Source organism: Brachyistius frenatus, unplaced genomic scaffold (assembly GCF_029030835.1).
Source record: "Brachyistius frenatus isolate BFR_SWC_R1_liver_20210118 unplaced genomic scaffold, ASM2903083v1 Contig_330, whole genome shotgun sequence".
Lineage (NCBI taxonomy): Eukaryota > Metazoa > Chordata > Actinopteri > Embiotocidae > Brachyistius > Brachyistius frenatus.
Window position 1 is genome coordinate 166,811 of NW_027210929.1, and position 144,179 is coordinate 310,989.

Here is a 144,179-nt window from a genome sequence, read left to right on the forward strand (position 1 = left end):
CAGCTAAATCCAATCCGGAATAAATACACGCTGCCGAGATGAAAGTGCGAGCAAACAAAAAGCGAAGTCGGAGTAACACACACACACACACACACACACACACACACACACACACACACACACACACACACACACACACACACACACACACACACACACACACATTTGTAGGGGTTTGTAAAGACGCACAACAAGGCATTATGATGGCAAATAGCAGGCTGAGTTTTGGATAATTTAAAGATGAATGTGTTTGAAATGAAGAGGATATACAGAGCGTTTGACTGAACGGCCGTAAAATAGATGGAGTGTTGGGTTTAAATAAGAGTTGAAGTGAAACAGATGTGTTAAAGTGTGGTTCCCATCTGCCCACCCCCCATCAACTTTAGGAAAGGTTTTATATCGTATGTATTTTGATATTTTTTTAGTTTTAGGATATCATGTAAACCTTTTTTTTTTCAGAATCTTTATCAAATAAAAATGTTTAACTTGAGATGTGTCCGGCTGCTTTGAAAAGCGTTTGTGTGTGTTTGCACATCACATTTGTTCAGGCGTCGTATTGGACCCGTCACATGTTTGTCTTGACACCGTGACACTCCATCAATGTGTCAAACTGAGCTCCATCGCTAACTCTTGTTAACTATTTACCTTGCAAATTGCAAACATTGCAATCATCCGCTGCTGTTTTTTTTTTAGTTTCCCATAGCAACAGCTGAAAGGAAATTGGGGCTGCGTCTTTGGCCGATGAAAATGTCATTGATTGATATCTTTTTGGTCAATATAGTAAACATTTCAACAAACTTATTTAAACATCCAGCATTTACAAAGCAACATTATATTTCTGGCCATTTTGTGTGCGTAATATAAAAAAGTAATATATTTTATTATTTATATATTAAATATATTTTAATATATATATAAATATTTATTTATTTATATAAATTATAATATATAATATAATATAAATTATATACATTTATTTTATTATTATTATTATTATTATAATATTATAATATTTTATATTTACTCTAAATAATGAACTGAAACTCTTTATAAAGCTGCAGGTTGAGGATAATTCTCCGTGAGCGACCCCTTTCACACCGCAGCACACGTTTAGGTATCGATTGTTATTCAGTAAATATATCAATTAAAGGTACTTTAAAGCTGCTTCGGGGGAAATAAAAGGAGAAGGTTGGTCTGTAAAGATTGCGCAATTACTGACGTCATATTTAAGAGATTTAACATTTTTTCTGCCTCCTTTAATGCACATATACACCTTTTGTTTGGCTGACGGCCGACACACACATACACACACACACACACACACACACACACACACACACGGTAACTCAACTGATAAGATAGTGTCCTTCCTTTTTCTCCATTGTCTCGCTTTCACTCTGTCTTTTCTTGGACTCTCCTTCAACAACAAGGTCACGCTGTTGTGTTTTTTTTCCGCTGAGAGGCTGCTTCATGACAAAGTTCAAAGCTGGATCAGGGCAGTAGGCGGGAGCAGAAGACCCCTGAGCACTCCAGCTTCTCCAAACCACCACGCTCCATTTACCGCACACGCACGCACACACACACACACACACACACACACACACACACACACACACACACACACACACACACACACACACACACACACTTACTTCAGGCTTTGAACTTGCCGCTCTAAAATGGACGCCGCGTATTTATTTGCTTCAGTGTGTTTTTTTTTTTTTCAGTTGCTGTTGTTCCTGCATGTCCGACGACTGCGGTTACAATACGTGTGCACGTCCACACGTGTGTCTTATTCTCCGTCGCCGTATCCGCGAGTGGGCGTGTCCTTCTTTGTGCGTGTCGGAGTGTTTACGCGAGACTTAACGCATCACCGCAACTGTGGGCTTAAATAGGGGCTTTCTTTTTTTTTTTTTTTTTTTTTTTTACTGCAGCGAGCCTGATGACAATTCCATTGAAAACAGGTGACTGCTCTGTAAGCCAGCACGCTCTAACTTACCCTTAATGTATTTTCAGGCTTTGTGATGAAATCTTGTATTCAAAACCCCCCAAAAAAACAAAAAAGTCCAGGTTTCCATCCTCTGGTTCTGATTGAATCCTTTCAAGAGAGTCAGATAAAAATAATAAAACATGAGGCTCTGAGAGTAGAAAGATGATTATTCTTTGGCCCTACAGCTGAGACTTTATTCAATTTGAGAGCCCCGAAAAAGTGGAAATAAGTCTTGTTCTCGAGCCTGAAAACATGAAAACGTTGGTTTGTGGGGGATCAGGGCGACTCGAGACAGTTTCCTCCGAACGTATTATAATTTATTTATACTGCGACATGCAATATCGAACGAAATGTGTCTTTATTTAACGCGTGCTCAAGTCCCTTTCTACTCTGCCGTCACCGTTTCATTGTACAAAGTTTCCCCCCTCAATGCCGTGTCGTTACCATAGCAACGCTATAAGTCATCATCAACGCGACACACACACACTCACTGAATTTTTTCCCCCGCTATCGTAGCACGGCTGGTTAAAAGTTGCGGGCTTGTGCAGGATGTCTAAAATCTACGGGCGTTTACAAAATATATCTTCTAATATGCCACCTCCTAATGTACACATTTTCAACATAATAAAAAAAAATTAAAAAAAAAAAAAAGTCCAGCATTTCTAATAATCATACAGTGACTCAAACCAGGAACATTCATTTTAAAGTAATCGTTGAAATATAAAAAAAAAAAAAATGCCCCAACATTCTCTAAATGAGTTAAATGGAGTTATAATTGCTGGTGAATGGAGCTCTGAGTTTGCTGGTGAATACTAATACGTGTTCTCATGAGCAATATAACACATACTGGCACATTGTGTGAGCACGAGCCTCAAACTGCTGTCGACATTCACGACCTGACATCCAAATACCATTAAAACATGACTTATATGTCAAGTTACAATGGCATTTAGTTTAATTTAATTTCTAATATTGCATTAATATAATTGCGCCGGTGTTATGGGGTGTACGGTTTAGTATGAAGGAGCCCATTGAGTTGGATTATGGAGGACGTATCGTCTGGAACTTCCAAGAAATAAAACAGCATTTATGAACAGAAGGCATTTTTGGATTGGCGGGAACCTTTTTTTTTGTAGTTTTGAGAACTGAAGGAGGAAGTAGCACCTTTGCTCGTGTTCGATTAGGATCACCGGGTGTCCAACTTTGTCGGACCGCGCAGCGTTTTAATCTCTTGTCCCGCATCCCCACATATATATATTTTTACTTAACGTGAGAGTTTGGAAAGTTGCAATGAAATAAAGTATATTTCTTTTTTGTCCTTCACATGCAAAAGGTCTAAATGTCTGTTGTATTTTTTTTACGTCGGTGGCGTGTCTGGTTTGATTGACATACGGTGGGGTGGGCGGGGCATAGTGTCCTCAGGTTCTCGGTTAAAAAAATATGGTCACTTCTGGTTCCATAAAAAAAAAGCAAGATGGCGACGGCCGAAAATACCGAACTCTATGCTACCAAAACGGCAGTTCACAAACCCGAAATGTGACGTCATGTTTATTTGCCTCTAGACTGGTCCCACACAAACCTCGACTTGGACTTGTTTAGCTCCTACTTCACGGTAGGTATTTTCACAGTTCGAGTGTTTGCAATATTTTGAATATTTTCACCGCTTCACTGTCAGACAGACGTTTCCTGCGTGGCGGAACTGTGCCGTCACATCACTCTCTTCAAAGCCACCAGACTCCCTTGACAAAAGGAGTCATTTTACAGCACAGGAAACGGGAGTTGTTGGTTCACCTCTGCATCGATTGGTTAGTTTGTTTGTGTTATTGTGTGACTCCGGTGACGACATCCTCCCCGACCGGCTTCACCTAGTCTCTCGTTTATCTCCGCTTGGAACACTTTTTTTGATCTTCTACTCAGTTTGAGTTTCAATATTCCCCCTCTCTACCCCCCCCCCCCCCCCCAAAAAAAGAATAATCAGGCAGGAAAACATTCGAATGAGGAAATTTTCATTCATACACCCCCCCCCCTCCCACCGCCCTCCCTCTCCCCCGCCTCATTCTTTACGCTCCACCCGTCATCCCAAACACACACATCACACCCATTGCAGCAAGACGGTTCGTCTTGCCCCTCGCCGGAGCGTCTAGAAATAGCTCACCCTGTGGGCGAGTTCTTCCAGCTCAGTGACTGATGATAACCAGCGACTTTAACTTCTTTCTTCTTACTCTTGCTTTCAACTTCAAAACTGTAATTAACTCAGGCAATACGTCGTACATCTATAATTTGACCTGCGGGGCACATTATCGCACGTGAACCCTTTTTCCTCCATTACAAAGACTCGAGCCCGTTTTTTTTTTTTTTTTTTTTTTAAATCTAGAAGTATTTACTTCAATCAGTTTACTTCGGTTTAAAATGACCAACAGCAAAGAAGTTCAATGGAGGAGGGCTGTAGATGATCTTTGGTCCATAACTGGAGAAATAAAGTGGTAATGTAAGTTTTTAGGACCAACCAACATGTCAGTTCAGTTTGTTGTATGTTGGCAAATATAAACTTGAAGTCCAATTTGACGAGAGAACTTTTAATTGTACTCCGACGCCCGCGCAAAACCCACTCCAGACTCCTCTGGTCTGCCCTGCAGATCTCTTTTGATCTCTGCACAAACTTTCACTCCTCACTGAGAAACCAAATATCCTTTAGCTCTTTCCTCCACCGTGGCTCTCTTCAGAGGAGTCCCTCTGTACCCTCAACCTCAACCAGTCTTTTTTTTTTTTCTTTCTTTCTGTATTGAGATAAATTTAGCCTCATCTGGGATTTACTTACTGCAGTAACTTTTAAAACAAGACTGAAAGTCTGCGGCCGTACCTTCCGGGTGATTTGAGCTAAAAGCTAAGATGCTCAAATGGACAATGAAAACACTGACCAATGTTTGTAACAGCTGTTGGTGTCAAAGAGATACGCAAAAGTTACCTTTTGGAGAGCGGTGTTTGAGGCCTGATGAAGCAAAAGTTACGTTTCTTACGTATATGTAACCCAAATCAGGATCTTTTCCTCATTCCAAACAAGTGTTTTTTGGTGGCTAAAACACAAACGTGTTTGTAGCTTGCAGGTCTGAAAAATGAGGCCGATGAAGAAGTGTCTCAAGCTGCAATACCACAGAGTGTCACTGGAGCTCGGCTCCAAAAAGCCTCCGGCTCCATAGACTCCCATTCAACTTCTCTCATCAAATACAAAGTCAATAAAATGTCTCCAGCAGTTATCTCGGTGTTGTTAGCTAAAGTCACTCCTTCTTATTAGTTTTCTGGAGGTCCATCTGAAAATAATCCCTCATTCATTAGAAAATAAGCTTAAAAAAAATACCTATTTTGGGGGGCGTGTCTTGTTTGATTGACAGGCCTGCGGTGCAGTCAGGTTACAGCTATCGGTAGGCGGGACGTAGTATCGTCATGGTTTCCAATCAGATCAGTCAGATCCCCCGCTTGCTCCTCCTCCCCAGCTCGTCCAAATATGGTCGCTTCCTGCTCCAAACCGCTCCAAACTAGCAAAGATGGCGACGGACAAAAATCCAAACTGGGAGCTTCGTAACGTTCGCAAACCAACGGGTGACCTCACTGCTGGTTGCTGATTGGGCGAAACATAAAGGTACCATGAGCGTCCGTATGAGTCACGAACAGCTTTTGGGAACAACATTATTCGGGGAACTAGCACCCGTTGGTCCTTGTACCCGTCCTCCCCCCGCAGTCCTGCCGTCTCCCCTCCACTGTACGGATGTGACTCCTGGCTCTTGTTAGCAGGTCTGGAGCCACTTTGTTTCGCTCGGTTTGGGACACGGCAGTGCTTTTCATTCTCCGGGGCGGTGTAGGAAGGGGGGGTCGCCACAGCAGATCGTCTTGCAGCGGCTGAGAGCAGTCCGGGCTCACAAAGGCCACCTTTGTTTGAAGAGACCCTTATCTGTCCACCAGCATCAACTTACTCCTACAGCTCATATAAACCCCCACTTTACACTTCAACCGCGCACATAAACACGGGAGAGAGATGGCGCACACACACACTCAGACAGTCAAACTCAAGCACCCCACACACACACACACACACACACACACACACACACACACACACACACACACACACACACACACACACACACACGTCAGTGTCAGAAATCCCCGTGTGTTATTTTCAGGTGTGTACATATGTCTCCGTAGGCGTGTCATTATGAGCGTATAGAGACGGTAGAGATGTTTCAATATGCTGCCGCAGCGCCACAGCAGAAACACCCATTAAATGTGGGGGAACATATGGTCACAGTGCAAACAATAAATCCTCTCCGAGGTTCATCTGCCTGCACACATTTACATACACCCACACACACACACCCTCACCTCCTGAGACGCATACATATCGAGCAATTAACATCTATACTGACTGTGGTGCAGCCGCATGATTTGTCCTCTATATTTTTACTCCTCGTCTTTGTTCGTTTGATTGTTTAAATCAGATTTGCCGGAGAAAAGTTGTCTAATATTTCAGTGAGATAAAGTTCAAATTTGTGCCGTTTGCATGTGAATAAATATCACTTTGTTTGCCTTTGCTGCTTGTTGATATGGCACAACAAGCGAGTCAGACTCTTCAATATTTTTATATTCGCAAGAAATAGTCTGCTGTAATGTTCTCTGGGGGAAGACAAAATCCTGGAGCCCCGGTGGTGAGCTATAAACATTCAACACGCATAAGCTCATTATTTTTGATTTTGGTTTTTCGACAAATATATATATAAAAAAAACATTCCTGCTTGAAATGGTTATAAAAATAGCCTGCACCGTCTAGTTTAAGGAGATACTTTCTGCTTGCTGTCAGTTTTTTTCTCCTACTTTTCATTCAAGGGAAACATTTTCAGAGCTGAAATCAGGTGGAAATTTGGCAACCGGTCGGTTATCTGGTTCCTGCGGAGCCTGGAGCAGGTCAGGAACCTGATATCTTACCTGCAACCGTGGCCTCCGTGTTCATGGGGCAACGAGCGGCGCGAGCAGTGCAGGAGCTGTTGAAATCCACTGTGTGGATGTTTCTGCGCCCCGGGTGGGGGTGGGGGGTGGGGGATGCCAACAGGTGGGAGGTTCATTCAAATGAGGCAGCACAAAAGAGATTTGGTGGAAACGCGTGTTCGATGTTTATCAATCTGCTGCATCTTTGATTTTAATTCTCAAAGACCAAATATGCACAGTTGCAACACGAGAAATAATGAAACCGTTTTGCATTCAAGGATTGAATATGAGGGATTCTTACAGCACTCGTTGTCCACAGTCGCTGCACGCTGTGCAAAAAAGGCTTCTCCTTAGGTTCATTAAATCCTTGCAGCCATCTGAAGAAGTGCTGCAACTGAGCCCGGTGCCACGAGCAGTCCTGCCTCCCACGCAGTGGTTGAGAAGGTCCCATCGAAAAGCTCGGGGAAGCAGCTGTCTGCTGCACTGTAGTGGAGGGAGGAGGAGGTGTGTGTGTGTGGGGGGGGAACCAGACAAACAGCATGTGAAAATCCAACCAGTTAGTCTTTATTCTTAAAAGTCTTTTGTTCTCTGAAAAATACCATTTGAAAGTAATAGTGATTCACCTGTCAGATCACGAGAGAACAGCGAGTCAAACCTTCACGTCGGCGTGAAAATGAAGATGTGTTTAAGTTTAGGCACCACAAGCTACGTAGTTGTGTTTAGTTTGGGTTCAAATAAATAATCTCACATAAGTAACCTTATTTATGTCCTGTAAGTTAAATATGTTAGGTTACTGAGAAATCCAAGGCGACTTTTGCTCTCTCGCGGACTCGTTTCCTGGGCGACGTGTTTGTCCCATCCAAAGCCCCTTGATCTCCGTCACAGACTTTATCGCCCTCTGTGTGTCGTCACATGACCTACTTACTGGCGAATGTTCGCCTCGCGTTACTCGCCCGCGCACGGACGCTCAAGTTGAATATTTTCATCTTGCCCGGACGCGAATTCGTCTAATATAAGATATCGACATCCACCGTTGTAACGTGATTGAAAAAAAAAAAGCAATATTTACTTCATCTGTAGCTGGTCAGAATGTTTTGGCTCGATATCATGTGAGCTACTTTTTACACTTTTTGTACATTATGTAAAAATCCAAGTAGACTGCTGACTTCGTGTATACACATAATAAAATGTTTTTTAAAAAACACTTTCTTGGAGACAAATCTGCTTTCGGAAACGAGGTTTCCGTCATTCCCTCCCATGATTATCAAAACTTGTTTCTCGTACACATAAATATTGCTGGAGAAAAGAGTAACTTGATTACGTCTCGATTTTGTGAAAACGTTACACCTTTTAGCGTTAGAAAATCTGAAAACCCCTCGACGGCGTGGAAGTCGGACTATTCAGCACCAGACAAAGTAGACACGCACATAAAGTGCATCAGGGTGGAGTATTTATTAGCTTGCAGCAAATTCTCGATATATTGGAGCACGTCGGCAGAAGAACCCGACTCCACGCTGCTCGCTTTAACCTCCGGTCACAGGAAACTGTGTGACGGGGTGACGGAGCGAGGAGACTAGAGAGGGAGCTCTTTCGCTGGAGTTGCTCTTAGCTCAAAGTTAATTACGGGGATCATTCTCCTCCTTATTGTCCCTGTGAGCGCCCGAGGAAGCCAGGTAAGAGCGGGGACAGTATATCAGGTGCCAAACACGGCGACCAAAGGGGATCAGGAAGTGTCTCGTTGGAAAAAAAAAAAAAAAAAAAAAAAGAAGAAGTGCCAGGAACTCAGTCTGGTGGACTCTTTCCTGCGGAGGTGTTTTTAACAAAGTGGGAAATTATTTGGCATTTTCTTAAGGACTAAATATTTTTATCTCGCTTCAAATCCCACTTCTGGACAAGTTTGTGCCGAGCGTGGCTGAAGTAGCTGCCTATAATTGAGAGCCGGGCCCTTGAGAGTTGATGGAGGCAGATGGTACCGTATGGGATTCCCCGTTGTAAGCACAAATTAATAAATGTGACTGTAGAGAGGAAATAGCCGTCATACGCTCTGGAGTATTTAAGCAAATTGTCCCGTTTGTGCGTGCGTTATGTGTGGGTTGTGCGTTGTCGGAGCAATTGAGTAAATTGGCATTTAATTGGTTTTGCGGAGAGCACACATTTTGACAGGGATAAACAGATTTTCTTTGTCTGCCGGCGTGGAAGATGACAGAGCACAGATAGTCAAATGGGAGCTCCATTTGTTTCGGCAGCACAGTGACTCACACTGAGGCGAAACAATTAAGATACCGAAGGCTAATTCCTGCTTCAAAAAAAAAAAAGAAAAAAAAAAAAAAAAAAGAAGAGGGAACTGGTTTGGTCTGCAGCAGGAGAGAAAAAAACACTTGCGGATTTTTTTTTTTTTTTTTCTTGGCAGTTTGTTGGTGAGACTTTTGGAGAGCGCCGGGCCTGAGGCTTAAGACGTGGACACGATGAATGAAGGGCGTTTCGTTTGTTGTTATCCAAAACAGATAACGATTTCTCCTCTAAAAAAAAAACCCGATATACAAATCCACAACAAAGAAAACAAAAGAATGGGACCAAATTCACTCAATCAAGTAAGCAAACAGGCACCTTTTTCTTTTTCTTTTTTTTTTCTTTTTTCTGACAAAACAATTCTGTCCAACTTTAAGGGAAGTGAGGCAGAAAGCTAAGAAATCAATACACCGCTGAATTGCAATTTATCTGTCTCCGCTAAAAATCAATTCTGTAAAATCCCCAAGAATCTCCATTGTTTTTCCAGAAATCAAATGTTGTTTTCTCGTTTTTTTCAGACCTCCAGTAAATATGTCCCAATCAACAGTTGCGAATAGATAAATAACAGCAAAATTCATGCAAATTAAAGCTGCAATGATCAATATTTTATATTAAAAGTGTTATCGGTTGATTTTGTGTCAGGAGAAAAGGTAGTTAGCGTCCAGCTCGATGTTTTTTTTCAGCAGCCGTTGTCATTGAAAACGTTCGGATTCACTATCAGACCGGCACCAAACAAACAAATAAAGTTAGCGACTAGGATTTTATGAGCTAAAGAGGCGCGGGCCTTTGTTTATTTGTCAATCAGGAGCTGGTAGAAACCAAAAGTGATGTAACATAACAACAACAAAAAAATGCTGATGTTGCTTTGTAAATTGATGCGTCGTCACCAAAAACATTTATTTGGTGGTAACTTGTTTGTTTTTTGTTTGTTTTTTGTTTTTTTTACCGCCCCCACGTGGTAGATATTGGTTAATGCAACCCGGATTTTGTGTACGATTATATCAAGCGTCAAAAATTGATTTAAATGTATTACAAAAAAGTCACACATTTAGCGCCCCGGCTGGACAACATTGTTTAGCGGGTACAGAACCAAGATGGTGGAGACCAAAATAGAGGTAAAAGGAGAATGAATGTTGGACTTCATCAGGTGCACGCAAATACAGCTCCAAAACAAATGCTAATATTGCTCTGAGTATAGACTAATCAATGTGCAAAACATTTATTTATAAGGTGATAATATTTTTTTTCTGCTGCCCCCTGGTGGTCAAACATTTCAAGGCATGCATCATTAAGTTGATAGTATATTTGTACTATTAACTAAAGTGGGTGAAATCCATTCAAACGTATAATAGTAAAAGCAGCTAAACCATATGAAATTATTAAAAAGAAATTATATATTTGCAATATTGAAACAGCTGAAATCAGTCGTTACCATTAGCGATAGCACAGTTTGCGACCGGCTGGTGAACACAGTGGAACATTTAAGCAAACAAAGAGCCAGATAATATAAATTCATAAAGGGGGACATTAACACAAATGCTAATGTCGCTCGAATGCCCGAGTTTAAACACGTATAGAAGCATTTTTCTCTCCCCCCCCCCCCCCCCCCCGTCGTTGCTAATTCGCTGAAGGTGTCGCGGCTGTTATGAAGCTATAAGCATCTGCTCCGTTCTCCAGAGCAGAGGTGAGGACGGCTCGTCAACTTGGAAGCCAAACAGCTGAGAATCACATTCAAATAAAATGATAATTAATGAGGTCTGCTTGTCATCACTGTCATGTCAGAGAGCAGAGAAATCTGGACTCCCTCCGTCTCATCTCCCTCCGTGTCTCTCTCTCTCTCTCTCTCGCTGGCCGGGCTTCTGAGAGACGACGGAGACAGACGGGGTCTTTGACTCGAGCGGCGATGCTATCACCGCTAGCTGCAACAGGCCCGGCTTTGTCCTTCCTCCTCCTCCTCCTCCTCCTCCTCCTCTCTCTCTCTCTCCTCTCTGCTTTTCTGGCTGCGGCTCGCTAGCCAGGTTTCTCGTTGCTCGTGGAATTTTCTGAAACATGGAATAATGAGAGGTGTAAATCAAGACAGTTATTCAGAAATCCTCCGGGGGGAGGTGGGGAAAGTCACAGACTATATGGAGGAGATTTTACAAAGGGGTCTTATTTTCTTGTTCAAGAGAGCCGAGCAAGATTGCAGCTGTCCCTTCTAGTTAGTTGGGGAAAAGTTATGGAGAAGTCAAAAGGGAAATTTCATTCGGGGTCACAGTGGGGAAACCTCACGTGAACTTTTGCCCTCTTTTTTTTTTTTTTGTAACTTCTAGGAAACTGCACAATGTCTTTTTCACTTACTTGGAGCCGCTGGGATTCAAATATCAGCTTCTCGCCGGGCTAAACAAAACAGCACTGACAGAGTAAAACACTCGGGAGTCCAAGTAAAGTGCTCCGAACATGCATCGAAAATATCTCGCGCAGAGATGGGAGATGGGCTACACAAGAAAACAAGAGAATACAATTTTTTTTTAAAGTCTCCCTCCGTCACAAAGAAAGTATTGAGTATCAATTTGTTATTGTTTCCATAAAAAGAAGCTTATTCCTGCTGGCTTGGGTGGAGCTCAGCTATGTAAATAAATGTTGGAGTAGCTCTCGGGACACTTTCCATTTTATCAAAGGAGCTCTTAAGATGACAAAAAAAAAAGGTCTGAGACACCTGCTGAAGGCCGTACTGACGTGGTGGACAAGCTGCCGTCTTATAAAATGCTGTTCTTGTCTGTAAAAGACTTTTAAACAGATTTTTGCGCAGTTTTTTTTTTTGTTGATGAAATACTGTTTCCAAAGTGCAGCTGAAACAAAGGGTCGTGTACGTAGGAGTTCCCCAAGGCTCGATGCTCGGACCTCTGCCCTTCTCTCGACGCCAGTACCAGCTACCCCGTATGATATGGGCGCATGGTATTAACCTCCGTTGCTATAGTGATGACCCCCCCAACTGTACCTGTTCATCCAACCTGATTAAATTGTACAAATACCAAAGATAGATGCTTTCCTGTTAAAAAAAAAAAAAAGCAATTCATCCTTTCCCGCCGTCGCCTCAGCGCTTCCTCGCGTGTCCCGTAAAGCGTCTCGAGACTGTTCCAGCTGTTGTTGGCTCTGTACGAGTTAAATAGCATCCTCGTGACGAGCGAATTGACTTTGACGCGTAGAGGCTTCCGGCGCGTCCCTTTAACGGCGACGCCGCCAGAGCAGCTCGACATAAATCAGCCGGTTGGATTATTCTGCTCCGTGTGCTGTTGTCCCTCACATCCTGCATACATTACTTACGCTCTGGCCTATAAGTAGCTATTGTAATTTGAGTTATGAAACGTTAAGATCCCCTCCCCGCCCCACATCTCCCGTGTGTCCCCCTCCCGCCTCCTCTTTGATGCACATTATCTATATGTATGAGTGTACACAACCGGGTCACCCGGCACCTCCCACTGATACTATTCATATCCCCCATTTAAACTGGGTTATACCGGGCTAATGTCTGGGAAAACTGTCACCGTGAGATATGATCTTATTCATTAGAACCTCCCACGCATCTATTAAAAGATAAAAATAGAAATAAAAAACACACAACAGGAAAGCTTTGTTCTGGGATTTCTCTGTTTTCTAGCAGCTTGTTATGCTCATGTGGTATAAAAAAAAATGTGTCCGGGGAAATGTTCTCATTCTGCTCGCAAGTATTAACATAATGCAGATGTTCATTCTGGACCGGCCTCGCAGATTCGAGGAATGATCGATAGCCCGTCCTAAAAAAAAAAAACGTTGGAAGCCAATATCAGTAGCTGTGCAATCCTTTTCATTCACTTCTGAAAACACACTTTTTTTTCAGACACAACCTGTTTAATCTGCTTCAGTCTCATTTCACCAGCTCCGTTTATTCATTCTGTAGCTGCAGGATTTTGGTTCATGTGATAGTGCTGCACTTCTGACAGTACCACGTTAGTCGCAGGCTGGTTTTTGAAAACGAGGACGTTGAGACGCCTCCGTTCAGTCAGAACGTCTTTTCTTATCTTTTCTGTCCACATGTTTTCAGTTCATGGGGTCCCTTAGCTCTGCAGAAAACTTTCTCCAGGAACTCGGCAGGTCTTTGTTCAGATCGGAGAAATTAAGAGTCTGGAATGATATCTGATCCAAAAATAATAAACACGCTGTAGCCAGCAATGATTTGGACACTTATGAATTAGCTTTTGTTTGTGCCATAACAAACAGTGGAATCACACGAGTCTGATCCTTTAATCGATCATAGGCGAAGCGTTGCATCTTGGGATTGCTGAGCAGAAAGCGGTGGACGTGCTTTCTTTTTGGCGGTTTTATTGCTTGTGTGTTTCGTCTTCTTATTTTCACGTGTTTAAGAATCATCTGCTCTGCCAGCGACATGACCGCACTTTTATCCGCCTGCAAGAAAGACGCTTCGTTGAGGGCCTGAATTAGCCTCGGAGACGTGGTCCGAGTTGAACCCAGCAAGATGTGAGCGACGTCAGACTGTATGGGAGGGGGTGGGGGGGGGGATGCTGCTGCTGCTGCTGCTGCTGCTGCTGCTGCTGCTGCTGCTCGCGCCGGGATAATTGGCAGGTATCTGATCCAATTCCACGAGAGGAGAGTCAAAGTCGAGTCATTAGGAGTGAGGAGGTCGTGTAATCACGCTGGGCCCGTCTGAGAGTCCAGACAGACGGCGCACACACGAGAGACGTACGCCTGCACACATCCATTTATTTGTCCATCGCAGTACGTGGTCTCAGTTGGAAAGGTGTGTGCGTGCGTGCGTGTGTGTGCATGTGCGTGTGTGTGTGTGTGTGGCATAGATTAGAGTGTGCCAGGGCTGGTCAGGAGAAGAGAGAGGATCAATAGTGGAGCTCAGTCAGCCATGGCCGCTGCCTGTCAGACACCCGACGGATAGACTGGGTGCATCAGTAGGTGGTGAAGGTTTCTGTGCGGACACACACACACACACACACATTTTTCAGGATCCATCGTGACCAGAACCGGCCTTAAGTTTCCATCCGTCTCCGTCTGACTGTCAGTCACGTTGTTGGTTTGAAACCTTGTTTAAACAACAGGTCGTCTCGTTTCTACATTCGTCACCTTAATTGTCGTGTTGGTTCTCATTCCACTGTGCAGTTTCCTTTTTTTTTTTTGCTTCCTTCTTCTTGTTTCACTGCCATCTGAGCTAATTTGTCTTTTTTTTATTATTATTATTTTATTTTTTTAATCAGTCTGTTCTTAATCCGCATTTTGTAGTCATTCCACTTTCTTTTTTCTTTTTTTTTCCTCCAACTGTGCAAATAAACTAAAGCGAGGCTCAACTCAAACTGACAGTTCACGGTTGGAAGAACCAGATGAAATAAATGAGATATTTCTTTACTGCAACAGAAGAGAAATCAGATGCAGAATTAACAGGGATGTTAATTATGCAGTTTATTAGTGAAGCAGTTTGTTAGAGTTTATTATTAGTTTTTATTATAGGAGTGGATGTTGGCCAACCTCATGTTTCTACATACAGTAACTGCCACCAGTATCAACAGAAGCTGCTCAGTTTATGCTGAGTCACTGGTTGAAATGTTTACACTTGGGGGAGGAGAGGGAGTCTCCTTATTGACATGCATGTTGAAATGTTGAAAAATGAAACCAGCTTTTCACCCTGTGTGAACAGATAAACTTTTACAAGAAACGTGAAGTACGATGTTGCCGTGGATACGGCGAGCTAGGCGGAAGCACGTTTATTTGTACATCTCACATTTCTAACAACGAGGCAATTCGAGAGTGCTATTTTCGCGAAAACACGAAAAGCATCAAATCATCAATCAAAAGAAACATAACCATGAAAAGAATATTAAAAACATCGATTGGAACATTGAAAATAAACGAAACAAAAACAAGGTGAAATAGGATGAAAGTTACAGCGGGACATGAAATCAGATCACGTCAGATGCAATTTTGTTTGATTTCTAGTCAACATTTTCGTTTTGCTGTTGTTGTTACTTGATTAAACCTATAAAACGCGTACGAGCTTCAGGATATATTTGTTCAAACTGGCCGCACTCTGCAGTGTCTTTTTTTATTAGATCGTAGAGCTACTTTTACACGTACTCATAGTTTAATTGTATTGTCGTTTTCGGGAGATTTTGGGAACGTGACAAAGAAACACGATCAAACATGTCGGAAACAAATGACCTCGTCTAATTTGTTCGGACGGCAAAGGAAGGGTTAACGTTGGACAGCAAACACGCTTCACAGTTTACAGAGAAACGTTCTGCTTTTTTTGGTTGGGCAAAAAAAAAAGAGCAATTACTTTAAATTTGATCCCTTATTAAGCTGCAACCTTCTGTTTAGAGATCCTCATGTGTTTCCTGTTTGTCGCCCCATCACACCTCCTTTCAGGGAGTCTGACGAGATGATAAATTGGTCGGTATAAATTCCACGTTTTCCTGGCAGGTGCCTTCAGGGAATAAATCTCTCGCTGTGCTCCGCTAACCGACGCCGGGACCCCGTGTTCCTGTGATGTTTGCCTGGGAGCTTTTATTGTTAATCCAGGCACATTTTACGTCAGGGACTCCGTCAGCGCTTTAACCAAAAGAGAAACTAATTTGAGGGAAACAACGTTTTTCTTTTTCTTTTCTTCTTTTGTGTGATCGGTGGTGGACGCGCGCCCCCCGGACGGCTGACGAACGCAATTAAGATTTGCTCATTAAAGAGGGAGTTTGTTTTTTTGTGGGTTTTTTTTTTCTTTTTCGGGCGACCCGTCATCTGTCTCCTCTTGGCCTCGTCTGTCTGGCGTCGTCGCCGTCCCTCCTCCGACCTCCGCCCCGTCGTTGGCCGGGACGAAAAAAAAAACATCGGCCGGTGTAAACTCCGCCATAACTCTCCATCCCCCCCCGCCTCCGACTGATTTCCTCAGAGGTGCGGCTCCGTCATATCACCTCACGTCGTAAATGAACTCCTGGGTCCCGTGCAGCTCGAGGGGTTGGTTGTGTACTCAATAAAAGAGTGTAATGCGCGCGCACGCCGGCTTTTACGCCGGATTATTTCCACAGTGATTTTTTTTTTTATTCTTTGCGTCGGCCGCACGGCACTGAGGAGGACATTTTAAAGCGAGCTACACATCTAAGAAGACCGTGTCACTTCATGGTTGCACCTTTTTCAAACCCCTCACTGGACGAGATGAAGCCTGCGGCAGTCGATACCCAACTGTATGTAAAGTTATTCATACGTCATGAATCCTCCTTCGTCCTCCTCCTTCATCATCCTCCTCCTCCTCCTCCTCCTCCTGCTCCTCATCCTCCTCGCCTGCTTTTGTCTTTTCTTTTTCTTGTAGCAGCCCGATCGCTTCGCACGCTTGTTGGGTTTCTGTCTCGACTGGATTATTGACCGTAAAAAGGAAAAAAAACAACAACTGCGGGAGCCACAAAAGCCCCGTCGTCGCTCGGCGGAAATTAGTTGTACGCAGTTTGATTAGCGGCACATTAGTTTTGTTCCGCCGAGGGATCAACCGAGGATTATCCACTCGTTTAATTCTATAGAAAGATGCGTCCAAAAGCTTGTTTGTGACGAGCGAGTAAACGACAACAAAAAATACGAGGGAAAAATTACACGATATCGGTCCCCCCCCCCCTCCGAATCACTTACGGCGTTTCTTCGCTCACGACCTGCGAGAGGAAACTAAAACGAATCGAACGATGTCGTCTGAAGTGAAGGATGAGAACTTATGTAGCTTTGTGGCTCTTTTACTTCGCCAGGTTTACACCCGGGCGCGGATTAATACTCTGTGCTCCTATTTGTTCGAGGGAGGATCTTAACAGTCAACGAGAGGAAACCGTCATGTTTATTTAAACTCCGCGAGAGTATTTATCCTGCTTCTCAAAAAGACGACTGGTTTTCAGGAGACAGCAGCTGATACCCCTTTTTTTGAAAAAAAAAATGAAGCCAATGCAGAAGTGTCTTGAAGTGTAATACCACCGAGGGCCACTAGGGGGGGCAGGCTCCGATATGTCACTACGGCGTGGTTAGCTAACTTCCCTCCTTCTGATCAGTGTTTCCTTCTGGAAAGAATCCCATCTTTGATTAGATATTAGCCCTCAAACACAGCTGTGTGTGGTTTCACTTTTTGCGATAAGTGGGCGGGGCATAGTGTCCTCTGGCTCCTCCCCAGGTTGTCCAAAAATGGTCACTTCTGGCCCCCTAAAAAAAAAAAAAAAAAAAAAAAAAAAATAGTCACGGCCAAAATGCTAAACTGGAGGCTTTAAAACATCTACGAACGGTTGGTTGCCACTCGATTGTGACGGATTAGCGAATATATGCTCAACGTTTTAGCAGCTCGTAGTTGAGCTGAGCGGCTGGCGGATGAACTTCACTGTGACACTTTTTTATTGAGACCGAACCTTAAAGCTGAATAGCGTGCTCACGTTGTCATTCTTCAACACGGGTGTGCGCGTGTTTGCATAATTCAATTCAACTTTATTTATACGGCGCCAAATCACAACGTAGGTTATTTCATGGCACTTAACACGTTAAAGTCCTCACAGCAAGACTTTACAATATTATACAGAGAATACCCAACAATGAGCATAAGAACATAATATCGTCCTTGAAGATGTTTCTACTGACATTAATATTTTCTTTTCTGTTTGTGTTTTTTCCCGCTCTGCATGCGTAGAAATGATCTCAGTATCTCTGTGACTCTAATCTTACATTTTTATATTCAGTTTTTAGGGTGACTTTGTAACGTCTGTCGACATGACAAATTGCCTGCTGCTATCTTTGGCACATTTACACCAATGTTTATTAATGTCCCAGTTAAATAAAGCAGCAAATATATTAAAAAAAAAGACACACAAACAGGGACGGGAGGGAGGACGGGAGGGAGGACGGTAACAAGGCGTCTCTTCTGATTTCGGTCTCAAATCTACCTCATCTTACTCGTCCGCCGCGTGTCCTCTCATTATTCCGCCGTAATATCCAGTCGTCTGTCACCCTGCTTTGCGATTAGCGCCGCGTCCCGGCACCTCATCATCAGCCAATCATACGGATCAGTGCCGATGATCCGGCTGGAACGTGAGGAAAGAAAAAAGCGAGCTATTGTGGGGTTTTTTTGGTACTCGCCACAATGGACCGAACCTGTCGCCGAAGCTTTCTGAGCTAATTCATCCATTTAAATGTATGTATGCAAAACCTCTTCCTCTCTGCCATCAAAACAATGCAAATTAAATTGAGTTGCTTTGTTAATTTGTCTCTGTTTCTTTGTCCCCAAAGCCCCTCGGACAGATGTGGATCTGAAACCTTTGCACGGTCGTCACGCACCGCTGAACATTCACCACAGAGAGCTGATAAGATTGACAAAAAGGAGTCAGTGATCTCGGTGTCGGAGGCAGAAAAATCAGGTGGGCGGCGACGAGGCGAGGCCCAACCTGGATGTAACACTGTTCAGGTGGTGGGAAGAATTCGGAGTCTCAGATCTGACAGTACGACGCTAAAAACTTGTTATTTAGACTGACGAGATCCTTTCTTTAATCAAACAGTTAATTTATGTATTTTTACTGCGCAGCTTAGTTTCCGACTGGCAACACGACCGTAGACTGTACATAAAACTGGACGTAGCTAACTGCTGAAGTGAAGCCTTAAGCTGCAATACCACCGACGACCTCTTGGGGTTGACTCCAAAAGAACCTCCGGCTCCGTAGACTCCCATTCAACTTCTCTCCTTGAAATACAAAGTCAGTAACTGTTTTCCACGAGTCATTATAGTGTCGTTAGCTAAAGTTGCTCCTTCTTATTTGTTTTCTGGAGGTCCATCTGAAAATAATTCCTCATTCATTAGATATTAGGCCACAAAAAGTGGAATGTTTGGGGGGGGGGGCGTGTCTGTTTGATTGACAGGTCTGGGGTGCTATCAGGTTTCTGCTATAGGTGGGCGGGGCATAGCGTCCTCTAGTTCCCGATCAGACCAGTCAGATCCACCGCTCGCTCCTCCCCCCGAGCTCGTCCAAATATGGTCACTTCCTGCTCCAAACTAGCAAGATGGCGCCGGCCGAAATACCGAACTTGAGGCTTCAGCACGGCCGTTCACGAACCAACAGGTGACGTCACTGTTGATGCCTCGTTCATAAATTCTTTGCTAATAATTCAGGACAATATAGATGATAATGATTAGTTACTAGAGAATCAAGAGGAAGAGACAACATTATCGAATCGTTAAGTATTAATTAGCTCTTAATAATCTTTTAATGGATCACTTTCTGCTGCAGCAGCTGCTCATTTATTACTGATCACTTCAACGTTAGTTACTCATTGTGCACCAAGATACCATGACATCATGACACATGATACTTATCGATGTTTTTACCGAATTTTGACCTCAGGGAGGTGATTTAATTTGCTTTAACATATTTCATATCATATTTCTGCAGGAGGATTTTTACTTGGTGAATATAAACCTAATTGATCATCGGACACAACGGAAGAATACAAACACGGCATGTTTATTAAACAGTTCCATTGTCGTTTCAAATGAATCCATTTCAAAATGTTCACGTCTTCTGCAGTCTGAATTTCATTCAGTTTATTTGTGCTTTCATTTGAGCTTTTTTAGACATCAGAGTGAAAAGAAAATTATCATTTGAGTGAAGAGAAACATCACAGTAAGTTTCATTTCCCTCCCGTGCGGCACGACGAGCGGCCGACACGCAGAGGAATAAAGATTTCCGAGTAATGGCAAACTGTCACCGTCGGCCGGTAGCTTTCAGAGGCAGGTGACGAGAAAAGAATTGGAAGAAGGGAAAAGGAGTCGGGGGAGGTGGGGATTTTCTCTCTTGTCACAATTGCATTAGGGGTAGTTGAAGAAGAAGATGTAGGTGACGGGATATGATTATGGATGGAAAGGGGAGCATGAGGTACTTTTTTTTTTGAGAGAGATGAGTTTTCAGCCACGGGTGGAAGGATTGGGGGAGGAGGGAGGGTTTGCGGGGGGAGCAACTGGAGTAAGAAGTTCAATCCACTTTTGGAAATGATGGGGAGAGGAGGAAGCTAAGTAGTCGGGCCGCAGCTCGAATTGCATTTCTCCTTTCTCCATGCTGTGAGCTGATCCCCTCCGAGGTGATGCAGATTAATTTTGGGACGGTGATTCAGTCACTTTACGCTGCAATCCATTTTATTTTTTCTCTCCCCCCCTTCACAAGACTGAGTGGCCACATTCAATTTCAAAAACACCAGTCGTCACCGAGCAGTGGCTTACAGAGAGCCTTTAAATAATGCCATCGCGCACACACACACACACACACACGCACACACACACACACACACACACACACACACACACACACACACACACACACACACACACACACACACACAACGGCACCATTAAAACCCTGAAACGCAGCTTTTTTTTTTTAGTCCATTAAATTCCAGTTGTTTTAGCCCCATTAACTGAAATTCATTCAAAATTACAGCCGACCATTTCCCTACCTTTTCAGGCTGCCACTTCTTTTCCATTCATGGGTAGAACAATTTGAAAAGATCGTCCTGACAGCTGCCTGAAATTACGAAGCCATCACCATCAATGTACATTTTCTGTCAAAGTAAAAGAATGTTGAACCTGAATTGAGGAATCTTACACCAAATTGTATATCATTTTAAATCAAGAATTTGCACCACTGAAGTCCAATATCAATTAAGATTGTGGCCCTTTTAAAAAATAAAATAAAAAATGATTCGTAAGTGAACTTATTTCCTCGTCTGTTAAGAGTTAAAATAATTATGTTAGTCCAGAACCAACACTGAATATATCTGCTGCACCTTTATCCCCCCAAAACGCAGTATTTCCTATTGTTGAGTGCATAAAAAAACATGTGCTTTGAACCTCCATCTTCGTGTTGCCCCGACTCCGCCTACATTGTTAGCCTCGGTGACTTCTAGACACCTTCCACGTTGCAGTTGCCCAGCAACTGCGTTCTTACAACTTACCCACTTGAAGGCCGAGCATACGGTGCACACAACTTCCCGTGTTGTAACCACGAGCTCACGAGTTCCATCTGAGGGCAGCACCAACTTCTCAGAGCTCTCAAAAACAACGCAGACTTTCCCAGTTCAGGGGAATTCTGCCACTTAAAGCTCAAAACTTTTTCACGAGTGAATTTTTTCACTTCTCATCTAACTCAAATGAAATATGTTCTGCCAAAAAATGTCCGAATACTAATTTGAGGCTTTATTAACATGGTTTATTGTCCGCCCACATTAAATATAAACAAAGTTGTGGTTTTTTTTCAAATAGTTTCAGAGTAATTGAGAGCCAGAAAAGCTGCAGCCAGGTGCTGTAGTTTAATTCAACAGTTGACTGTTTTCTGTCCGGGGAAATAATAAAGCTGCCGTGTGTGCCGGGGGGGAGGTTGGGGCCCTTGGATAAATTTTGTATGAGGTGCCCTCAGCAGGTTAATCCAGCCATCACTGCTGTGAGCAATTTAAAGGGAGTACAAACGAATTGAAGAAAGGAACCGCTGTGAAACTAAACAAATGTGAAGATATTAAAAAACATCTACGCGTATCTTCTGCATGCGTGATGACTGCGCGGCATAATGGGACGTGAAGGCCTCCCTCCTGGAAAGAAAACACAAAAACACCATTAGTAGTGAGAGAGTGTGTGTATTGTGTTAGCTTGTGTGAGTTTCGGGGACGTGTCTGGGACCTATGGGACGGCAGCTGAACTTCAAACCGGCTCGGTTGGTTCCTCCGGGGGTCCATTATGGAGGGAGACAGACACGGTTCTAATGATGATGCTGTGACTCCGCCAACAAAGGTAGCTGAGCAGTTCAAGGGGAGGATGGTCCCATGACAACGGGATGAGTGACAGCTCCCGGGTCGCCGTGGACAGCGGGAGGGAGGGACTCCTGCACTGACGAACCGCGTCATTTGTCGGCGGTGAGCGTGATTGACAGGCGGCAGGGACACTGCCTTCCCAGCATCAATTGGTAGAAGCAGATTAGACGGGTTCACGTGAGGCCCATTTCACCAAAATTGTATTCGATCCAGAGGTGTCCAGTTGATTAACAGTCCACCCACTTCAAACACTTTGTATGAATATCGGCCGGAAAACACATGAAAGTGCTGTGAAGAGGTGAATGCCAGTCAGAACAGGTGAAGCCAGTCAGAAGAGGCACGGTGACAGGATTAAGTGATTCCTAAGCCGCCTCTCTTGTTCCCTTTCCCACAGTCGCTAACAACTTCCATTCATGCACACAAAGGAGGAAGGTGGAGCTGGACGCCCGTAGTGTAGCCGAGCGTAACTGCGGGTGAAGGATTGGAAACACATTTTTAACGAGTGCGTGTAAACGTGCGGTCCGACCGCTCTCCGATGAGCCGGAGGCGTCGGCCTTGTTTACGTACCTCAACGCCGAGTCAACAATGTCGATACCCAATAAATCATGAGTAACACCAGCAGGGTTTGTTTTGGTTCCAGACCGAAACTGAAACTCTGCTTGGTAACCAGATTATAGTGATTCATATTAGACACTGTCAGACCAAACAGGACTTTCTTACAGGAAAGGAAACACACACTTACTCACCTCCATGAGAACTACACGCTAATACAGGAATTCCAAAATGACATAAGCTGGCCGATGGTTGGAAACGTCTCTTCAGCACAATAACAGCTGTGTTGTTTATGTTGACTTATATTTCTGGTATTTATTGAGAAACTTGTGTGGCACGAATGGGAGTGTTACGTGGGTGCGGTCGGATGACTGATTAACTGGTTTTGTTGTTGGTATTCTGCTGGTTTGTTTTAGCTCCTGTCCCAGAAGATCATTTATTTAAGATTTAAGTTTAGTAGCTCATAAAACTTGGTCACACCATTTGAACTGGACGGTTTTCGGTGTTTATCTAAACGTATATTTGGGTGGTATTCTCAGGCCACATGTTTTTTTTGAATCGCACTTTTCAAAGGCTTTAAAAGAAGTCTGAATAAAAACGGATTGATTTGTGCGTCGTGTGTGCGGCACGAGGTCCTGAAACGGGTTTCTTTCTCGCGTGAAATCCTCCCCGATATGACAAATATCTCCTGTGTGGCGCTCGCCCACGACTGGAATCCATATTCCCGGGATGAGTCACGCAGCAGGAGTCAAGAGTTTCTGCGTGGATTATCTCCTCATTGTGAGACGTCGATGAGCTGTTTTGTTTGCTGCCTCCGACGTACCAGAGACTCGGATGAAATTCCTGAGTAATATCCTCGCTCGGCCGAACTCATCTCTGCAGTCGAGTCGGGTGTCTGTCTGCCCACGGACGCCGCGAGCGCTGAGCATCGGACGCCGCCCGCGTCTTCGGATCATGGGGATTTTCTGCAAGGGGTCGACGTCGCGACGTCGTATTTTGAATTTGTTGTGTCAGCATGCAAAATGAGTCCATTTTTTTTGTCACGCCCCAAAAAACAAGACCATCGCGGAGACGGCTGCATCCCACTCAAACAAGGCCAACTAAAGTTTCAGCGGTTGCCTTCCCACAGGGAAACCCTCCTGGGCATCCAGACTGCAGCCCTCTGGTTCCGAACAATGTTAAATTACAGACATGTGGAGAGAGGTTAAAGGCCCCCCCCCCCTTACCCTCTCCAAAAAAGCCTGACTACTCCCAAATGATAAACTCCACAGCCTCCTCAAAACGAAAAACCCATTAAGCACCCGCAACGCCTCGTTGCCTCTCAACGGCGCTCCGCCGGTCCAAGGCATGAAAGCCAGGGAGATAAAAACGGAACGGTTTAAATAGGAAAAAAAAACATCCGAAAAAGTCCCACCGCATCCCCCTTCCTCTTCCTCAATCAAAGCGCGTGAGCGAGATTGCGAGGAGATGATGGACCACCGTGAGAGAGCCCGGCGATTTGAGGCTCACAATTTTGTTGTCTGTTTTTGTTTCCTCCTCCTTCCTCCGGTTTCTCAGGCAGTTCTCATATTTTCCTGATAAACACAGCGGTGAAGATATTTTCATTTTCAGCTGCAGCCTCGTAAACAGACGGCCCGGGAAGACAATGTGGTTAGAAATGATGAATTTATAGCCAGTGGCTTTAATATCTTTAACACTCGCCCGCCGATGTGGCAGACGATCGAGGTTTTGTAGCTGGTGATGATGAAAATGGAAAAAGAAAAAAAAAGAAAAAAGACAAAGAGTACTTTTTAGCTCGGAGGTTGTTTTTTTTAGGAATTATTTTTTTACGGCAGGTTTTAGCCACAAAGCTTCAGTCAGGACGAACAAGGCAGGTTTCTAGAGACATGACCTCGCAGATTTGATACTGGACTCCAGAATAAGAGGAAAACCTAAAGGCTATTCAATAAACCCCCAAAAACCTTAAAATGGGGACACACATAATGACCGCCTACAATTATGAATATTGATTCTGATTGGACTGAATTTGTTCCAGCCTGCATCAGCATATATTTATCATTTAGAGCAGAGGTCTTCAAATTTCACGATTATTCAGACCTAGGGGTCGTAAAATTTTTGGTTGATTAGACTATTTTTTCAATTTTTTCCCCCACAAATTTAAATGTCTTTAAAAGAAGGTACCCGTGTATTATTTGAATAGCTTAGTACTGAATGCACAATAACAAGGTATGCTTATGCATTGCACTAGGCCCAGTTTAATATAAAACACAATTTTATACAATATATATAATAGGGGGTCCCTGCTCCATCTCTCTGTCAGTTTGGGGGTCCTTGGCCTGAAAAACATCGAAGAGCCCTGATTTAGAGTATAAAATGTAGTCTTCGGATGTGAAACACTTTCTCTTGCTGTGAAGCACTTTAAGCTGCATTTCATGTATGAAAGGTGCTCTAAAAAAAAATGAAGTTTATTATTATTATTAGTCAGATCTCGGCATTGTTAGTTCAATTTTTTTGATTTAATTTAAAAGATATCAGCCAAACTTCTGCATCTGGTTTCTGGTCCGTGACATTATGTTACATATCATGCGCTGGGTGACAGTTCATTGGTCCATACGGGTCATGTGACCACTGACCAACACATATAAGGAACAGCCCAAAGGCAGCTGATTTGTACCCTGATGAAGGCCTTGTTGCAGTGGAGGGTTGTTTGTGTTTGACTGAATTGTCCAGTCAGATGTCGGAAATGATAGAACGATCTCCTTACAGCCACTTGAGCAGCGTCCAGACGGAAGGCCGAGTTTAAAACCCAAAACACACACTTACTTACTTATAATTCCTGATCGCTCAATAGCGCCAACCTCAGTAGTTCAACCTTTATCAGAGAGAAAATACAGACTCAGCGACCCGGTTGTTGATGGTAAAATAAAGCCAAGAGCCTGACCACCCTAATCAGGGTTTGGCCAAGTGTCCTGGCTCGATGGACGCTTGGCCGTCGCAGCTATAATCTTGCCTGTTGCCCGATACCCCGGCTCGCAGACTCTTTGGCTGAACAGCGAGCGATGACGGAGAGCTGATGGGCTGTACGAGCTTGATTTGGTGGCGAGAGGAAAAGGACGCCTGGCTTTCCGCGTCTCTGCCTGGCTCTGCGTTGGCAGGTTCTCCTCCCGACTCGCTGGCAGCGCGGCTGGTTAAACAGGCTAGCTGCCTGGATATATTGGCTGACAAAACAACACCGACTCACCGGCTTAGCGACAATTTTGCTCCATCCCCCCCCCCCCTCAACCTCCCCTCCACCCCCCCCCCCCCGTGCTGGTTGTGTTTCAGAGAGCAACCATCATCCCACTGATAGGAAACAGGATCCCTTAATCACTGTGTCCCTATTACATCAACAAGAGAGCGGGACACCCCCACACAGTCGGCACGCCTTCGCTCTCCGGGTCCACATTGTGTTTTTAAGGACACATTAATCTCTTGTGTAGTAACAATACTGCGCCAAAACTACGGAGACACTTCCTGAGTTCTCGGACTAGTTTTTTACAGTTTGGGCTCGGGGTAACTTTAACAATCTATTGTGTGTTTTTTTTTGTTGTTGTTTTAAAGGTCCCATATACGTTTTTCTGCTGCTTTATTTATAGTCTTGACATCCTCATGAAGATATTTCTGTCAAAAACCATTTCAGTACCGTTTCACACCTGTGTAAAGCCTCTCTGTGCATCTCTGCTGAGAACAAGTTGTTTTTAGTGGGTGGTTCCCAAGGCTCATTAAATATTAGTGAGCATCTCCTCTGATTGGCTGACTATTTTCTGAGTGACAGCCGCGCGATCAGACTCATTTGAGCCAGATTCAGACCCCGATTCGGAAACAGCAGACGACAACCAACCACATCACCGACATAGTTACAAATGACTGTCGTCCAAAATGTGAGAAAAAGTCATGCTATAGCATTTTGTCCGAAATGTGAAAAAAAAACTATCCAACTAAATGCACGACTACGCCATGATGCCAACAGCTTGGGGTTCAGTGTCTTCAACAAGGACACCTAGAAATACACATGGGAGGTGTTTGGGATTGAACCACCAACCTTCTGATTACTGAGCAAACCACTCTACAAACTGATCTACAACCACTAGACATTCAGCTGGTTCCTAAATGTGAAAAAAAAAGTCATATTATAGTATGTCGTCCAAAATGTGAAAAAAAAAAGTCATACTATATATAGCATGTCGTCCAAAACGTGAAAAAATGACGTGACTTTTTTTGTTATTTTTGTCGACATGCTAGATAGAGTAAGATTATTTTTTCGACAATTTGGACTACAAACTATCGTGTGATATTTTTATGAGATTTTGGACGACATATACATAGAACCAATATATGTATAGCTATATATTGATGTTTGCATCCTTCAACCTCTTGACAATGAAGAAACTTACAGGAGCTTTATCAGCTCCCTCATGTCCTGAGGATACGGCGAGATGTTGCTGGTTCTTCATGCAGCTACGTTGGATTTAGACTTGACTGAAGTGGGACACAAGCAGCTATGAGGTTGTCTGTAGGAGGTCTGTCATTAACTTTAACAGAAACCTGACTGCATTACTGGCCTGTCAATCAAACAGACACGCCCCGACCCAGTTTTTGAGGGCCTATTATTCTTACCCTTCATTTCAGAAGGCCCTTCAGAAAACTAATAAGAAGGAGTGACTTCATTGATCGACGTCATAATGACTTGTGAAAAATGTTTCGACTTCGCATTAGATGAGAGAAGTTGAATGGGAGTCTACGGAGCCGGAGGCTTTTTGGAGCCGACCTCCAGCGGCACTCGGTGGTATTGCAGCTTTAGACACTTCTGCATCGGCCTCATAATTCAGACCTGGAAGCTGCGAACACTTTTTTTTTTTTATACAGTCTGTGGTTCAGACCTAGAACCTTAACACAGCATCCCTCTGCTCTGTTTCACGTATGTCTGGTTGAGTATTGCAGCAAAACCCTCTGAACTCACTTCACTAAAGCGATTTGTGAGCACTGAATCCTGTTTCTCAAACGACTGTCTCTTGCACATCGCCGATTTGCGACTCTACGGTCCCTTTCCCCGCTGATGCAAACACAAGAGGAGATCATGTCACGTCGCAGGCTGCAAGACCTCGGTGAAACGAGACCCCGAGACCCGTCACTTTGTCAGGACCCATCAGGCTCGACTCAGATAGAAGAACGAAATCCTGCGACTGCAGTCCTGAACTGCTGCAGGATCTCTATAATCCTTCCTACGGCGGAGCTCCATGAACCAGGACCAGACTCTATCCGTTATCAAAAAGCAACCGTCACCATTTTTAGGATGCAGCAGAGTGTTTCATATTCAATAAAGAGGCTGCTGCTATGATTAAAACGTGGGATAAAGGGACTTTCCTCCCAAGTCTCGCTTATGTTGCTCGTTTTGGCCTCGCGGTTGTGGAGCGGTTACTCACAGAGTTTGGGGATTGTTATTTCCTGTAGAATTTTTTTTTTTTAAATAAAATAGCCTCATACGATGATATGTTTAGATAAAAAGTAGTTAAGATAGTAGTTTGTAAAGATCGTCGTCTGGTCTGCACAGTCGTCGACCTCGGACCCATCCAACACCCCCGGGGTCGAGCTGCAACACCGACTGCGAGTCCGACCTCAACGCCCACCAGCGGGAGCAGAATCCCTGCGGGCATCCAAACGCCTCGTGTAAAAAAAATAAAATAAAAATTTAAAAAGTAGAATAAAACTTTCTTTATTGTGTCCCGATGTGCGTTTTGATTTGGTCTGTGTCCGGTGGGTGTGGTCTCTCCTCCCTCTTCCACTCCTCCGGCCGACTGGCACAGCTGCACTCCACAAAAATGTCCGGGAAATGGCCGTGTGTGCAATCGAACTGTGAATAGCTCTAAAATAAGGAAAGTGTAACTGTGAGGTTGTGCGAAACCCGCACGAAGCAGCGAGACAGCAGAAACACGAGGCAGCGCGTCCATAGGAAAAACATTTTATTGAAAAACATTTTCAGTTTGTAACAGACTGGTGGAATGTGTGTCATTTATCCTCACTTTGAACTTTGTTTTTGAATGTTAAAACCATTTTTTTTTTTTCACAGCCTGGCCATCTCATACTGCGAGGAAGGGGGCGGGGCAGGGAGGAGGGGGAGGAGGGCGAGGGCCGCCCGGTTACCGTGACACGACGAAAGAAAACCAGGAGGGTGGGGGCTGGGGGGGGGGGGCGAACAAACGATGCAAATATAATACTGTGTTACTTACAAACTGGACTGAAATTAAATCATTAACAGAACAACACCAACAAGAAAAAAAAAAAAAAAAAAGAAAAGAAAAAGAAACTAATTCAATAAATATTTATGGTACACACTTATGGCACAAATATGCAGCAGTCGGTTTGGCAACTTTTCTCTCGTTTTGTTTTTTTTTCCTTTAAAACCAAATTACCATGGAAACAGTGCAAAAGGGGAGGGAGTGGGGAGGACACGGGCTTTCCATCGAGCGCTAGCTAAAATACATAGCAAAAAATTCAAATTTTATACAAAACATCTTACTTTTTAAGAGTTTATAAAAAAATGATTTTTTTTTTTTTTTTTTTTTTTTTTTTTAATTGGGTTTCTGGTCAATATTTACATAAGCTATTTACCAAAAAAGTAGTATGCTCTGTTTTTACTGAAGTGTAATCCATTTTTTCTGCAACTTTTTTTTTTTTTTCCATTTACTTTCCTAAAAAGGTGAATAAGGCTATTGTAACAACCCAGGATCCATATACAATACAAACATTAATGTATTTACAGTTTTTCTTACCTACAGAAGTACGGTGCAAAAATTACTGAGTCAAGAGTGACCGAGGGCTGACCATACGAGCAAGGCATTTTACAGTAGCCTGAGGTGCTTCTCCTAGCCCGCGCGCTACGACTCTCACAGCGATTCGCTACGACATTTTTCGGAGCGGGGTCGGAGCCGAACCTGGTCGACGTTTTGGGAGAGCGTCGGTCGAGTGGCGGCTAAGAAAAGGACGCCAGATTCAAAGAAACTAATAAGATTGTCATATTCTGCCGCAGACAAGACAGCAACTAAACAGCTCTGTTGGATGTGTGTGTGTGTGTGTGTGTGCGTGCGCGTGTGTGTGTGTGTGTGTGTGTGTGTGTGTGTGTGTGTGTGTGTGTGTGTGTGCGTGTGTGTGTGCGTCTCTGTCCCGGTGTGTTACATAAGCTTTTTGAATGGGTTTTTGTTTTTTCTTCTCTTTCACAGTTTTACCTTTGTACTACGGCACAGAAAAAAAAAATTAAAAAAAAAAAGGTTCAAATAATACTACAAAATAATGCGGGAAACGGAAAAAAAAAAAAAAAAAAAGCTAACGGCAGGCTTGTGTGACGTACTTCGCTAGCTTTGTGTGTCGTTGGTGTTTCTTGTATTTATTTATTTTCGTCGTTACATCTTTCGGTGGCTTAAGAACACTTTTTTTTTCCCATAGGTGTGTGTTGTTTTTTTTTCTTTCTCAGAATTGATTAAAAAAATAAATAAGAATTGCATATTTTTGCAGATTTTGTAGCCTCTCAGAGGCACAAACCTCAGATCGGACAAGGCTTGGCTTTTTCGGTGACATTTTTTGTTGTTGTTGCGATGGTGAAACGAATGAGGACGCGGACGGTGGGGAGGGGGGGGGGGGTGGCGGCTGAAAGATGCTCGGGGGAGGGGCCTAAAGTCACAGTTTAGGATATTAAGCCGTTAAGATATTAATGAAGTCGCACGCGCGCACGCACGCACACACACACACACACACACACACACACACACACACACACACACACAGCGAGGGATGTGAACGGGGTGTGTGACGAGGAGAATCGGGCGCGCTGGGTGTTCATGGGGAATATCCTTTGGGAGATGCTACACTGAGTGAAGTGTGAGAGACACAGCTACTCTGCCCGTGCGTACACCAACGTGAGCTCTTTTTGGGTCAGATAACTCTCCTCCTCCTCTCCGGGACCGAGCCCCGCTTCCGCCGGGACTCGGCAGGGTCGAGAGATATCAAATAATCAAAAACCTAGATTGCATAATGTGCACTTATACCATAATATATTAAACATTACTTCTTCTTTTTCTTCTCCTTCTCCATCCCGCCTGACAACACCTGTGCTCTGTGTGTTTTATCATAAATAAATTCTGCTTTGTATTTTTTTTGAATTTTTTTTTTTTTTTTCCATCTTTTAACGTCCTTTTTTTTTAAATTTATTTTTAAATGTACATCTATGTAGTGAAAAAACAAAACAAAGAAGTAAATCAAAAAGCTGACAATATGGAAATGCTAATGAGACTGAAAAAAAAACCCCAATGTAAGTCGATGTCCCTGTGCTTTTTCTTTTCTTTCTTTTTTTGTTGTTGTTGTTGTTGTTGTTAGGAGAGCACCGGTCGCGCAGATTTCTTTTTGGCCCTTTGGGGCTCCCGTAGTCGTCTCTGGACCCTCTCGGGGGTAAACGTTACAGTACCTAGAGCTGTTGCAGCCAGCTACGCTAAACCTCAGCTAGACCTCGGGCCTCTCCGTCGCCTGATGCGTAAGAAAAACAAAACAAAACAACAAACACGGCAGTAAGGCGAGTTGGAGTTCTTATTGCCCCGAATGAGAAGCCCACGAAGCCCTCGCTACGAAACCCGACGGGACTCGGCTGCTCTCCGGTTCCCCGGCCGTCACCGCGTCTCTCCGAGGACGAGTGGAGGCGGCGAGAAGAGCGAGAAAAAAAAAAGGGGGTAAAAAGTGCTGCGCTCATGTCATATGAAAAGTCCTCCACTCTTCCCAGAAGCCACCTGGGCAGCAGAACCTGACAGGTCTATTGTTGTTTTTTCTTTCGTTCGCGCTCCTCGTCAGTCCCGAGCCGCTGCGGAAAGAAAAAGAAAACGTGGACAGAAAACGGCAGATTTTTTTTGTTGTTGTTTTTTTTAGTCTTTCGAAAACCGGCGATGAGGAGAAACGGCGAGATACCGAACAGTTCACGTGAGGCGGCGTGTGTCTGTGCGCGTCGGGCGGGGGGGCGGGCGGGTGGGGGGGAGGGGGAGTGATGGTGAGTGTGTGTGGGCGGCGGCAGCGGGGGGAGGGGGGGGTGAATGGATGAGTCGCGAGGGGCGGGGGGTTGCGAGACAGGAGAGACGGGAGGATCCGTCTCCTCCGTCCTCGACCGGCCGGTAAATCCGCAGAGTGTCTCTGGCCAGCGAGCGCGGAGGGAGTTAATGGTCACTTTTTCCTTTCGACGCCACTCGTTGTTGTTTTTTTTTTTTTTTGGAGTCTCTTGTTTTTCTTTTTTTCCCCCCAAAGCAGAAGTCTCTCTCTCAAGGTGAGGCCGACACTTCCGTGTTCCGTAATTCCTCTCGGCCCCCCAAGGGGGGACCCTTTACGTCCGTACATCATCCGTCTGTCCGTCCCACAGAAATAAAATAAGAATCAAAAAAAACAACAACACTGTGCATCTGTCCAACTTCCCGATCCCATTTGAAACGTTCCCTCAGAGCCGGCCGCGGTGCACGAAATAAAAACAGGGAGGTGAAGAAGAGATCGTCCTCTCGACTTCCCGAAAGCTCCAAGAGAGCGGCGGCGGCGGCGGCGGCGGCGGCCTCCTCACCGGCGCTCTGCAGCGACCGAACCAGAGCGACAAGGCGTCAGCAAAAACTTCGAGAATAAAGGAAAACAAAACGGTGACAAAACATCAGAGGAGGAGGAGGAGGAGTCGACGGTGAGAGAGAAAGAGTGTTCGGGTGTGCCGGCGGCGCCCGCCGGAGCCAAAGACCCGCTCTGCCCGCGGATGGATCCACTTCCTGCCGTTAAAAAGTCCCGCTCACACTTTGTAGTAGATGTTGGCCGGACTCTGCGGCGGCATCTCCTGCACGATGTACACCGGGTGTCCGTAGTCGCCGCTCACCTTCTCGTAGTGCGGGCAGAAGACGCTGTCAGCAGTCCTGAGCGGGATGATGATGTCGCTGGGCTCCGAGCCGTTATTGTTCCCGCCGCCGCCCCGCTTGGGCGTGGCCAGCGTGCTCAGGGACAGCGTGGCGGCGTGCTGCGGCGAGTGCTTGCGGTGCCGCCGCCGGTACTTGAGCAGCAGCAGCACCAGCATGATGATGATGATGATGAAGATGACGCTGCCGGAGGCGATGCCCACGAAGATGGCCGCCTCGGAGCCGATGAAGCTGGACGACTTGCCGCCGTTGCCGTTGTTCTCGTTGCTCTCTCGGGACACGGCGTCTGCGGGGAGAGGAGGGGGGAGGGGGGGAGGGGGGAGGGGGGACCGAGAGGGAGGGAGGCGGGTGAGACAAACAACTCGGAAAATTATTTTTTTTCACGTAAAAACGACAGCAAACGGGGACACTGTGAGACGGCCTCAAAAGGTTTCCATGGCGATGGACCATCTGCACATATGAAAACTGTTCATTGTGCCTTCGAACACCTGATCAGCGATGTGTTCGCGGCGCGTCGATCGGCCGCCGGCAAATAATCTCCACAAAGCGCCTTGAAAAAAAGATCTTGAGAAGTTTTTTTTTCTCCCGTGTTTCATTTTCTTTCATTACGAGTCGTCGGCGAAGAGAGAAAGAGCGAACCGCAGGCTTTTGTGTAAAAGGTCACATCCGATGGGTGGACATTCAGATTCATCCGGTGAAGACGGCGCCCTTGAAAGTCGAGCGACAGTCGATACGACGGCAGTCAAGACGGCACTTAAAGGAATTGCATTTTCCTTTTTTTTTTTTTTTTTAAAGACATAAAAAAAGTAACTTCAACGGCTCCGAAAGACATTTTTTGGAGGGACGACCTAAAGCCGAGGCCACGCCCCCCCGACTGACGGACGAAGGACTGACTGCGGGACTTTTATGTAGGTCAGCTTGTTGGGTTTTTTTTTTTGGTTGTCGGAGGCCCTTCTTCTTCTTCTTCTTCTTCTTCTTCTTTTTTTTTTTTTTTTTCCCCTCGAAGCGGAAATTTGCCGGTCTTGATTTTCTAACTGCAATCTAATAGCGGGAGATAAGAGACCGTCTGGGTTGTGATTGAGGCGGAGAAGAAAACAAGCGTGCGTCTGTGTGCTCGGGAAGCGAGTCGTTTAAAAAAAAAAAAAAAAAAAAAAGATGGCAGACAGAGATCGGATGGTTTTTTTTTTTCCCCCTCCTGGAAATGTCACTTAAAGCGGCGGGTTGAGGCTGGAGCGCGGCCAACATGGAGATACCTTATAAGTCCTTGAGGCGGGCCGGAGATGCCTATCAGTTTTATAGGCAACATTCAATTACTGCCTGATGAATCGCTGACCTTTCTTTCCTACTCACACACACACACACACACACACACACACACACACACACACACACACACACACACACACACACACACACACTCTTAAGTAGCGCTATCTGCTCTTAGCCGGCCGCAATCGTGCGCCCCGAATGCCAAATTGTTCTGATAAATCCTCCCGCTTCGTTACCGCTTTCCTTCGGGATCGGAGCCGCGAAGAAGGCGATCTTACCTGGTTTCTCCAGCACGTCGTTGGGGTTGTAGGCCTCCTTTCCGTCCGAGTGCTTGGGAGAGTACGGCACTCTGGTGGGGCTGTCTTTGGGTGAAACGGGGTCAGAGGGATCTGGGGGAGGAAAAAAAAAGAAAACAAACAACAAAAAAACGCAAAGGAGTTAACGGTTGGGAAATGTTGTGTGAGTCGTGTTTAACAGCTGGTTTTCTACGAGGTAGGAGGGAGTGACCGTATTAGGACGATTTGGGGGGAGGAGCCATCTTATTTCCTGATGAATGAGGGATTATTTTCAGATGGACCTCCAGAAAACTAATAAGAAGGAGTGACTTTAGCTAACAACACCGAGATAACCGCTGCAGACATTTTATTGACTTTGTATTTGATGAGAGAAGTTGAATGGGAGTCTACGGAGCCGGAGGACTTTTTGGAGCCGACCTCTAGTGGCACTCGGTGGTACTGCAGCTTAAGGCAACTTCTGCATCAAAATTGCTGTTTTTAAAGACAACTCGTTGTTTCTGTAACTTGTGGAGCTTCAGCTGAAACCTGCACCGAACTCCGTCAGTCTTCGTACAAAACAAACTGCACTTCTTCTTCTGGTTCCACATAAAAGAAGTTTTCACTCATAAATCTCCCGGTGACCCAGATACGACTGAAATCGAGCGCGAGGAGCAGCCGACGGTCGGCTTTTTCCGTGTTCGTGTTGCGCTTTTTAAAAGGCCCGACGCTCTCCTAATCTTCAGGATGAACTCTGCTCTTTGTGGAAACGTTTTCTTTGAATAAATCCGCTGATTTGTACGCAGCTCTAGTTGCATTTAAAAAAAAAAAAAAAAAAAAAAAAAATACAGGATTACATCCGGGCCCGTTAAGCACCTCTTCGATTAATTCCACCCCCCCGACCCGATCGGAGATTCACGACGAGATGGGTCGACCTCCGGGAATATTTCCCGCTCTTCCCGGTGACTGATTTATGAATAATCATTGCTGTGATTAATTTAGAAAAAAACTTTTTTTAAAAAGGAGGGGGGGGGCCTCCGGTCATGGTGTCACACACGCAGGAGTCCTGAGAATTACTTGTTTGTGTGCATCTAAACTCCCATTTGCATGTGTGTGTGCAAAAGCTCTCCAGTCCAGAGATTGTATGACAGCAGATGCTACCGGTGCATGTGTGCATGCAAGCATGCATGATTCTGTGTGTGTGTGTGTGTGTGTGTGTGTGTGTGTGTGTGTGTGTGTGTGTGTGTGTGTGTGTGTGTGTGTGTGTGTGTGTGTGTGTGTGTGTGTTTGAGCGCATTAGGCTTCCACTAGATTACATTTCCTGCCCCCTCGCAGCCCCAGGTGTCATGGAGACGATGGAGCTGCATGCTGCACAAGAACCTCCCCCGCGACCTTATTAGTGCATTTTTTTATTTTTTTTATTTATTTAATTAATTTTTTTTCCCAGAGTCGCACACAATTTTTTTTTTTTTTCCTTTTTCCGGTAATTCAACGACGGGATACTCACTCTGTCCCACTTTCATGATTATCTTCATGGACTTGGTCTTGCACACGCCCCCCTCCTGGTTGTCGATGCCCTCCATGGTGCCGTTGGATGTAGCTGTGGCAGCGGAAGAGAGGGAGAGGGGGAGAGAGAGCGAGAGAGGTTAGGACGAGCGTGTCGGCGCCAGCATCTCGCAGCAGAAGGATGTGAAACTGTGCCGCCATTTCTGCCTTGAAGCCGATCTGGGAAACGGCCAGCCGGCTCCCAAAGACAACAGAGGAAGGATATGACTCATACCCTCCTTTAATAAAATCACAATTTGCCCGTTCATCACCTCTGCCGCTTCAGATTTCACATCCCCAAAGTCAATTAGCTTGAGTAATTGTGACTGTAATATCTCTAACTGTGCTGACGGGCCTCGTGAAAGGAGGCAGTTAACGGGGGGGGGGGGGGGGGGGGGGGGGGGGGGCGAGGAGACGACACTCCGGAGAGCGTTAGCCGGTTATTAAAGAAACACACTTTTCTGATTTTTCTTCAAACGCTCTGATCTGGGAAAAAAAAAACTAAAAACCTGAAGAAGGAAGATCTACTGACGGCATGAAGATAAAACACAGAGAAAAAAAAAAAAACTGAAATAAAAACAGGCTCCTTACGATGAAGAGCTGAAAGAACGTTTCAACGCGGGAGGAAACACGAGAGCACCGCCGAACGCTGTGAAAGGGGCGGAGCCGGACGTCTCACGTGTTGACACGAGCAAGACAAAAAAAAACCTGCAAGTTGACTCTTAGAAACAAGCGGCGACAAACAGCGACGTCATCGTTGGTTTGTGAACGTTACGAAGCCTCCAGTTCGGATTCTGTCCGTCGCCATCTTTGCGAGTTCGGAGCAGGTTCGGAGCAGGAAGCGACCATATTTGGACGAGCTGGAGGGGGAGAGGAGGGAGGGGGGGCAGCGGTGGATCTGACCGATCTGATTGGAAACCTGACGATGCTACGTCCCGCCCACCGATAGCTGAAACATGACTGCACCACAGGCCTGTCAATCAAACAGACCCCCCCCCATAAACAGGTCTTTTTTAAGATCATTTTCTAATTATTTTCAGATGGACCTCCAGAAAACTAATAAGAAGGAGCGACTTTAGCTTAACAACACCGAGATAACTGCTGGAGACATTTTATTGACTTTGTATTTGACGAGAGAAGTTGAATGGGAGTCTATGGAGCCGGAGGACTTTTTGGAGCCGACCTCTGGTGGCACTCGGTGGTACTGCAGCTGAAGACACTTCTGCATCGGACACATTTTTCAGACCCGGAAGCTACGAACGCTTTCATATCCAGTCTGTGAAGGGAGACTGGTTTATTTTTTATGTCACATTTGCGCTGCCCCTGGAGGCGGGCGTGCAGAAGTGCGAGCGAGCGTGAATCACGAGGAGGACATGTAGCATGCAGAGAGGGAGATGAAGAGGAGGACACGGGGTGGGGGGGAGGGGGCGCGGGGGGGGGGTAGCGCTTGTGGTCTATCAGGTCAGTAACACAGAGGCTAACGAGCTGCCGGGGCTTAGCGGCTTGGCTTCCCGCCAGCGCTCAGTGGCCAGCATTCACTACGAACAGCCCCCCCCCCTTTTGCCTCTGCTTCCTCCTCTCTCTCTGCTTCCTCCTCTTCTTCTTCCTCTTCTTCTTCCACCTCCTCCTCCTCATACCTTCCTCCCTGACAGCCACCTCGACGTGTCTCCTCCATCGGCGGTGGAGGGAATTGAAAGGCCAGGGTGGCTTCGAACGAGAGAACGAGATCCCTGATTGAAATAGCTCGAACATTTTTTTTTTTTTTTTTTGCTCTTCCGCATGGTCGTACTCTTCCTCCTCCTCCTCCTCCTCTCTTCCTCCCAACCACCAATCATTTTGATCTGAATCCCCTTGCTTCAATAAGACGGTGATGGGAGCGGACACAAAGAGCATGTTAACAAGGACTCCCTCCTCCTCTTTCTCTTCCTCCTCCTCCTCCTCCAGCTGACCTATGGCTTTTCCAGTGGAGACCGAAAAGCACATTAGAGACAAAGCTCCTTAAAGGCTTGCAGCCCCCCCCCTTCCCTCCTCCCCCTTCCCCTCCTCAGAGTGTGTGTGTTGATTTCATAAACCTGTTAGCACAACACACATTAATATTTTTTTTTTTCCACGATGCCGCAGGACGCCGTTCCCTTCGCGTTCGTGGAGGTGCTCCGAGCCACCTGTTTGAGCTGCTTCCTTCCCTTCGCCCTGAACAACCATTGAACACATCGGCAGCCGAAATACAAAAAAAAAAAAAAAAAATAAAAAAAACCCACATCTCTTTTTTTAAACAGAAATGCTTCAATCTGGACTCAGTTTTTCCAAACAGAAACTCTCCTTCCCCTTTAAATGTGCAGTCACACAGGCGATGTGGGCCTGACTTGGATTTAAACAGAATGGGATTGTTGAATCGGCTCAGGCTGAATGAGCCCTCCCCCCCCCCTCTCTCCGGGCCGGGCCGGACCGCCTCGCAGACTTGGTTCAAACAAGAACCCTCACAAGTGGATTTATTCACCGACTACAGACGAGAAACTTCAGCTCGTCTCTGACCTTCAGCAAGAAAACAAAAAAAAAAAGCTGCGGCTCGTTTTCCTGCAGTCAAACACACACACACACACACACACACACACACACACACACACACACACACACACACACACACACACAGTGTGTGTGTGTGTGTGTGTGTGTGTGTGTGTGTGTGTGTGTGTGTGTGTGTGTGTGTGGGCGGGGTCAGGAAAAATCACTCACCGGCTGTGACAAAGTATCGCTTGAGACCAAAGTGACAGCCTGAGTGGGTCTGTGAAGAAATGTGCCAGCACACACACACACACACACACACACACACACACACACACACACACACACATATATACACACACACACACACACACACACACACCTTCTTAACGTAATTCAGACCTCCCTGCTCGTGATAACAGGAAGTAGCTGCACGGTTTCACTGAGCAGCAGGTGGAGGTTTAGCCGACGTAACGGCTGAACGTCATGCAGGAGAACTGTTTGCGGTTCCGGTCGGACGAAGTCTCGTGGAGCCCCGTGAAGTCCCGCAAAGTCTCGCGAGGCCTCGTGAACTCTCGTGAGGCCTCGCTCCGAAGGCTGCCTCGCTTAACGCTGCCAAATTCCCCGGGTGTAATTAATACACAATGCGGTGCCCAAAGACAATGCTGGGAGCAGAGCGAAGGCACGGCAACGAGGGGAGGGACAGACAGGAAGTGTACAACGCACAGAGACAGAAGAAGAAGAGGAGGAGGAGGAGGAGACAAAGGTAGCTATGATCTAACGACCGTCCGTCGGGTCGCTGCGGAGCGAGGAGGCTCCATCACGGCGGCGGGGTCACGGGCCGGTGAACGCCCGTCACGGCCACGCAGCCTAATCGCCCGCGACAGGAGGCGCCATCGACCCCTTCAGGGACCCCGCTGACCCACAGAGCAGGAAGAACCGGCGCTACCGCTCCACGCCGTCACAAAAACTAACCCGCTGTTTGAACGCAGTGTTTAACATGCAGTGATGTCGTCGTCGGTTCGCGAACGTTACGAAGCCTCCAGTTCGGATTCTGTCCGTCACCATCTTGGCTAGTTCGGAGACGGTTTGGAGCAGGAAGTGACCATATTCGGACGAGCTGGGGGGGGAGCCAGCGGTGGATCTGACCCAGCTGATTGGAAACCTGACGATACTAACGTCCCGCCCACCGATAGCTGTAACCTGACTGCACCACAGGCCTGTCAATCAAACAGACACGCCCCCAAAAACAGGGGACATTTTATCGTCTTTGTATTTGATGAGAGAAGTTGAATGGGAGTCTACGGTGCCGGAGGCTTTTTGGAGCCGACCTCTGGTGGCACTCGGTGGTATTGCAGCTGAAGGCAACTTCTGCATCGGAGTCATTTTTTAGACCCGGAAGCTACGAACGCTTTTATATTCAGTCTGTGTTTCATAACGTGATAATAATAATAATGATCCGGTGAATAAAGAAGTGGATCGGAGGAGCACCGAGGTTAGGGTTTCTACTTCCTGTCGAGACTGAAGCTGACTGCGATTAAAGCCCTGACGAAACGTCGTCTGCTCCGACTGTGAATGCGTCCCTCGTCCTTCTCCTGCCCTCCTCAGCTCATCTCCTCTCTCTCTCTCTCTCTCTCTCGTCTCCCGCTCTGCCCCCATTATTCCCTCCAGCTCCCTCGTTAGCTCTCTTTCGCTGTCGTCACTCCTCCTCTGCCCCCCCCCCCCTCCCTCCTCATTCATCTCTCTCCTCCCTCTCATGTAATCATCGAGCTCGCTGCAGGCCATGCTGCCGCCGACGATCACGTCGCGACTCATCTGCTCCCAACTGGAGGCAGCATTGTGGGAGCGCGCTGACCGATCTGCATGCACACACCCCCCCTCCCGCCCCCTCCCGCCAATCTCCCCCCACCCCCCACCACCACCACCACCACCACCACCCCTCCATGCAGGCACGCAAGCAAAAACAGGGCTTCATGCCGCCCCAGCCTTCACGTCGCAAGTTATCTGAACGTAAAGGGGCGTCGAACATCTCGCCTGAGGTCCAAACTCGACTAATCCGACGCGTCAGCGGCGTCTGTGAGAAGAAACGGAGGATTAAACGGCGGTTAATTAATTAATTACGTGTCGAGCGCTCGCTCCAAAAAAGACAAAATGAAATCCTCGCCATTAACTTTTCAGGACACACACACACACACACAGATGAGAGGATGGAGATGCTTCCAGGTGGAGTCACACACACACACACACACACACACCTCTGCACACGTCTCTGCGTGGGTGTGTGTGTGTGTGTGTGTGTGTGTGTTTGTTTGTGTTCTCCTGTTTACCCGTGCAGAGTACACAACAGAGAGAGCGAGAGAGAGAGAGAGGGCTGGTGGAGCTGCAGAACCGGGACCGAGCCAAGGAGAGGCAATTAACCAGGAAGAGGTGACACAGTCCGACGGAGGAGCAGCTCGCCGGCTGGCTGCTTCCTGTCTTCAGGCTACAGACATTAGCATTATTTGTGGGTTTTTTTGTGTGTTGTTTTTTTTTTTGTAGGGGGAGGAGTGAGGGGGGGATTTGCAAGAAGTGAAAAATCGGATTTCCCAAACATCCGAACCCGGTCCCTGCAGGTTCTGATCCACCCGCCACACGAACCGATGGGAGCTCAGAGCTTCAAGAGCCGGGCCGAGTAAACAGCAGCAATCGGGTCATCAATAATTGAGAGCAGCAGGAGGAGACGGGGGCCGGTGGGAGGGAGGGAGGGGAGGCGGGGGGGGGGGGGGTGCTCCTGCACCGCTTCATGTCTTTGTAGTCGTCTGCACACACACACACACACACACACACACACACACACACACACACACACACACACACACACACACACACACACGTCGAACACAGCTGACGCTCAGAGGGTGTCAGATATTCTGCCAACAAGCTGGAAAATATAAAATCAGAACCGTCCTGAAACACACGTGTCACCTGTCGGACTCAAAACCACCTGCAGCTCCGACCCGGCGCCGACGTCTCGGCCTCGAGACTTTTTTTTTCTTTTTTTTTCCCAATCTCTCGCCACCTGCAACGTTTGTTCTGCAAACAACCCCCCCCCCCCCACCGCAACCCCCCACCCTCTACCCCACCCGATGGAGCGTTTCTGTCTCTCCTTCCTCCGCAGTCAGAACCGCGGCCCTCCCCGCCGCTGACAGCTCACAGATGGCGGCGCCAGAGACTCGCAGATGGTCCTATCTGCGCCGCACGCAAACCACCCCCCCCTCCAAGCCCCCTGCACCCCCACCGTCAGCGCCACACAGATGGTTCACTCCGTACCTCCCCGCGTTTCAAACCGGGGCGCCGTCGCTCAAAAGAAATATCACCCCCATCAGAGCTTCCTCCCCAGGACGGCGTTGTTACGACATCACGGACGATCAGCTGACTGGAGCGACCACACCTGGACTGGACAGCCAAATCACAGAGCGTAGGAGACCTTCAGGGGGCGGGGCGTCAAGTCCAAAGGCGAACGTTTCTCTCCCAAACCGAGGTCATTAAACATCAGAACGACTCATCTTTTTTTTTTTTTTCCTCTCCGTCTCACTCCGGTTTGAAGATTCTCACGTCGGATCTCGCTGCCGGCTCCGTTTATACGAGAGGAAAATCCCCAGAGGGAGAATCTTTAAAAAACACAACTTCAAATGCAGCCAAAATGTTTACTTGGTGCTTAAATCTGCAAGAACTCCAGGAAAATAAAAAGTTCTCCGACTTTTCTCCTCAGCCGGATATCCCTCCGAATGTCGACCGTCGACGTCTCGGAAAAGGTGCAACCAGCAGATCGGAGGTAGAAAATGGTGCAAGATAAAGATTATTTTCATTATCGATTCATCCGTCGACCGTTTCATTTTCAAAAAAGGACAGAAAATACTCAAAATCAAATGTCAACTAGTGTTTCCCAAAAGCCGAAGGTGCAGCCTGAAATCTCTTGTTTTGTCCAAAAAAAACCTAAATATTGTCATTGAACAAGCAGGAATCAGAGAATTTAAACATCTTGTCATTAAAAGAATGACGCAAAAAAGTTCATCGATTGATCGTGGAAACTCAAAACCAAGCAGCAACCCGCAGTTCAGATTCTGTCCGTCACCATCTTTGCTAGTTCGGAGCGGTTTGGAGCAGGAAGTGACCATATTTGGACGAGCCGGGGGAGGAGCCAGCGGTGGATCTGACCGATCTGATTGGAAACCTGACAATACTACGTCCCGCCCACCGATAGCTGTAACCTGACTGCCCCACAGGCCCGTCAATCAAACAAGACACGCCCCCAGAAAACAGGTAATTTTTAATCTTAATTTCTAATGAATGAGGGATTATTTTCAGATGGACTTCCAGAAAACTAATAAGAAGGAGCGACTTTAGCTAACAACACCGAGATAACTGCTGGAGACATTTTATTGACTTCGTATTTGATGAGAAAAGTTGAATGGGAGTCTACGGAGCCGGAGGCTTTTTGGAGCCGACCTCTAGTGGCACTCGGTGGTATCGCGGCTTCATTTTTCAGACCCGGAAGCTACGAGCACTTTTATATACAATTTATTGTCAAAAACACGTAAGAGGTTTACTTACAGATGATGTAGTAGTCCTTCCCCCTGAAGAACTCGAGGCCCCACAGGTTCGGGCTGAACTCCTGGAACTTGAGCGTGAACTTGACATCCTGGTCGGGTTTGACGCAGTTGAGCAGCGGCGTGTCGGCCTTCGTGATGGTGCAGCTCTCCAGCTGCTCCCGGGGCACCATGTACACCTTGTAATACTCCACGCTGTCGGCCGAGCCGCCGTCCACGCGGGGGCACACAATGTCCAACTTGTCCCCGATCTGCGGGTACAGAACCACGCCTTGGCCCGGCACGAATCTGGAAGGACAAGGGAGAGGGACATTAGTCAGCCGCAGAAAAACTGATGAGCGTCATTCATTATAAATCGAGGGTTGGAGTGTTTGCCATAAAGCCTCTCCGTACTTTCAAGAAAAAAAAAAAAAAAAGAGAGAAGTCGGCTTAATTATTGATGTGGTAATTACTGATTGTGGCCATTAATTTTAGATGACGGAGGATAATGGCGGGATGTGCGTGAACCCCCCCCCCCACACACACACACATACACACACACACATCGGAAGATAAAATTCACTTTCTCCAGCGACGGAAAAAGAGGATAATTAACGGGATGGACGAGGAGAAGAAAACAATGGAACGACGGCCTGGAGGAGCTTCGTGCAGCTTAAATTTCACTGCCGACAGTAAAAAAAAAAAAAAATTAAAAGCACAATCTGAGACGTTCAGCGTAGACGGAAATAAAGGGGAAAGGAAACGCTGCATGTTCATGTAATCTACTCATAATCTGAGACATTTCGTTGCTTTGAAATCTCCTCCCTGTACGTCTACATGCTGTTAATAAAAAGGCCTCGACCTCCTCCGTCGTGAACTTTGACCCTTCGAGCCTGAACGAGGAGCTCGTCTCCTTTCTGAAGCCGTTAAGGAAACAGCTCCTCGTCTCTCTCTCTCTCTCTCTCTCTCACACGGCGTACGGCTTTTACAGATTTTCATTTTTTTTTTTTTTTTTCTTTTTTCCTGCGACTACAAAGAGCGCAGCGGCGGGGTGGTGGTGGTGGGGGGGGGAGGGGGGGGGGGGAGCCGTGACGCGGGGGACCGGTGGCGATGCAGAGCCGATTCATAATTAACAAAGGGAGCTAAATGAAACGGCTGAATCACTTTTCATTTCTACATAAACACACACGGCGGCTGCTCGCTGTCACAGAACGACTTCTTCTTCTTCCTCTTGTTTTACCTCCGTCACACACACACGTACGCACGCGCACGCACACGCACGCACGCGCACACACGCACGCACGCGCACACGCACATTATTTCTCCTGAAACAGCATCGTCTCTGCTGCTGGCAAAGGATCACGTGCGCAAGCACACACACACACACACTGCAGCAGCTAACTAGGCCGACCGAGCATTTTTCCTTGCCCCCCCCCACAACCACCACCACCACCACACTCATCCACCTCCCTTCCCTGGGGGGGCACACTCAGCGAGGGGACAGTGTGTCCGGTGATGGACACACAGGGAGAGAGAGAGAGAGAGAGAGAGGAAGGGGATGTATGTCTGTGCATCACAGCACCATCTGGCCTCATCTTCTCATCTGTGTGTGCGTGTGCGTGCGCGTGTGTGTGTGTGTGTGTGTGTGCGTGTGCGTGTCTGGAGGAAGAGGAGGAAGAGGAGGGAGAAGTGGAGCAGAGAGAGAGAGAGGCGAGGGCCTCAGAAAGCCTGCAGGCTTCCCTTCTACATATATTGTGTGCATTAACCATGTGTGTGTGTGTGTGTGTGTGTGTGTGTGTGTGTGTGTGTGTGTGTGCGTGTGTGTGTGGCTGGAAGCACTCATTCTTGCGTGCAAGTGGGCATGTGTGTTCATACGTGTGCGTGTGTGTAGAAGAGTTTCAGTATTCGGCGTCCACAACAACAACAACAACAACAACAACAACCGCAACAACAACAGCACAGAGGGATGAAGAGCAGACCACAGCTCCTCGTCTTCATCAGGCTCAGCTCGTCTACGCACTCACGAGGTCGAAGGTCAGCGTTTGCAGCTCTTTAAGTTTAAACGACGCGCAGCGTTTTGATGATTTAAAGAAATGAGAGCTGCAGCGATGACCCATCGATTTTAAGAAATGACTCATCATTTTAACTATTTGAAGAAAAACTCAAAATATCCATATTTTATGCTTTTTTTTTTTTTTTTTTTTTGGCAAACATCTTTTCTTGGACGTTTATGGTGGTTTTCTAATATTTCAGATCAAGTGACAAAATAATGTCACAGATTAATTGATAGCGACAGTAATTGTTCGTTGCATGAGATGAAAACACATTTATTTCAAAACAAATGCACACACACAGCTGCGTGTTTTCAGAGGGTTTTCACTTCAGTTAAAGCACTAATACACATTTCAAATACTTCACTACAACTCAAAAGTCCTGCATGAAAACTTTACTGAAGTAAAAGTAAAACAAATTCTCAGCAAAATGTACTTACAGTATGAAAAGTCAATGTTTTACTGTTAAATATGATGTTTGTTTGTTTGTTTTAAATCAATATGTTTGTTGCATTTGAACTGCTGTAGTCGTTTAAGGTTGTTCTGATTTTTTTTCTATAAAATGAATATAATTTCTATAAAGTTATAATCATTCCGAATCACAAGCTCAGAGAAACTAAATATTTTCCAGCAATCCGAGAGGCTTTTCAAATAGTTTTGATCGAATTTTTTCAGCGCATTAAAAAAATACTTGAGTTTATTAGTTTATCAGAAAACAATTCAAATTAAAAAAAAATCAATACATTTTGGAGGTAGATGTTTGTTTGTTTTTTTTTAAACAGGTTTGAAAAACTGAAATCTGGTGCACAAAAGTTGCATAAAATGAAAATATTCAAAGTACAAACACCTCTAATGTGTACTCAAGTGCAGTATTTGTACTCAGTTACACACCAGGTGAGCATATTTATAATAATGATAATAAACAAGAGATCAAACACACACACACACACACACACACACACACACACACACACACACACACACACACACACACACACCTCGCTGACTCAAACTCCAGCTGATTCGCCGTCTGATCAGAGCTCTCAATAAACGCTGAGTCAGAGGAACGACGACAACAACAGCGTGAAGACGAGCTGCCGATGAAGAGATGAAATATGACACAGAGGGACTGAGAGGAGGAAGATGAGGAAGAGGAGGATATGATGAAGAGCAGGAGATGAAGAGTACCAGACTCTGTGGTGGGTGAGGTCACAGGAGGAGAAAATCTGCCATCTCATGATTGTAAATGCATTTGAACCCGCCCAGCATGCTTTGAGGCCCTTCACCCCTTCTGACACCCCCCGCCCCCCTCCCGCCCCCAAACTTTTCCTCAGACCTCTTCTTTAGTGAGGACCCCCCCCCCCTCCTCCTCCTCCTCCTCCTCCTCATCCCCCCCCCCCCCCGTCGTAAATATTCCTGCAGCGTTTCAACACACTTCTTTCTTAAAAGCATTAAAGGCGGTTAAAGTGGGACGTAAATAACCGTCGGCTGACGTGAAGATAAACAGTGAAGAAGAAATATGTTTACTCATTTTTACTGAGTGGATTTATTAAAAACAGACGCTTTGTAGACTTCTGCTCGAAAGAAACACACTAAGATTGACGTGTTTTTTTGGTCGTTATTTGGCTCTATATCATTTAATTTGCTCGAAGTTTAAAAAATATGTTCGTTTTTAAGGTCAAAATGTTATGGTTTTTTTTTTTTTCCTGCGTGTTTAGTTACAGAAAAATAAAAACAGAAAGTCGTTTTGTTCCATCGGCAGGAAAAACAACAACACCGAACACGACTTTTCAGAGAATACGACATCAGAAAATAGAAGAAAAACAAGATGTTTACATTTTCAGATTTGACAAACTAAAACATGTTGTGTTTACTGTCATAAAAAAAAAAACACAGCTAATATATATATTTTTGATTAAAAATGACTTTCATGAACCAAATTCATTTTCTATTAACTGATTAATGAATTAAAAAAAAGTCACGTCAGCACTTTCAAGGTGTTTCAAAGAGCTCGACAACAATCATAAAATATTAAACTGAACTCCCATCTGTTTTAAAAAAAAAAAAAAAAGAGTGAACTGCTAGTTGAAGTGAATTCTGATCGAATGCACGAAGTCAAAGCAGAGAAAACAGAAAGAATAAATCATTTTCTAGTTCCGGGTTCTCGCGTGATGATTTTTCTCCTTTAATCTGCTTTATGACGTTAAAATGGAGCTTTTTAGACTGAAAGGCTTCATTGAGGTTTTTGTGAGGTTGTAAAGGCTCATTTTATTTTATATTTTACACACTAAACTATTCATGGGATTACGTAAAAGTTGTGAAAATAAAGTACTAATCTTTAGTTTTTCAGTGTTTTCCTGTCGTGCAGCTCGGTGTTTGTGTTTAAGAGGCCGCGGCTCGGAGGAAGAAACCCGGCAGGACGTTTTAATCACGGAGGTTCGGCGAGAAGGTAAAGAGCCACAGGTGTCTCCGCTTTTTACCATTCAGACGTGGCTTTTATTTTTGAAAGGGCCGGCTTTACCGGGATAAAGAAACAGCAGAAAGCAGTTTAAAAAAACAACAAAGTTTACGTGACGATGAAATGAGATGGTTTTTTTTTTTTTTTTGCCAGCTGTTAACTCTTCAAGCTGAAAGCAGTGAAAGTTGATTTGAGACTCCACCGGGCCACAGATGTTCCTCTCCTCAACGCCTGTCTTTAGGTTTGATGTCTTCTTTTAAACGAGGGCGAGGAGGAGGAGGAGGAGGAGGAGGAGGGGAGAGGAAGTGTTTGGGGCAAAAGGAGGAGATAAATAAAATGATGATCTACTTCCTGTAACAACATTTCAGATCTCAGATGAAGCCCATCGTCCTGTTGCTGTCTTTTTTTTTTTTTTTTCAGATTTTATATTTAAAACCTTTTTGGATCTTCCTCTCCTCCTTCTCCGTCTTCTTCCTCGTCTCATTAAAAAAAAAAAAAACTAAAAGAAGAACAAACTCCATCGTGGATGAAGCTCAAACGAAAACATCTTTCCGTCTCTAGAAAAGGTTAAAAAAAAAAAAAAAAAATCCCTTGTCAGTCACTCGTGATGGGCCTGCATGTCTACCCCCCACCCCCCCCTCCTTCCACATTCACAAAAGGACCCAGAGAGGTGCCCCCGTCGCTGCCCGGTCACAAAGGGGGTCTTTCGGGGGGCTCCTGTGTAATCTCTTAATGAACTGCGGTGGAGGAGCCGGCCTCGCTTTTGTTTCTCCCTCCCAACTACAAAATGGATTACCAGGCCGAGGAGGTAGGTGTGTGTGTGTGTGTGTGTGTGTGTGTGTGTGTGTGTGTGTGTGTGTGTGTGTGTGTGTGTGTGTGTGTGTGTGTGTGTGTGGAGGGGGGGGGGGTTAGGAATACGAAGAGGTGGAAAAGGAGGAGGTGGGGTCCCTCTCTTGTTTTTTTTTGTTTTTTTAAAAGGGGCTCATAGATACCGGCAGTAAAGTTGTAAAGCGCAAACAACAATGAGGTTTAATCGACACACACTTATCACACACACACACACACACACACACACAAAGGCCTTCACATTTCTAGCTGAATACTCACAAACTCAAAAGACGGAGCAGTGAACGTATTCGACGCTTTCCTTTGGAGGACTGCGAACGAGCTCGCAGGCGGATCACAAACACGTCGAGAGAAAGTAGTCCCACCGACTCACCGCCTCCTCTAAACCGAGAGAACTCCATAAATGTCGCCCCTCCGTCTCACCTCCGTCGCCTCCGACCTGAACTGTGATGTCACCGGATTGACAGCTCACGTTTTCGGGCCTCTATGCTGTCCTTTTTCCCTCTCTGCTCTCCCCTCAAGACGCTACGCCCACCTCCGTGGTTACTTCCCGTTCTTCCTCCCTATCTTCTGGTGGGAATCGTTGAATTGTTGGATTTCTCTGTGTAAAGTTCTGCTGCGAGGATTTTAATGTGTTTAAGTGCCACGAAACAAACCCGTGTTGTGATTTGGCCTTGATATAAATAAATACAATTGAATTGAACTGCGCACTTGGGCAGGGTACGTAGCGCGCATGCGCGCGCGCGCACACACACGCGCATACGCGCGCGCGCGTTAATTCCGTCGGAACGCACGGGCCTGTATTATTCTGTGGCAGCGCGAGGCCCCTGCGCGCTCTGAGGGGTCAGGACGGCACCGTTTGGGTGTTTTATTTAGAAAATGAGACGTGAAATGACACCGTGAGGTTTAAAAGATGTCGTTTGCCGGTACCGGGACTCAGCAAACGTCTCGTTCTCTTTTGTTTCCATCCTCGCAGCCTGTTAAACGACATCAAACGGCACCACGTCCAACCTCTCCGTTGTTCCAAACATGCGACCTTCACCCACATTTTAGGTGTTCAACATACATTTTTTTTTTTTTTTTGGATTGCGGATCTGGTGCGTCACGCGCCGGGACGCGGACGTCCGCGGCAGCCGAGCGGCTCCGAGGCCGCGCCGCAGACAAACACCGAGAACCGGGACCATTCCCGTAGACACCTGTTAGACCGTCACACACACACGCTATCCCCCCCCCCACACACACACACACAGCGCGCGCGGTTCACCGAGGCACGCGGAGGCTTTTCTGGCTTCACTGTGGAGCCTGGAGCTGAATTATTGAGAGGAGTTGTGGGGAGTTTTGGCCGTGACGAAACGGCCACAAAGACGGGCGCCCCCCCCCCCCCCCCCCCGTCGGGCCGAGATGAGGAGAAAGACACCTTTTTATTTGCACACACACACACACACACAAAAAAAAGGGAGTTTAACCGCCTTTCTTGGCCCCGAAGGAACATTTAGGAGAGTCCTGCTGCTCTCCGATTGAAAGCAAAAAGAGAGTGGAGGTCTCTCTTGACGATCACACACAGGAGATTACAGCTGATAACAATCTGTTAACAACACACACACACACACACACACACACACACACACACACACAACTGGAAGAAACGTTTCCGAACACACCTCTGATTTTACATCCAAGGAGGAACGAACGGCCCCAAAACCGACTGGAGAGCAGCGCGGCAGTCTATTCAAAGTTTCCACTTCGCTGAGCTCATTTCCGGGACAAATAAGTCCACAAAAAAATAAATATGCGGCTCATTGATCGGTGAATGATTTCATTTCCCCCCCCCCCCCCCCCACACACACACACACACACACACAGACACGCACCGCGGCGGAGAGGCCCGGCGAAGCGTCCCGGCAGCGCCGAGGAGCCTCGTCGTGCCGAAGGATTCATTCCTCTTCCGTTTTTTTTTCTTCCTTCCCTTCATTAATATCATTATCATCAACGCAGGAGATATAAAAAAAAAAAAAATAGCATCCAGTAAATGAAACACAACTTGAGAGGGGGGAAGAGATCGAGCCTTTTTAATGAGCTCAGAGCTCTGCTACACTCAAAATATGAATTTCAATAACGGGGGGGGGGGGGGGCACAAGTTGTTGTTGACCCCCCCCTCTCCTCCTCCTCCTCCTCCGAAGAAGAAGCGTAAAAATACACCTTCACATTCATCTCAGCTGCAGTAAACAAACAACAGCGAGCCTCACGACCCTCAGAAAGACACAAATAAGAAGACGCCAAAACAGCACATGAAGGACAAACTGGGAGCTGGTTTCCTTGCGAAGCGGGTTCGTGTGCAGCTGAGAGCCGAGCGGGGCCCTCAGCGACCTACTGCGCGTCAAATATCAGTCAATCTAGCAGTTCGATCACATCAATCCAGTCTCCTGCACCCCCCCGACCCCCCTCTCCGACACGTGTCTGCTACTGACGGCTTTATCGTGTGTTGTGTTTTTTTTTTATTGCCTCAGTTAGAAGAAAGTCAGAAAGGAAGAAGAAGAAGAAGAAGAAGAAGAAGAAGAAGAAGTGGGAGTTCAGGGTGGAGGATCGGTGTAAACGGAGAGGTTCAGACATGAGGGAACAAGGAGCTGATCATTCGGACCAAATACCACGTTTGTTTGTGTTTTTTTTGACCGCCGTGGAAAACGCGAAGATAAATTCTTATTTTTTTTTACACCACGCCACTCTGAGAGCTCTTTGTTCTGCTCAGCTGAACGGCTGCGTCAGAATTTGGAGTCTACCTTTATTTTATTTTTTTTACGCGTTAAAAAAAAAATAAATAAATAAATAAATAAAACTGCGGTCGAGCCAACGTTTAAATTGACCCGATATTTCAACGGAGTCTGGCATTGGAATCGTCTCCACGCGGGGAAAGGGGCGCTACATTGAGTGGGGTGGGGTGGTGGTGGTGGTGGTGGTGGTGGGGGGGGGGGGGGGGCAGTAATAATAAAGCGCGCAGGCTCGGCGCTCCACTTACTTGGTGTTTGTTGTGTTCCAGTAGATGGACTCCAGGATGAGCGCCCGGCACAAGTCCACTTTGAAGGCAATAAACAAAACCCCGAAATAATATCTCCACATCGAGTCCCCCATGGTGAGAACTGCGCAGCCTCCGGGTTAGGGTGCACAATCCGTCTCAAAACAAAACCAACACAGATTACAAAAAAAAAAAGAAGAAGAAGAGAAGAGCTCCAGCAACAACAACACCAACAACAAAAAAAAAAAAACGGTCTTCACCGTATATCCCGATCCAGAGAGGGATGCGCGCGGAACCCCGATCAGAGCATCTCCAGCGGAGAGAGAGAGACCTGCTCCAAAAACCAAAAAGGCGCACGGCGGCAGTTCATTCAGCGGACAGTGCGTTTTTAATATTCTCCCTCCTGCTCGGGAGCGCAAGCACTTCACCGCGCTGTGGTATACATCCCTCAAGAGAGAAACAAAAAACAACAAAAAAAAGAAGAAGTGGTGGAGCCCGCTGGTGGACCGGGCGGCAGATGGAAATCAATACAATTTATAAATCCCTCTGCTCGATAGTCCAAACAGTGCACGGCGACAATCCAGAGCAGCAGCAGCAGCAGCGGAGAAGAGAACAGAGACGGCTTTTGGTGGTTGGAAATGGTGAAGATACTCCCCGTTCAGCTGGTGAGCAACAAACTGAGGGTGACAGCAGCAGCAGCAGCAGCAGCAGCAAAATGAGGAGGGCGAAACAATGAGGTCGGATGGTCAAAATGAAGGAAAATGAGGATGAGAGAAATCAAAAGGAGCTGGAATGGAAGTTCTCATAACTAGAAGAAAAAAATAAAAACATAAAAAGCCCCAAATTAAAAAAAAAAAAGAGCTGCGGCTCCAAATCCTGCAGAGATTTTTTTTTTTTTTTTTTATATCCGTCCCTCCCGCACACTCACGCCGGGGAGGATGATGCCTCAGCGGCTGCTCCGAAACCTGGATGGAAAGTAACTGCAAAGGACTCCGCGACTGGGAATATTTGGTGGAGCTGGTTTTGCCCAAGCCCCGCCCACCGCCGGCGCTGATTGGTCCCCCTCCTCACCCCTCCCACCCACCCCTCGGCCGGGGAGGGAAGGCAATGGGAGCTCAGCTGTCAGTCAAAGGGGAGGGCAACTGGTTCAGTGGGGGAGACGTTACCGGTCAACGTAGGCTTTTAGAAGAAATTCAACTGTCGCCAGACTTTCATGGTATTTCTGGTTTTTTTTTTTTTTTTTTTTACCCATTTTTGACGTCATATTATATAAGCAGAATATTTCCCCCAAAATAAATACAAAAATGCCTCTCCTGTGACCTCTGACCTCTGAGCAGCAGCTTTTACCACGCCAGACCAGACTTCATGTAATTTTAACGCATTTTTAACTCCTAATTTAAAAAAAAAGACAAAAAAAAGCCCCCCTCACCCACCCTCCCAATCCCTCCCCAAACAAACATCCATAATGAAAACATTTGCTCCTATAAGGGCTCCCCGCACACACTGAGCCGCCGTGCTGCAGGAGCACTAGCACAACTCAGTGCACAGCAAATTTATTTTTTGCAAGCCAAGAGCGCCCACTAGCGGGAAAAACCCGCACGAAGGTCAGAAACTATTGTTTCATTTTTACATCTAAAAGAAACATGAGAAATGAAAATAAAAATCAAAAAATAATTCGCATTGATTACAATTAATTACAAATAAAACATAATAACATTTAATGAACATTGTTTTCTAATAGAGAGGAAGGTTTTAAAGGGCAAATTCACATGTTTTGAAAACGTTTTTAAGAGTTTTAAAAAAGTGTCTTTCATTCCCCGTCATGAAGAGATTTAAAAAAAAAAAAAAAAAAATTAATAATTATTCCTAACATTATCAGAGCTTCTGTTGAGCTGCATAATTAACTCGGAAAACATTATTTTTACCGTAATATTTCCTTAATTGAAAGGACACATTCACACCTTGTCGGCTGACTTTTAGTGAACAGGCTCTAATTTAATGAGCGCGCACACACACACACACTTCAGTCAACTCTCCGACTGGGAAGTGTGAAGTTTGGACACGTTTTAACGATTTAATTCGATCAGGGCTGTATATTAGTGTTGTTGTTTTTTCTGCGGATTGCGGCTGTTTGTTGGTGATTGCGGCTGATTTGACACCAGGCAGATAATTGAGGAGTCCGATCCGTCCCGGAATCAACACCGAGGAGGTCCACGGCACCGCAGACTGTGTTTATTACATTAATTGAATTGAATGAGGAGGCCAGCAGTCTATTAGATTAACAGGATACATGAATACTGTTTCTTTAGGCAAAACAACAAAAAAATCCCTACACGGGCTTAAATTCATTAATTTGCTTTTTTTTTTTTTTTTTTTCATGCACGTAACGCTAATCTATTAAAAAAAAAAAATGGCCTGGAAATGGCTGAATGTGTTTTTAATTGGATTTTCCTATCCATGAAATATTCAAAAAAAACATCCTTAATCACAAGGTGTTCCGCCTGACCTATCAACTAATAAACGATCGTTTCATGAACGTATTAAACTATCGTTTGTTGTGAACTTTTATTTATACTTTTTGTGTGTGAAAGGCTGATGCAAAGAAAGTTTATTTTTAAATGTCTTCCTTCCTGTCTCTGAAGGGGCTGAAACGGGACCTGAATCCGGTCCGGAGTCTTTTCCTCCTGACCGGCGCGCACACACTTCTCACACACACATTTTTTTTTTTTTACCCCGAATCCGAGTTTGACACTTGCAAAGCAGAAAAACCGAAGTTTTTCCTGGACTATAACTAGCCTTTACTCTTCTTCTACAACGTTAATTTAAAGTAGAATTAATGGGCATTCTTGTCAAATTAATGCAGAAAGTATTATAAAGTTTAACGGGCTCATAAAATGAATTTAAAAAAATATTTTATTTTGAAATAACAAGAAAAATAATATTTTTTTCTTTCCATAACTTTGTTTTAAAGACACATTTTTATTTCTCTGTGAAATAATAATAATTAAAAAAAAAAATTAAAAAAAAAAAGCAGTTTTCAGGTTTGTTTTACTTACTTTGAATTCCTCCGTGGAAGTGAAAGTGACGCGGCGGGACGAGGCTGCAGCAGCCGGACGGGGCCGCCGGGGCTCCGGTGGGCGAGTGTCCCTGTCGGGTGGGTGGGGAGGTGAGGGGGGGGCTTCCAGCACCTCGGTGGGTGTTTGTGTGAATTCGGCTCCAAGACCGAGACAGACAACTTCACAATCACGTGCAAATACCGAAGCTGGAGTCAAAACTAATAAAGAGAAACGATCCTATAATGTCTCACAAAGTGCTTTTTAAACAGCAGAAATGCAGAAACTATGAAACTGAAGTAAAATGTTTTACGTTTCAACTCCAAGCCGACAGTTACAAAAATTTATTCATGCAGGATTTATTTTATTATTTAAAAAAAGTTGTTTATATAATATATATATATATATATCAATCCTATAAAACCCATTAATGCCCCATGAGAGATTTGTTGTAGCAGACTTCAGCTCATTTCCATCTTCAGTCCCACAAAGCACAGCAAGCAAGGACATGTTTTAAGGCCGACGCAACTATTAAACTCAAGTTTGATCAAATTTAATGTCAAATAAAGCATTTAAATATGTAATAATGTAAGAGGGCTTCAATAAACTCACCAAAGGCAGCCGTCACTGCCACTGTGCTGAACTAGGCTCGTTAGCTTCAGCTGTATTTTTTTTTTTTTTTTTTGGTACTCGTAAACATTTTTATTTGCTTTATTAAGGGGATTAAGAAAACGCAATTACTAAAATGTTGGCACTACGAATGAATAAGTTATTTTTTTGTAGTAAATACAAGAAATAAAATTGTTATAACAGCTGTAGCGAAGGCTGTCGTCAGCCGGCCGTAACTCGCGAATGGAAGAAAAAAAATAAAGCTTGGAAGTAAAAGTGAATATTTCCACAAAAAATACAATTAACTGGCTTTTTTTTTTAATGTGACGAAAAAAAACATCTTAAGTACACTAAACAAAATTGTAACATTAGCTGTAGCTAGCTTTAACTAGGGGAAAATTGAAGCTAATTACTCGCTTTTTATTTTTGCGTTAGTGGGGTTATTTAAATAGTTTTAGAAATTTTTTTTTTTTTTTTTACTGGCATATTTATTTATATGATAAACAAATTTACTTACTAACATGTTGGAGCAATGAATTAAGATTTTTTTTTTTTTGTAAATAAACAATTGTTATATTAGTTGTATCCGAGGCTGTAGGGTGGCAAACTAGTTTGAGTTTTTTGAGTGTTATTTAAACATTTTCCTAAAAAAAAAAAAGACTCCAGACATTTCAAGAAACAGTGATACGTTCACGGTAAATTGTTTTGAGTAAATATAAACACGTCGTGACGGTATTTTGCCTCCGTAGGTCAGAAACGGTCCGGAGGACCCTCCGTCGTCGTTCCCGTGATGTGGCGGACTGGAAATTTTCTTTAATAACTCACCGCATTAAAAATCAAACGTGAATATCAGCTGCATCCGTCGCTGCTTCACTTCTTTAAAAACGTAGAGTTTCGGTGCGACAGCCACAATTGGATTTATTAGCGTTTCGCTTTTTAGCCCATTAAAATGTTTCCAAACACCGTCGTGAAAATCCGGGTGTACGTTCGTCGAGGGGGTGATTTGTCATCCTCTCTTAATCCGATGAGAGCGGGGGATGGGGGGGGGGTGGGGGGGAGGAGGAGGAGGAGGAAGGGGGCGCTCATGAACTCACGGTCAAGCTTGCAAAAAAATTATGTCGAGACACGTCGGGGCCTCCCGACGTCGCTGGAAACGAACAAGCGGCTGCACGAAAGTCCTCAAACTGCAGCTGCCAACTAATTAGGCAACGTTATTACAGGGATTCGGTTAACTGGACGTTGATGTATCGGCCTCCAGGGTTAGAAAAGAAAAGAAAAGAAAAGAAAAGAAAAGAAAAGAAAAGAAAAGAAAAGAAAAGAAAAGAAAAGAAAAGAAAAGGAAAATGGGAGAGCAGTTGCGCAATAAACCTGCAGGCAAACGGGAGGACGAGCGCCAGTGATGCCGCTGTCGAGCTTCAGGTGTACACGAATCAAACGCACCTCACGTGTCAGCGCAGGCATTCAATGGATTTATTGATCTGTTCAGTCCCTTGACAGTTGGGGGGGAGGGGCGAGGGGGGAGAGGAGGGGAGGAGGAGGTAGGGAAGGGGAGGGGAGGGGAGGGGCAATACATGACAAATTCAAGATCCCACAACAAAACAAAGAAAAGTCATTAACACTCACTTGAGGTCAGTGTGTCAGTCACACATTCACGCACACGTACACACACACACACACACACACACGTACACGTGCGCGTGCACGCACGCACACGCACACACACACACACACTGACCTCCAACCTTTTCGTCTTACCTGAACTTGTGCATCCTCTACGAATCAAGACTTACCAAAAGTGCGGCGCCGTTGCCGAGTTTAATTTACTACAAAAAACACAGCTGAGGGACCAGAAAACACACGAGCCGGAGCTTCGGGGGAGGGGGGGGGGGTTTGTTGTTTTTTTTCCCCCCCTACAACTCAACACAGTCCCGTCAAAACAAAAGCTCAAAAGTATTTATAACCGTTACTGTGACTTTCCTTCTGTTAGAGTCGTGGATTCATAACACAATCTTAACTGGGAGGGGAGGGAGGGAGAGGGGGAGGGGGAGTCAGCAACATCATCACACCGAGGCTAAATAACATTACATCATACAGGAAGTGAGCCTCGGTGCTTCCGGATCGGAGACGGCGGACGCATTTTTCCTGGCGTGGAGGTCGGTTGTTTTTTTTTTTTTTTTCGGATCATGGGCAGCGTGGGAGTTCGCCTGCGCTTTTAGGATTCCTCTCAGGACGACATGTCATTAAAAAAAAAAAAAAAGAGAAGAAGAAGCTGCAGGAAGTGAGGTGAGCAAGGTGGACGGGAGGAAGTCGACTGTGCTTTCTTTTTTTTTTTTGAAAGGCTGTGATTTGTTACCGCAGCGAAGGAGGAGAGTCTTACTTTAAAAAAACAAAAAAAAATGAAAAGCAGGGAAAACCACAGGCCAACTCCCAGGCTGCACACGAGCTCCCGCACACGCACACGCACACGCACCTCTCTGTCGGGACTGGATGTCTGCGGTGGTTCTGCTGGCTGTGAACACGCGGAGTTAAGACTTAACGGGGGGGGGGGGGGGGTGCATGTTAGAGCGACCTACATCAAGAGTTCAAGTTCCCTAAAAATGAAAAATAAAAACAAAACGAAGCACAAACAAGAGTCATCTGTGCGGTGGAGGGGAGGTGGAGGTGGAGGTGGAGGTGGTGTGGGCGGGGGGAGGGAGGCAGTCAGGTCCCTTCCAGGGCGAAGAGCTGCCTCCTCTTCCAGACCGGGTCACGCCCTCCTTTCTTTTTTTTTTGTCCCCCCCCCCCCTCTCGGCCTTCCTTCAGCACTTCCAAAACGAAGCGAGCGTTCCACAGAGGAGGAGGAGGAGGAGGATGAAGGATGAAGGCAGGACCAACTTGAGGGGGAGGCGGAGGAGGGGAAGAGGAGGCGGGCGTTTGGGAGGGGGGGTGGAGGTGGAGCAGTCTCATTCGGTGGCCTTCAGGGAGAAGGAGAGCTTGGGCCGGGACTTGCCCTTGCCGAGGATCATTTTCTGCTCCTCCTTCTGCTGCCTCTGACGGTCCTGCTCCAGCTTCATGCGCTCCTCGTGGATCTTTCTCTGCTCCTCCACGATACGCAACTGATCCTCGGCCTGCGGCGGAGACACGCAAAACAAAAAAGGTCGGACGGGGACAACAACAACAACAACAACAACAACAACAACCTCCCTGGGAAAAAAGAAAGAAAGTGCGTGCAGCCCTCAGCTTGTACAAATCAAATAAAGCACCGCTTTACAAATTAGTCCGACTTTAAGCTCATGTAGCCGACGGGAAGCAGGAACAAACCGAAGAACCGCGGCCGATAACCATCCATTCAAAGCCGCTCGACAGAAGCCGGCCTCGCTGCCAAAAGGACCGTTAAGCTCTCCGGTCGTGTTGCGGTACAATGTTCGTGATTAAAGACTTTTAGAACACGTAAAACCAGACCAGTGTGTGTGTGTGTGTGTGTGTGTGTGTGTGTGTGTGTGTGTGTCGTACCAGCTTGGCCTGAGCGTCGGCGATCTTGCGGTTATTCTCCTCCAGGATTTTTTCCAGCTCCTCCCGCTTCGATTTTTCTTCCTCCTAGAGGGGCGACACGGTGACATGTTAGCTCACGAACAGGCTACGGCCACTTATACACACACATACACACACACACACACACACACACATTACATTCGCCCTCTAATTGTCTCTCTCTCACACACACACACACACACACACTACCAGCAAGCAAAACAGGCACACGCGCACCCACACAAAGTGATTTACATCACAGAGAAGTTTGTTTCAGCCTCTCACACTGTGGCTCAGCCTGAATTTGACTTTTTTTTTAAAATTGTTTAAAATATACATAGAAAAGGGCCAAAAAAAATAAAGAGACTCTGGTGGAGAGGGGGGGTGACCCCCCCCTCCTGCTACGGCTGCTGACATCCATCCTAGAAAACATTTACAGCTAAGCCACACCTACAAGTACCCTCTGCATTATTATTATTATTATTATTATTATTATCGTTGTTGATTAAAAAAACAATATATAAAAAAAAAAAGGGGGGGGGAACCCACTCATCACACTCATAAAGAAGAGGACAGATATAAATGACAGACAGTTACAGTCTAGAAGAAAAATTCAGTTGCTGGTTGTTGTTTTTGTTTTTTTTTTCATTATAAAGCAAGAGAGAGATAGAAAATAAAAAAATAAAAAGGATACAAATAAAGGAGGGAATAGTTTTGGCTCACCGCTGCACGTATACCTACGCATTTTCCTTTTGCCTGTGTACCTACACAACCGGTGAAAAGCATTCGGCATTAAACGGTGGAATATTTACTGTCTCGTCCCGGACTGTGTGGCCCCCTGCAGAGACAGAGGAGCGCTCCCTTGGGGTGGGTACGGGGTGGGGGGAGGGGGTGGGTACGGGGAGGAGGGGGGATTCCTCATCTTTATAACTGATCTGTGTAGCGCTGTGTGTGTGTGTGTGTGTGTGTGCGTGTGTGTGTGTGCGCGTGTGTGTGTATGTGTGTGTGTGTGTGTGTGTGTGTGTGCTCGAGCAGGACCCCACCGGGGGGAGTGAGTGGGTGTGGGAGGGGGGGGGGGGAACGACACTTACAGTGACAGCACACAAGTCACACGGCTGAGCTGAAAGGCTGCAGGGCTAGTTAGGAAGGTGGTGAGTAAAAATGTATTTACAAGGTACCAAGATATCAGACTCAGCAGCAGCCCTATAGGAGAAGCAAGGTCATGAGAACAAAAACACAGCACAAAAAAAAAAAAAAAAAAAAAAGAAGCTCTTTGAACTGTAAGACAATAATCAGTATAAAAACAAAAATAAAAAAAACGATAAAAAGGTTAGATAGTTATAACCTCGTCAAACAGGAAGCAGGAAGTCCAGACTGTTAAGGGGGGGGGAAATACCTGTATGGGATAAACTGTCTGTGAATCAAACAGATGAGCAATTTCTACAGGTTTAAATCTCCTGACCTCTGACCCCCTGACCCAACTGGACCTTTGAACTCTGCACAGACGCCGTCCTGCTATTTTCTACCGAGTAAAACGGACCGAACCGAACCGGGAGGTTTAGAGAGCAGAGACGGAACGGTTGAATCCCGAGAAGGTAGAGAAGGAGCTGCACTTCTCACCCGATTAGTACCGAGCCGCTGCTCCCCCCCCCTCCCCCTGGGGATGTCGGGGTCACTCGGCTTTAGCTGCCCCCCCTCTCATTCACAATACATTACTACTGTAGTGTAAACAAACCCCCTTTATTATTTTTTTTTCTTCTTAATGGTGCCGGGGGGGCACCGGGGGTTTGTCAGATGTCGGTTATCCTCTTTATTCTCAAAAAAAAAAAAAAAAAAAAAAAAAAAAGCAAATATATATATTAAAAAAAAAAAAAAGGGGAAAGGTGGGGCGGGGGGTTGGTGGCTGAGAACAGCATCATTAAAAACCATTTAAAAGGTTGAGGATGAAAACTCAAACAAAAAAAACCTGCCAAACGCAATTCATCAAAAACTATAAAATGTCCTACAACTGTCTGGTGAAGTGGCATCTTTAAAAAAAAAATTTTTTTTAAATAAAATAAAATAAAAGACTTTATTTACAGACAATGACAGAGATGCTTACAGATATAAATAATACAAAAAAAAAAACAATGAAAAGTGAAGGGGGGGGGGGAATAAATGATGAAAATAGAGCACGAAGTCCATCAGGTTTTTTTTTTTTGTTGGTTTTTTTTTTTCCCCCTTTCTTTTTTTCTCAACCCCGCCGTGGCAAAACTTTCAGATCGGGCGGTGAGTCGGAGGTCCTCCTTCAACCGGCATTAAACGGACACTTTTAAGTTCCCGTAATTCTCACGGCGGGACCTGGAAGCTGCTCGGAGACCGTCAAACATTGCGGTAGCGCAACCTTAACGAGCGGGATTGCGAGTGTGATAGAGTTACTTTAGTCTGTGATATGAATAATAAAAGTGCTTTTTCGATGCCTCGCGACGGTCGGAAATGATCGCATAAATAATATTGTAAAGGTCGCCCAAGTTTGCCGTTCATACGGTAATTGTGATGCAACTTGTTCATTTTTTTTTTTTCTTTCTATCTGCTGTAAATTATTCACGTGTCCTCGTTTGAATCTTTTCTTTAATATACTGCAGAATGATAACCGGCTTGTCTCACTATCGTTAATATATATTTTATGTTGATATTAAATGTTAAATGGTTGGTTATTGTGTTTATTCCTTGAGTTTCTTTTTTGTGAAGTGGGAGGTCACCCGGCGGTGTTCATATACGGCAAATCGGGGCCCCCAAATTCTTTTAAAAAATCCTCGTTGTAAGCTTTAACCCTTAAAAGACTTACAAACGCAGTAGTCAAGACTGTTTAGTATGTTTTTGTGCAGGGGAAAAAAATCAAATAAATGAACAAGAACACTTTTATAATAAATTGCTCCTCTGCAGGACTTCCAGGTTTCTGCACCTTCCTGCAGTGAAACTTGTGCCACGGCAGGGGTTATAGAAGGAAATAAGAAGGAGTCCCTCCACCTCCACATGTCCCGGTGGTGGCGGTGGTGGCGGCGGGGGGAGGAGGAAGGAGGGAGAAGGGGGACAAGGGAAGGGAGGGGGGGGTTCGTTCCAAACGACCGAGCGTTACCTCTCTGGCCTTCTGCGCCGCCAGCTCGGCCTGCCGCTGCCGCTCCAGCTCCTCCAGCAGCTGCCGCTCCATGATGCGCTTCGCCTCCTCCACGCGCCGCAGCACCTCGCGCTCGATCTCGTCCTTTCGCTTCTCCAGCTCCTCCTCCACCCGCTTGGCCACCAGCTCCTCCACCCGCCGCGCCGTCTCCTCCTCGATCAGCTTCTCCTCGATCTCCTGCTGCCGGCTGCCGGAGGAGAGAAGATTTTAGGGCTTCGTTAAGAAGCACCGTACGGCATTTATACCAAATGCAAAGTGGTACAATTTTGGTATTCTGTATGAAATGAAGACCATGTTTACGAGCCAAAAGATGGGAGAGCTGCAGGCGCCACCTCCGACGTGACACAAAGTCCTTTTCTTTGATTTGATTTATTTCACACGTGTTGGATGTAAAAAAAACACAACAACAACGACACTGATGTCGGAGCCAGAAGCTGCCTTGCCCACGGGCACACGTCCTTTATCAGCCTTTCTGCACCTGCGGCAGCAGCCTGAAGGGTCGACGACGTTGATGGAGGTCACCTGTCGGCCTGTTTACCTTCTTTTTTTTTTCTCACTCTGAACAGGAAGTTACGAGGAGCTGGGAGGCGTGTTGTCACGGCACCTGCTGGCACGACTGTAAACACACACACACACACACACACACTCACACACTCTCTCTCTACGCCGGGCCTGGATCTGGTTTCAATACCGTCAGCCGCGGGGTAACCGGAGTCCCCCCCCTCACCCCACCTTCCTTCCTTATCTGCCACGTCTTTACATTTGTATGCCTGGTTAAGTGGCCCTATGGCTATTAGGCAACAGGACGAGACACTCAGGGCGCCAGGTGTGGGACAGCGGCTCGGATCTCGGGTGTCTCTACTGGGTACCACCCACACACACACACACACACACACACACACACACACACACACACACACACACAGAAACAACAGCAGCTTCCCTGTCCGACACATAGAAGCTGGCAGCCGACAATAAACGTGGCTGCTGTCACTCTTGTGTGCGGAAACCCGCTGAAGCGTTTCGCAACGAAGAGTCGTGACTATCATATCCATCTTTCTTGGTTCAGTCGGAGACGTCCGTCTTTAGATGTTGCTGCGAGGTTCACCGACCTACTTTCGCCCCACGAGCGTGCCTTACTACGTGCTTAATCTGCCGTGACTTCTCATAACTAATAAATGTATTTATATGGTGTTTTTTTTTTGTTTTTTTTTAACTCCACGTAAAGCGGCTGCTATTTCCACACTCGTTCGTGCATCGAACCGTCTTTTCTTCAGTTACTAAATATAATCCTGAATATTATTTGCACAGACCGGAGGCATGGCGGATAAATGACGTGAAAATGCAAAATATTTTGCATCATAATTACTCGAATCAGCAGCGATGCAAATTTGCGACAGAGATCTCTGACACGGAGGTGTTTTAAAAATCCAAATCAGTCCTGATACAGCAGCTGGACTGAGACGGTTTGGGAACATTTTTGGGTTCACACCTGACAAGTACAGGTGAGCCGGCCAATCACGGACAGAGCCGTGCAGCTCCGGAAAAGTTAGTGGGGGTGGGGGGGGTGCATCATTATCCCCTCTGCATGAATGAATGGAAACTCTTGGTGTCACAATCCCTGAATGTATCATATGATTTGGTTGATGCCTTTATGCAGCAGTGCAAAAAAAAAAAAAAAAAAGAAGCTCATAAAGATCAACCTCCTTCTAAAAAAAAGCATTAATAATTCAGTTCAAGACCTAAATAGTTTTTTCCCCGAGAATTAATTCACGTTTGGTGCAACTTCTCAACAAATGACTTGATTAAGTGATTTCAGAGCACTCAGCCGTTGTTTTGACTCCAAATATAATGAATAAAACGTGAAATAGATCAAATTATTTGCGAGACAAGCGTCTCAACTTCGGGGTTGGTTTGTTATTTTGGAGTTAGAAGGTCTGTAAAAGGTTACGCGTCATTTATTATTAAATTTCCACCCGTCATTTAATCTTAATATAAAGCGAAACCCCGTGATATGTTTTCCGGGGTTAAAAGGTGAGCCGGTTCCCTGCTCTGAGAGCGGGCGGAGAGGGAGGAGGTCAGAGGTCAGGTGGGCCTGCCGCAGCCCGACTAGTCTGCTGCTAGCATTTTTAGCATTAGCCTGCTAGCCCGGGGGAGCTAACGTTTAGGAGGCGAACTGAAGGGAGCTAGCCGAACATGTAGCTTAGCATGCTACCTGCAGGCCGAACACGACCAGCGTCGTTTAAGTGCATTTAATCCCGAGTCTCTTTATTAATAATACTCACATTTTCCTTTGTCTCTCCATCTCCGCCTTCCTCTCCTCCTCCTCCTTCCTCTGCTTCTCGTCCAGGGCGTTCCTCTTGCTCAGCGTCCGGCCGAAGATGTCGATGCGCTCCGGCGGCGAGGCCGCTCTCTCTCTGCGGGACGAAGCTGTCGTCGACCGGGAGCGGGAGCGCGACTCCCGGCGCCGGTTCCTCTTCGACTCCCGGGACTTGGACCTCTTCTTGGACCGCTCCCTGTCTTTGGATCGCGACCGAGAGCGGCTCCGTTTCTTACTGTGCTTGCTGCTTTTGGAGTGTTTGGACCGGGACGAGCTGCGGCTCCGTGAGCGGCCCATGTTCTCCTCCTCCACCGGCACGAGCGCTTTTCAACCCCCCCCCCCCAAAAAAAAAAAAACCTCCTCCCCTCCTCCTCCTCCCTCCGCTGCGCGTTGTGGCTTTAATGCCCGATAACAGGAACTGCGCCCCGCCGGCTGCTCTTAACGACAACAGATCAAGCGGAGCTGCTTGAGCGGTTCTGTTTTTGCAGAAATAATCCCGAGAAAAGTGGTTGTTATTTTGTCCTACTAACTCGCTGTAAAGAAAGATGGCGGTTTGTCGAGTTTCGAGTTTCCCAGCAGTCACCGCGGCTTTCGGCATTTTCCGTTGGTCTTCGGGATTCAAATGAAACGCGAACACACGTCTGTGGCATTCATGGGGCAAATATGCATTCCCCCCCCCCCCCCCCCCCCCCCCCCAAAACCTGCGTTTTTCTGATCAAAAAAAATGTTGCAGATTACAACAAAATAAAAAATGTGGATGACATGACAGTACGTGCAACATGAAGTACATGTAAATAATGAGCCTAACCTATACACCTAACCTATATATATATATATATATATAATGTACTGTATAAACTGTGCATTTTATATTTATATTTCTTACTGCTATTTTATTGCTTTTCTATTATTATATTCTATTCTAGTATTTTATTCTATTATTTCTATTATTATCTTATTGCTTCTGTATGCTGCTGTAGCGAAAAAAATTTCCCCTCGGGGATTAATAAAGTAAATACCTACCTACTCTACCCTATATATGTATATATATATATATATATATATATATATATATATATATATAGGTTAGGTAGTTACTTTATTACTCCCCGAGGGGAATTTTTTTTCCGCTACAGCAGCATACAGGAAGCAATAGATAATAATAGAAAGCAATAAAATATCAGTAAAATATCAGTAAAAATATAAAATATAAAAAATATATATATTAATAGTATATTATATTTATAATATCTATTCCATTTATAAGTCTGCCTACATCTAGGTTAGTTTGTACAAATACTGTGCAACATGAAGTACATGTAAATAATGAGCCTGACAAGCATTATGGAAGGAACATAAACTTGTGAACTCAACCAACAAATTGGCGTCCTCAAATTAATTCATGACGCATCGATGTTACATATTTGAGCACTGCAAGTTGGCCTATGCTTTAATTTGCACATTTAATTTGACATCAAAGAAAACACAACAGCCAATAGGAAGCGGAAGCTACAGGTTGCTGTGAGTCAGATATCACATTTTACCCCCTCAACACTTTTTCTGTGTCTTATTTACAGCTTTGTCTGCTTTCAGGAGCTCATGCAGCACTTTGTAGCTTCATTCAGTGCAAACTAAACAGAATCAGCACCATTTGTAATTTCATCTAAGTTAGCTGCTGGGAATTAATGCAGATCTTTCATTATTGGACAGAGATACATGGATATTAGTCAGATTTAGCCTCTTTGTGTGAAGTAAACTGGATTAAAAATTTGTGGAAGAGAATTCTTTTTTTTCTCGGTACACCTGCTGAACTGTATTTTCCTCTCACATTAAATTCAAACACCACATCGCTCACAGTGTGTTATATTTACTGAAGTCACATGCGTTACTGCATTCCAGCCTGAACCTCATCACTATACTGTATCCAGCCTGTCTTGCTCAATAATACAAATCAATAACTGCTGCGAGTGTTTTCTTTGAAGTCGTCCTCCAGCTCTCAAAGCAGCTTTAGGATTTGATTTTTGCCAGTGTTGCCCAAAAATGTGATTAGATTGCATTCTTGTGAAATCCCGGTGACAAAAGGCACACAAGAAGTTGAGCAAATAAAGCTTCTCGAGCTAATCTGGCTTCTCGTGCTAATCAAAACCAAAACCATATCCAGCTTTCATACTCGTGGCTGGATTACTGAGGAGGCCTGCCGGGCACCGGCCCTATAGGGGCCCCCGAGGGGATGCCCCGGGCCTCACCTGCACAATGCCAATGAAAGAGACACGGAACAACTAAAACAGAAGTAATGTGACAAAGAAGACACAAAACAACAGAAAGAAGCAAAGAGATGAACAAAATATATTGAGACACAAACCAACTATAAAGAGATGCAAAGTGACCACCAAATTACACAACTCAACCACAAATAGAAGAAAAGAGACACAAAACAACTACAAAGGGGTGTAAAGTGAAACAAAATAATCTACTGAGACACACAACAACCAGAAAAAAAAAGCAAAGACGCAAAATGAGAATCTACAAAAGATACAAAACAACTACAAAGACCAAAAAAAAAAAAGTGACAACAAAGAGACACAAAACAACCACCAACTGGAAAGAGGCTCGAACTGTGTTGTGAGTTTGTGTCTCTGAAGGATGTTGTTGTTGTTTTTTTACACATCTGTATCTGTGTATTAATATCAACTTAGCCACCAAATGTGGGAGATAAACATTGACAGGAAACACAGACGTGTCGAAGTTGAAACTTTCTTTCGGGTCGGCCGGTGACTGAACGTACATGACGAACGTGTTTCCACTTGTAAACCACGAGCGGTTGAACGGACGTGTTGCTCGGAGAGTTTGACGCTGATTTCACATCTTGTCTCCGTTTGACCTAAATTTAACTGTGCCGGCGTCCATTTAAAAAAAAAAAAAAAAACGTTTGTTTTCATGCCGGCATCGGGGGTCCGGGATGATGCTTTTTTTTTTAATTTTTTTTTTTTAATTTTTTTTTTTTATCTGAACTTGTAAATATAGAAACATCACATACAAGGGATGAGAAAAAAAAAAAAAAACCTTGACAATGACACAATCCTGCATGAAAAAAAAAACGATTGCCATCCTCGCGGTGGCAAAATGAGGCCATTGTGATAACTCTCCCCAGAGTGCAGCGCTCAAAATAAACTGCCATTACTATATTTAAAAACACATAACTCAAAAGCCCAGTGAATCAGCCTCGGAAAGGTCACTCCGCTCAAACTAAAAAAAAACCAAAGAGAGCTTCACACTTCACACGGAAGTTGTTTTTTTTTTTTTTAATTCAGTTTTTTTTTTTTTTTTTTTTTTTAATTACCTGCAACTGAGTCTAATTTTAGTAGAAAGAAAGAATTTGTTGAAGATCATACGGATTTTTGAGTTGTTGTGAACTGATAACGGTTGTCAAGATGAGTCGCTTTAACTTCCCTCACAGATGTAAAAAAAAAAAACAACAAGCGAGCCTGTTATTGTCGGATCGAGTGCGAGCATCACCTCAGCAATACAAAATGTTCCTCCAAATTAAAAAGCAAAAGACAGGAAAACGATGTGATTTTCTGTGCCAGAAATTGAGGGCAAGTCTCGGTTCATCCATCCAGGAGCATCCCCCCCCCCTCCAGCCGTTTTCCTTATCCCGACCGCTCAGAGCCAAAAGGTATCGATTTTCTGTAACTTGTGTTTTATTTTAATGATCCCGCGAATTCTTGTTCCCGCAGATGAGACGAGTCGGCATTGAGGCCGCCCCGATATGTCTTATTTTTCACTCTCTTAACGGGGGAAAGGGAGAGAGGTGCTTTTAAAGCGCCCCCCGCGCCCCCCCCCCACACACACACACACACACATACACACAGACACACACACACATACACAACTTTTGATGAATAATAGGAAATGTTTCACAGAGGCAGAGAGGAAAAGACGAGAAGCGGTGTGGATGTTTAAATGAAAGAATTTGCGTTGAGTTTGTCTGCTTTGCTTTCTGGGTGGTTTCGGGGTGGAAGCCGAAAAAAAAGAAGAGCGTTTTCAAAGAGCGGGTTTCGTGTTTCTCTAATCCCTCCTTCTTTTTTTTTTTTGCAGAGGTAATCTCAGGAGAAACAATTCAGATATGTCACTAATAATCACATGTCAGTCAAGGGCTTAAAAAAAAGGGTACGTGTGCCGCCAAAATAATTAATAATCGACATCTCTGAGGCGGTTAAATAAGTGGCCTGCTGTGATTTTCAGTATTTGTGATGCCACTGATTTCATTATGAGCTATTAAATGGGATTACTGCACTTCCTGTTTACGTGCATCCCCCCCCCAAAAAAAAAAGGTGCGTGCCGGTCCTTTAGAAGAGGAAGCTCGTGCTGAGCCCATTGACATCTGTGAATTCGGCTAAATCTCCGCAGTCAACATCATTTCAAACTGCAACTCAGCGACTCTAAAAGCATTCACAGAGTGTGGAAAATATTACGGTTCTCCACAGAATCCTTTTTTAAAAGCATTTTCAGACTCTCTAAGAAATGTCTCACTCGTATATATTTAAAGGTTTCCTAGAATTATCCTTCAGAAACTCGCAGAAACTAGAAACCCGGCTCGAGTTAATAAAAAAAAAAAAAAAAAGAAGAAAAGTCCATCCCTTTCACGTCGTGTGATCAAAGTTGGCCCTCGTCTTTTGACCGGGCCCCGCGGTGGCTCTTCAGGGGGAAAAAAAAACACTTAACAAACACAGGATCTCTTTTTAAAAAGCCCTGCCACATTGTCACATTGTCATGTTGATGGCCCGGGGGTCCCGAGATAAAGAGCCATTGAGGAGGGGGGAGGGGGAGGGAGGGAGGGGGCTGCTCCTCCCTCCACGGGCCTGAATGAGAACGGTTCTTTCACCTCAGGGCTGCTGGATATGGAAGAGGTGAGGAGCACACGGAGACAAAAAGGTGGGAGAAGGGGAAGGAGCGGAGGATATGGAGGAGAGAAGAGGGAGGCGGAGGAGGAGGCGGAGGAGGAGGAGGTTTTAGAAGGTCAGTGGAGTGGAGAGATACCGGAGGAAACTCACACCGATCATTACCAACTCACTTTATTCTCTATCGATTCTGATGTGTGTGTGTGTGTGTGTGTGTGTGTGTGTGTGTGTGTGTGTGTGTGTGTGTGTGTGTGTGTGTGTGTGTGTGTGTGTGTGTGTGTGTGTGGTTGCCAAATTTTGCCAAAAAACAGCTAATTTTGCTGAAAACCATCTAAACCCAAGTAAACAAACATAATAATGATAATAATAACAACGACCCTCAGATGTGTCAGAATGACCCGGTAGGACTCGGTGTCGTGCTTCTGCAACACTCGTACCACCGTCATTCTCTTGTCCTCTTTCAGCTCTGTGTTGTTTGAGTTGAGACGGTGAAGTTCAGGAAAACAACAACAACAACAACAACAACAACAACTTTTCTTTTTCTTCCAGATCCAGTCTTGAAGGCGACACGGGCAGAACACGACCCGAGTGAACCCGTGGAATCGTTACGACCCGGTCTGGTCCCGGCGGACTTATCGAACGGAGACGAGAAACAAAAAGCAGCACAATGTTACACCTGCTGTTTAAAAGTAGGAAGCAGCTGACTGACTGAGCATTATTTGGATTAGTGGATCATATATATCTTTGATATTTTTGGTTTTCCTTGGAAACATCCCGGTGTGGACGCTTTTTAATTTTTTATGTCACTTTTTTCATAAAAGAGACTCATTTGACAAGAACTGTGCATCTCTTTGTGCTTTTTTTTCCATCAATCGATAACGGACTGAAAAAACGTCTAGTTTGTGTCGTTTTGTTCTTTTTTTCTTCAAGTCTTTTGGGTTCAATTCAGGTAAACTTTTGTGGTTTTCTACGTCAAAAACTTTCCTTTAAAGGTTGTGTGAGCAGAACAATTTGAGTTATCGTTCACGCCTCCTTTGTGTTGGCTTAGTTTTGAGTTACTTTAGATTGATCATTGTCTCCCCGGCTGGCACCAATAAGAACCAATAACACGCAAGAAAAGTGTAACTTTAAGCCGTCACAGCAATTCAATAAACACAAATATCTTGTAAAGCTTTTTTTGGGGGGGGAGATTTAACTGCCTGGTTATGATTCCCTCAAAAGAAGAGCTCCTTCACCGCGACCGCCATACACCGAACGCCCTCCCTCCCCCTCCTTCTCTTTTTAAGAGATGTAATTAAGTGTCAGAGGAGCTTCAGAGATGACCTCCGCGACAGAAAGACTTCAGGATGGGGGGGGGGGGGGGGAACTTGGCTGTCACCGCCGCGTATATGTGGCGGTGGTCAGCGCCGAGGATCATCTTTCCCGCACGAGAAGACACACAGGGAGAGAGAGAGAGGAGGGACAGGTGAAAGCCAAAGGTCAGAGGTCAGGTTTTGAAGTCAAGGGGGGGGGGGGGGTGTAGCCAATCTGGTCTCTATCTTCATCTGAGACGAGCGGGTCCCCCCCCACCCCCCATGCTCCGGTCCCTGTCATCATGTCCGACCGAAATGACCGAGAAGAGTTCGGTATCAGGCCAATTATCGTCCGAAATTAAAACCTGCGAGTGGACGCAGACAAAAGGGGGCGAAAGATTTGACGGGGAACGGCGAGCCGCCGCCTTCACATCCAAAAACATGTGGGGGGGGATAAGAAGAGTTTTGACGAGTGTGAGTTTGGCATCTCCTCGGATTTGACTCCAGACTTTCAGTCTTTTTCTTCTCGTGCATACTTTTTTGAGAGCTCTGCTGAGAAAACTACAAACAGGAAGAGAGAGAGAGAGACACCATCCATCACAGGCTACACCACCTCCCTCCGAACGCTTTCACGGCCCACGGCGCTCGCTAGGCTGTAACAATGGCTGCTTCCTGCACGGGGAGGTGGGAAGGGGAGGGGAGGAGGAGAAGGGGGTGCCGCCGTGACGTCGAAAGCTTCAAGAACAGGGCAGAAATAAGAATGGAGCCAAGGTCTTACTCAACACTCAAGCTTTTTCCTTGAGAAATAAATCGCTTTCATATTCAACGCCCACTCAAACGTCCGCGGTGAAGGTGCGTCTATCCGTTCCCAGGTCGGACAACTGCTTCGACTTCCTTGGCTGCGGTTCAGGAATCACTTCCTGGGCTCTGGGAGGAGCCACATTCACTCAGGGATGATTACCTCGTACCGAGATAAAAAGGACCAGACCCTCTCTATTAGTCTGATGTCTTCAGTAGAACAACGTCTGAGTGAGGCGCTGCGGCCCCTTCGGGCCTCGTGGGGTTGGACGAGGTGAGAAGAAGCTCGCCTCGCCTTCGACTCCTTCAGACAGCGAAGCTCTGATCCCGGATAGCCGACTTTTGCACATGTTCCACATATGACAGGAAGAAGAAGAAGAAGAGCTCTTTTGTTGTGGGATGCAGGATGTAAATCATGATGAACATATGGTGCATAAAAAAAAAAAGTGCATCCAGTTTAATTACCTCCAGTTTTTTTTTTTTTTTTTTTTTTTTTGAGGGGGGGGCAGCAGTTTGTCATATTCAGACAGACCCCAAAAATGGAGTCTCATCCATTGATTTCACGAAGCACAGGAAAGGGGCTGGATGGTCCACCTCCCTCGCGACCCTTTTTTTACTGCCAGTAACCGGCTCTACTTGGCTTCTGGATTTAGTTTAGGTGCCGTTAATATGACTTTGCAGAGCCTTGAAATTATTCCTCGTAATGTTTCAGACCTTTAGGTTGGGTTTTGGGTTTTTTCGCTAACCCAGCTCTGGTTTTCTGATTTCTGAGTCCGGACCGAATTTATGGGGTCATAAATCAAAAGCTGCATCTCCTGCTCAACCGTGCTCGACTCTACGCACTTTTAGCATCACGTACTCTTCTGGATTTCGTTTTCCTCGTGACGGTATTTTCTAAATCACGGTTCACTACTAAAAACTAGAACATTTCACAGATAAAAACTGTTAATAAAGTTTAAAAGTTTCGTGTTTCTCCTTAAGGGCTTGAAGGTCGTGCGAGCACAACACCTCGAGGGCGAGCTTTGTTTGTTTTTCAGGTGGACGTGGCTTGAAGGAGGGAACTACGTCACATTTTCAGTGTCGGCTCAGCTGGCTTGGTGCCCCGATGAAGGCGAAAATAGTACCAAGTACCCCAAACCTACCGTTACTACATTATAGCTCGACCCCTTTTTCCTGCCCAGTTTTCCATCATAAATACTTTATTTTTAGGCCAAACGGCACGGATTAATACTCGATATCATTTCAACCATTAGTCAGCGTATAATCAATAGTTCTAAACTTGTTAAACCAGCATAAATATCCAAGAAAGCTCACTGACTGACAGTAAGGAGTTCAAACTGTTGTGAAAGTTGGATTTAAACTATCACATCACATCACGTCCCACCATTTCCAGTGTTCCTGATCTCTGCAGCAGCGTTGTGATCTGACCATCAGTTGCAGCTCGTTAACCCTCTTTACGACCTCCGAATATTCCTTTTGTCACCTCCTTCCTGTGACTGAATATACAGCATCCCCCCCGCTTCCATTACAAGCCATAAATATCCTCATCGGGGGTTAAATGTGGTTATAAAGAGCCTCCACCCCACCCCTCGCCCCCTCTCCGCCTCCACCCACTTCCACCATCCCATAAGGTTGTGTGAGTGATGTCCTGATTAAACACAGGCTGTGATTGATCCATCATATCCATCACCCTGCCTGTCCGGCGTCACAGCGTGGTGCAGGATTCCTTTCCCTTTGTGCAGCACACGTGTGTGTGTGTGTGTGTGTGTGTGTGTTCCTATATGTACGCTGCCTCGTGTTGCATAGGTGATGTTACGGAGTGTGTGACAAACCATGATTTGATCATCATTGTCAGCAGTAATCTAATTTCTTTTGCATATGTGTTTAAGTTGGGGGGGGGGGGGCGCCATATGTTCACTTAGAGTGAGTGAAGTTAAAGGGGGTGGGTGTGGGTGGGGGGGATGGGTGATGTTGTGTTCATGTGTCAAACGCAGTCTAAGATGTCACCTCTTCCTGTGTTGCCCCCCTCCCCCGCCCCCCGCCCCCCACCTCTCATCCATCTCCCTGACAGTGGCAGAAACAGTAGCCTCCCCGAGCGCTGCAGCGGGGCCCTCGGTGAGCAGCAGGGTGCCCCGGCCCCGCTATGTATGGAGGCCTTGTCTCCGCTCACGGGCGGGTTCAACTTGTCGAGGACACCCCGCCGTCACCGGGTCGACCTGTGAATGGAGCCGCCGGGGCCTCCAGAGCCGGATAGTTTAACACCTTCAACATGGCTGGAAATGATGTTAATACAAATGATTCGACAAATCCTTCCTATGTGCCTCCAGTTGAAACTTTCTTCTGCTGCCGAAGCCCGAGCAGAGCTAGGAGTTAAAAAAAAAGTCCCCAAAAATAGAGTTACAGAAACTTCAAAGGTTCTAATTCTAAACTGTATATAAAACCACAGACTGTATATAAAGTGTTCGTAGCTTCCGGCTCCACATAATGAGGCCGATGCAGAAGTGCCTTAAGCTGCATTACCACCGAGTGCCACTAGAGGTCGGCTCCAAAAAGCCTCCGGCTCCATAGACTCCCATTCAACTTCTTTCATCAAATACAAAGTCAATAAAATGTCTCCAGCAGTTATCTCGGTGTTGTTAGCTAAAGTCAGTCCTTCTTATTAGTTTTCTGGAGGTCCATCTGAAAATAATTCCTCATTCATTCGAAAATAAGCTTCAAAAAGACCTGTTTTTGGGGGCGTGTCTGTTTGATTGACAGGCCTCTGGTGCAATCAGGTTACAGCTATCGGTGGGCGGGATGTAGTATCGTCAGGTTTCCAATCAGATCAGTCAGATCCACCGCTGGCTCCTCTCCCAGCTTGTCCAAATATGGTCACTTCCTGCTCCGAACTTGCAAAGATGGTGACGGACAGAATCTGAACTGGAGGCTTCACCGTTCCTAGAAATAGTTCCTCCGGCTGGAAAACGCCTATTTATTTAGTGCTTGGCTAATTGTCTACAAGTCGATGTTGAGATGGAAATCAAAGACAGATTTTATAATTACAGAGTTACAAATACAGCGTTAATAATCTTCAAAGTGGACATAGACGGCGGACGCACGGTTTTCTGATAACGAACCGCGGCGGCCGTGCTGACGCAGCAGAGCTCCTCCAGCTGCTTACGCGTTGTGATGTCTGAGGCCTCCGTGCCTGCGAGCTGCCTGCCAATATCAGATGATGAACGCTCACATATTAATCACTGACTCAGCTGCGACTTGTCTGTCCTCGTTATCCCTCCACTGATTGTATCTTTTGTTGGTTTAGAGAAAAAAAAAAAAAGGCCCATCAGGTGTTATTAGCATCACATTGATGAATTTCTAATTATCTCCTTTGTGTGGCGAAATCTCTCCGCACGAAACACATGACGGTGCCAGGAAACACGCGTTTTGATGATTGATAATCATAACAGCAGCAAATCGAGCCCTGCTGGCGGCTCCGGGACGATGTACTCATGTTTTTTCGTTTTAAGAGCAATCTGTGTCATTGTTCTGGGAAAATTTGGGTTTCAAATTTGCCACAAAACCTGGAGCCCTGCAGTTATAAAAGTACAGAGAGCCTGCAGGCGTGCAGTCGTCCTTGACGGATGAAGAAAAGGTCAATAAAACAGTTAGTCCACAGCTTCCTTCACACTTGAATAAAACCTAAAAGCAGACTGAGATTGGTCACCGAATCAAAAGGAGGAAAGAAGACGTAAAAAGAGCTGGGAGCAAACCTGGGTCAAATGTTTGCTGCCTGTTTGTTTTAACCTGCCTGGAGTGCCAGACGGGTGGGGTTAGTGGAAGAAAAAAAAAGAGAAAAAGAAAGAAGACAATGCGAGTGCCAAGCTTGGAGACAATCACGGGAAAGCAATAGAAAATCCTTTTTAGCACTTTTGGCAGCGACACAGAAGAGTCGCGGAGAATAATTTGATGGAAGGTGTGTTTGGTGGAGAGGAAGACGGCGTAACGAGCTCCAACCAGCGGTGACGTCACCCGTTGGTTTGTGAACGTTATGAAGCCTGCAGTTCAGATTTTTGTCCTAACTGGACTAGACATGAACCAGGCCGGTCAATCAAACAAAAACACATCTTTCTGAAGCTTATTTTCTAATGAATGAGGGATTATTTTCAGATGGACCTCCAGAAAACTAATAAGAAGGAGCGACTTTAGCTAACAACACCGAGATAACTGCTGGGGACATTTTATTGACTTTGTATTTGATGAGAGAAGTTGAATGGGAGTCTATGGAGCCGGAGGCTTTTTGGAGCCAACCTCTAGTGGCACTCGGTGGTATTGCAGCTTAAGACACTTCTGCATCGGCCTTATTTTTCCAGATTGGAGGAAGAGGCTGAAAAGGAAGATTCACTTTCACGTGTTCTCTCTAAGTTGAACTCATCAATCAAAGTCCAAATAAAAGATGAAGCACAGAGTCTTTGATCTGAGATCTCTTAATTATCATGTTAGCTGTATTCAGCTGAAACATTCCCTGCAGCAGCAGATAGATCAGTAGGGCTGATACCAGAAGACCCAGAGGGTCCGTTCTTTTATCCAGACAATAGAGGAGGACGGGCCCCTGGCCTGATTCACATTCAATATGGAGATCGCTGCTGTTGTCAAACTCTCTGGTGAAACACTCGCTCCCTCTCCAGGGCGCAACTAAACTTAGCCGACCTCTGACCCCCGAAAGTAAACCCCTCTGAACCCTCGGTCGTGTATGTGGCCCCCTTCCTGCTCTCGTAAAGCCCGTTAATTGGAGAAGGAAGGAAAAGCGAGGCTCCGTAGCAAAACGGTGCTCTGGAGAAGACGTTGGCCTCAGACGCTGATGTCGGGGACAGTAAATTAATTCTCGTGTTTTTGCAGAACTTCAGAAGACGTCCGAGTGTGCTCGGGTATAAAAGCCCCGAGGCGCCGGAAAAATGCGCTCCGAGGGCCGATGAAAACGCCGCTGCGCGCCGTCTGAGACTACAACATTTTACTCAAAGCTGTTCCTTGTCCGACGGGGAGCTTCCTGAGGTCGAGGATGCTGTAAAAGAGATGTCAATCAAGACGGGTTGTTTTTTAAATGAAGATCTCGACCTTCGCAGGCGAGTTTTTTTCGGTAAAATTGCTGAAATTAGAAAAAAAATTGCAAGCCGAGGAAAAGAAAATGTGTTTTTTTAATTTTTTTTTATTGAAAATGGACAGTTAGTTTTTGTAATAAGGTACATTTTGTTTAGACTTCTGTTGAAGAATTTTTTTTTTGTAGACAAAGCAAGTGCCGACCAAACACTGACGTCATCGTTGGTTTGTGAATGTTATGAAGCCTACAAGTCAGATTCTGTCGGTCACCATGTTGGCTAGTTCGGAGCAGGTTGGAGCAGGATGTGACCACATTTGGACGAGCTGGGGGAGAGGACCCAGCGGTGGATCTTGTATTTGATGAGAGAAGTTGAATGGTAGTCTACGGAGCCGGAGAATTTTTGGAGCCGACCTCTACTGGCACTTGGTGGTATTGCAGCTTAAGGCGCTTCTGCATCGGCCTCATTTTTCAGATGTGGAAGCTACGAACACTTTTATATCCAGTCTGTGCTGATGTCACTGAAATGTCCTGGTGTATTCAGACTCCTTCAGAAAAAGGAGCTCCGTGCAGAGTGGGAACCACCGACTAATCAATTCTTGTGTCGATCTCACATCCTTTTTTTTCCTCACGGACTCCCAGCCGGCCCTCATCGCTCCTCTCCCTCGGGTCCTGAGTGGTTCCCCTGACTTATTTAGAGCCCCCCCACCGGGCCGAGGTCCCAAGTCCCAGAGCTCGGTGCTGGAATTTGATTAGTCAGTGTTCCCCAAGGACCTCAGAGCACACTCCTCTCATCCCCCTCACACACACACACACACACACACACACACACACACACACACACACACACACACACACACACACACACACACACACACACACACACACACACACACACACACACACACACTGCTCCGGTTGGCCTCTATTTTCTGCTGTGACTGACAGCTGTATTGAGCAGGTTGAGCGGCGTGACAGCGGCTCTCTAAATGGGCGCGCCTGATCTAGGCGCCCCCAGTGGCCTCATGACACCCCGACGACACCCCGATGACCCCGCCCTGCTGAGCTGTTTAACGCTGTCACACACACACACACACACACACACACACACACACACACACACACACACACACACACACACACACACACACACACACACGAATCAACGACCCCCAAAACGTCCAACGAAACTCGACACACTGTGGAAACCCAATGTTCTCATGCATAATGTTGAAAAATGCCGATTATCTCCGGCACCGAACGCCACTTTAAGACTCATCAAATCCACCAACTCTTTACCCTTGATCACAAAAAAACAAAACATATTTGGCCACTTGTCGTTGTTGCACTCTTGGCAACCGCAAAACTCAAAGTTATCTCATTAAATGAGCCGAGTCTCCGGGCGCAGCGAACGCCAGGCGGTGCTACTGTAAATACACTCTCACCATCTGGAGTGTGTGTGTGTGTGTGTGTGTGTGTGTGTGTGTGTGTGTGTGTGTGTGTGTGTGTGTGTGTGTGTGTGTGTGTGTGTGTGTGTGTGTGTGTGTGTGTGTGTCACTCTGCTCTCCCCGTGACCTGCACTAGCCTCTTGCTAGGTGGCAACAGCATGCCAAGCCATCGAACAGCTGTCCCCGTCTCTCATGTGTCTTAGTAATCGCAGAGTCATCGAGAAGTTTCTTTTATTTTCCTGCAACGATAAAAAAAAAAAAAAAAAACTACAGTTCTGCAGCGTTCAGAGCAGAATCAGAAAGTCGTAGTGTTTTTATTTTTCCAACTGTAAAACAACCTGCCGGGTATTTTTTCATGTCGCGACCTTTCACTGACCACCTCCACCACTTCGGCCACTTTCATGTTCCGCTCAGCCTGTGGGGAATGTCCACCAGCCAGGACTCCCACAGCCTCCAGCACACATGCAGCCTAGATCGGCCCAGGAGGCACATACCCCATGCAGGTGTTAAGCTAGGGGCTAACAAGCAGCCTGATAATAACGGCTGGAATAACCCTGCAGAAGAAGAGATGAGTCGGGATATAAAGAAACAGGAAAAAAAAAACCTGATTGCACTACAGGCCTGGCAATCAAACAGACACGCCCCCCAAAACAGGTCTTTTTTAATCTTATTTTCTAATGAATGAGGGATTATTTTCAGATGGACCTCCAGAAAAATAGTAAGAAGGAGTAACTTTAGCTAACAAAACCGAGATAACTGCTGGTGACATTTTATTGACTTTGTATTTGATGAGAGAAGTTGAACGGGAGTCTACGGAGACGGAGGCTTTTTGGAGCCGACCTCTAGTGGCACTCGGCGGTATTGCAGCTTGAGACACTTTTGCATCGGACTCATTTTTCAGATCCTTTGTTCAACTGTACAAGTAAAAGCTTAGTAATAAAGATAAATAGATATGAATAATAATGAGTATGACTCACACAGTCAGACACCCCTCGAATGTCTCTAGCTGCTGTTTTCACACCGTCCGCTACCGATAAATGCAAAAAAATGCTGCGAAAGACTCATTAGCGATGCAGCGGAGATGTCGCGCACGTTATTAGCATCATCCATCGGTAGAAAACATGCATCGAAAACATGCATCGAATCCCCTGCAGTCGGTGGTGGCGCCATCTGGCCAAGGGATCATGCATATTCAAAGAGGAGCAGAACCAGACGTAACACAGTCACCTCTCGCTGAACCAGAAACCTGTCGCCTGATATGTTCAGAGTCCGCAGGCTGCGGGGAGAGACTTCCCTCAGAAGTGTTTTCTGTTTTGTTTGAGGCGTCTTCAAGGAGCTAATTACGTCCAGCAGTGACCGGTGGCCACCCGGAGAACCCCCGCACTCACCTCTCTGCAGGGGACCTCCCCGGCCGGACCGCCATCTGCTGCCATCAATCACACTCGGACGATGGATCTCATCTCACTTTCCCTCCCGCTCACCTCTAGCCCCCCCTCCCCTCCCCCCTGGTCGTTTGTGATCGGAGCGACTATAAATATACCGGCCGGAGGTGTGACCTGAAAAAAACACAACCTCCCTGAACCAGCTGAACCACTTCGATACCTCTGCAACCTTTAAAATGTTTACTGTGCTGTCCTGATGGAAAGTAATTGAAAAATGTGTCATCCTGGTGGCTCAGATCAGATTTGTGTCTCAACCGTGAAATAAAGCGTCAAAAGTGATCGTCACAACGTGTTCACGAGTCTACAAATGTCAATCACGAGACTAGAAAAGACTAAGAAGCTGTTTACACCACAGACTGTTTATAAAAGTGTTCGTAGCTTCCAGGTTTGACGAGTGAGGCCGATGCAGAAGTGTCTTCAGCTGCAATACCACCGAGTGCCACTACAGGTCGGCTCCATAGACTCCCATTCAACTTCTCTCATCAAATACAAAGTCAGCAAATGTTTTCCACGAGTCATTATGGTGTCATTATCTAAATTCCCTCTCTCTTATTAGTTTTCTGTCGGTCTTTCTGAAAATAATTTGATCATTTATTAGATATTAGGCCTCAAAAACCTGCATCTATTTGATTGACAGGAACCATATGGTCACTTTTGGCTCATAATGGTGGCTTCAGGAAGGAAAACAGACTCTTTTTTTTGTTTACCCATCATTCTACAACAGTCCATAATAACCAGCTGCATATTTATCCATCAGACTGGATTACTGTCTGATTTTCAACCGATGATAGATCGTGTATTTTAACGTAGAGACAGATTGACACAACGAAAGCGTTCCAGATCTCCTCCATGAAATCCTCCAGCTGGCGTTTCACAACTCACATCAGACCAGGAGTCGTTAACAGGAAACTGGACGAAGCCGGCGAGTCATTCCGCCGAACGCCGAAGCAAGCATCACCTCTACTCACATTAACTGGCATTAAGTCACCTCATCGATTTCCTCGGTGGAGACTTTTTTTTTTCCTGCAGCATCATCAACTCTCTCTGACTTTGGGCCACTCCGATGAAACCGGAGGAGCGAGAGGCAGAGATGAAGGAGGACAGGAAACACACAGAGAGAGAGAGAGAGAGAGAGAGAGAGAGAGAGAGAGAGAGAGAGAGAGAGAGAGAGGAGGGTGGGGAAGAAAAGAGGGGAAGGGCGTGAGATTAAGAGACAAAGACGGTTTTGTGAAAAAGTGTCGGAGGAAAAGTGAAAACAGGTTTGACGGATGACGCAAGGAGGGAGGATTCTGCGGGTGAAGGAGGACGAGCTGCAATCGATGGAGAGGGGGATCAATCAGCTGTCCAGAGTGGAAGACGGATCAGGGTGAGGGGGAGCATTCATCACACACACACACACACACACACACACACACACACACACACACACACACACACACACACACACACACACACACACACACACACACACACACACACACACACACACAGAATTAGAGGCTCCACTCAGGTAAAGACCGCTTCAGAATAAAGATTGGAGCCCAAACTGTTTTAGATCGTTGCAGGAAAAGTTGTGACTCATCTCAGCTGACTGTGGGACAGTTTTAGACAGTTAGTGGGTTTGATTGTGTTTCTTAGAAGAGATACTGACTCTTCTTAACGAACAAACTGCTCCGGAAAACTGATAAAACTCACGTTCACAGCATAAATCTGCAATTTACGACTCCAAATTCTTCTATTTGAAAAAAATGTTTTTGCCGTTTCATCCACAGACTGGATATAAAAGTGTTCATAGCTTCCGGGTCTGAAAAATGAGGCTGATGCAGACGTGCCTTAAGCTGCAATACCACCGAGTGCCACTAGAGACCTCAAAAAGACCTGTTTTTGGGGGTCGTGTCTGTTTGATTGACAGATTTTTTTTTTTTAGATGCTACAAATACTATCAGCTGTGAAAAAGCCTGAAAAATCCACCAGTTCAAACAGAAGAGTCACTGCTGTTTTCAGGATGCTGCAGACTGAAGTCATCAAAGGAATCTTTGGTCTGAAGTCGCCCTAAACCTGTTTTTTTCAGTTATCCGGCAGGTGTGTGTGTCTACAAGAGAAGACCAAACCACAGCAACTCCTTCTTTATCATCATCAGCTGTAGATTCCTCCAATAAACTTCTGTTTTCACGACCCGGCGGTGACCTCCTCAGAAACAATTAACCTGCCAAATGGACCAGATAAACAGGAACGAGTGCTGCCCAGTCTCACACACACACACACACACACACACACACACACACACACACACACACACACACACACACACACACACACACACACACACACACACACACACACACTGCAGGGGCCAGAAGACACTGTCCTCTGTCACAACACAGGAGGGTCCTGAGATAACATTTAACACATCTTCATCAGCGGTTCACACGCCGAGTTCTTCATCAAACTGGGTGGTCGACCTGTTTTCTCCTGCTCACCGAGGCACATTTACATTTCAGGCCTTTCATTTGATGTTTGTATCCAGAAGAGAATAAAATTAGCTGAGCTAGTTATGCGTTTTTGTGTGTCTGCACGGAGCCGTGCATCCGAATGGTGTTTAAACGGGGCCCACAGCTCATCCTGCGACTATTTCAGGAAAATATCATAACTTTAAGATACTTTTTCTTTCATTTACATGCTGATACAACGTCAGAAGTTTATATTAAACCACAGACCGGATATAAAAGTGTTCGTAGCTGCCAGGTCTGAAAAGTGAGGTCGATGCAGAAGTGTCTTCAGCTGCAATACCACCGAGTGCCACTAGAGGTCGGCTCCAAAAAGCCTCCGGCTCCATAGACTCCCATTCAACTTCTCTCATCAAATACAAAGTCAATAAAATGTCTCCAGCAGTTATTTCGGTGTTGTTAGCTAAAGTCACTCCTTCTTATTAGTTTTCTGGAGGTCCATCTGAAAATAATCCCTCATTAAATAGTTTACAGAATAAATTAATTTACGTTTAAAGAATAATAATAATAATAATAAAGAATCTCCAACGCTATTCAGTTCATGCACTTTTTATTTTGCTATTGATCCGTTTAAACGAGCAGTTGAAAACAAGATGAGTTATTTTTACACACACTTTCACACACACATCGTCATCCAGGGTCCACTTCGGTCCCGAAACGTAAAAGCTTGGCAGTGATTGCAGAGGTTGAGGCCTTTGACCGAGTCTGGCCGGTTTCCAGCTGCCTCCTCGTCCCTGTTTATTACCGTCTGACGCCATTTCCTCCCCCGACGGCCGCCGCACAGCCGGTGGCTAATTATAGCAGCTATCTCTGATCGTCAACATGACTGACATCCATCCTCAAGTTTTCTCAACGACTAAAAGTTTCTCTACAATCCATCATTCAATAGATTTAAATCGTGAGATTTTTCCGTCTTCGAAACAAACCAACAGCTGTTATTCTGCACACGACCGTTCTGTTGATTCTTTCAAGGTGATGCAAGTTCCTGACTTTTTTTTTTTTTTTCCAATCCCTCGATTTAAAAAAAGAAAAAAGTGAATCCAGCACCCAAAATAGTTTTTCCCACCGTTGAAACATTTAAAAGATGCCCTTTCAATGTTTTTGGCAAACTTCCTGCTGTGTGTGTGTGTGTGTGTGTGAGGGAAAAATTGTTTTTCTTTCTTTTGTCTACATTTTTAAACTGCTGCAGCGGTTCAGAGAAAAGTGAAAGTTTCACACGTTAGATACGTCAACCCGATTGAAATGCGCGATTATTTATTTTACCATATAAAGACGTGAAGAAACACGTTCAGTCTGCAGTTTGTTGCTCGAGTGTGACGAAGAGAAGACGGGCGATTAGAGAAGACAGAGATGTGGAGACCGATCAGTCAGGGCCGATGTGGACTTGCCGTTAAAATAAGACTCCAGGAAGGATGGAGATTGCAGGTAAACGGTACGGTGGCCCTGAGAGGTGTCTGGTTTGATTGACAGGCCCGGGGTGCAGTCAGGTTTCCGGTATAGTTGGGCGGGGCAAAGTCAGTAAGCCCCACCCCTCGCTCCTCCCCCAGCTCATCCAAATATGGTCACTTTCAGGACCAAAAAAACCCATGATAGCCACGACCAAAATGCCGACGTCTTTATAAAGTAGTTTAGTGACTCCATAACATTACAGTTATCATTAAATCACTAGATCGACCGTCGACTCAATGGCTGACGGATTATCTCGTCATGCAACAGCTTATTACATGTTCACATGTCATGTGTGTCCTCCCCAGAAGAAACACTCCCATTCTTTGTTAAATCATTCTGGCCTCTTCATTATCCGACCATAACCCCCCCTCCCCTTTCTCCCACATTGTGTCCAGGCTGCAGGTCGGAGGTCAAACTCTCGCAGTCCATCTGTTTACTCAGCTCTGTCTGTCCACCAACCTCAGACCCTCCCTGAGCTAAAATTATACATTTAAAAAACGACTGCAGCTCCTGATTCGCACTGAACATGTGAAAGAAAACTTGTGAAAAAGTAAAAAAAAAAAAAAAAAAAAAAAAATCTCGGTTGCACTTGAATATGCATTTTCATTTCAGTCATGCAAACACCTAAAACCACCAGTATTTGTTGGTTGAAGTGCAGCGTGTGTTCAAATCACATTTGCACCATGTTTTGTTTTGTTTTTTTCTCTCCCAGGAACACACTGAGGTGAAAGGAGCACATGAACATATTGGAGAACAGAAACACATGCGTGTGCAAACTCCTGTGTGCATCTTCCAGCCATTGTTGTGTTTGTTTACGACCTCATTCGGCGCGACGGTGGGAATCCGAATGCGCACGAAAAAACAAAAGACACAGAAAAGAAAGTCGCTGCTGTCATCTTCCAGCTCGGCGGTCATCCTTTGGTCAACATGTTATTTTCATTACTGGACTAGGGCCAGCTGGCCAGCAGCACAAACACACACACACACACACACACACACACACACACACACACACACACACACACACACACACACACACACACACACACACACACACACACACACAGACACAGACACAGACAGTGGACAGAGACAAGGGGGGAGCTCCCCGTCCAAAACAATAGACATAAATATAGCAGCCTCTGGGAAAAAGAATACAAATGCAGTGTTCATCTGTGCGCTGAGGAGCGACGCCCAGTCCTGCGTTTCCTGTTCTCTGAGCCCCCATGCAGAGCAGTGCATTCTGGGACACCTTCAGATTCCCACAACACTCCCCTGATTTCCATCTCTTCTTCTTCGACGACTTCTTCGTGTTTCTTCGCTTTAAAAAACAAGAACAACCCTCTCGGTCGTCGGCCAACCCTTTCGCCCCCAGAGCGCCCGAGGCGAGCCGAGTCTCAGGGCTTCGGTTTTAAACCTGCCAGCACACTTTGAAATGAAACTGAAATTGGTTTGTTTTCCCAAGCAATATGAAGAAATTTATGACCCCCTCAAAAAAGAAAAGCCCTACTTTGGGCTCCGATATAAAGCTGCAGAGCAGGTAATCAGGCCTGCAGGCACGACTTCACAGTATCATTATAACAACTGGGATTTTTCTTCTTTTTTTTTTTTTTGTTGGATGTCGGTTTGGACTGCATGCCTCGGCTCTAACTCGTGTTTATGACATCTAAATCTCAGGCTGACGGACCCTATTAGGAGCCCCGAGGTCGAGCAATTTCAAGGCACTTGGAAAGAAACGTTGAGAGCGCCGGTCTGCGGTTTGGTGCGGAGAAGGTTTTCCCGTGACTTTCGAGTTGTTAACCTCGGGAAAAACCAGCTTTTTCCCACCATGAATCCAGTTTAAACTCAAATTGAAGGCGTCGCAGACGATGAATAAGAGAAAACGGTTTCTTGAGATTTGTCTGATGTTTGTGAATTTTTGACTTCATGGTAAAAACACAGCGGCCTGAATAGGTCTGAGTCCATTTTCAAATAAATATTAATTAATTTTCCTGCAGAACTCCTTTAATCTCCCTTCAGGGAAATCGTGATTTAACGCAAACTAAGGAAATCTCCGCGATATGTACGAGAGGTTAAAGTTGAGCAAAATTTCCACAATTCCACAAAAAACTCACTTAAAAGCAATAATTATTTGACAATCACAATACAACTCCTTTCTTGGGGGATTTTTGTAAAAATCAAATTAAATTTGTCTTTTTCGCAGATTATTATTATATTACATTCGACTATAAATTTCGTGATTTCGCTGCGACGGTTTCTCGGTAACGTCGTGGATTGGAGACGTTAACAGTTTCCGACATGCGACAACACAAACGGTTAATATTGGTGAAAACCTCGGTGCTCGCTGTTTAACTCTTCTGCTGTTGTTGTCCTGATTGCACAGCTTCATATAAACCACACACACACACACACACACACACACACACACACACACACACACACACACACACACACACACACACACACACACCAGTTTTTTTTCTCCCAGCAGCCTTTGTTCCAGCTGTTTAATCGTCGACACGCTGATGTCACTGCACGTTTTAATGTTCCCGTGGTTAGATCATTGTGTGACCCCCCTCACACACACACACACACACACACACACACAATACTGCAACGCTCCCAGAGCTCTGTATGTGTGTGTGTGTGTGTGTGTGTGTGTGTGTGCACTCATTGCTTGAGACTTTGTGTGAGGAAACGCACAAAGTCTGCCTCCGCCACACTGCGAAGAACCGTCTCTGGAAATCAAGAGGAATAAGAAGCAGCTCTGATGAAAACACAGAGTCCTGAGGGAGGTAGATGTGTGTGTGTGTGTGTGTGTGTGTGTGTGTGTGTGTGTGTGTGTGTGTGTGTGTGTGTGTGTGTGTGTGTGTGTGTGTGTGTGTGTGTGTGTGTGTGTGTGTGTGTGTGTGTGTGTGTGTGTGCGTGTTGGGTTTTGCCTCGGTGGGTCGCGGGTTCAAGGCCCAGGTGGACCTGAGAGAAGACCCGAAGACATCCAGAACATCAAACCGCAGACGTCACACACTCGTCTGGAAGGATTTCTGTTTCCGCTTTACGTCTCGGCCCGACGGAACGTCCGCCCAAAAATACCAATCAGCTGTGTCTGATGCTAAAAACCGCTCGGCCGAGAGGATCGGGGATATTCTGTCCCGCGGATGATGCAAAGACCTTCCCCGTGAATCAGGCCGATGATGTAACAGCCACCTCCAGACGACTGTCCGAGGACACGCGGCTTCGACACAGCCAACGTGCATCACACGGGCAGCTTTCTCCTGTCGACTCTTAAAGGCCGATGTTCTTAAAAACAAAAAAAAACGACCAGCTAAATAAACAATGTGTTTTTTTGTTGTTAACAATGCAAAAGGCCAAATAATAAGAACGATGGTCGTCCGTGTGGCAGAAACACCAGAAAGACAGACAACCGCTGACGGGATATTCAGAACGACCGATTACACGCGTGTCTTTGGGAGAAACACGGAGAACACGCTAAGATCACGCGGTCCACGGCCGAGGCCGGGACTACTTCCTCTTCTTCTGCTGCTGCTGCTGCTCCACCGTTGGCTGCCCAACGGTTTGACTTGTGAAAGTATTCAGACTGTTAGATTCAACTTTCTAGAAGAATTTTACCACCTCACTGATTTAGTTTTTAATCTTTTGAAAGAAATTTGCAAATTTGATTTTTTTTTTTTAGCTCAACAAAACCAATTTCATTTCTAAAAAGTTTCCGTCTTGAAATGTTACTTTTTTTTCCATTTTTGACGTCAACAAAATCTGATGCAAAATATTTGATGAACTTTTTTCTCAGCTGATAACGAAATTAAATAAAATCAACATTAAAATGAACAACTTTTGCACACCCGCTTCGTTAAGCGTCTGCTAAATTTCTTCTTCAAATCTCTCTCGGTCACCTGTCTGGTTAAAACTCTCAATTCAGGTCCTGTTAGTTCATATTTTCCTACATTACACCAAACAAAGGGTCGGAATACTTTGGTAAATAAAAGACTGCAGCCATAAATATTTAATGCATTTGCATTTAAAAAAAAAAAATTGTTTTTTATGAGAAAAATATCAATCTTAACCACTTATAATTGATATAATCGCTTCTCCTACAATCCTTCAGCTGTTTCCTGCTGCTGTTGATATTATTACATCACTGCCTGCATGCGTGTCATAATTAAAGTGCTTTAATGTGAAAGCAGCGTCAGCGTCTCAGCGGGAAACAGAAACAGGAAACGTAGACGATGATGGCGAGGAATGAAGAAAAGAAAAAGACGGAATAAAATTTCATAATGAAGGAGAGGTCACGACGTAAAATGATTTTAGTTTTTTAGCGTCTTTCAGCTCGTTGTTTTGGTTTCACAGTTTTTTCAACATCGCTGTTTTCATTAAGAAAGACGTCTAATCGATTTTTGCTTCTCTAAAATCGTCCTGAGTGAAACTCGTCGTCGTGTTGGCGAACCCTGTTGCCATGGCGCCACGGTTCAGGTGGTTCACAGCGAATGTTTTTCACGCCTCAGAAGGTCCCAGTGGAACTCTGTGTTGACGGTCTGACCCTGGGGGAGGAATTCACGGTGACACAACCCCTCCGACGTCAAAGAAGGGCACCTCGTAGATCGTTAGCTCGCATCAGATAACGTGCTGCACGAGAAAAGGGAAACGATCGGAGCCTGAACGCATCGTTTAAAATCGAGTCCGTTTTTCTGACTCGGCTCTTTTCCTGATCTTCTTTACCTCCCTTACATTGTCTGATCTCCGTGCTCGTTTTATGGGAACGGGGGAAAGTTAACGACCCGACACGAGAGAGAGCACCTGAAGAGTTTGACTTTGCGTCTCTTTTCGTCCTCCGTGTGTCTCAGTGAAGAGGAAGATCATTGTGCGTCCAAAATAGTCCTTTTGTTGCCCCGAAGAGGAAGTGATGGTAGGAGGAGGAAAGGGGGGAGGGGTGGGAGGGAGAGAAAAGGAGTGAGGTCATGAGGAGAAGTGACCTTGGAGACCGTCTCACACTCAGGTTCCCACTGACACACACACGGAAACACGGAAACACACACACACACACACACACACACACACACACACACACACACACACACACACACACACACACACACACACACACACACACAATCGGAGAAGTAAACAATCATATTTGTTCGAAGACTAACGGACCCCGGATCTCTGACGCACAGGTTGCATTGTGGGTAATGTAGACGCCAGCTCCGAACAACCTTTGAACCGAACTCTCCGTGATTCCTTCAGTGTTTACAGATTGTAAATCAGCAGATGAACTCTTTTTGGATCTATTTTAAAGACGTGAAACTGTAAAACTTCTCAGCTCCAACACATTAACACATAAACCGTCGTCGCCACGGGCGCGTCTCAGTTTCTCGTTTTTTAAGATCCTGCCATCTGTGAATTCAGGCTCACCGCGGATCAGATCCGTTGAGCAAAAGAACGTTAAGTCTCTCCGATAAAAACCCGCGGGACGCCGAAAAGCTGCGAGTTCACGTTATAGCGTCTTCTCAGGTGTCTGTGTGTGTGTGGGTGTGCGTGCGTGCGTGCGTGCATGTGTGTGCGTATGTGAGGAGGGAGGGGAAGTGTTGGTATCCAGGACGTCGTCAGGGTACATCTGTCTCCCGTGGCGACGGCCCTGTCACCGTTCCCTCCATCGACGCCGCCTCCCCGTGCCATGTTACCGGCTTTGGAAAGCGGACGCCTGCTGGGATGTCACCATCTGTGACGCATTTACCTGTCTCACACACACACACACACACACACACAGGCACACACACACGCAGAGCTAAGTGGATATTGGTGCATTAATTAGTGAAAGTATTTTCACAGATTTCTGTAATTGAACTTGAAGTTTTTATCTGTAAAATGTTCAGCTTGTAAAATCAACCGTGAACAAAGTGCGTCTTCAAATTTGATCACTGAAGTCTCCTGAAATGGACTTTTTGTGAAAGTAGTGACATCATAAACTTATGGGGTTAAAACAGAAACACTGAAAAAGCAATAACCTTATTCTCACACACACACACACACACACACACACACACACACACACACACACACACACACACACACACACACACACACACACACACACACACACACACACACACACACACACACACACACACACACACACACACACACACACACACACACACACACACACACACACACACACACACACACACACACACACAGGTTGTAATTAGTGACATGGAGGTGATGATGAGGGGGAAGGATTCACACCGAGCCGGTCTGACAGCTTCATCGGTTGCACTGCTGTGAGGACAGATGGCTTCAACCATCTCCCTGGACTCACTGTAAATACACACACACACACACACACACACACACACACACACACACACACACACACACACACACACACACACACACACACACACACACACACACACACACACACACACACACAGTGCTTGGCGAAGCATATCAGTAACAGCGAGTGAAACAACCTTTTTACTGCGGACGGGCGTGTGATGAAGGAACTAATCAGACCTGCAAAACCATCAGAGAAGGTGAAAAAGACACGACGAGGCAGAATGCAAAAAAAATAAAAAAAAAAAAAAAAAAAGCCGCAGTGATGTCACAAACCAGCGCGTGCTGACGTGTAGCGACATTTAGCCATTTTGAGCTATCGTACATTGACACATTGCGCAACACTGTCCTGAATGAATTAGCTCGCCAACACAGCTGTTGCCAAAATGTGACTCTGTTCAACCTAAAAAAAAAAAAGAGTGAAATACAGCATGATATTTAAGCGACGAGTCCATTTATACGCGTTCGGGCGCCATCGTACTGAACTTATTGTACATATGTACTCTGCTTATTGTTTTATCGTACGTTGTGCAGTAGCCTGCGGACAAAGTTAGTACATATATAACATAACACATACATTATAACACTGTTTTAGCGGTTGAAAAAAACAATTCATCCTTCTGATCATTTCTTGTGTTGACCATGTTGACCAAAATGGACATAAAAACAAACGAATGCCTTCAAGTTTGAACAGAGAAAACACTTTGATGTGTTTCGGCGTCTGAGATTTGAAAATATAAATTTAATCGTGTTCCTTAAATCTTCCTGCACCACAGAAACGCAGGAAACGGAGGAAACGATCTCCTGTGATTGAACAACTATTTTGATACGGAAATCTGCTTCACTTGAACATACAGAGTCGTGATCCTGAGATAGCAGGACCCCCCCTGCTATCTCCCCCAAACTTCCGTGACTCCGGCTGCGTGGACATCAGGAAATAAATCAACATCAAAGCACACACAACAATCAATCACAGATGGTCCGTGAGCCTTTCAGCTGTTTGATAAATGCTGAAGTAATTAACAATTAGCAGTTCAAAGAGGAGGTGACTGTGCTTGTGTGTGTGTGTGTGTGTGTGTGTGTGTGTGTGTGTGTGTGTGTTAGTGGCGGGGGCCACTCCAACACTTTAACACATATGTCATTTCAAACATTTGCAATGAATGTTGTGTTGTTTTCTGCTGCAGTTTTTTTTTTTTTTTTTTTAAATCTCACGCCGGCCTGGTGATGAAGAAGAAGAGGAAAAGTGTCGGTGATCCAAAGAGACAAATGGTTGTTGATTTTCAGCCCCGCGGGTGTGAAGCCGTTACCGGCCGAATATCTTTTCTCAGGCGGAACTTAATTTTTTTCTATCCGCCTCGAGTCCGCGAGTTGCGACGTTATTTTGCTGATGTTTCCACAAAGGTCAGAGGTCGTGGAAGTTCATGTTTGGTTGGATGTTAATCTAATATATTGTAATTTTAGTCACGTGGAGTTTGTCTTCGTAACTTAGATAATAACCTACGTCGGAGAAATTTCCTGCGTTACGTTAACCCCTCTGTTAGTTTGATAAACTGTTTGCCTCTGCGGCTTCTAGACGCCGTCCACGTTGCCGTTGCCTAGCGACAGTGTTTTTACGACTTAACCACTTGAGCGGCGAGCGTACGGTGCACACGACTGCCCAGAGCTCGCGAGTTCCATTTGAAACGCGGCGATGTAATGATCGGGGTGGAAGGAGGAGGTCACGTGATGGAGCTCATGCATAATTAAGTCCGCGTCGGCAGGCGGACTGAGGCGGTTAGATGAAACAAACTCTGAACTTTTTTTAGGTAGCGTACATCCACGTAACATTTTTGGTGCCCGACCCCTGAAAGGACCTTATTTGTTCACACCTGGGCGAAACAAAACGTGACACTGACGCGCTGTCATCTAGTGGACTGACGGGTGTATTACACGCTGTGGCGCGATGTCGGGTTTGTCGAACATTAACATTAACCCTTTAACTTCATGGGGTTCAAGTTTACCGACGTCGTCTTCAAACGTTAAAACTTCAGCCTCAACTCACCACTGTTATAGCGTTGTGACATAACGGTGCAGCAGTTTTCTCTTCGTGATGGGGGGAACTTTTATTTAAAGTGAAATATGTTTGACTTATTCCTTATTTACTCCTGCGCTCGTTCCTACGCGCCTGCGGTTTACGTCAGAGCCACTCGGGAGATTCGGAGACTTTCGGAAACTACAAAAGAACTCACTAATTCTATATTTTAGAAGCGTCCATTGTTCTGCCTGTAATCCCATTTCCTCCTTTAAATTATTACTGGCAATTTCCCTTTCCCTCCTCCTCCTCCTCCTCCTCCTCCTCCCCCTCCTCCTCCGAGCTGATGACTTAATTGTTTTCTTACTGGTTTCCAAACTGGCCGACTCGATGTGCCCCTGGGAACCCGCCGCGTCTCCCATTAGCCGGCGGCCACAGAATCCGGTGACACAGCCCGTGTGAGTGTGTGAATGTCGGTGAGTAAACGTCTCCATGTGGGTTTTTTTTTTTTGGGGGGGGGCAGTTTTGTGTGTGTGTGTGTGTGTGTGTGTGTGTGTGTGTGTGTGTGTGTGTGTGTGTGTGTGTGTGTGTGTGTGTGTGTGCAGACAGCTCTTCCAGCAGTGAGTGGCATGGCATGCTTGTAAGCCCCACTTTGTAGCGATGTGTGGGAAGCCGGCCCGAAGGTGGGGAGGGAGGAGGAGGGTGTGCTTCCATGCCTGTTTTCTCAACGCCAGCGATTACCAGCCGCGGAAATGCTAATGGCTGTTTTGATAGCCGCGGACAAGGGGGCTAAAGCATTTGTTTTACTACGTAATCTGCGTCTGGCCCGCGGAGCCCCTGAAGCCTGTTGGTTTTAAATTATGAGGGGATATTGCTGCCTCTGCAAATGGTACTTTCACCCCCAGAAAAAAAAAAACTAAAAAAAAAACTGAATCCCCCGGTCCTCTGGAAGTGCTGAGTGATTGGATTTAGGAAAGGTGCCCGACAGCTTTGGTTTTTTTTTTGTTTTGCGTCGTCGAGTTCCAGGCACCTGATTTCTGTTGGAGGTGAAGTCTTGTAAACGAGCTGCAGGACCGTCGATGGAACCCCCCAACACCCCCCCCCCCCCCCACACACACACACACACCCCGTCAGAGGCCAAAGTCTGGTGACACATCAGAGACGAAGAACAATATGAATGTTAGTGGTTTTTTTTTTTTTTCTTCTGACTACGTCAGCTTGTCGGCTTTTTTAATTAGAGCAGAAGAAAATCGTTCCAGACGGGCTCCTCTCCTCTCCTCTCCGGCCGGCGGCTGCTCTTCGGAAGACTGCACGTTAAAATAGATGCTTGTTTTGGGAGCGTCGCGGCGTTTACACGTTTAAAGCGTTCCCCCGGCGACGGTCCGACGGCCGCGACAGTGAGAACGTTGCGGCGCCATTCGTTGAGGCAGTTGCCAGCAGCGACGTACAATGCAGCTTTTATTTTTTTATTGTAAAAAAAGAAAACGGGAGCAGCGTGCACGCTCGCGTTCAGTGTGTGCGCTCTATTCTCTGTGTGTGTGTGTGTGTGTGTGTGTGTGTGTGTGTGTGTGTGTGTGTGTGTGACGTCCATAATAAGACCAGGCTTAACCACTTCAGGAGTCCAGAGAGCATCTGAAGGGTCGACCCCATCTGCGGACCCTCAAAAGGCCCGAAAAAAAAAAGTCGTCCATTATATTTATGCTCAACGTGTCCAGATGTTTCCGTTGAAGAAAGAAATACTTGTAAAAGTCCTCTCATTTTCTGAAAAGGGGCCCAAAAAAAAAAGAATCTTTATGTTATGTGAAATTTGCAATCTAACGCTCACATAAAAATGATGAGGAATAATTGAAACCCTATTTTTGAATCTGCGAATTGGATACTTTTATAATTTTGCAGAAATGATTGTGAGAAACAGTCGTGTTTCCTGAGTTTCTAAAAAACCAAAAATGTGACGAACAGGCACCAAATACACAAATTAAAACTCGGGTTCAAAAATTCTCCTTTAATAATATGGAAGCGTTTGGAAAGGAAAACAAACGTGGACGCTTATCAGCTCAAATTCGGCCCTAATGACACACAAATTTAACGGCTGTACCGCTGCATGTCGACCCGACGATCGCCCAGCTGCCCCACCGAATCAGTGACTTCGTTTAAATCGTGCTCCGTGCCTCGTTCTCACGGCGTTCCTCCGATATCGCGTCGACTTGATTCAAAGCCAGATCGGCCGACAATGAGCGTGTACGTGAATCAGCTCCGTTAACTCTCCGTGTTACACCGTAAGGGAGCGATTTGGTTGTTATACATAAGGGCTGTTAGAGGACTTGTTTTAATGGGCTGTGTCTGAGGGGGAAGGAGGGTGGGGGGGGAGGGTGGGGGGCACTCCGGCAGGGCATCGGTAATGATACGTCAGTCTGGGTGCCGAAAAGGTCACGGCGTTAACACGACTCGGTGATGAGTGACAAGATGGAGTTAATGTGGCGTTCAGGGTACACGACTCGAGCAAAGAAAAACACACGTACGAGCGGAAAAAAATAGAAAGTTGAGGGGGAGAGAATGTGCCGCGGAGAAAAGGGAGTGAGCCGACGTGGTTTTAAAAGAAAACAGCGTCTCCGTCATTGTGTATTAAATGCTGCCTCCTGATGAGTTTGTGTGTCGCTGGTGACGTCTACTCTTATATTTGTTTTTTTTAGATTGTATTATTTTTTTTTAAATTTTTGGCTGCATCCAGACGGATTATTTCCAGACGGACCTTCAAGAAAATTAATAAGAAGGAGTGACTTTAGCGAACAACACCGAGATAACTGCTGGAGACATTTTATCGACTTTGTATTTGATGAGAGAAGTTGAATGGGAGTCTACGGAGCAGGAGGACTTTTTTTGGAGCCGACCTCTCGTGGCACTTCTCAAACAGGGAATTCGGGTACCTCAACAGATTTAGGATATAACAACATCAGGAAAATACAACTTTGATAAAAAGGGAGTGAGAATATGCAGCATATACGTTTGTAGTTTGGGTGAACAGATCCTTTAAAAAGAACACTATGAAGCATTTATTCTGTATCCGGACTAAAAGAACTGAACCCCGGTCTTCTTGGATGATAACATTTAGCTGAATCAGCATTTGTGTCTCCGTCTCTGCTTTAAAATCCATTTTCTCCCAACAGTCACGTGAAGCACACTTCTCAGGACACTTGTGAGCAGCTGACCAAAGCTAACGCCCCCCACCTCCCTTCGCTCATCTCCTTGTTCAACTGTTTTTCATTTCCATTCAAAAGCCCTGCGTCTCGCACTGTCCCGTCAACCAGTGAGGGGGCAGGTTTCCTCAGCTGCTTTGTGTGTGCGCTCGTGGAGTGTTTGTGTGTTCCACCCCCCCCCCCCCCCCACACACACACACACACACACACACACACACACACCCCACCCCCCACTTCATATGACCGCTTGGCCCCATTCAGGTGCAAATAGAGACCCGTGGCATGCGCCAAATTTACAGCCCGGCTTTACGGCGCACGTCGCGGTCCGGGCCTCCTTCTCTCTGGCTGAAGCTCTTTGGGTGGCGAAAAACATCTGGAGGGGACAATGACCCAAACACAAATCAAGCGCACCCGCACACAATAACGACTCTCTATCAAATCACCGTCGGACAGTTTTACGGTCGCGTTTAGGGAGAACGGCCAGGTGAAACACAAAGAGAGATACGGGACGAAGCATGACCGGACCGCCAGATGAGACTAACAGATTTCACGGCCCGAGATTCAGTCCCCCCCCCCCCCCCCAAAAAAAAACAAAAAACAAAACAAAACAAAAAAAACAACAACACTTCAGTGGGACGATGACATCATCACCACAAAGCCTGACGCCTTACTTGCACTCGAGCAGCGTCCATATATCCAGCGTCGTAGACATCACGTCAGAACAGCAAGTCAATGGAGGCTTCAGAAACATTTTTTAAACATCTGTGAGGGGCTTCAGAGAAAAGGTGCTGCGTGGGACACCATCCTAGATCGGTGGCTTTCCAAAAAAAAAAAAGTTGGGACGCTGTGTAAAATGTCGATAAAAACAGAATGTGATGATTTGTAAATCACATAAACCCATATTTAATGAAAAGTAGACCAAAGAGAACATACGAGATGTTTAAAGTTGGGACCGGGTTATGTTCACCACTATGTTGCATCACCTCTTCTTTTAACATCACTCTGTAAACGTTTGGGAACTCTGGAGACCACAGGACAGTTTTCCACTTCACCTCAGTCCGTCGTCAATGATCTCGGGTCCAGAGAAGGCGGCGGTGTTTCTGGATCATGTTTCTATCTGGTTTCTTCTTTGGAGAGTTTTAACCTTCATTTGTGGACGCAGCGATGAACTGTGTTCACAGACGATGGTTTTCAGGAGTGTTCCTGAGCCCGTGCAGTGATTTCCACTCCTGAATAGTTTTTAATGCAGTGCTGCCCGAGGGGCCCGAAGATCACCGCCATCCATTATCGGTTTTCAGCCTTGTTCGTTGTGTACAAAGATGTCTGTAAGTTCTCTGAACCTTTTTATGATTTAATGTACTTTTCGACTCTTTTCTTGAACCTGTCCAAACTTTTTAAAACTATTTTGCGAGAATCAAATTCAAAATGAGCAAAAAAAACCCCAATACAATAGTAATTTTATAATTTTAGTTTACATGGCGTCCGAACTAAATTTGGAAACGAGGTTGGAGGAACACACGCTCTTTCATCAACGTATAGATCTCAGCGTTCGTTCCCAGTTCAGATAAGAATTCAACTTTACATTGGCGAATGACTCATTTGCGACCGACCTTTTATTCGACGAGGACAAACGCTCCCGACATTGTGCTTGCATGCCTGACTGACACTTGGCAGAGTGAAAGGCAACGACTCAGACGGGCGGCGCAAACGGCCAAAGCCTTTTTTCTTTTCTTTTCTTTTCTTTTTTTCACACGAGAGGCACAATGCAGAGCGGTGAGTCACGTTGAAGAGTAACATCAGTCACTGAATTACTTCATCACAGCGGAAAAAATGGCAACCCGACCTCTGGGGGCAATAGTCACGTCTACGCTGAGTTGTTTCAGGCGTTTGGGAAGTAAAAGTCCTCTTTATTTCCGTGTAAAGTAAATCTCTTTAATTTGATAAACGTTTACAATATAATCCTGCTAATTTTAACGCTTTTACTATCTGAAGTATCATCGTCCGATTTCAGTCAAAACACCGTCCTGCAAATGTTTCACAATAAAAGCCTTGGTATAAAATAAAAGTGTTTCTGTTTTTTTTAAAAATGGATATAGGAAGTGTTTGAGTTCGTATTTTCGCGCTTAAACTTTGACAGGGCAAACGGCAGCGGATCAAGATGAGGCTTCGAGCTGACGTCGCGAATCAATCAATGGCACCTTAAATGTCGCTATGACGACGTTGAAACTCTCCTGCGGGACAAATACAGAGTTAATCGGACCTTTAAGTACTTAAAAAACATAAATAAATGTAATCTGGATCAAGAGAACCGTGAACATTTTATTTCTTCACCGGGAGTCAAAAAAAAAGTTGGAGCATGTAGAAGTAGTTCATGCGACTTAAACGGGCCTCGCCGACAGAGAGGCTAATTTTACCGTCAGTCTCGTTGAATCATGTCGAAATAAATAACCACAAACAACAACAACATGGTTCCATAAAGCTCCTCTTTTATCCGTTATTTGTCCACAGAAAGCTCCTCTTGACCTCTGCGGCCGCAGCAGACGAGGTTGCTGGGAGATCTGTGACGTGAATGTAAAGCCTTCGCGAGCCACTTTGAGAAACGTTTTTTTTTTTTTTCTTCTACTTCTTTTTTTGTCATCCGAGGCTCCCGGTGTGCACTTAAGACATGAATGGGGCAGCTGGGTCGCACTTCAAAGCAGGCGCTCGTTGAGAGAGACACACACACACACACACACTTTACAACTGCTGAGCTAAGCATCGGAGGAATGTAAAGTAAGAGCATTCAGCGAAGATCTGCAGAGAGGGAACGACTCGGAGGTACTTTTACCTCCCAGGGAAAAAAAAGAAAAGAACAAGTGAAGAGATTGTTTGTACCAAAAAAAAAAAATCATTAAAGTGATGATGTGGCACAAAAAGACCAAACAGCTTTAAGTTGAAAAGGAGTTTAAAACAAAATAAGATCCGGTACAGTTTTTATGTGAGAAGCTGTGATAAAATTTTAATGACGGAAAGTTTGAATCCTATATAACATAAGAAATGTCTTCTTTTTTTTTTTTTAGATCACTTTTGTCCTCAATTTGAGCAAAATATGCAAATTTCTAATGAATCGGTCGGTCATTTTAAAACACGTTTTTAAAGAATAAACTGTTTCTCAGTGTTAAAATATTTAGCATTTGATATTTTTTACCATTTAAAAGGTAGGATGTGACGATTGCATCCTTCTAAAATCGATGGACTTCCCACACTAAAAGTTAAGGAAGCAGCGTTTATCTTATTTTCTTAAAAATGTCTTTAGTTGTTTTATGTGAGTACAATGACAATAAATAAATTCTATTCTGTTCTGTTAAATAAAAGAAGGCGACAATCGGCAATATGTGTCGTTCTTACTTTTTCTTTTACTTGTTAAGTTACTCATCGATTATTATTTTTCCGTAATTACTTTTATACTAAATATTAGCACCTGCATCTGTGCGTTTTGTTTTATTCCACTTTGTGCGATGTTAAAAATTCATGCTGATTGATGTCGCTCAAGTAGGTGAAGGAGGAAGAGCTCAATTAATGTGTGTTTGCTGTTTTTCACACAGCTGCAAAGTGAAATGAAATAAAACAGATATTTTCAACTAACTCAAACCACATTTAATATCATCTCTTCGAGACCGCAACACTCACGACACACAGGGGAGCAGTTCAGACGCACCCCCCCTCCCCACACACACACACACACACACACACACACACACACACACACACACACACACACACACACACACACACACACACACACACACACACACACACACACACACACACACACTCAGCACTTGGCCTCTAATCTGCTCTTAATTCAGTTCTGGCCCAGGGAGACTTTAACTCAATTACACACCACCACCCCCTCCCTACACACACACACACACACACACACACACACACACACACACACACACACACACACACACACACACACACACACACACACACACACACACACACACACACATTAATTGAGCTCTTCCTCCTTCACCTACTTGAGCGACATCAATCAGCATGAAGTAGATTCTGCAGCTTTTCTCTTGGAGGACAATTCAGTTTGTTCACACTGCGTCTGAAGTGGGACTGCGAACACACAAAAGGAAGCATGACACACACGCACACACACACACGCACACACACAAAAACGTTTTTTTTTTTTTTCATGACATGAGTTAACATTAATCAAACTGTAATCCTCGCAGCGCGGTCGGCCAATAAAAGCCACCTGAACATTAGGCTGCAGAAGTGTTCCATTAAAGCTTCAGTGATCATTCCAAATGCGATCGCGGCCATTAACCGCTTGAAAAATTGGACCTCCAGTCTAATAACCTAATTGCCGGCGAGAAAATACCATTCACGGATTGGAGGGACGGTGCTGAGACTTTTATTCCCACGTTTGCATATTGGTGACATTTTAGAAATGTCGTTTTTTTGTTGTTTTTTTTCATCCTAAAATTACATCCAGTGTGTTGAAGTCCTTCGGCATCTGCAGGTTTTGAGTGCCGGCTGATGAACACAGAGATCCTTATCTCAGGTCTTGGTGGACTAGGACGGCATTTGTCATTGTAAATGCCAGGCAGCTCAGTGGAGCGGTAATGAGAGTTAATGGGTTGGTGGAGAACACCCATCAATATAATGTGCAACACCTGACGGGATAGACTTTTGGCTGCAAGGGGCTGAAAACAAAGTGTTTTTTGGAGGGACAATAATCCTGCTGTGTTTTCTACATATGAGATGCAATTAAAAAGTTCGGAGAGTGAAGCACAGTGAAGCAACAACCTTCATGAGGAAGTATTCAGAGTTCAACATCAGCACTGAGTTCCACGCGTTAACGTGACCGCTGGTACGTGAACATTAGTGATTTCACCGCGGACCTGAAACTGGAGCAGAAAATCTTCAACTGACTCGCTCGTGTTTCTGAGCCCATGCGAGGATTTCCACCACAGAATCGTGGCTGATTTGAAAGCGGTGCCGCCTGAAGGCCCGAAGATCACAGACAACTTCAGATTTTGGGGTCAAACTCTGTAAACGGTCAACAGAGACCCGTGAGAGTCTTCAGAAAGTCTCCAGCGATGAAACGATGAGCCGGGCAGGGTGTTCTGAGTGACGGTCAACATTTCAAGAGGGGGCGGAGCTTAACCATCCGAGACCGAAGAAGAAGGTGCGTCAGGTCAGAAGACACCAGCTGGGTTTTCTTGGCGTCACCGTGAATTCGTCCCCCAGAGTCAGACTGTCAACACCGAATTCTACTGGGACCATCTGAGGCGTCTGAGGGGGAAAACATTCGTTGCAAACCACCTGAATTGTGGCGCCATGGCAACATGGTTCTCCATGACAACACGCCCAGTCACAGGGTGTTGAAAACAGACAGATTTTTTTCCCACAAAAATTTAACCTACATTTGGATGTAAGGGTGAAGGCCGAAAAATCAATACTGGATGTTTGTGATCTTCGTGCCCTTTAAAAACATCCACAATTCTGTTGTGGAAATCACTGCAGGAACACTTGGCTGTAAGCAGGCGTGTTGAAGACTTTCCGTTCCCCAATATGTTTCTCCTTAACGCAGGCGTGGTGCAGTTTTTCCAGGGTGCTAAACCCTCATGAGACTTTAAACTCTAAAACAGGGATTACGTAAAAGACTTGAACTCTGCAGAAACACACATCTGCGGCGGTTTTCAGGGAAGCAGACGGCAACTCCTCGAACAGAGTCGGTTTCCATTTGTTTAAAATGTGCAGCTACCAGTTAAGGTGAGTTGGACTTTGTCTCTCAGCACTCAAAATGGGTCCAAATTCTGCTCTAATCGGGTCTCGTTCTACCATCTTGGGTGTCGGCCTGGATCTGATTGGACTCGTGTGTGCGCCGGATCGTCTCCTGTTCCGGTCGGATGCACCTCGGATCGGGTCTGATTATCTCCAGGTCCTCTCTTTCGGATCAGGTTTCTCCTTTTTAGATGAAAAGTGTGAGCAGGTCAGGTTTCCGGTAGCTTTTCATCAGGTCCGTTTGGTTTCGGACCCTTGAAGACCTTCTGCTCTGAGCGCTCAACACTCGCCTCCACCTGCTTTACTTTTTGGTATCGCAGCAACCAGTTTTGTCTCCTTTTCAGCACGTAAATTGTGGTTTACTTTCCTCAGTTCGAAGTAGAGTAGAGCCACGAGGTCACGGTGTTAAGATGGAGAGATGAAAGGCAGCGAGGTCGAGGAGAGATTTATTCCCTGAAATCGGGCTGAAGGGTGACACAGAAAAAGTGGCGGTTGTCGAAACTCTCGCCGCCAATCTGCTTCTTTTTTTTTTTTTCTCCCCGTCTCTCTCTCTCTCTCACCGTTTTCATGTTGTTTCCATCTTTCCACACTTTCTGCTTGCGCTCTAATGGTCTCTGTGGTTCTGGCTCCGGCGTGAGGTGAGTCAGTAGATGAGGGTGTAAAAAGAGCGAATGTTTTTTTTTTTTTTTTTTTTAGGGGCATCCAACAAAAAAAATAAATAATACCGGCCAGAAAACAGAAAGCACTTTTCCATAAACGCGGGATCGCAGTTACATGTACGAATGTTCGAGAGAACGAGCGAGAGATCCAGCAACCCCAAATCGTTTCCTGACTCCCATTAAAAAAAACTTCAAATCAGATTAAAGGACCGAAAGAAAGAAAGACGGAGAAATGGAGATCGGAGCTTCAACGTTTTCTTGATTCTGGGCAGAAAATCCTATTTCATGGTGGTGAGGAACGCCGATCCAAAAAAACTTTTTATCGGCCGCCTCATCTGTTTCGCTGAGGGATTTTTTTTTTTTTTTTTTTTTTTTTATACTTTCCTCATCCATCTCTCATTTTTTCCCCCCTCAAAGAGCTGAGAGCAGCAGACAATGCCCGGCCGATTCCCAGGCATTTGTTTTTGATTTGCACTCACTGAAGGCTTGCCATCACGCCGTCGCCGCTTGATTGTATTACCGGGAGATACAGAGAGTAATTGAGGAGATTAAAACCTGCCCTCCCTTTTTTCTCTCTCATTCGATAGTCTTGCAGAAACCGAGGAATGTCCATTAGGCCCCTTGAATGTTGATTAGAGAGACAAATCTGACGTCCAGATAGCTGATGATAGGCGAAGTGGATTTTCTTGTCTTGCGGTTAAGTGTTTCACGATGTCACGCAGCACTCATTAAAAAAAAAAAAAAAAAAAAGAAGAAGCAAGGATTCGATTTGGATGACATGATCACAGCGTCAAGACTTTCTGGAAGAGCCTCACAGGGACGGACGGTCACGGCTGTGAGACGGAGGGGAAGTAACAGCTCCGTTTCATGTACGGTTTCTCGGGTAAAAATACAAAAAAATACAAAAAAACGTACGATCTCCCTCCTTCGAAACGAAGCATGTTAGCGGGACATCTTGTGGATGTCAAGTTGTCGGCACATCCCGACAAAGTCTTCAAATGTCCAGACTTTGATTTGGGGCCTCGAAGGACGCGCCTGTCAAACAGGACATCCAGATTTTCTTTCAGATCAAAATCACCAAGTGTTGCTCAGCTGTCGAGCAGCTCAGTGGAGTCGGAGGGAACGGCACTTGGTTCAAACTCGGTGCTTGGTTTTGTGCACAGTTACATTTTTGCGTAATTGAAAGGTTAAAATTTGAAAAGAATCTCAAAATACTGCAAACGCTGCAAAAAAACCCCACAAAAAAACCCTGAAAAATGACGCACGCATACACAGCAAAAAAAACAACCTTCTTGAGTAAGAATCTTTTAGCGTCTTTCAGCTCGTTTCGGTCTCACATCTCTTCCACATATCTACGTGTTCATTTAGAGACAGAAAGTTGGCAACCTCATCACAGTGAAGCTTTCAGCAGCTCGGTGGAGACCAAAACAGAGACAACACCAGACTTATGTTGCGTTGACACCGATCATGACGCACATTTTTCGCCTGACGTTACCGGGCGTGATTTCTGGAACCACCACCGACCACGTACACGACACGTTGTGAATGAGTCTGCTGAAGGTCACGTGTAAATAAAAAAATAATCTTAATAATAGTAAACGCGGTGTGCTTTCGACTCGCGTGCGCTTCCCCCGCACACAAAAACGAGACGCGTAAACAAAAGCGCCATCGTCCTCCTCTCGCCCTCTGCCTGTCCTGGAGCCGTCGCGTGACCTTTGACCCTGACTTTGGAAGGTCCAACGGCAGCCAATAATCCTCTCAGTCTCAGCTCTGAGCTCGTCGTCTCATGCCTGGTCATGCACGGAAACACCAGCCAACCGACACCCGATGCCAATATTCAGCCCTCCGGTGCTCCTTCCTCTTACCGCCTCGCTCCACGCACACACGCACACACACACACACACACACACACACACACACACACACACACACACACACACACACACACACACACACACAGCTCCGAGGGGGGAGGGACACTGCGGCTGCCATCACACTAAACAGCAGGAAGCAGATTTTTAAAGAAAATCGTTCACTGAGTTTGAATTCAGCTGAGATTCAAACGCAGGATCATCGAACATCTTCCACTTCCTGTTTGCTTTGATTTCAGCTCCACTCAAACGTCCTCCTGATCGCGTTTTTGATTTCATTCCTTTTATGTCTACCTCAGACTCAACGTGTTGCATCAGAGCCTCTGCTCCGGGTCTCCACTTTCACACTCCACCTCCGGGTTAATCATCACTTTTTTTTTTTAAATTCTTTTTGTTTCCTGGTTGAGGACTCGGAAACAGACAGAGACGGACAAACAAAAAGATCTGCGAATCGATACGCATGTTTCCAGAAGTCACGCTCGGGGAGGCCGATCAATGAGAGAAGATTTGTCTGGTCTGCAAACCACGAGCATCACACGGCCGCCATAATGAGACCGCTGTGGCCTTACACACACACACACACACACACACACACACACACACACACACACACACACACACACACACACACACACACACACACACACACACACACACACACACACACACACACACACACACACTTAACACACAGTTATGCATCGTGTGGTGTTTGAATCTGGGACTTCCCGGTGCTTTCTTCTTTTTATTAGAAGCTGCAGCAGCAATAAGAGAAGATGGAGACGAACGTGTATCAAATACGTTTTTAAATGTAAATATTCCATTATTTTCTAGTCTGAAACATTTAAAGTTGACCGGACTTTTAAATGTCTGGTCAGCTCTCGCTGGATTTCTTTTTCACACCTGAAAGTCCAGACCGAGGTACCGAACTACGCATCTGATCCATTTAGTTTAGTTTTTTTTGCATCACAATATATAAAAGCACACAAAAGAACGTTGAATGACTCACCTACATGTCGCCGTCCTCCGTACTCGACACCGTCTGGTTTTGAAGAACTAAATCACCTGATCTGACCGTTAACTAACGACAGAAAAGTGCCATTATCGTCTCGTTTCTGTCCCAAATATTCTGTAGGAGCCAGCGTGAGCCGCCCAAAGCGAAAAGCGACCTCTGGTGGCGGCGGTAGTTATGACGGGAGCGAAGGAAGACGTCAGCTGACGAGGTTTAAAAGAGCGACACGGGCGGTGTAAGGAGGAAGTTTAGGGGTGGTTGGGAGGATCGAATACAGCGTGAAAACAACACTTTAACTCGCGCGCGTAATTTGAGTTACACAACTTTTTTAAGTGTCGTAAAAAAAATTCAAACGCTAACGAAGTGGTTTTGGTCCACTGACCGTCAAACGGACAGGTGAACTCCAGGTGGAGGATATAATCTGTTATATTAAGAATTACAGACGTAAAATGAACTAAAGAGGACAAAGAAAGAATTTCAATCAGTGCGACTGCAGTCGGAAAGCGTGACTAAAACTTTTCATCTGCACTGTAAAGTCACGGTCTGTGAACCGAGAAGGATTTCAAGCAGAACTGTGGTGAATTTTTTTTTTTTTTTTTTTAACTGTCACAAACTGAAAACTGTGATCGGGACGGAGCCGCAGATGTGTGCGAATAAAAAAAAAAAAAAAAAAAAAGTGAATCTGGGAAAAGCTGAGTTTTTAACCAACGGGTAGTTTCAAAGCTAGAATATAAAATACTGAAGTTTAAAATACTGACATAACGACACTAAAAGTTAAAAGAAACCTTCTGTTTCAGAAATCTTCTGACACCTTTATAACGTAGTCATTTATTTTATATATACTTTATACTATTTTATATGTTGCCTTCTTTGCCGTGTCACTTATTTTCTATCACCTTTTTTTTCTTCATTTATTTGTTCTAAAATTTGTTGTATGTTTTATTGTTTTATTGCACTTTGTATTGCAACTTTGCACGAAAAGGTGCTTTATAAATAAAGTTGACTTGACAACAGACCGAGGCTTGTGAATTACCTGATTGGACTTTTACAGTGAGATCCTCTATATACAATTCAAATTAATGTCATGAAAGAAACACATCACGAACTAAACAAAAGGTTTCAGTGTTTCTGTTGTATTCACTTGGGAACGGTTTGAGAACACGCCGTGAATTTGACTTTTCTAAGGACTTTTATTAAGGAAGAAATGTAGGAAAAATCCTGAGAAGATATCGGTGAATGAGCTTCTGCGATTGTTTTAAATAAAACAACACAATCGGACCAGTTTAACTAAACTAGAGCCTCACAATCTCTCACTAACGCCACGATCACGATAACTGTTTTACAAACGCGCACAAACTGCATCTTTAAACGTCACGCTCAGTTTGAAAGTCTTGAATAACGTTTATTTAACGACCATCCCTTGACTCTGATGGTTATTGTTCCTTCTTTTCTAAGCTCAACATTCATTTCCTGCGTGATGCTGCCGTGCATCACTTTAAGCTCAGCCTCGCATCATGAATTATTCCCCCTGAAGGCCATTATCAGGCGGGGGGGGGGGGGGGAGAAGGGAAGGGGGGTGGTGGTGGAGGTATGGGGGTGTTATCGATACGACCTAACGCAGCGGTGAAGGATAGCTGGTGTGCATGTAGCAGCATCCGTTCTGGGGATTAGCATTAGCCGCTGAGAGGCAGCCTTTCGATAGCAGCTGATAACGGCCGCCGTCCATCGGTCTTCGAGCGCCTCAACCGTGTCTCACGTCAGCTGACAGCGGTTCATCTTATTTCACGTCCGATTTCCCAAACAAATAGGTTGGCAAACATGTGGGCGGCCGACGGAGGGTCTAATCCTGTTTCCTCTTATTGAATCATCAGTATTTAGATTTTTTTTTTGATTTTGTCATAAGAAGGTCCAAAGGAGGAGGCGGAAGGAGTCGGGGGGGAGGGGGGGGGCCCTCGAAACTGTGTTAAAACGAAACCAGCTGCTGAACGAACACACGATGCCGCTGCCACGATGAGGTCATAGTGATGTCATCGGGATCAGACTGGGGGATTTTTTTTTTTAGAAACCCAATGCAAACTTCTGCCGTTAAAGCTGTAATATATGTAATATATTATAATATATTTCTGTCTAAACGTAGATAAACTGAATGTCTTTCGAGCAGCCTGATGAAAATAAAGTGGGAAGGAAACTGTTTTAAATGTTTTAACAGACACGTCTTTGTTATAAAATGTGAATTAAAGATGTTATGAGTGATTTCAGTGAAATTACAGATTTAAATATAATATAATATACTGTTATACAGTGTGATCATACTTCATAGGGTTTAATATTAATGTCATCTTTATTTTTTACATCACATTGAGATGCAAACTGAATATAATAAAGTTTGTAGCAAAATGGTGGTTTGTTTCAGTCAGGTGGCCGAAATCTTAAATGACTTAAAGGTCCCGTATTATATAAATTCAGCTTTTCTTTTTTTTCTTTATTTTAATTTTAAAGCATGTCTAGTGCTGCAAAAATGTCAAAACACTCAGTGCACGTAGAAATACACACAACTCGTATTCAGCAACAGTCCGGTTTTGGACTTTTGTAAGTTTGTGAGGTCACAAACTCACACTCACACGTCACATGTCCGTCCTCAGCGCGGCCCGAAGTCTTAACTTTTATGCCGAAGAAATCACAGCGCGGTCATTCTGTCGTGGAGCTCGCAAGCTACAAGATAAAAAAGAAAACCTGTGATTGGTCTGGGGAGTGTCTCACTCGGAAAAGAATCAGCCAATCAGAAGAGAGGGTCAATGACCTCAATGCATCTTAAAGACAGAAAACAGCTCGTTGTTGGTGGAGCTCCAGAAAGGACGTAAAACTATATTAAGATGGATTTTTGGGGGATTCTTAAAACCACAAAAACACTTTCAAGACTGAAAATAAAACCCCAGTAAAAATGTTAAATATGGGACCTTTAAGTTGAGACAGGGAAAAAATATAATAGATGGAGCCAGCTGTGATTATAAAACAGTGAATATTTATCTGTGCTCACATCTTCTGTTTGGTTTCCCACATTAGCGCTGCTTTAGCCGCTGTTATGATAACAGAGCAGACCCGACCCGACCCGGGCCGGCCTCTTCCTCCCCTGCGAGCCTTTCCGTGACGGGAACCTTTGCCCCATTGTTCTCCGTCTTGTTTCACCCACAGGCTTCTCCGTGCTCCGTCACTCTCCTTCCAGCTCTTTTTAGTTTGTTTGGTTTGGCCCTCGAAAAAATGGGCCAAGAGCTTTCTTCCTTTGCTTTCAGTTTGGAGGGTGAAGATCACCGATTATAAAACTGTGAAGAGCTGCTAAGATCAGAGCGTCACCTCCAAACACGCCGCCACCTTTAACTTCCTCTGAGACACACTTGTTTTTAAAAAAAAAAAAAAAACAAGAGAGAGCACGGCATGATGGGAATCTTAAGGTGAGATAAGAGGCTTAAGTCTTATCACCTCGTATTCTGTTTCTCCTCTCGACCATCTGATACTTGTGTGTTTTGTGTTTACAGTTAATCCACAGCAGCTTCCCTCCACTTCCTTCAGCTTTAAATAAATACATTTTTTTAAAAAAGACAGAAGAAGAAGGGCACTTAGACGCAGGTGGAAGCATCAAAGGTGATACATGACAACACCTGGACGTCACCTGGAGGGACGCCGACACTCTCCGTGAGCAAAACGTTTGAACTGGAGTCTTAAATTTCAGGTGTGAGAAGCTGAAGAAGCAGCATTCGACATGATGGCATTCGTAAGATGTGTGCGACACCAAAAAATAATGAAGTGATGAAGAAGTTGCTATAAACTCACATTAAAACAGAAACACGGCTGAAGACTTTTAGACTTAAAACAAAATTCTCTGACTCTCTTAAATTTTGAAAAACCTTTTAGTTTGGACCACAGACTGTAAATAAAAGTGTTCGTAGCTTCTGGGTCTGAAAAATGGTTCCGATGCAGAAGTGCATTAAGCTGCAATACCACCGAGTGCCACTAGAGGCCGGGCCCAAAAAGCCTCCGGCTCCGTAGACTCCCATTCAACTTCTCTCATCAAATACAAAGTCAATAAAATGTCTCCAGCAGTTATCTCGGTGTTGTTAGCTAAAGTCACTCCTTCTTATTCATTTTCTGGAGGTCCATCTGATAATAATCCCTCAATAGTTGGATATTATAGCTCAAAAAGCAGCATTTGTTTGATTGACAGGCCTGGAGGAGAGTCAGGTTTCTGCATGCAGGTGGGCGGGGCTTGGTGTCCTCTGGTTCTCATTCAGACCCATTCCTTTGCTCCTCCCCCAGCTCGTCCAAATATGGTCATTTCTGTGTCCAAAGAAATGAATGATTTGAAACTCCGTCCACCGTCTTTGGTATTTATCTGTGATAAATCAGCCTGAGGCCACCAGCTGATCCCGGCACTGCTTCTGCTCCACATTATAATTAGCCTATATTCTACAACTGCTCAGGTATTTGTTCAAATGCAGGTGTTCAACGGCAGCAGATGTCAATCAAGACAATCATCCCACATGTGCTGTAGACAAAATGACGTGATGGGAGCACTTTTACTGAAACGCATGAGGTCAGCATAATTCTCAGGGTCCAGTGGATAAATATTCTGGTTTCATTTCAAAAGACTCGCAGCGGCTGTGCTGCATGTTCGGGGACAGTATGAGGCACGATGAGAGGACGCCGCGCTACATGCCGCTCTAAACGTTGTGCTAATTCGTGCTTAATGAGCTCAACTTATTCCCATTTTTCTCTCCGGAATAATTCCCAGCACGCTCCGACCGTGAGCCTCGGAGGTGTGTGTGTGTGTGTGTGTGTGTGTGTGTGTGGGGGGGGGCTTTATTAAAACCCCATGAATTATACGCGCCCGCCGTCGCAGATTGACCCATTTTATCACTCTAATCAGCTCGGTGGGCCTGGATCCAATCAGGCCCGCATCTGTCCACCACACACACACACACACACACACACACACACACACACACACACACACACACACACACACACACACACACACACACACACACACACACAGGCCTGAAACAAATGGCTTCACTGTAACAACATGCTCCCCCAAATGATGACAAAGTTAAAACAGAGCTGCCTCCTGAGTGTAAATTCGCCACAGTTGGAGTATAAACATGTTCTGCTGGTTTGGAGGAAATGAAGGAATTAAAATGGTGAATGTGCATGCGTGTGTGTGCTAGTTTTTAGTTATTGTGTGTTGTGGTGGACAAAAATCAGTCATCAAACTGTAAATCGTTAAATTACCCCCGAAGTGATGGATACCAAAAAAAAAAAAAAACGACACAGTGGACGGTCTCGCGTGCTAGAACATCTCGGAACGAGCGTTTACGTAACAGACTGATAAATATCTGCTACATGCAGACTGAATAAATCAAACATGCGTGACTAAACTGCCGTGTTTGTGTGTGCATGAACATTTTGTGGCATGTATGTGAATAAACTCTGTGTTCGTCCTGCAGAATTTAAAGGGGGTACAAGCACATGCATGCACATCTGCAACCTGCAGCTGGCTCTAATCTGTGTGTGTGTGTGTGTGTGTGTGTGTGTGTGTGTGTGTGTGTGTGTGTGTGTGTGTGTGTGTGTGTGTGTGTGTGTGTGTGTGTGTGTGTGTGTGTGTGTGTGTATTTACAGCTCAGATGGTTCGATGGAAGTCGACCTGAACCCTTTTTTTTTGCGTGTTTTGTATGTACAAAGGAACATTGTGTGGTGTGTGTGTGCGCGCGCCCGCGTCGACGTAACGTGCGGTTTGCTCCGTGGTTATTCGCTGCACTTTCCATACGTTTTGTTAAAAAAAAAATGAGGTCAGCTAGCAGCGCATTATTTCCCTCCATCCATCATCTACGTCCACTTACATTCTGCAGGCTGCAGCCAGAATCGGATTTTAGTCAACAACTTTGTAAACGCGAAAGTTCGGCCAGAACCTCCCTGAGAATAATCCCGTTTTAAAAGTTGTCTTCGGGAACCCGGTCATCCAGTGACCGCTGTCTGTGCAGCGTCTGGTGCTTTTCCAACGGGAGCTGCTAAGAGCTGATTCGGCTGCTTTTAACGGCACCGATTAAAGAAGCTGTGAACAAAAGGTGTTTATCTGCAGAACCCCTTCTTCCAAACACACACGGAAAGAGCAGAAACGCAAACGCAGCAGCTGTCGGATCGTCCTGTCGCTGATGAAGTCGACCCGTCGGGTTCGCTGGTGAACCTGAACGGAGCCGTCCGGCTTTGTGTTCTTGTTTTGAAGTATAAAATATCACACCATTGTTGGTGTTTTACCCTCCGTTGGATTCAAAGCTGGAAAGTTGCGGCGGGCCTCTACAGAGCGGGCCGGTGTTGTTTTCCTCTTTCTGTCTCCCATCAGTTATTGGATGGGTTTTTCGTGTCGTGATATTGGTTCTTCCATATTTGTTTTTGCTGCTCCAGCAGTTTGTGGCAGTTTTCGGTTTCCACTGCAGGAAGTGCCGTGCCAACATTTTCTACTGTTTCAAGCCTGTGTGTGTTCAACTCTTTACCTCATCGGGATGAGAGAGAGAACGAAAAGACACTTGGTAATTTTTCATTTTCACCTTAATTTTTTTACCCTGAATCTCTCAGATAACTTCTAAAACCATCTTGCAGAATGAGAACACAGTTTACATGAAAGGGTCATCCAGCAGTGACGTCACCCGTTGGTTTGTGAATGTTATGAAACCTCCAGTTCAGATTCTGTCCGTCACCATCTTTGCTAGTTCGGAGCGGTTTGTAGCAGGAAGTGACCATATTTGGACGAGCTGGGGGAGGAGCCAGCGGTGGATCTGACTGATCTGATTGGAAACCCGACGATACTACGTCCTGCCCACCGATAGCTGTAACCTGACTGCACCACAGGCCTGTCAATCAAATCAGACACGCCCCCAAAAACAGGTCTTTTTGAATCTTATTTTCTAATGAATGAGGGATTATTTTCTGATGGACCTCCAGAAAAGTAATAAGAAGGAGTGACTTTAGCTAACAACACCGAGATAACTGCCGGAGACATTTTATTGACTTTGTATTTGATGAGAGAAGTTGAATGGGAGTCTATGGAGCCGGAGGCTTTTTGGAGCCGACCTCTAGTGGCACTCAGTGGTATTGCAGCTGAAGACACTTCTGCATCGACCTCATTTGTCAGACCCGGAAGCTACAAACACTTTTACATACAGTCTGTGGTACTGAATAAATAAAGTACTCCATAAACCCCCATCTCCCAGTTTATCTATCTAATGCGTATTTGTTTTGTTCGAGCCCCCCCTCTCCTCCTCTCTTCCCCCGCCTCTCTCCACACACAAAGACACAAGGTCCTACAAACATGGGGATCACCATCAACCAGGTGATTCACTCACACATCTGTTTTCTAACTCGGAGTCGTCTCCCGGGAGACCCTGCCGGGGTTTAATGGTCCAGTGATGCTGCTGATGGTCTGATAAGCGACCCACAATCCCAGCTGACCTGTAAGAGGAAAAAGAAAAAAAAGGCCCTCTGCCCATCAGCTTGCATTGATTTTTATTGATCCTCCATTGATTGTTATCAGGGTTCTTAAAAGGCTGGGCACTAACCAGGCAGTGTTTTAGCTCAGCCAAGCTTGAATCCTCTGAGAGCCAGTTAACGCTAATGCGGCTGCTTGTCAGCGCCGCGGGGGGAACTGAGGCGGTCTTAAGCTCGCTGTAACGTTAGACTAAGTAGGAGAAGGTCCAGAATCAAAGGAGAGGTGAGATGTGCCGTGATAACGCCAATTCGGAGTGCTTGTTGCTGACCTCAGAAACAGAATACCACATGGAGATGACGTGATAGTGGTCGGCCGCGTTCAGCTGGAGGTGTCGGCCGCCGACGAAAAAAAAGGGATCAAAATGTATTCCCTCAGGAAGTCAGATGGATGCGATAAAGACATCGGCGTACGGGGGCATCCTGTCGGGAGCGCAGACATGCGACCTTCATACGAGACCAGCCTCGTACCTCTGTCACGTAAACCTGCGGCGTTAACCCCGTGTTTCCTGTCCTGCTATCTGCTGTTACATCATCAGGAAAAGGTGAAAAGTCGTGAAAACGATCTCAAATTATTCACCTCGCTGCGCCATACAACAGGCCACGTTGAACGTCACTCAGAAACACCCTCGCCCGGCTCGATCGCTTCATCGCCGTAGACTTTCTGAAAGCATTTCAAGGGTCTCTGTCGACCGTTTACAGAGTTTGAATTCCAAAATCGGACGTTTCTCTGCTCCAGTTTCAGGTCCAGTGGTCACAACGTGTGAAACTTTTTTTATTACAGCAACAGTAATATTCTTGGAACTTTTCGGATCGAACCTCATATATTAGTTTTATCTACATTCCACTTATTTAATTTTGATATATTTTTCTCTATTCTGGGTAATTTTGTTGAAAGACATTCACGTTTGTTGCAGATTAGTCGCGTTAAAAGTCTTCCTTCCTGGAAAAGAGAAGCTGATAGCAGCAGCTGAGTGAGTGTGACCCGACTGCTGTTTGTACTGATGGAATTAATGTTCTGCAAAATGTACTTTATACTAAATATATCACGTGACCTTGTAAGCGACACCGACTTCTTTAACGCGGCCCTTTTAATGACCCTCCTCGTGTGTTAACGTTTACTCAAGGATAAAGCAGATTTGATGTGAGGCGTCGCGTGTTTGACGGCTCCTTTTGAAAGTTGAGTTTTCAAAAGACTATTTGTTTCATCTCCCTTCCTGCTCCTATAGAGGGGGAAGAGAGGGGAAAAAAAAAAAGTTTCAGCACTTTCTCTGTGAAAGCTGTCAAGTCTTTGATCACACACAAAACACAAGGAAAAAAAATGTCAAATAGTGGCAAAATGAAAAATGAAATCACTTTCGGAAAGTAGAAAGTAAATATCTGGCCCCCTTTGAAAAAGAAACATGAAAGGGTCACAGTGCATTCAAGGTACGTGGATGTAAATACGACGGTTTCCTGATTGAACTTCTTTTTTTGTTTTGTTTTGCTTCATGCCATGACAGCAGTCACAATTAAAGTTGTTCCCAGCGGGCATTTTTCACCTCACTGAACTAACACATCAACCAGATTTCGCACCTTTTCATCTGCGTGTGACAAAATATATGCAAACAAAACAAGTTGTTGAAAGAGTGAAGACATTCGAACTCTCACACCTTTCTCCTGCTCTCCGTTTCTTTTCCGTCCATCTTAATTCTCTCTGGCGTTTCTTCTTCTCCAGTTCCAAATTCAAGCGACCCAGAGTTGAGCAAACAGGCCGAAGGAGGAATAAAAAGAGGCGGAGAGGGAAAAGGAAAGGTATCAAATGTTGGAATGGAAGCTGGAAGAAAACACCATCCGCCCCCGCCTCACAAGACTCAACGCTCAATTAAAAGACTGGAGAGAGGTGGTGTTGGTGGTGGAGGTGGTGGTGGAGGGGGTGAAAAGAGAAAGGAAAACAGTATTGATTGACACTTGGGGAGTTAATCCCCTCGCAATGGCTGAGGGAGAAGGGAAGGAGGCGCACAAAGGGCCGGGGATCAGTGACAGGGAAGAGGTGGAGACGGGAGGAGCGGAGGGTGGAGAGGACACAGAGACGGCGGAGGGGGACGGGACGGGACTTTTTCTTTTTGGACGAACAGCTGTTGTGTTAAGAAACGCAGCGCGAGCTTCATACTGCGAGGATTAGCAGAATATATTTCACTTTTTTGAGAGGCGGCTGTCGGCGGGAGGTTACAGAGATTCAGGGTAAAATGGGGGCAGGACCGAAAAATGTTTACGACCAGAGAATTAAAAACATCGACCACCGTGTTGCCAGGCGACACTGTGTGGATTTGTGCTCATGAACACAGGTGCTTGAATTAATTTGATGTTTCAGGATTGTTTGCTGCTTTTATCACAGTGTGCACCAGCAGAAACGAGTCCATTCAGGGAACTTTTGAGGAACCGGGGTGTCAATTATTATTGTAGATAATTCCACCCCCTAAAACAGTTCTCTCCTCAGGAGGTCGTACTTTCTAAAGGTTGAGGAAATTTAAGGGTGGGAACGTCACTGATCGGTCAACTACACCTTCATAGATATTAATGCATTAAATTTGGGTCTGGTAAAACCAGGCTACACATTTTCAACCCGACACTGCAAGCGTGTTGTGCTCTCAAATCTAAAGTGAAGGCCTCGAGATGAGTCCAGGCTGCTCGGCAAAAAGAAAAAAGGGAACTCCGAGGACGGTAGCCTCGTTTAATCATTAAGACTTCCTCAGCTGCTGCCAACCAACTCTGACGGACCTCTTAAGACAAACGACTGAAAGCGTGGAAAGGTCGTCACTCTGACAATCATCAGAATGAAGCAACCTCAGATATTTTATGACCGAACTGAGGACAGCAGACTTTTGTTGCCTATCTTTTTTTTTATGAGGATTTGACACCTTTTAATACATCATGAGATTCATTTGCTTTGGCCACAACTGTGGGGACAGTTTGGTGCCTCATCCTCGCAATCATCTGCAAATTTCTCTTCATTTCATATCCCCGAATGATCACTGATATCACCCGTCATTCTAAACTCGTCATTTGCTCCTTTGCTCAAAAGCTGTCCTCACTGTTGGCCTTTCTCCAGAATTCAAACCTGACAAGTTGAGCTAAAAAGAGTTATAGTATGTAAAATAATAAAAGTTGTGGCTTTAGCTGACCTCTGCTGTCCCAACAGGTCGATGCCTCGTCTTCCCGAAAGCTCTACAAGTCAGCTCTACAAGTCTCCTGGAAGAAATGTAGAGAACCAGACTGACTCCATGATTGATTCTTGCCTACAGTGATTTTGTACTTGCTGTAAAACAAGATAAGAAGAGGCCTTGTAACTTTTTTTTGCCAGTCGACTGACCCTCCACCTGCACACTTTCTCCTGATTACCCCGTCAGTCCCAGAGCACACACCGGCCCTCCGGTTGTGACTCACAGACCTTTTGTTTCCTCTGTCTGCCCTCCTTCTGCTGGATTCTGCATTCGCTGCTTTGGTATTTTTGCATCTCCTTCCCTTCCCAGCCATACATCCCGACTACTGACCAAATAAACTCAGTTTTTATCCTCCCGCTTGTCGACTGAAATTGAGACTTTACTGATCTGTCGCACTGCATCCTGGACGAGGTTCAATTAAAAAGAGGCTGGAGAAAGGTGAAGGTGGAGGAGGAGGACGAGGAGGAGGAGGAGGAGGAGGAAGAAGAGAAAGGAAATAGTATCGATTGACACTCGGGGAGACAATCGATACCTGGGGTGATTCCTTGCCATGGTCCACAGAGAGGGGGCGGAGCCTCAAAGAGAGATCAGTGAGGAGACACGAGGAGGGAAGCAGGAAAAGAGACGGTAATGAAGGACATAGGAGACGAAGGGCATAAGATGGATGAAGGATCAGATCCTTCTTAAAATCAGAAACACAGATGATTTGATCAGGAAGGATGAAAGAAGGTCACAAGACTTTCTTCTAGAAAGACACCAGATTATTCATCACCTTCACCAGTAATTTACGACAGACTCCTCTGCCAATAGTATTTGTGTCCCAGACCCTTATTGCAGGATTCCTAGTGGGGAAACCGGTCTTTTCTCAACGGTCATCACTGATCCACAGTGAAGAAGGAAGTTCATGTCAACCCATCAACTGTCAGCTTTCTGCTGCCCCTTTGTGCCCCTCATCATCTCTGCTCTCACAGCTCCCAGCACTTTTTCACCCTCCTCTTCCTCTCTGAGGGTAACACCACCCTTCTGACAACTGGAGATAGGTTTTTTTCTGCAAAAGTTCTGCTTCTTAAAGGATTGAAACTGCAGTGCAAAGCCTTCCTGACTGGTTCAGGTCCCCGGTTTACCTCTAGAGTTTGGAAATAAATTCTGGATCTTCATCAGAACACCGTCAGCCTTTCACCCTCCAACGGCTAAACAAAATGCATTAAACAAGAACACTGAAAACGTTCTGGGTTGCTTCTCCTTCACCAGAACCCGGACTCATGGAAGAGACCACGAATTGCCCGGCTCAGCAAACCCGTTACACACCGGCATATTTCCAAAGTCGATCAGCGATCTGCTCAGAGGTTGCTGTCACGGCAGCTATGGACCGTCCATCCAGGAACCTCGCTGGCTCATCGAGGGTGAGCTCCTCTTCAATCATCTAGCATCTACCAGAAGTTCGCCTCCAGTCGAGACATCATGGACCGGTTCCTTGATCAGCGGCTTCCAACTTCCAGTTCTTCCAACTTCCGTGTTGTTTCCAACGGCAGCGACACGAATCGCGTACAACTTCCGTTTAACTACGGCGTCATTTCTAAATTGCCCACCAAACGTCCTTAATGTGCACCTTTTCCCCTCATCGATAGCCGCACCTACCTGCACACCTGCACCCTCACCACACCTGCACACCCAGGCTGTGTGGTTCTCCTGCCAGAGGATCCAACATGCCTCTAATCTCCAGTGTTTCAGACCCATTTCTTCGACTTTACCTATTGTTGGTCGCCTACCTGTTGCTTACTTGTCTTCTGTCCTGTAAGTAAACTCTGTTTTTACCTCAATCATGCTATTTGCATCCACTTCAGAGTCCGTATTAGTTTTTTTTTTACTGCCACAGATGATGGAGTTCTTTTGGTGGAAAAACACCAAAAGACCAAACAAAGATTCTTTACAACTTTAACTCGTCCTTAAGAGTAAAACACTTTCTGAAAGACTTCAGGAATCCTTTTATTCTTGAAGCTTCTTAACATTATCTGTGAAAACACGTTTGAAACTTATCCTCCTCTTTACTGCGACACACACACTGATGGAGTCACCTCAACACACACACACACACACACACACACACGCACACGCACAAAACACTAGCCCCCCCCCCCCCCCCAGTCTCAATAGACGCCATTTCATAGAGCATCTCCTGCTAAGCTGCGGGTCGATCTTAAGCCAACATGCACCATTAACGATGCCATACTGGCCTTTGTGAAGGCTCCGGGGGAGGGGGGGCATCCTGCTGCTGCTTTAGCCTTGACGCGCATCGCGGCTGGGAGGCCAGGGGTTGGACTGCGGTTTATGATGCCACCTCACAGAAGGGCTTTATGACTGAGAGTGCCTTAATGAGGTGGAGCAAGTTAATATTTTAACGCTTGCGGCTATTGTTAAGACATATGCCAGAGTGGTCCTGTCTGTGTCACCTTGACTCTGCAGAGGGATGTGGAGGACAGATTATTAAAAAAAAATAAAAAAAAAAAACAATGAATAGAAAGCAGAGGGAAGGGTGGGAAGAATTTTTAGACCTGTATTTGTATCACTAATGTTGTGTGTCCTGTGCAAATTATTTTACTGTGTCCCTTTGAGTTTTTTTAATATGTATTATGCAATGAAAAATATGTGATTCAGGCCTTCTTGATAGAGTGCATGGTGCATCAGGTGTTCTACAATAACTTCTGCATTTTAAGTGAGGTTTTGAGAGAAAAGCAAGAAACATTTTCTTGCAAAATACTGCCCCCCTGCAGTGTTCCTGAGCACACAGTGATATCTACTACACAATAGTGTCTGTTTTTAAAAACGTTACCAGATTTTGTGTCAATTTTTTTTGGGGGGGGGAATCGTCAACAGAGATCCTTGAAATGCTTCAAAAAGGAGGAAAAAAAAAAAAAAAAGGAGGAAAAAAAATGGACGAAAGGCCTTCGCAGGATTGCAGATATGAGCTTTGATGCTTTGGGACGGACACACAAAACACTGAAGGGGAAGGGAAAGAGATGAGAAGAAAGGCAAGTGAAAGAAAGGGAGGGTAAGGGGAGAGGGGGGAGCTTTACATCTGGAAAAGACTCTGACAGGAAGCCACCCATCTGTGGCCAAACAGCTGGGGGCCAGACAGAGTGGACCCTGTCAGCAGGAGCGTGTTGGCTGGCGGCAAGCAGGTGGGGGTTTGGAGGAGAAAGGCTAAGTCACCGGTCTGGAACGCTGGATGTCACAAGATGTCTTCACGCCACCAAAGATATCTGGGACGGGGTGATTTCAGTGTGTGTGTGTGTGTGTGTGTGTGCGTGTGGGGGGTGGGAGCGGACAATTAACCTGTTGGAACAACTGTCCTCACGGCCGTGCACAATGAGCACGGCTCTGACAGGTCTCACAACCCACCCCCCCACCCACCCATCCCCACTAATGCCTCTGTGTTTTCATTTCCCCGCCGCATCTGTCACAGATTACCCCTCGCTGCACCTGAGGTATGTGTGGAGGATGAGGAGGGAAGAGATGCTCGCTGGAACGGCCCAAAACTGAAGTCAGAACTTTTTTCTTTTCTTTTTTACGAATTTCAAAAAATACATCTTTGGAGGATCTTTGATTCGGTCCACCTGCTCGATGATAAAGTTATTTATCAATTATTCCTGCAGAGAACTAGAAGGTGCAATTAAAAGATTCTCAATTAAAAGTTCATGATGCACATCAACTGAGCTCAGCAAGGAAGCAACAAACTTCGCGAGGTAGTATTCAGAGTGTCGTCTCTTGATCAACATCAGCACCTAAGTTCCTCAATACACCAATTTAGATTGTTCCTGAGCCCGTGCAGTGATTTCCACTACAGAGTTGTAGCTGTTTTCTTTAAAACAGTAACAGATTTTGGGTCAAAATTTTGGGGAAATCGTCAACAGAGACTCTTGAAATACTTCAAAAATCTTTGAAAATTAGGTGACGAGGAGACATTTACAGTTCCCTCTGATTTTCACACAGGACAAGATCATAAATAGTAGATAAGTGTGACACATTTAATCTGACTTTCTCTGATAAGAAGTATTAAAGCTTTTTTGTAATTAAGAATTGAGCCAAATAATGATGATAATGTTCAAATTGACACTTTAAAGCTGCTGATGCCTGTGTTTTATCTTTTATATACTTATTACACTTTTTATACGTCTATTTTTGGCTGCCATGGTGATGCCTTGTTTTATCCTAGTTTTTTGGAATATACATATCTATATAGATATATCTATATCTATATCTATATAGATATATATATATATATATATATATATATATATATCTTTTACCTCGTTCATTGCCACTGAGCTGATGAGTTGCCAAGTTAATTTGGTTGTATTTTTACAATGACAATAAACTGTCTTATGTCCTTAAGTCTTTAAAGTGTGTATATATGAAAGGTGCTTTAAAAAGGTATTTAATCTTTTCTATTATTATTATTATTATTGTAATATTACTTTTATTCTCACCAAATGCTGAAAGCAAATTGGCAGAACAACAATAAATACAGAATGAACATATTTACTGACACCGACAGTATATTTAATAAACTCATGTTTGCTGCGGTTTGGTTGGAAACACAAAGAGTGAGCAGATTCAGCACGACAAACACAACAAAATAAAAAATGCCACCGATCCCGTGTTTACTGGAAAACGCTGATTGGTGCTGCAGATGAAAAACAAACAAGAAAAAAACAGCTGAATGTGTAAAAACCGAGTGGTTGAGACAAAAACTGGAAATGTCAGCGCTGAGAGAGTCGACAAAACGAAAACTCAACACCGACACCTGCAGCAGATTTAAAAGGGGACAAAAAGTCTTATAATTTCAGAAAAGATTTATATATATTTAATTATTATTAAAAACATCATGATATACATTTTAAAATTCATGTTTTAAGAATGTTGGTGCTGTAATTTAGTGGAATTTTGTTCCATTTTTTTTCTTAAAAGCACCAAAATAACATCTTGCAAACATAATTTTTATTATTGAATAATCCGTATTAAAGATGAACTCCACCAGTTTATTACCAGCTCATTAAACTTAAACTTTCCTGATTTTGTGCAGTTGAACTTCGACCGTCTGACACTTCAACTCTTCCCCCATGTTTTTCTGTCTGAACAGGAATTCTCTGTCGCTTCTTATCGTGTTGAAACATCAACAAAGACTCAATTCACTGCAAATATGAAAAACAAGATCTCTCGCAGGAGGCGGCCGTCACTCCGCCGCGTTATTCCTGAGCGTCGGCGTTTAAACACGAACAATCTGCAGCTTTTCTGAATCTCAACTCCAACGACGAGGCCTTTTGTCCTCACGTGTCATAACATTTCTCCGCGAGGCAGCCGGGGTGAAGGGGCAGCTTCTTCTGCTGCTTAAAAGCTTCTTTTTTACAAGTGTGTGTGTGTGTGTGTGTGTGTGTGTGTGTGTGTGTGTGTGTGTGTGTGTGTGTGTGTGTGTGTGTGTGTGTGTGTGTGTGTGTGTGTGTGTGTGTGTGTGTGTGTGTGTGTGTGTGTGTGTGTGTGTGTGTGTGTGTGTGGCTTCCTCCTGTGTCAGCTTCAAACGGAGAGGAGTTTACCTCCGGCAGGTTTTAAAGTTCTGACACTTTTGATGTCCTTGAAGTCACTGGAATAAATGTGCTTTGGACAGCTGAGTGTGTGTGTGTGTGTGTGTGTGTGTGTGTGTGTGTGTGTGTGTGTGTGTGTGTGTGTGTGTGTGTGTGTGTGTGTGTGTGTGTGTGTGTGTGTGTGTGTGTGTGTGTGTGTGTGTGTGTGTGTGTGTGTGTGTGTGTGCGTGTGTGTGCGTGTGTGAGTGCGTGTGTGGGAGCTTGTTCAAAGTGAGTGATGATGACTTGTGACCGCAGTTGAAATTTGATCAGTTCAACAGACCGCTGTTTTTGACCCTTTAACGCATTTTGCAGGTGGAAATCACACACTCACACTCACACACACACACACACACACACACACACACACACACACACACACACACACACACACACACAGGGCTGGGGGACAGACACGCAGGCACCGCACATATATGCAAACACACACACACACACACACACACACACACACACACACACGTTCAACAGCCACACAGCAACGCAAGAGACACTAAAAGTGGCACGCACACACACACACACACACACACACACACACACACACACACACACACACACACACACACACACACACACACACACACACACACACACACACACACACACACACACACACACACACACACACACACACACACACACACACACACACTTGTTGTATAGCAGGAAAGCACGGTTAAGCTTTCCCAGGGGAAACAGCAGCTCAGCGCTTCAATGGACATTGTTATTAGGGTGTTTTTCTTTAAGTGATCCTCACCCTCCCCTTTCCCCTCCCCCTCCGCCCCCCCTCCTGAGTCTCTCTCGCTGATGGCTCCCGCAGGTGATTAATGCGTAGCCGCGACCGTTAGCGCTTTGCTAATCAGCCCAAAAAGCACTTTGCTTAAGTGAGGCGAGTCGTCCAAGTGGTGCTGCGGTGTGAAGCGCCGGGAGGTCAGAGGACCGGACGGCAACGCCGCGACCGGATGCAGCCAGCGGAGACGAGGTCCTTCGTCGTGTAGTCGTCGAGCAGAAGTACTGATACATAAGATTTATACCATGTTTAGATGTACAGATGCAGAATCATCATCCAGCGGTGACGTCACCCGTTGGTTTGTGAACGTTATGAAGCCTCCAGTTCAGATTCTGTCCGTCACCATCTTTGCTAGTTCGGAGCGGTTTGGAGCAGGAAGTGACCATATTTGGACAAGCTGGGGGGAGGAGCCAGCGGTGGATCTGACCGATCTGTTTGGAAACCTGACGATACTACGTCCCGCCCACCGGTAGCTGTAACCTGACTGCACCACAGGCCTGTCAATCAAACAGATACGCCCCCAAAAACAGGTCTTTTTGAATCTTCTTTTCTAATGAATGAGGGATTATTTTCAGATGGACCTCCAGAAAACTAATAAGAAGGAGTGACTTTAGCTAACAACACCGAGATAACTGCTGCAGACATTTTATTCACTTTGTATTTGATGAGAGAAGTTGAATGGGAGTCTATGGAGCCGGAGGCTTTTCGGAGCCGAGCTCTAGTGGCACTCGGTGGTATTGCAGTAAACTGCTCGATGAACGGCAACCCGCAAAACCACGCTGTGCACCACCGAGCAGGAGCACAAGTTTGTTTATGATGTTATAAAATCCTTTAATCCTCCCTTTCAGTAAAACACCTTCCAAGTTTATTTTCTTTTATAATTAACTAATGAGGCTCTTTAGGAACGAAACAGTCCTGAAGTTGAACTCGTAAACACGTCTGTTTTGAAGTTATTGCAGCTTTCTGCAGATGAAGTTTTGACTAGTTTAATATCTCTGTACGAAATGGGAATACTTTGCATCATGAAATAGAAACGACACTAAAGCAGAAGAAGCTTTTTTATGTTTTGTGGCTTTTGTCCCGTTTTGTGCTTCGACGCATCGACACGCTGACTCGGGGCTAATGAGAGCGTTTCTCAGATTAAAGCTCGGAGCAGCAGAATGGATCTGATTGAGAGAGGAAACCCGGCGGTAAAGGGCTGAAAGAGGGAGCAAACAGAGGGACGGGACGGGAGGAGGGCGGTGGGGGAGGCGGTGGGGGGGTACATAGCGGTGACCCATGGGGGGTCGGCCCCCTTTTCACCGGCTCCCCCTCTGGGAATCCACTCTCCCTCATTCAGCCTCTCCACCTCATCGCACCACTATCTCTCCCAGCCCCCCCACCCCCCTTTTGGGATTCAAATGATATCTCATTAGCTCTTATTGGATTGAAACTTTCACTGGATGCATAGTGTTTCTTTTACGGATCGATAGAAAAGGACACCGGGGATAAAAGGACTCCCCCTTTTTTCTGTTTTTTTTGGTTTTTTTCCTCCCTTCATCGACCGTCTCGCCTCATTTCCTGCCTGTCTCCTTTTCGCTCACTCAATTCAACGCGCTGTATCTTTCTACAGCTACTTTTCAATGCGGGTCGGGATTCATCCTCCTCCTCCTCCTCCGGCGCCTCTTTGCATCTACAGGACGTCTTTGTCTTCGGCCCTTTAAAAGGCCGGAGAGTTAACGGAGACGGGGAGAGAGCAAAACACGTGATATTCTGTGAAGAGTTAACAGGCAGCGGATGTTTGCTGCAGGTTTTTGAAGAGGCAATAATATCTGTAAACATCCAGGCAGATTCAACGCCGCATCTCTGAGATGCACCCCGTTTCTAAAACCCTCCTCCACTCCGCTGACTCATCATATTCCTGTTCCCTTCGGTCCGGGTTCGCGCTCTAATTCAAATGTCAAATTCTCTGACTGAAAAGTTGAATTTAATGACCTCTAATGATGAACCTTTGTGCCGATCAGAGAAAATGCAGCCACGTGATTTTATTCCCAGCAGTTTGTGAGCTTTACTTCCTAGTTCACGCATATTTTGAATTGCTTAAACAACAAACTGACCATAATGTTTCTCCGTAAATGGGACCGTTTCTGTCCTCAGCGGACGACACAAGTTTTTAAAACAATTACAGTCAGCTGAAAGGTATAATAGGTGAAGGTGAATATCGGGCTTTTCGGACTCACGTGCGCACATTTGAAATATAAAAGAACGATCAGATTTGAAGCAGCAGGTGTCGAGATATTCTGTAGTACGGGTGAAAAACTATACCAAGGCCTACACTTCCCACAATGCAACTGGATAGTTGTTTTTAAAATTTGTATGACATCCTTCCTGCCAACTTCCCCCCTCCCTCCAAAAAAACCTCTCAAATCCTGAGTTTGTAACACAGTTAAACCCACCTCGATGACATCGCTATGACATCATTGGGATTATTCTCAATGGTTCCTCAATTATAATTAAAGGGTTGAATGAATGAATGAATTCGTTGATGTCGCTCCAGATTGTCGGGAAACATTATAATCCTATAATATATAATATATAATAATCACGACAAATATACTGGACTTCACAGACTATTCTACTCTTATTTTGAAAGGGTTGGGTTTACATCTGATGTCTTCCTGTCCGCGCTGTAATCACCTGCATTGACGATCACAGTGGTGATCACACAGACTTGCCGCTGTGTAAAATTGATGGAATCTGCCCCCGTCACACACACACACACACACACACACACACACACACACACACACACACACACACACACACACACACACACACACACACACACCCTCATCCCCCTTTCCCCCCTAGCGACAGCTCAATGTCTGCAGTTTGAGATCAGTAAACTGGGAGCAAAGAGGTGAAGACGAACCGAGGAGACGAGACACAAGGAACAGAATTTTAACATCATCCTGCAAGTTTTCACCAGCGGGAAACTTTTCTTGCAGGTATTTTACTCCTCTACTCTTTCACTCCTTCACTCCTCCACTCCTCCACTCTTTCACTCTTTCACTCCTTCACTCCTTCACTCTTTCACTCCTTCACTCTCCTCCGTCTCTCCGGGACCTCTACAGGCTTTAACACACGGATTAACCCTTTATTCACCTCATCCTGATCCGCGGCTCTGCTTTTGTTTGTGTTTTTGGATGACATGAGATCATCTGGGATCAACACCTCTTCATCCTCCTCCTCCCGTTAAATCCATTTGTATACCCACACACACACACACACACACACACACACACACACACACACACACACACACACACACACACACACACACACACACCCCGGTCTTCCTGTCTTTCACCTCCCGTGTCCTCGGCTGACCCTTTTTCCCTCAGAGGGCACCTCGTCGGTGAGACATTAAACATACACGTCAGATAACTGCCTAAAATTTGAAGGAATTCATTCATCATTGTGTGTCTCAGTCTACAGAGAAGCATCTTCTGGTGATGTCATCCTGAAGTCATGTGACAGGAAGTAGCTGATTGCAGGATCAATATCTCCTCAACTCTGCAGGACTTTCAGAGAAATTTGTGTTCGAATGTGAGAGATATTTGTGTGTGTGTGTGTGTGTGTGTGTGTGTGTGTGTGTGTGTGTGTGTGTGTGTGTGTGTGTGTGTGTGTGTGTGTGTGTGTGTGTGTGTGTGTGTGTGTGTCCACCTCCATGTATAAACTCAGAGAGGGATGTGTGTGGCAGATTTTATGTTTGCATCTGTACATGTTTATGTCTGAGAGAGGGAGTGTGTGTTTCAGTGTGTGTTTCAGTGTGTGTGTGTGTGTGTGTGTGTGTGTGTGTGTATGGTTCTGATCCAGCCTTTTCCTCAGGGCCTGCCTGGCATTGTGCTGCTTCCTGCCCCGGCAGACATTATCAGTGTGGGATCAGCGAAGGGACAAAAGGCCTCGCAAACACACACACACACACACACATGCTCACTCACTTTTTCCCAGGCCTCTTGGAGCCACCGATGGTTTCCTGTCTGTCTGTAAAAATCTATCAATCTATCCATCCATCCATCCATCCATCCATCCATCCTATCTATCTATCTATCTATCTATCTATCTATCTATCTATCTATCTATCTATCTATCTATCGGCATTACGCAATAATTCCCCCCCCGCCCCCCTCTCCATTATCCAGTCCAGGTTTCCTCCTCCTATTTACTTAAGTACTTGTACATCGCAGGTGAATTCACAGAAGTCCGACTAACAGTTTTCATGTTTCAGATGTCTTAATGAACTTTGAATTTGATTTAAATGTAAACTGTGAAACTAACCGACAGTTTTCAGTGAGGAGCATCCTCTCCATTTTATTTCCCCTTATTCCTCTCTTCCCTGCCGTGACTCACCCTTTTGTCTCTTCTTCTCTGCGTCTCTTTGGGGGTCCGAGAGGCTTTAACAGTTGGTTTAACCCTTTATTCCTCCTCGGTTCTCCTCATCATCCCTCTTCCACCTGGTTTGTAGTTTTATCGTCTAAAAAGAAAAGGACATGAAGATAATCTGGGATCAGCGCGGTGATTTACAGATTCACTATGTTGAGCTTAAACCTCATTATTCCACATGAAATCACAATTCTTCTTCTTATACTGGATATATTACAGACTATTATTCCTGAGTTTTGAGGTACTTTTACTTTATTTTACTTTCTCCTTCCACTTCACTACATTCATCTGACAGCTTTAGTTCCTTTTAAAATGAATATTTAGCTTTGAAACACCAAACAACGACTTTTCCCCTCGAAGCTTCTCACATCGTTTCATATCAATAAATGTTGAACTGTAGAGATATCTCAGCAAGGTCAAAGGTCATTTTCAAATCAGGTGCAGTTGGGTTAAAAAAAAAGATTGCTTTATTTAAATATCATTTTCTCTGGTTACAGCTCACAAACACAGAAAGAGATGTTCAAAGTCTGTCCTTTGCATATATTCATATTTTATATAAAAAAAATTGTCTGTAGTGAAAAATAACTAAGAACATTTACTTAAGTAATGTATTTAAATACAAGTTTAAGGTATCGAGTGTGTGTACTTAGAGAAAAATATTGTACTTTGTACTCCACTACTTTTATCTGACAGCTTTAGTTACTTTTAAGATGAATATTTAACACAGTGGACAATAAAACAAGCAGTTAAAATACATTTTGTTCAACAGCTCCATCAAACAGGGATTTTTTTTTTTTATCCTCTAAACTTCTCACAGAGTTTCATTTCAATGAAATGTTCAAACGATCCGAATATCTCAAAGATGAGAGAAAAAGATCCAGAAGCTGAAAACAGATTTGTGGATCAGAACTTCTGTTTTTTTCTCCCGGTAATCGTCTCACATTAAATTTATGGAAACATCACATCACAGAACCCATTTTAGTTTTAACTTAACCACAAATGCAGCAGGAGTCCAATTCAACACCTTAATGAACCTCCTTCTCCTTCTCCTCTTCCTCCTCCTCCTCCGTTTCTGTCCCTGTCGCTTTTATTTTCTCCATCAAATACGATCTCTGTATCGGTGATTGTTATCTTCATCTGTAACTACCCTTAGAGCTGGCCCCTTCCTCCTCCTCCTCACATGAGCGCTTCAGGCCTTGGGGCGAGGAGATGCGGTACGGGGGGGTGGGGGGGGGGGGTGGAGAGGTCTCAGAAAGAGGAGGAGGCCAAGAAAAATAAGGTCCTCCTGTTATTGCAATTAAATGCGTCAGGTTTGCAGTGGGGGGGGATGGGGTGGGTGGGAGAAGGACGGGGGGAGGGGGGCACCCTGTGAGAAAACTCTCCCATGGGTTTAAATTACAGGAGCAAGAAGGAGCGTAAAAAAAATTAAATTAATGCCAATGAATGTCGTGCGAGAGGCCCGAAACTGTAAATGAATTGTCCGACTTCCTGTTTTGAGTCCCGGATAAAGAAACCGTTCTGATTTTCAAAAAAACACGGCGCGGTGGAGCGTCGCGCGGCTCCGAGCCCTCCGACCGACATGTTTGTGTCCGTCGATGAGGTCACAAAAGAAGTCGACATTGAGTTTTGGCGGCTGCGTAAACGTCTTCGGGGACAACCGGGCAGCTGGCGAGATGAGACGGAGATAAGACGCTTCGTTCAGAGTGTTCAGTTATGCAAACATCAATATAAAATATAAAATACAACTTACAGCAGGATTTTTATCAATGTTTGGCGCTGACGAATCAATCTGAGCTTGCTATCAGAGTTTGATGAATGATTTTAAGAATTGAAACTTTCCTATGTTTGCAGGTGGAAACAGAAGCCGAAAGTTTCATGAGGTCCAATTAAAATATAACGAGCGCATCTTGTTGATGTAAATAACATTTTCCTGTATTTTTATTGAAAAACATTTTTAATGTCCATATTTTATGCGCATATTTAATGCACAGGTAGAACTCCAGAAACGTTCCTGTTGTGGGTAACGCAGACTTTGACTGTGACTTCTTTAAATAACAACGCACACATTTGATCTGTAACTTTGTCCATCAATCTACAGAGCTGCCCCCATCCTCCTCTTCCTCTTCCTCCTCATCACCCCCATCATGTGTGTCTCAGCCGACCGTGCACAAATAGGGAAGGACAGCAGCTTAACACATATATACACACACACACACACACACACACACACACACACACACACACACACACACACACACACACACACACACACACACATCCGGTGTGTTTGTGCTGTTGTTGCGGTCTTATCAGGCAGAGATAAAGGCAGCAGAGCGGATTCTCTCAGGACCTCGGCTCAACCTCTGAACCTGCGGGCTGCTGTCGTGACCTCTGACCTCCGACACATGTACGCACACACACACACACACACAGATAACACACTCCTGCTGGTCACTTTTGTTTGGTTTCTGAGCACTCAGTCAACACTCACTCTCTCACACACACACGCACACACACACCTGAACCAACAGGCCCTCACACACGTTACTTTTCATTTGAAATTTGTGTGCACGTGTCACATTATGGCTTTTTGTGTGTGTGCAGAAGTGTTTTTGGAGAGCCTGTGCGTGCATGCATGAATGTGTGTGTGTGTGTGTGTGTGTGTTATAGGTTAATCTGTCCCCGAAGGCGAGCTGTAGAGGAAAGGGAGTGGTGGTCAAATGAAAAGTGTTTCTGTTTTGGCCTTAGAAAACTATGCGCACGCGCATGCACACACACACACACACACACACACACACACACACACACACACAGAGCCTTTGTTATGCAGAGTGCTCCTCTGCCTACTCGGGGGCAGTTTTCAACCGTTAGCAGGTAAAAAACAGCCATGGATGAAGCACCTGCTCAAACAGGCTCCGCCTCCCGTCTCCTCGCCTCACGTCCGACTCCGCCGACGGACCGGCTCTAAATAAAACAGATATCTACACGCGGCCTGTCGTGTCTGCCTTTGTTCGGCGGTAACACCTGGGCAGGTCGGAGGGCCGCAGACCACAGCTACCCCGCTTCATCGCCGCCACTTTTCCACCGTCAGAGCGCCCAAAAGCTCCCGCTGAACCAAACATTTCTCATCTCCGATCCTGAGACAGGAAAAGAGTCTTTGATCAAAAGGCTGCTGCGGAGAAAACATTACAGACGACGGAGAGAGAGGCTCTTCAGGAACACTGAAGATGTCGGAGCATGTAAAGGAATCAGACGAAGAGTTGTGAGGGGAGATGAGGACGGGGGGGGGGGGCTTCAGGTGATAGTGAGAAGCAGATGAGGGAGTTAACGTTGTTTTATCGGAGACAATATTGGACAATAGTTCCAAAAAGTGTTTGTTGTCCAGACTGATGCTGAAATATTGTTTTTATGGAGCAGTTTTAAATGATGAAGTGATGTGGTTTCAACAAAGACCGTTGAAACGCTTCAGAAAGTCTACGGTGGTGAAGCGACGCGCCGGGCGAGGTGTTTCTGAGTGACGTTCAGTTCAACGTTTCAAGAGGGAGCGGAGCTTCACTGTCCGAGACCGAAGAAGAAGGCGCGTCGGGTTCAGGAGACACCAGGTGGGGTTTCTTTGTGTCACCGTGAATTCGTCCCCCAGAGTCAGACTGCGAACACCGACACCGAGGTCAAGCTGACCAACAACAGTTTCCCCATCAGGCAGGTTGGTGCTTTTAACTTTCAATTTTGACAGTTTAAAAACTATTTTCAATACCGTAAATACTGACATGCCGACCAGGTGCATAATACAGCTGAACGCTTCCCAATTATTTTGCGATGTATAATCAGATTAAACGTGAAATAGGTCAGTAGCCCACAATAAACAGCTTCCATTTACCTCCATGCAGTTAAGACGTTATGGAGGTCCACTGTCAATGCACGACTATAAATCAACATTAAGTTCAAGTTTTCGTTAAAAACAAAAAAAACAACAACAAAAAAAAGGTGTCTAAATATTGACTGTTAGTTTATTGCTTCCTTGTCTGTGTTTTAGTTTTTAGATTTTTCTGGATTTCTTTCCGGGTATAAAATGGTGTTTTTGGGAGAGTTCGTCTGAATTTAAAGGTCAATCGAGTCTGTCGGCGGTCTCGCCCACAGCTCGCTCGTCGGACCGTGACGGTTCCTCTTCTACAACTGTTCCAAAACGCTTTTGTTATCTTCCGAGAAGACCGACTGTCTGCGGCTTTTGTCCGTAAGCCCGCAGCTCCTCTGTGTGTTTTGTCAGACTGACTAATATAGCAGCAGCGCCACGACGGGACGAGACTTCATCATCCTCATCCTCATTCCTCTCATTCCTGCAATTAGCGACGCGAAGCCTCCGGAGGCCTTAAAAGAAGCGACATAACGCTCTTCCTCTTCCAGCGCTTTGTTCTTTCTCGTGCTGCGACAACTGGACACGACTGTGCGGACGAGGACGGGGGGGGGGGGGTCCAGACACCTCCTGCTCAATTCCCCCCCACCCCACCCACCCACCCCTTCCACCTCCACCTCCTCCGCATTCCTGAGGCCGGAGCATCGCCTGGGAGCGACTGGAGGAGGAGACATTCCTGGGACCTTTGTTGGTCTAGGGGATGCTCCTCCGGTGAGAAAATGAAGGGAGGAGCGGGAATGATGGGAGACGTTTGGTCGGAGGTGGTGACGGGTTCTTTTTCACTCGCTGGTGGCAAAGTGGACAAAAAAAAAAAAAAACGTGCAAATGTTAGAGGTGATAAGATGCCACTGAAGGGAAAATCTTAATTCAAAGTTTTCATTTATTTCACCTTGATGTTCTTGTACGGCCTTTAAATTCTCCAGAGCAGGACGCCTCGTCTCTAAAATAGTATATTTTACTACTAAATTGCATAAGGTGACATTTTTAAATCAACGTAAAAAGCAATTTTCGTTTCATCCTCAAATGACCAGAATAACAACTCCAAAGAGTTTTGTTTTTTGTTTTTTTTACCAAAAGTCGCTATTTGTCTGCTTCGTCCGGGCTAGCCTCTGTTCCGTTAACTTCAGTAACCCGATGAAAATTCATTAAAAAAAAATATAACGTGCTCGTGGGAATTGCTTTCCAGATTCTCATATAAAAGTTGTCACGAGTTTTAGTCCGCCGACATCCAGAGTTTACAGAGTAAGCGTTCGTTAAGTAAAACGGGAAAAAAAAAACCCTCCTACTTATTTAAACGTATGAGGTGGCGAACAAGTCAAAAATGTTCACTTATTAACGTAATTGCAAAACGTGTTGTTTTTTTTTGTTACTTCTGCAACTTTTTTCTATGGCAGTGTTGTGTTTGTAGCTGGTTGCACCGCCCCCAAGTGGCCAAAACAACGAATTAACACGGCTTTTAAAACATCTTCGTGATCTCAAAGACGACTAAGCTTTCCCTTCGTCCGACGTTCAGACCTTCAGAGCGGATCACTGAAAGGTCTTCATCCCAAAAAGTGGATGCAAACAATTCAACGCGCGGTAAATCCACGGGATTACGAACACTTCAGGCGTCTCCGAGAGCATCGGTCACTCGGGCTCCGCCGGCTCGATTTAGACACACTCTGCGTTGTTCAGCTCCATTAATCTGAGCTGCCAGCTCCTTTTGTCCTCGCACTTCACCCCATTTTCTATTGTTCTGCTTTCCTCCTTGATTGGCGTCCACCGTGCATGAACATTCCTCAGACACACTGAAGTACACGCACGCACGCACGCGCACGTGTAACGAGTGCCAGCCTAGTCAGCAAATGTAAAGATAAACACAGACGATAGAACACGATTGTGTACACAGAACGCAGAAAACACAGAACGTTCAACTGCTGCTGCGGTCGGATGTGGTGTTAGTCTGCGATAAAAGCGTCCAGTCTGGTTCTCAGGCGGGACGGTCCGACACACACACACACACACACACACACACACACACACACACACACACACACACACACACACACACACACACACGCACACACACTGAACAGACAGACTACTAATACAACTCCCACAGGTGCAAAAAGAGCCCGATGATTTCTCTGAAACTCAGCTTTTGAATTTGCTCTTTGCAGACCGTTCCGACCGTTTTGCAGATTGTCGCGTTCGACATAACTTTATATAAAACTTATCCTCCGGCTTCCTTTCATTTGTCTCGTTTTGACTTGTGTAAAAACGTCCGTTCGCTTCACAAGAGCCTCTCAAGGTCCACTTAACTCGCTCGTTTCTGAGCGTTTCCGAGCACCTGAAAGCGCTTCTTATCGACGGTAATTAACTTAATAGTTTAGAGCCTGACGGTTCATGAATGGAAACGACCGCTGACGAACAATCGCCACAGTTTGATCTGATGTCAGTTTTCGAATGTGATTATAATCTGGATAATGTTTTTTTTTTTCCCCCGAGAGACAGAGAGAGTTTCGGCGCGTACCGGTCGGTTAAAGATGCCCCGATAGTTTCAAAATGAACCGGAGGATGCAACGACTGCCTGCGATTCCCAACGGAGCGTCCAGATATTCAAAACAGTGAATTGGGGTCCGCCGAGCTCCGGAAATGCTGACCAGACGCACCACAGGAGGTCCATTCCTGCCTTCAGAACATCTGATGTTCACACGACGAGCCGACAGAAAGACCGGCGTTATATCAAGTTTAGGTTTTTTATATAGGTTTTTAAGGATTTGCACACTTTCACAACTTGACTTTTTTTTTCAACGACGGTATTTATCGGGTACTGTATCGTTGAGTGTATTTATTATCTCGTTTTCTTCTTGAATTCGTTGTTCTTTTCCATCCTCGCGTCTGGTGAGCGACTGCAGCGTCACACTCTCCCCGTGTGACGCTGCAATTAGTAAAGTATTTCCGACTGTGATCTCTAAAAGTCGTACCAGGTCTGGGGAAAACGTCGGGATCCAAAAAGGAGGAGCTGATAAAACGTTGCCGCGTCGGGTTAAATCGCTCAATCGGCCGCCATCGCGATCCGACCGCGAAATAGAAAATAAAAAGGGCGGGGGCGCCTTATTGTCACCTCAGACCTGAACCGACGGGACTTCCTGCTCTGGAGGTGTGAAACTAACTAATGTGAAGCTGTCGGCGCGTTAATGAAGCTCACGTGCGGCCGGAGGATTAATGAACTCTCGATGTTCAACTCTGATGGATTTCACGACTCGAGCAACTTTCAGAGAGTCTGAAAGCCGGCGACCGACCGATCCCCCCCCCCCCCCCCGAGGAGGGAAATGACATCAAACATCAAGTGTGCATTTAAAAAAAAAACGTGTACATGCATCAAGTACGTGTGATTTGCAGTTAAGTGCTGATACGGATCTACACGGGTACGTAGACATAATGAATCAACCCTGAAACCCTCACACACACCTCTGCAGCGCACCAGCGTGTGTGTGTGTGTGTGTGGGGGGGGGGGGGGGGACAGCTTCGTCCTTATCGTCTCGGCAGCGAAGGAGGTGAGAAACTGCCGTGTTTTCCTTTTTCTCTCCCTCAAATTCAAACACACAAAAGGTCTCTCACAATATCCTGTTTCCGAGTGCTGCCTCTTTAACCGCGGGATCCCCCCCCCCCCCCCCCCCACCCCCAGGCGGGCATGTGAGAGACGACCTGGGAGGGTTCACAGGCACCGGTCGGGCTCCTGCGAGCGAGGGCATTGTTCCCGCCGTCGGAGGTTTTGAGCGGGTCGTGTCTGGCGTGCGGAGAGGCCGCCGCTAACGGTTCACATTCAAAAACAAACACTCCTGAACACGTGGACTGCGATTGGTTCAAAGCCTTTTCACGAACGGATTCGTGACGACTTTGTGAAGCTGGAAAGGTTTCATGTTTTGTTTTTTTTTCTTTGACCAAAACTGTGACAGCGAGATTTAGGACATGCGCACAAACATTTGGCTTTTTGTTTTTGTTTTTGTTTTACTCGATCCCGGATGAAGAAGGTCGCGGTCGTCACGGCGTTTTTGAAAACGCTCGTCGGTCCCTCCACGGTTTTTGCAAAAAAGTTTTAATATAATTTTTCTGCCATAAAAGTGCAGGAAATGGGCAAAACGTGAGGTACAATTTTATTTATATTTGTTAAATTACGACCTAATAAAGAATCATATGTAATCACTTCCTGTGATAATAAACATGCTACTCCTCACAGAAATAGCTGGAAATTTGTCATTCTTAAAGAACCGCGGGGTTTAAACAGTACAAAAAAAAAAGGATCGTCTCTGTGACTGCAATATAAGATACATACAAATGTTTTTTAAATAATAATAATTCAACACATACTGTATGCATAAAAAACAAACAAAAAACAACAAAGAGCAAGCTGTCACTTAATTTAACGCAAAATTCTCATTAGACCACATTACCCATAAACCCCCTCACTTCCTGCTTTGCCGTTTTCTTCCGGTCAAACTTTTTGGTGGTTTGTTTTGATGATGAGGACGAGGATGAAGAGGCTCTCTGACTTTACATGAGGAGTTTATTCGTGTTGATAAAGTAAGTTTAGTTTGGAAAGTCCTTTTATTCCAGAGAAGTTGTGGTAATTCTTTAAAAGTTTCTAGCTTCAGATTGACTGAATTTGTAACGCAAATTATTGCAATCGTGATCTCCTAAAGGGAAGCGTGCACCATTAATTAGAGCTAATAGTTGTGTTTAGTAATTAAACATTGACCTGAATATTGATGAATCTGTTTGGCTTTAAATATTTGATGTAATTGTTAATGCTTTTATTTTGAAGGTGCTGGACAGGTGCTGGACACATCTACATGTGGGTCTGCAGGTTCAGCGCACAGGCAGGCAGGGTTTCCGTTTTTGTTGTACCAGGGCTAGGCGCCATCGTTTTGTTTGTTTGTTTACAGAAATTGTGAAATAAACATGATGAAGCTTTATGCTTGGTTGAGTTTGGTTTATTGTTGCTACGGCACCTGTTTAACACCGAGAGTGGTGCTGAAATGCACCAGGAAACGCAGATAAAGCCAATATTGAAGAGTATTATTTTGCTTAAAACGCTCGTCCCTTGTAAATACACACACACACACACACACACAAACAACAACAACAACATGCAATCAATACGTTTGGTTTCGGTCGCCACTTCACGTTAGTTTGGTTTGCAGTTCCAGATGTGCGACGGCGTTCGTCCTGATGAGTCACAGCTGGGCTGAACGGTCGCCGCCGTGTCTTCTGGAGTTCATTCAGAATCTCTGCACTGTGACGGCGGCGACGTCTCGCACCCCCGAATATTAATGCAGAATTTCCCCCAGAGTTCTCTCACCTGCGCCCACGTCAGACGGCCGGGAAACGATAAGTACTAACTTCAAATAAAAGATCAGTGAAAGCTGTTAGAAGATTACATTAAATCCCAACGAAACACACACACACACACACACACGCTGACAGGGCGTTTTCTAGAAGTCCTTGACATTTTCTGAGAGGCTGAATAAATATTTGAGGTGATGGATGATCAATTGTGCTCCTCACAATGCTATCTCTGTCCTGTATGTGTCTCGTGCCAACACGGCATTGTGTTCCCGTTTTTTTTTTCCTTCTGGCCTCGGAGGATCAATCTCAGCGGCCGCCGCGCAAACAACCCGACCGGGCGTTTTATTTTGAAGATCTGAAACGCTTCGCTCGCCTTCCACAGTCCTTTTTTTTCTTCTTCTTCTTCTTCTTCTTCTTTCTCCGAACCTGACGGAGAGACGAAAAGAAACCGGAGAGTTTCCCGCTGCCGGTTTTGGTTCACCTCCAACCGTCGCACCTGTTTTTCAGCTGCATCGTCCTCTTCCCATGGAGATTACTGCTCCTGCCGCCTCCCTGATTTATCGTTTCGCTGCGAGATTGTGGGAGCAGCTCGATAATCAGAAGAAAATGAGGAGGAGGAGGAGGAGGAGGAGGAGAGGATTTCATGGTCACACACAGAGTTCACCACACAATGCTTCCTCACGTCTGGTATTTACTACTTCCTGGGTCCAACGACAGCAGCACTAAAAGACACGTTTATTGATCGTTTTGTGTGTGTGTGTGTGTGTGTGTGTGTGTGTGTGTGTGTGTGTGTGTGTGTGTGTGTGTGTGTGTGTGTGTGTGTGTGTGTGTGTGTGTGCACATTCAAGGCTTCCTGCATCATTGGGACGACTTCTACGAGCAGTCAGCTTCCTCCTGAGTGGAGATCCTTCTCCAGCAGCAGAGATTCTTCTGCAGCGTAACGTCCAGAATCGCAATTAATAAACTAACAGATCAGGTAACATCAGTGATATAATCAGAAAGTATCTGTCTACAGGATGCTTTCAGAAAGGACAGTTTTCTATTTGAGCCGTTTTAATAATCCACATCTTCGGTGGAAATGAGGTATATTTTTTTTGGGGGGGAGGCAGGATTCGTCGCTGCTGCTGTTAAAGGGAAGAAAAATGTAACGCAAAAGATCCTTCAGACTTTTCAGAGCGACAACTCTTCCTGCGGACGACAAAATGTGTCGGAGCAAAGTAAAGAGATCAGAGGTGACGTTTACGCGGCGACTTCATTTTGTTCCAGCTACTTTCCGCGCCGCGCTGTAAAAGCCTCTCCCGGACGTGATGGAGCAGGTTCACTGGAACGCATCGCGCCTCGTTGGTAGCGACGACTGTTTGTGCGAAAGCTCGTTGAGGCGTCCATTACGGTTTTAGTGGCTGAAACGCCCCGTGGATGCCGTAAAAGTCCACTAGTGCTGCTGCTTTATGGCCGAGCCCGGGGAGCTCCGGCTCTGTTAAGTGGCTACTGTTCTCACACACACACACACACACACACACACACACACACACACACACACACACACACACACACACACACACACACACAGGCACACTAACACGTAATTAGGGCCAAACTTCAGTCCACAAGAAGAGTCTCAGTGGAAGGAATAAAAAAAAAAAAAAAACTCGGCAGTAAGAGTTATAAATAACTCGCACATTAGGAGAGAGGCATTGTGGGTAACGTGGAGGTGACCAGGGGTCCTTGTTGCAGGAAGCAGGGAGAACAACGTTAGCTGCAGCCGTAAATGTGTCGGGATAAAAACACGAGTTTTTCTGCTGGACGCTTTTTCCAAATGTTGCGTTCGCTGCCGCAGCGAACGCGAGGCGTTTAGGGAACATCGGTAAATTGTGTAAAAGTTACATTTCAATGCCTCATTATTACGGTTTTGTATTCGTCTGTAATGTTAATTATGACATTCTCGCTCGGCACCAGAACTTAAACTGTTTTCTGATGCCTCAAAAAATTAAAAATAAACGTGCAACAACGAGTCGACTGTTAACGCGAAATAACGACTCAACACAAAAACACACCTGTTTTCTACAGAAACAAACCAGAGGCACAAACAGAAACACACACACACACAGCTGCATTTACATGTTCTCACGCACGCACGCACGCACACACACACACACACACACACAGAGAGAAGTTCACAGTTATCACACCTGGTCAGGTGAGACACACCTGGTGGCTCTCCTCCCCTTCCACGGCCGTTCACCCCGACTGCTACACAAGACTATACTTTCTACGACCTTTTGATCTCAGGACTGTCAACAACACACACACGGACACACAGACACACGGACACAAACACACTCCTTCTCATGTATATGATTGTAAAAACATGCATTATAAAACCAGTTACACAAAAAACACACTCACAAGCATTTATAGCATTCTTTAGGAACAATAAAATGTCTGTTCTCTCTCACACACACACACACACACACACACACACACACACACACACACACACACACACACACACACACACACACACTCAGACTTCCCACTCACATAGATGCTCTGCCAGCAGCCAGTAAACTGCGCTGCAGAATCTTTTTTGTTATTCATGGACTCAGATGCAGCAAACACTGAGCTGTTTGGACAGATGTGCTGCCCGTGTCCTTCCAGCAGACACACACACACACACACACACACACACACACACACACACACACACACACACACACACACACACACACACACACACACACACACACACACACACACACACACACACACACACCCTGACCTCCAGACCGTCACCTCTCCGACCCTCCGTGACGTCCTCGTTGCCTTTTCAGACCAACGCAGGGAGAAACGTGACTAAATAAAGGTTTTAGCAGAACTTCTGTTTCAGTATTTTTTGCTTCCTGCTGAGTCGACATTATCAACTGATTCAGGACTTAAAACGTCTCCAAGATAGATATCTGGTGAACTAAGATATCTAGTGAACTAAGATATCTGGTGAACTAAGATATCTGGTGAACTGAGATATCTGGTGAACTGAGATATCTGGTGAACTAAGATATCTGGTGAACTAAGATATCTGATGAACTAAGATATCTGGTGAACTAAGATATCTGGTGAACTAAGATATCTGATGAACAAAGATATCTGATGAACTAAGATATCTGGTGAACTAAGATATCTGATGAACTAAGATATCTGGTGAACTAAGATATCTGATGAACAAAGATATCTGGTGAACTAAGATATCTGGTGAACTAAGATATCTGGTGAACTAAGATATCTGGTGAACTAAGATATCTGGTGAACTGAGATATCTGGTGAACTAAGATATCTGGTGAACTAAGATATCTGATGAACTAAGATATCTGGTGAACTAAGATATCTGGTGAACTAAGATATCTGGTGAACTAAGATATCTGATGACGTAACTAAGGATTGTAAGCGCGCGACTATCCGTGGTGTTACGGTACGGGTGCTCGGAGCGACCAAAAAGGACCAAACAAGACCCGATTTCACAAAATGGGTCATTTAATAGACCTATAACAAGTAGAAACTACATTATATTGCACATTATATGAAATTCTATTCTAATTCTATATTCCCATTGAGGAGGCGGAGTGGTATTTCTAGTGATGATGTCATGATGATTTGTTCCACATGTTCAGTCGACCAATCGGATCTCTGGGTTGGAGCTACTTGTCGTATACATTAAATTGAAGAACACATTGGAAAGTCTTTTTATTGCAGAGAGTTGTGATGTGAAGATGTGATAGCTGTCTCAGCAGACTGTTAGCTTAGCTTAGCATAAAGACTGGGAACAGAGGGAAGTAGCTAGCCTGTAACAGCCCATACTTGTTTAATTTTCTCTCCGGATGCAAGTTTCATCTTTCTCTTGAGGAGGTTTACTTCACTTTTGTCTTGTCAATACGTGTTTTGTTTTATTTCTTCGATTCAACTACGTAATTTCAGTTCTTGTATTTCTGTTTTAAAAACTTACCTTGAAATCCACGTGGAAAATCGGGTGCATTCAAAATCCATGAAGCAGAAAACAACCGTACAAAAACAACAAGCCTGCAGAATGAACAGTTTAAAATGTATTTAATGTCAAATTATTTATTAGTTATTTCATAAAAAGAAACAAATAACTCACAGCAGCACATCAATAGATATATTAGCAGAACCTGGCCGTAGATTTAATAACAGACCTTTATTTTATTCTCACTACAAATTTAAATGGTCATAAAACCAGAACACAGAAAATATTAGTGAATAATAAAAAATAAAATACACACAGGACAAACGTTTGGAACAAATAAAAAGCTCACATTTAACTTGTAATTTTCTACAACACAAAACGTTTGTTTAAGCCTCGTTCAGAGAAATAAACTCACTCACCGGAGGAAAAAAAGGAGTCAGATTCTGGTTCCTCTGAGAGTTTCTGTTGAAAAATAAAATCCCGAAACACAAACGACTCCATGTGGAACAACGTAAACCGGACTTTTTCTTCCTCATTTATTTTTACTTGGACCTGCAGAGTGCGCACGCAGTCTGCCGGTCGCCCCCTGCTGGACACCCCGGAAACTGCAGAATTAATCCTGCAAACGACTTGACAGTTTTCTGATCAATTTATGGGTTTAGATGAAGTTTAAATCGGGTTGAGGAGAATTTAATCTATTAGGATGAAGGCAGATTCCATTTAGAATCAATGTCTTAACTTTTAATTGTTTACAAAGCTTTATTTATCGGGTTTTTTTGTTTTTGTTTTTACTATAAATTGGACACTTTAATTACCTTTAAAAAGTAATTTTCAACTTTTAATGAAATTACAAGTATGTGGTATATAAATCAATTGTGACAGATGTTTTTCAAAATTAAATACTCAGTAGTTCAGTGCTAAAGTTTTGAAATTAATATTTAACGTTTCATTTAATTGGTTTAAAAACCTCCAGTGTTATTTTATTTTCCTGAGATCAATAGATTTGTCACTTCCAAAGACTTTCACTACATTAAATCTGCAGCAACCACTTCAGTTGTTTCATTACCGTCAGCTCTTGGTGTAACAAAGAACCCTCCGACTGTGTTATTGCCTCAGTTTCCAACCTGTAAACATGAGTTTCTGCCCACGTTTCCTTTCTGTTCTCAGCTTCCTCTTCCTTTCTCTCTGCAGGGATCAGGTGGGAACGAAGCCTCGGCCAGCTCCCCAGCGCATCGCCACGGCGACGCGGTGATGGGAACGGGCGACGGATAGCTGTAAACACACGGGAGAGGCTGAGAAGTCCTTCTGGATTTTTTTTTGAGTCACTGTGCTGGAACTGTGAAGGCGAGTCTGAAGTTTTCAGACCCCCACTGAGGCAGATGAAGTCATATAAATATGTTATATACTGAAATACGATTTGTACGTGAGCTTCAAAATACTCATGAAAAGAGACAATATGGTGATTTGTGCACAAAGTTAAATTAATTACCTTCATTACAATTAGGTCCCAAAAAACATTCATTGACTTTTTTTTTTCTTTTTTTTTTACACATATGGTTGCAGAGCTGATCATTGTTGGCAGACATTTATCGTTACGTTTCATATCTGAAGGGTCAGAGGTCAACATCCCTGTGACATCATAAAATTTCTGTCTCATTACTCAGCACCATAACTGAGGAGCAGAAATGTAAACATATTTCACAATAATCTTGATGAAACTTCTTCCAATTCTGATAAACTGATTCGGTTTTGGGGGTCAAAGGTCAGAGGTTACCTCACGGCCCCCCATCATCATCGTGAACGCGTCACACCTCGAGAACGCCTCGAAGCAATGTCTGCAAAATTGGCACAAACGTTCGCTTGGACTCACAGATGAACTGATTCGATTTTGGAGGTCAAAGGTCACTGTGTCCTCACGTCCCTCCCATTCTTGACTGTGACCATCTTCCACCTGCGGTCACATCCCGAATGCGGGACTCGGATCTGAACTGTGGTGACTGTTTCGGTTGTTAGGCTGTTGAACGCGCGTGTGAAACATCGTCTGTCAACAACTTTTTGTTCCATATCAGAATCCGATTTGTTGGACAAATTCTTCGCCGCATGTATGATATGAGTCTGGACACGATCAACAGACTGACGTCTGCAAGTTTAAACGCTAAAGGGCCGATTTAGTACCTGATTACATCTTAAACCAGCAGGTTCTCGTCCTCTTTTCAGTCCTGTGACTTCAGGATCGGAGAGTTTCTCACAGCTACTCCACCTCCTTTTCGGTCCCACGTTGGGCTCCTTTTTATTTTACGATGAGGACGTCCTGCTCCTGGAGAGGCCGTCTCAACCGTCTCACTATCTCAGCCTCGCACTAAACCCTGGAGTGTGTGTGTGTGTGTGTGTGTGTGTGTGTGTGTGTGTGTGTGGGAGGGGGGGGGGCAGCTTTGTTTGTACAGACTAAAAACACTCTCCAAATAAGGAGAAGAAAGTTTTTTTTCTCACTTTGTGGGGCCAGGGGGGGTGAAAGGTCACGTTCAAAAAGAAAAGGCCGGGTCAGAAGCATCGATTTGGCCTCGTGACACGGGGCCGAGTGGGGAAGAAGAAGAGGAGGGGGAGGAGGAGGAGGAGGAGGATGACCTCTTAAGTCACTGTTGCAGATTCTGCTCTGGGACTGAGGTGTTTACCCGAGGGGGAGGAGGAGAGTGGGGGGGGGCGGGGGTGTATCAACTTACCGGGAGCTAACCGGGCTTCCTATTCAGCCCGGCGCTGTCAGTCAATATCTTCCTCTATTCATGTAAAGGTCAGCGGTCTGCTGCTGCTCTGTAATCCACTGCAGAGAAGAAGTGTCTTTAACTCCTTTTTAATGGTTTAAAGCGAGAGGATCCATTTGATTTATTACGACCCGGTTCTGACCGACCGATGATGGACACAACAAAAAGAGATCGTCGAGACCCGAAACGAGAAGACAAGTCAGAAATTTTTTTTTTTTTTTTTTTTGTCTTTCTTTTCAGCATCACATGGCGAAGGACCCGCACAGCTGGCCACTCTTTGATGTAGAACACATGCGTTTTGCATTTAATCTGATTGCAGCGTCAGTGTGTGTGTGTGTGTGTGTGTGTGTGTGTGTGTGTGTGTGTGTGTGTGTGTGTGTGTGTGTGTGTGTGTGTGTGTGTGTGTGTGTGTGTGTGTGTGTGTGTGACCATGAATCAAAGGCAGAGGGCTCAGACTGGGACGTAGCGGGCGACCCTGGCAGTGTGAAACACAACTTGACAGGACAACTGGGAGGGTGAGTTATCACAAAGTCATCACAGTGTGTGTGTTAGTACATGTGTGTGTGTGTGTGTGTGTGTGTGTGTGTGTGTGTGTGTGTGTGTGTGTGTGTGTGTGTGTGTGTGTGTGTGTGTGTGTGTGTGTGTGTGTGTGTGTGCGTGTGTGTGTGACCACGACAACAACATGTTTGGTAACTGAGGAGCTCGTATCAGGAGTTTTAAGGCTGCTTCAAGCAGAGTGGGAAAGTAGGAGCGGAGGACTTCTCATCAGAGACACTGGTACTCCCCCCTTCCCCCCTCCCTCCACACACACACACACACACACACACACACACACACACACACACACACACACACACACACACACACACACACACACACACACACACAGGAGGAGGAGCGGGAGGCGAGGGAGAGAGGTTAAGCTGGTGAATGCTGCCCTCCAGTGGATGAACATGTTAAAGACACCAGAGGAACAAAAAAAATCAAATAAAAGAGTAATGTCAAATAAAAAACGTTTTTGTTTTTTTGTTTTTTTTTGCATTTTAGGAAACAAAAGAATATTTTCTTTCTCACTGAAGGCCAAGTTTTACTTTCTGAAGTATTTGAAAACACCACGATCACCAAAGGTCTTCAGTCGACACCGACGAGCCGAGTTATAGGTGCCGGCTCGAATACTTTTTCATCCTCTTGCGTCAACAGGTTTTTTTTCTCAGATCAGATCTATAGGACACAAATCTCTTTGCGCGGGTTGCCGTGGTAACGGCGTAGCTACGCCGGTGATGAGGCTTTTCTAACGGGAAAAAGCAAAGCAGACGGTTTATTTTATGCGTCCGTCCACAGACACTAAACCCTGGTGACCGAATCACATACGATTCCTTTTTTGCTTTCTACTGCTGCTCTCCTTTAAAAGTACCTACGTGCGTCTTGGACTTTGTCGTATCCGTCGCGATCTGACGTCTGAAGTAAACAACAAAAAAAGGATGCGATGTGCAAAGCTTCTTTTTAATGTCTCTTCTTCTTCTTCTTCTTCTATCTTTTGTGGGAGGAGCATCAGCACCACCCACTGTCTCGCCGGCTCAGTCGATGTGACGTATCTTCCGCCGCTGCAAAGGATTGTGGGTCAGAACCGCTAGAGCAGCATGGTGGCCTGCAGACTGCAAAATACGACCGGAGGTAGTAGAACAACCTGGTACTTTAGCATTCTACGTCTAACATACATCACTCTGAATGTAGTTCGGATCCAATTTGCAAAAAACTAAAGATCACATTTCAAGGTTTTTTTTGTTTTTTTTTATGTCCAGACGGAAGTCAAGATACCCGAAACGAGAGCTTTCAAAACAAAAACAATACTGTCAATAAACAAAAAAATCAAAACCTCCTGTTTTATTATTTAATTTATTAATCTATGTTTGTTTTTTTAAGTTTCTTTATTGTGAGCTCATCTTCCTGTCCTATTGGAGGTTTCCATGACAACTATGAGCTTGTCCTTCGTGAATCATTACATTACATTTCATTTAGCTGACGCTTTTATCCAAAGCGACTTACAATAAGTGCATTTCAACCACGAGGGTACAAATTCAGGACAACAACAATCAAGAAAGTACAATTTTCTTCAAGAAAGCCAAACTACAAAGTGCTCTCAGTAAGTGCCATTTTAAGTGCTACTAAAGTTCTACTGTTCAAGGTGAAGTCTGAAGAGGTGTGTTTTTAGTTTGCGGCGGAAGATGTACAGACTTCCTGCTGTCCCGATGTCGGTGGGGGAGCTCATTCCACCATTTAGGAGCCGGGACAGCGAACAGTCGTGATTTTGCAGAGTGTTTAGATCGCAGCGAGGGAGCGACGAGCCGATTGGTGGAAGCAGAGCGGAGTGGAACGGGCCGGGGTGTAAGGTTGGACCACGTCCTGGATGTAGACTGGACCCGATCTGTTCGCAGCGCGGTACGCAAGTACCAATGTTTTGAAATGGATGCGGGCGGCTACCGGTAACCAGTGAAGGGAGCGGAGGAGGAGGAAGAGGAGGAGGAGGAGGAGTGGGAGTGAATTTAGGAAGTTAAAGACCAGTCGAGCTGCTGCATTCTGGATGAGCTGCAGAGGTCGGATGGCGCTAACAGGTCGACCTGCCAGGAGGGAGTTACAGTAGTCCAGACGTGAGATGACCAGAGCCTGGACCAGAGCCTGGACCAGAACCTGGACCAGAACCTGCGCCGCCTTCTGAGTGAGAAGAGGATGTATTCTCCTGATGTTGTGCAGCATGTATCTACAGGAACGCGTAGTTGCAGCGATGTTGGCAGAAAGAGAGAGTTGACTGTCGAGTGTCACACCGAGGTTCTTAGCAGCCAGGGTCGGGGATAACACAGAGTTGTCCAAGGTAGTAGTCAGGTCGAGGGTGGGAGAGTCTTTCCCTGGAAGGAAGAGCAGTTCGATCTTGTCGAGGTTGATTTTCAGGTGGCAGACAGGCAGAGATTCATGCCGCTACCTGTGTTTCAGATCGGGGAAAAGAGAGGATCAGTTGGGTGTCATCATTGTAAAATTTTGATTCATATGTTGAAAACTGGAT

General features: G+C 45.2%; 2 protein-coding genes and 1 long non-coding RNA gene across 3 annotated transcripts; all 3 read right to left on the bottom strand.

Moving 5' to 3' along the window:
- Positions 1–31,769: 31,769 nt before the first annotated feature.
- LOC138635813 (ephrin-B2a-like) lies at positions 31,770–52,101 on the bottom strand. The gene is made up of 5 exons (XM_069723484.1): positions 51,120–52,101; positions 42,777–43,060; positions 35,644–35,736; positions 34,143–34,253; positions 31,770–32,881 (listed from the first exon to the last, which is right to left on the bottom strand). Exons 1-5 carry the CDS (start codon positions 51,230–51,232, stop codon positions 32,475–32,477), a joined length of 1,008 nt encoding a protein of 335 aa, XP_069579585.1. The 5' UTR covers positions 51,233–52,101; the 3' UTR covers positions 31,770–32,474.
- A 4,585-nt stretch (positions 52,102–56,686) lies between these two features.
- On the bottom strand, positions 56,687–64,327 carry LOC138635814 (arginine and glutamate-rich protein 1-B). The gene is made up of 4 exons (XM_069723485.1): positions 63,731–64,327; positions 61,407–61,632; positions 58,271–58,354; positions 56,687–57,885 (listed from the first exon to the last, which is right to left on the bottom strand). The coding sequence occupies exons 1-4, from the start codon at positions 64,060–64,062 to the stop codon at positions 57,721–57,723; spliced, it is 807 nt and encodes a 268-aa protein (XP_069579586.1). The 5' UTR covers positions 64,063–64,327; the 3' UTR covers positions 56,687–57,720.
- On the bottom strand, positions 56,687–116,412 carry LOC138635815 (uncharacterized). Its single transcript, XR_011312180.1, has 2 exons — positions 116,376–116,412; positions 56,687–57,248 (listed from the first exon to the last, which is right to left on the bottom strand). It is a non-coding gene; the product is annotated as an uncharacterized lncRNA (long non-coding RNA).
- Positions 116,413–144,179: the final 27,767 nt, after the last annotated feature.

What these genes read in the sequence shown, in the direction of transcription:
- LOC138635813 (XM_069723484.1), bottom strand. Translation starts at nt 51,232, where the DNA reads ATGGGGGACTCGATGTGGAGATATTATTTCGGGGTTTTGTTTATTGCC. An exon ending in AATCATGAAAGTGGGACAGA is followed by an intron (nt 34,254 to 35,643) that starts GTGAGTATCCCG and finishes TTCCTCCCCCAG; the next exon opens with ATCCCTCTGACCCCGTTTCA. An exon ending in CGACGTGCTGGAGAAACCAG is followed by an intron (nt 32,882 to 34,142) that starts GTAAGATCGCCT and finishes CTCTCCCCGCAG; the next exon opens with ACGCCGTGTCCCGAGAGAGC.
- LOC138635814 (XM_069723485.1), bottom strand. Translation starts at nt 64,062, where the DNA reads ATGGGCCGCTCACGGAGCCGCAGCTCGTCCCGGTCCAAACACTCCAAA. An exon ending in CGGCGCAGAAGGCCAGAGAG is followed by an intron (nt 58,355 to 61,406) that starts GTAACGCTCGGT and finishes TCGCCCCTCTAG; the next exon opens with GAGGAAGAAAAATCGAAGCG. An exon ending in CCGACGCTCAGGCCAAGCTG is followed by an intron (nt 57,886 to 58,270) that starts GTACGACACACA and finishes TCTCCGCCGCAG; the next exon opens with GCCGAGGATCAGTTGCGTAT.